This window comes from Dama dama, chromosome 5 (genome assembly GCF_033118175.1).
Source record: "Dama dama isolate Ldn47 chromosome 5, ASM3311817v1, whole genome shotgun sequence".
In the NCBI taxonomy this organism is placed as follows: Eukaryota; Metazoa; Chordata; class Mammalia; order Artiodactyla; family Cervidae; genus Dama; species Dama dama.
The window spans coordinates 9,684,628-9,787,111 of NC_083685.1; the positions used below are offsets into that span (position 1 = coordinate 9,684,628).

A 102,484-nucleotide genomic window follows, 5' to 3' on the forward strand; every position below is an offset into this window, starting at 1 on the left:
GTTTGCAAACTGTATTTCAACACAGTTGTTACAAGAGATTAAAAAAAAAAAAAAAGGACGTGATCTCTGAAGTCAAAAGGATCTGAGGACCTGGGTGGGGCTATGTGACCTCGGGCAGGCACCCCTGCTTATCTGAGTTTCACCCCTTCATCCACAACGTGGGGACAGTAACCGCTCCTACCTCACAAGGTTGGGAAGGTTAAACGTGATGATGCTCGTGAGGGCCGGGCAATGCCAGGACAGAGCAACGCTCAGAAAATACTCCTGTGGGGGCACCGTGGGGTCCTCACCAAGACTAGTGTCCCCCTCAGAGCACTCCCACGTTTACCCAGCACTCCCCCTTATGCATCTTCCTTCCCAGTAATCTGGTAAGGTTGGCATCAGCGTCTCCATTTTACAGATGAGAACTACTGAGTCCAGCAGACAACAGGCCTCCCTGGCAGAGAGTGGCTCCCTCTGACACCCTCAGGCAGAAACATTTCTCCTCTCCCTCCCCACACCCCATGTGGCTACGTCCCTGCCTCTCCCCTCCTCCTCTCCCCCCCTCCTCTCCCCTCCTCCTCTCCCCCCTCCTCTCCCCTCCTCCTCTCCCCCCCTCCTCTACCCCCCTCCTCTCCCCCCCTCCTCTCCCCTCCTCCTCTCCCCCCCTCCTCTACCCCCCTCCTCTCCCCTCCTCCTCTCCCCCCCTCCTCTCCCCCCCTCCTCTCCCCTCCTCCTCTCCCCTCCTCCTCTCCCCTCCTCCTCTCCCCTCCTCCTCTCCCCTCCTCCTCTCCCCTCCTCCTCTCCCCTCCTCCTCTCCCCTCCTCCTCTCCCCCCTCCTCTCCCCTCCTCCTCTCCCCTCCTCCTCTCCCCCCTCCTCTCCCCCCTCCTCTCCCCTCCTCCCCCCACCCAGGCACCTCATAGCTCAGCTGGTGCTCTCACAGCTTGAGAGCTCAGTTTAGGCCAAGAGTTGGTGTGTAGGTTCCTGGGGGCTTGAAATGGTTCTCAGACTCAGGGGTGCAGCCAAAAACCATCACCTGCAGACCTGGGCCATCTCATCCCCTCCTCTCTACAACCCTCAGAGGGGTAGGTCTTTTTCAGCCCTTTTTGCAGATGGACAAACTGAGGCTCCACACAGTGAAAAGCTCTCTGCCAGAGGCAGCTGCTGGTGTTGCAGTCAGGATCTGAAACAGGACTGTCTGAATTCAAACGCCCACTCCCCAGCTCCTCTAGCAGCCACACTGCCCCCTGGACCTCAGTCCCCTAACCTCTGATGTGGGAAGCCCTGCTCGCATCCACCGAGGTGAGACTGCGGAGCACGGGGTTGTGGGATGAGCAATTCTGATTGGCCTTTTAGCGCTTTCTCTGAGTGCCAGGGACAGGCTCAAGTGATGAGAAAAAATGGGGTCGGGGCGGGGAGGGGGGAGGGTGCATTTATGCAGCACCTGCTGTTTCATAAGGCTTGATCCTTACTGATCCCCCTCCACCTACGAGAGAGGAAGGCACTCAGAGAGGTGAGGCACTCAAAGAGGTGTGTGACCTGTGGCCCAGGTCACACAGCCAGGAGGGTGCGGGGTCTGATGGTCTTCCTCTGGGAGCCGGCCCCAGGGGGGAGCAGGCCCCCTATGAGTTCACATCCCCCACATTCACCCAGAAGCCGCGACAGGATACCTAGAGACTGGGGACGATCAGCTGGCCTGTCTATCTAAGGCCTACAAAGAGCTGGCTTTGGCCCAAGGATCGGAGGCCTTGCCTTGCCAGGGACCGTCAATGGGGCTCTTCTGGAATTCCCCCTGGGGCAGAAACCTGAGGCCAGGTGGCGAGGAAGCCCTTCCCCTCAGACGCTCATTGCCATGGACACAGCCACTCTCCTCTCTCGGCCACTGGCTGTGATTCCAGTCTGCTGGGCAGCAGGCCTGGTGGCCTGTGGGTGCGGTCGCCCGGCCACAGCTGGCCATGGGCATTTCAAAGTTAGCTTCATCTGGAGCTGCGGCCTAGAGGGGGCAGGGTGGGGGAACTTGGTGCCAATGGATCTGAATAATTCTGACCTTCCCAAATGGGGTCCTTGGGTGGGCCATGGGGGATCCTGGGAGGCCCCTGGAGTGGTGACTGAAATTGTGAAGGGGCCTGAACACTTTCCTGCGAGGCCCAGGACTTTCGCGGAGGTCTGGGACCCAGCCCCCCGGCACATAGGTGATGAAGGCTCAACCTTCCCAACCAGGAAGAGGTGGAGGGTGGGACGAGGGAAGGATCCCAGCTGACAGCTTTTTAAGCTGAGAACTGGCCTTGTCACCCTCCACTCACAGAGGCTTATGATTTCCTTTGTTCTGAAACAAAAACCAAAGTCACATTGACCTCAGCATTCCTAGGTCTCCTCCCTCACTGTCCTCCGCCCTGGATTATCAGGCTCCAGACACTTTGGTCTCTCTCTCTATTCTAAGAACACAGTGCTCTCTCTTCTGCCTCAGGGCCTTTGCACCAGCTGCTGTTGTTCAGTGGCTAAGTCGTGTCAAACTCTTTTTGACCCCATGGACTGCAGCACGTCAGGCTTCCCTGTCTCTCACCATCTCCCAAGGTTTGCTCAAAAGTCATGTCCATTGAGTCGGTGATGCCATCCAACCATCTCACCCTCTGTCACCCCCTTCTCCTCCTGCCCTCAGTCTTTCCCAGCATCAGGGTCTTTTCCAGTGAAAAGACCAGCTGTAGCCAGCTTCTTTTCATGGTCTGCTCTTTCTCCCCCTTCAGACCTCAGCTCAAATGTCACCTCCTCAGAAAGGCTTTCCCTGTCCCCTCCTCCCCATCTAAATCTCTTGCCTTGGACCATGAGCCCCTCGGAAGGTGCAGGCTTATCTAACTTGGGGCTCACATACAGTGAGCTCAGCAAACAGGAGCGGAATGGCTCGCCTTTCAGGCACCTCTTGGGGCTAGGTGAGAGCTGATTAAGTGTTCATCATCATAGTTGCCCTTTATCTAGCACCTTCTAGGGGCCGGGCGCTGTGCTGAGTACTCTGCACATGCGGTCCCATTAGATGTCACAAGGAGAAGCCCATGTGCCCACTTATGGATGGAAAGATTTCCCTGGAATTATGAATACAAACAGGGACTGCTGCAGTGACAATCCACTGTAGATCGACAGAGCTAGGAGGGCACTTGCAGCTGTCCAATCTTCTGACTTTATAGAGGGGGAAACTGAGGCCCAGAGGGGAGAAGGCACTCGTCCAGTTCATACAGCTGATTAGGGCAGAGTGAGGAATCACAGCCAGATTGCCTTTTTCTGGGGCGTTCCAGTTGATGTGCCGCTCTGTGCCCTGCCATTCTCTTTCAAACCAAGGAGCAAGTGAGCATGCTACGGTTTAACTGCATTAGGGGGCCGGCTGCCCCTCAGGAACCCCTGGCAGGCGACAACGTCATAATAAATTAGAATATCAATAAATGGATTTACTGAACATCTTTCTGTGGCAGGCACTTCACACACATCACCTAATATAATCCTGCAAGGTAGGGGTGCTCCTGTCCCATTTTACAGATGCAGAAACTGAGGCTCCGAGCGGTGAACTGGACTTCCCAGGATTACACGGGCTATGGTTATAGAACCTGAACTTGAACACTAAATTGTGAGGTGATGGTGGCGATGGTACTACTAGCAGGAACAGCGGTAGCAGCACCGTTAATAGCAGCGATGGTCGTAGTAGCAGCAGAAGTAAAGCAACAGCGGTGATGGCAGCAGCGGCAGAGGCGGTGCTGTATTACTAGCAGGAGGAGCCGCAGCAGTAAGGCGGATCTTTGACCCAGTAGTAGCAGGAGCAGTCGCCCTCATCCTAGTAGGAAGTATCAGGACGTACCTTTGACCCAGCGGCTGACATTCAGTCAGAATCCCAAAGCACCCACTTACGAGACTTCAGACTATTCCAGCAGTGTTCAAATAGGGCTGCTCGCGTAGCCATTGGAAGCCACCCCGAACACGTCAGTGGGGCACGCCTTGGGCGCGGGCTGGAGTTCTGGAAGGTGCCGACAGGCGTGGGGGACACGCCGCTCCCGGGCAGCGGCTCACTGCTCACAGCGCCACCTACCGGGCCCCGCGGGACCTGCAGGAGGTCGGCGCGCAGGCGCCGCGGCGGTGGGACGCGCAAAGCCGCGACGCTGAACCAAAGGAACCCATCGATCAACCAACTAAACCCAGGAAATGGAACCGTCCTCCGTTCTCCTATAAGCTTCTGCAGAGGATGATCAAGGGGTCAACACTGAACAATTAGCAGCCAAGCGCTTGCCTGGGCGGTTTCATTGATTCTCAGTGAACTAAGAACTGTTAGTATCCCCGTTGTACAGACAAGGAAACTGAGGCTCAGAGAGGTGCGGCGATTTGCCCAAGGTCACTCAGCTGATAACTAACAGAGCCAGACTCCAACACTTGATCACGTTACCATACACATCACAAACCAAAATATTCGTGCAACTTAACACTAAGACAGCCTATTTCATGTTTCTAATTGCTTTACAAATAGTATTTATTTATTCATTCCTTCGTTTATTTTTGTGTGGCCCCACTGTGCAGTTTGTGGAATCTCAGTTCCTGACCAGAAATTGAACAGAGGCCCCGGACAGTGAGCGCTGGGAGTCCTAACCACTGGGCCGCCTGGGGATTCCCTACAAGTACTTAATGTAAGCCTCACAACCTGTGAGAATGGGTACTGGCGGGAGTCCCTTGGAACAGAAAAGGAAACGGAGGCTTTTTATGGAGAAGTGAGCTTCATTTCCTTGAGAATTTGAATCACAGTTCAGTGAGGTTTAACTAAATGCAGCAATGAGTAAAGAGTTTTTTGTTTTTTTTTAATATACTTTATTTTTAGAGTCTTATTTATTTGGCCACACCACATGGCATGCAGACCTTACCCAACCAGGGATGCAAACGGTGCCCCCTGCAGTGGAAGCTTGGAGTCTTAACGACTGGACCACCAGGGAAGTCCCAAGAGTCAGTCTCTATCAAACTTTTGGGCTCACTCCGTCCACTGGCACCCAAACGGGCACGGCTCAGGGGAGATATGGAGTCAGATGAGAGCCCGAGGTGCCCCCAGACCTGGCAGGATCACCCTGGCTGAGTCCTCTTGCCCCATCCCTGGGGTGTTCAGTCTCTTAATCTGATAAATGCAGCTTTTGATGCCCACATCGGGCACTTGTGAAATGATATGTACAAAGTACTTGTGTAGGGCCTGGTATACAGCTGGGGCTCAATGTGTGTTCCTTCCTCCCTGCCCCAGGCAGAAGTGAGTCCCACTCTGACAAGGATGACATGAGAAGGCATAGATGCACTGCTGACTTCATCCCTGGGGTCACAATCCCAAAGTGCTCCTGGGGCCAGGCAGGTACCAGGAATAAAGAAGGCTGTCCTGGGAAAATTCTGACCTTCCACAGAGAAACTGCCTTCCTGGTGTCACTGTATTATGTTGGAAACATGCAGAAAAACTTTTTTTTTTTTTAATGTAGACCATTCTTAAAGCTGTTATTGAAAATCTGTTACAATATTGCTTCTGTTTTATGTTTTGGTTTTTTCGCCATGAGGTATGAGGGATCTTAGGATCGAACCTGCACTCCCTGCATTAGAGAGCGAGGTCTTAACCACTGGACCGCCAGGGAAGTCCCACAAAGCTCTTTGTAAAAAAAAAAAAATATATATATATATATATATATATATACACTCAGAATTTTAAAAATTTGTTGGCAGAATTTTATATTCAAAGGGAAAAATCCTAAAAAACAGTTGGGGCATAGAAAGATCAGTGGCATTCTTCCTATCAGCAATGTTAGGAAACATCATGAAATCAGAGACAGCAAAAAGCTTAGTTCAGACTTCTAACCCTTGGCCACATCAGAGGGAGCCTTCCAAACTGGATATCCGACTGATTGTGCACAAGACCTCTGAAGGTGTTTCACAGTTTTCAGAGTCAAGCTCAAATTCCTCAGCAGCATGATCTCTCACATAGACATAGCCTGCTCTGGGTCAAGCCAAAAGGACATTGCCTATGAACTGGAGTGTCCCCTCTTCCTCCTCTACTGGGATCCTCGCAACCCGAACTTCTCCATCGAGGTTCAGTGTGTGCCCCAATCTGTGGAGTCAGGCTCCCTCTGGGTGCTGGCCACTCTATATTACCTCTGCTGATTTTCTGGTCCATCTTGCCCACTAGACTGTATGTTATGCAGGAGCAGGAATGAGGTAAAATATTTTCCTCCACATTTAACCCTAGTACCAGAAAAAGCACCGCCCATGATAAAGTGTAAATAACCAATGGTTACAGGGTTGGGGAGGCAACAGGGATTGGTGGAGACTGAGGCAAAGTGAAAGTATATCCACCCAATCGCCACATCTGGCCAAGGGGGCAGTCATCTCTCACTTCCAGCCAGGCAGTTTGATTTCTCTAAGAAGCTAGAAATAAAGATTTTTCTGGGACATGTCAGTTTCTTAACGTGGAAGCCAGTTCTATTTTTCAAAACCAGAAAATAGGACCCAGACTAAAAAGCAAGTCCTTGGCTGGCCCCCAGTTGTATCCTTTGATCCAGAAAGAACAAGGAAAAAAAAAAAAAGAATCAAGAATCAAAACAGCACACCAATGTGATTCCAAAATAGAGATTTATTTATTAAGGATTATTTAGTTTCTGCATAAAAATCACCAATTGTTCCTCATTGGGTTTTTAAACATACATCAATTCTTTGTGGGTTGCTTTGGTCATCCCGACACTTTAAAAAGACAATTCTTTTTAGAGCCAGGAAGGACAGTAAGGCAGTAAGGCGTGTTCGTGGGTTCATCCTCTCCTCCTCAAAAGAATACACATGGTAGGTAGTTGCTTAGGTTGGAAAGGCTGTCCCTGAAGAAGGTAATTATGCAGAAGAATGCAAATACAGTCATCTATGGTTGATTATTTGTGCCTGATAGCTTTAAAATAAGCCTCCCCTTGGTCATCAAAGGCTTGCTGGTTGGTTTCAGCTATAAAAAACACTGTCTGGCAAAAGACAGTAAGAGAGGACTCTAATGACAGTGCTGGGAGGCTCGGCTGTGCAAACCACATGAGAACACACACCAGTTTGCTTTAAAAAGAAAAAAAGTCCCACAAGAGGGGCCCTGTATAATTTCAGATCAAACCCCCTCATGGTCCTTAAAATACTCAAAACATCAGTCAGCCAGCTCCTCAGAAAGACACGTGCCTATTTTCAAAGTGACGGATCTAACACCACTTCCCCCAGAGTCATGCTCCGAGTGGGGGCTGGACGGGACCAAAAAACCCTAGGACTTGATTTATTAGAAATATTAATTGATTTTTACCACACTGAAATGAAGGCATAGTCAGTCTGTGCTGTCATGAAATTCAAAGGAGATTCGGAAGTATGATGGTTATTTATTGCTCCAGGAGGACAGATCCCAAACGTGACTTTTAAAAGACCAGGGCTGGCTCCCTGCAGACCCTGGCCTGACTCTAGGCTGCTCTGGGGGCGCACCACTGGCAGGGGGCAGCTGGCCAGCGAGATTCACAGTGATTCGGGTTTGCCTGTTCCTGCAAGGGGTCTGCGGTCTGGGGGTGTGCAGTCCGGAGTACCCGCTGTGGAGCTGGCCTACACCTTGTAGTTGAGCTCGGCGTTCATCCTGGTGTACATCTCGTAGATGACGTCGATGGTGGCCGTGTAATTGACCAGGAAGAGGCGGATCTTCTCCAGGCATTCCTCCTCTGTCACATTCTGGCCCTTGGAGAGCGCTTTGAGGAAGTCGGACTTATAGGGGGCCGCGTACAGTGCTGCCTTAAGACGGGTGACAGGAGGTGGCACAGTTAGAGGAGGGGGAGCCCCAGCCACTGGTAAGGTTCTGGGAGGGAACGCCCCCAAGGTTCGCGCTGGGCAGGAGGTCTGTGTTATTCATGGCATTGGACGGGAAAGGCCAAGGGAGGGGGGTTTGTGTGTGTGTCCCCTCCTACCGGGTGAGGGACAGCAGGAAGCTTTGGGGACAGCCAGACCTGGCTTCAAATTCCAGCTTGTACTGCTGACTAGTGGTGAGCCTTGAGCAAGTTACTTAGCCTCTCTGAGCCTCAGTTTCCTCATCTGTAAAATGGGGATAACAATGACACCCACCCAACCGGGCTGCTCTTGTCAAGATTAAGGAGGTCATGCCAAGTGCTGAGTACAGTATCAGGCACACAGTAGGTGCTCTGCGAGGATGGGCCTCTTCCCTCCGGTGGGTTCCCTGCTCGAGAAGGTGAACAGCTTCCTCCTGAGACCCACTATCTGAGGGCCGGGGCGGGGAAAGGATGGCGGATCTGTGCTGTTCCTTTTTTGATCTTCCGGGGGCAACATTTCCCTCAATTTCAGGGCTTCCCTGACAACTTGAATAGCCCAGAGAACCAGAAATGCATACAATTTCCAAACCAGAAGGAAAACAATGCAACCGGATAAAAAGGCTTAGGCTACAAGTTTGAGAAGGTGAGGAAATTACAAATAATAACATCATCATTAAGAATCAAAATGGGGGGGTGGGAGGGAGGCAGGCTCAAGAGGGAGGGTATATATGTATTCTTATAACTGATTTGGCTTCCCTGATAGCTCAGTTGGTAAAGAATCTGCCTGCAATGCAGGAGACCCCAGTTCAATTCCTGGGTCAGGAAGATCCCCTGGAGAAGGCTACCCACTCCAGTATTCTTGGGCTTTCCTTGTGGCTCAGCTGGTAAAGAATCCACCTGCAATGCGGGAGACCTGGGTTCGGTCCCTGGGATGGGAGGGTCCCCTGGAGAAGGGAAAGGCTACCCACTCCAGTACTCTGGCCTGGAGAATTACATGGACTGTATAGTCCATGGGGTCGCAAAGAGTCGGTCACAATTGAACAACTTTCACTTTCATGTCTGAATCACCTTGTACAGCAGAAACGAACACACCATTGTAAAGCAATTATCCTCCAATTAAAAAAAAAAAAAAAAAAAAGAATCAAAATAGAAATAGCTTCAACATGCCAAGCACTGTATACAGAATAATACATAGACTCTTCACAATGAGCCTGTGAGGCAGGGCCTATTTTATGTCTATTTGCAAGATAAGTATACTGAAGCTCACGAATCCTGGCTCAGGAATTTCTTACTGTGTGACCTCTAGCAAGATACTTAACGTCTCTGGGCATCAGTTGCCTCATTTGTGAAATGAAGGCAAGGACAGGGCCTCTCGTGAAAGTGACCCTCCAAGGGCAGCCTGCCTTGAGCAAGGCACCCAGGGCCCCCAATTATGGTGGTGGTCCTGAGACCTTCACAGGCGGCAAGGCTCTGTGGGCAGCAGCGGGGGGGGGGGCAGGGCTCTTGCAGTCCGTGCCCCGGGTGGGTGCTGTCCCCAGCCTTGCCAGGGCGGATGGCTCACAGGTGCCATATTTCCTGCCTGGATTCAGCTGACGCCTGCCCCTGCCTGCCCCTGACCTGTACCACGCGGGACAGAGACCCGCCCTCAGAGCCCCATTCTCTCCACAGAGAGGGTGGGTGGGCAGTGGGTGCTGTAGGAGAAAGGGGGGCCAGGGCAGTGTGCAGTGCACCCGTGGGCTCTCGACGCCTCTCCAGTGGGCTTCTCCCATAGCCGGGCTGGTGCCGAAGGCCTGTGGTCACCATCACCCCAACACAAGTCACCAAGAGCCTCGTGAGCAGATGTCCCTTCAGCAGACACCCCCTGGGTGGGCACAGGGGCCCGTCCTCCCCTCCCCGTTCCCCCCAGTGCCAGGGTCCCAGCTGGACCCAAGGGGCCAGTGAGGTCAGCCCACCGTCAACCTGAGGGCCTCGTCTCTGCCCTGGTTCTTCTCATGGTCTCCCAGTCCTGCCTCTCGTCAGAACCGCCACAAAGCACCTAGGAAAATGCCCACCGAGCAGCAAAGGCCCCTCATTGCACCAGCCTCACCCCAGAGAGACGGGGGAGAGTCCTTCCTGAGCTCAGGGTGGGCGGTGCAAACACAGACACGGGGCAGGGGGGCCACAGCAACGCAGTGTGGGGCGGAGGGCGAACCCCACAACCCAGGTGTCCCTCTGTGCCCGTGGGGCGGCTCACCTGGAAGATCTTCTGCACAATCCAGCCGTGGTACTTCTTGAGGGCCATCTCGTAGGCCTTGGTGGCGTTGACGCGGATGAGGTTCGGGTGGTTCTCGTCCCGCTCACCGTCGCAGATGCTCTGGAGGAAGACCTGGATGAAACGCAGGCCTCTGCAGCCGGGAAGGAGACGGTGCGTCAGGGCCCGGCACGCTCCCGCCGGCCCCGCCCACCCACTACACAGAGACCCGGATGGACCCTGACCCGGATGTACCTGAATAAAGCACTTCCCGTGACCCCGGAATACCAAAGCGGGCAGTCGCTCAGCTGTCATGTCTACACTTGCTTTCGTGTAACGTGACCCTCCCAGGGGATCACCTCACGTGTCCCAAGTACCTCGTCTATACCAGGCCTGGGGCTGACCCCGGCCATGGCCTCTGCTGGGCTGTGAAGTCTACAGAGGGCAGGGTCTGGACGCGCTTTGCCCATTTCTATGGCCACGTGGCCATCCGTGCTTGAGGGACGAAGCCAGTCAACACACGTTGAAGCCCCAGCTCTGGTCCTCAAAGGGCTCAGGGACCACAGACCAGGGACATGCTGAGAAAACGAGCGAGTCTGATCCTGCGGGCTCCCCGCTTCCATCCCTGCCTGTGCCATGGTCCGCATCCTCCAGTGGCCACTTGAGCCCTTCCTCTGGGGTAGGATGATGCTCCAAGAGCCAGGAGAAGGGTGTGAGTCATGGCAGGGCCACCGAGTTGAGAATCAGATCAGTGCCAGCCCTTTATTCCACATTATCTCACCTGCTCCCTTCAGTCCTTCCCGTGAGACGAGCTCAGCACAATCTGCCCACTTCACAGAGGGGAATACAGAGGTACTCCAAAAGCCTCAGTCAAAGGCTGAGATATGAGTTCATATCTCAGTCTCATATCTTAGACAGTGAGAGCCTGTCTCACTCCCTAACTGGGCTCCTCTGCTCCCTCCCTGCAAGGGGGTGGGGATCAGTTTGGGGGGTTCTTGGGGCAGAAACGCTGGGCCCGAGGACTGGAAGGATAAAGTTCAGCTTTATCACCTGTGAGGTGAAGGAACTCCTCCATGCTTGGATCACAACTCTCAATCATTGGGGATCAGCCTGGAGTGTGAACCACACTCAGGGTATAGTCCCAGCCCCGCCCTGACTGGCCACCTCGCCTGGCCTGAACCCCTGCTTCTCCCAGCCTTTACGATCCCCCCACTGCCCAGAGCTGGGGTGAGTCTTTGTCAAGCCCCATTTTACCCTGTTGCTGATGAGTTTCATGCCCCTCTGTGGCTTCCCAGGACCCCCGAGGAGGCTGGAATTCATCCTTGCCCAATCCCACCACATCCTTCCCTGCTCCCGCCTTGCATCCAGGGCCCTGGCTGGACCAGATCCTCCTGAAGGGGCAGATACTCTGCACCTCTCCTGCCCTCCCACCCCTGCAAGGCCTCTTCCTTCTGGGACCCTGCTGCTCAGTCCTGGAGATGCTAACTGGTAACCCTCCTCCAGGAAGCCCTCCCTGATTTCCCTCTGTTCCAGGTTCTGATATCCTGCTGTCATGACCCACCCCGCAGCCTGACCCCCTGCCTGGGCTGGCCTGTGATACCCTAAGAGGGACCACGCCTCTCCAAGCAGCATCCCACGCATCCAGCACCAGGCACAGCACACAGCAGATGCTTATTATGTGCTCGACTTGTTGACATCCACCAGGATCTGCTCTCCCAGTCACCGGGCTCTGCCTACGTCTCCTCTGGACACAAACAACCTACTTCCTGACCTGAACATCACTCTCTGCCTGGCTCTTCCTGAGAAACCTACAGAACCTGCCAGTGGATGGACCTGGGGCATTCCTCATTCCAGGTGTGTGACTTTCCAGCTGACAGACAAGAGTAGGGCAGCTCAGCATGGACAAGTCATAAAATAGGCCATAAGGGTGTTATTTACAGCCCACCTACGCCCTGATGCCCACACCGGCCACATCCTTTAGGGGAGCAGAACTCTTCCTGTTCCACTTCACCAAAGAAGTGCACAGAGAGTGTGAGGGTTAGCTTCTGGGGATGGGGAGCCAGGGAAAGAGCGACTTTCCTGGCTCCTGACTCCAGGCCCCAGAGAAGGGGCAATGTTGGGAACATCCATGGGACAAAGAATGGGCCCCTGGCTTTGTAGCTGCTGCCAGGGACTGTGGAGTCTGCACAGCTGAGGGAATTCGGGAGCTGGCATAGAGCAGCGTGAGCTCAGCAAGCGAGCTGCCTGGCCTCTCTGAGCCTCAGTGGCTTCATCTGTAAGATGGAATGACTATACACTGTTCCAAGTACGTGCTACGAGGACAATACGTAACATGGTCACAAGCACTGTCAACTCTAGGATGAGACTATCTGAGTTCAAATCCCATATCGGGGTACCCTGCCCCCAGCCCACAGGTCAAATTTATGTGAATTAGAGTTCTTTTTCCTCTAGATGCTGTCATTCTGTCAATAAGCTGTCATAATATACAAATCTGCCATGTGCGTGACGTGACTGACTGGCCGTAGACAGGACATCTTTGTGCAGTGCACAACCTGCACAACTGTAGAGCTCAGCCACTCTGTCCCAGCACTGTCCCTGTGCCCTGGGCCCATGAATTGGCCCCCAGAAGCCACCAGCAGCCTCCTCTAGGACATGAGGATACATGGGGATGATCATACCTAACTCACAGCACATAAAATATGATCAGGTTTCTAAAGAGCTTAGCACAGCGGCCGGAGTATCCGTGGGTTTGTTACGCCTCTGGTGAGATAAAAAGTTTTATACCTGCACCTGAACCAGCAAGCAAGTGTCACCATCAGGCAGAACTTGGCCCCCAGGGTGCTTTTTCTCTGTCACTAAGTAGCACTGCACAAGAAGGGTGCCTACATGGAAGACGGAAGTGCCCGTTCACCCCGTCAGAGCAGACGCCCTGGGGCAGTGGCGGGGTTGGCTGTCCCTCCTCTGCAGGGCAGGTCCCCTGGCCCCCCCGGTCACACACACAGCCCGCCACCCAAGCCCATCACCTCTTCAGCCACATGAGTGCCAGCGTGGCCCCCACTTTGGGCCACTCGGCCCCGTACATTTCCTTCTCCACCTCCAGGATGTTCTGCAGGGTCCGGAACTTGGTTGGGTTGGTGTCATAGACAGCTTTGATTTTCTGAAACACAGCACACACAGGGTTTCCCCCTGGAGAAGGCTGCCTCCATAGATGCCGCCCTGCCAGAGCCTCGCTCTCCTGCCCACGGGCACCAGCACCAGCAGTGGGGGCTGGTCATGACAGTCATAATCCCAGGACCGTCTGCATTCACTGGATGCACATGGCGCTTTAGAGCCACAGCCTTCTCTAATCCCCACAGCAACCCTGCCGTGCCTGCCATCGTCCCAATTTACAGATAAGGAAGCAGGCTCAGAGAGGCGAAGCGATGTGCTTGGGGTCACCCAGCCGGTGCAGGTGGGAATGGGTTCCAGCCCTGACCAGACCCCAGAGTCCACGTTCTCCAACCACTGCTGACAGCACCTTGAACCGCAAGTATCTGAGGTTTTGCTTCTGTGGACAAACACAAGCAGGTCCTTAGGATTCAGAGATGTCTAACAGGAAGAAGGCTCCTGAGTCAGAGGCAGGATGTTTGGATGTGAATCCCACCTCTGCCACTTCCTTGCTGTGAGTCCCTCAACAGCTCTGGGCCTCAGTTTCCCTGTCTGTAAAATGGGGATAATGACAGCACCAGCCTCATGGTGGGTCCTTGCCGGGGGAGGGTCAGTGGTTGGGGGATGCCATCGGGAGCTCTAAGGATTGAGGAAGGGAAGGGCTGGGTCAGTGCAACTGTGGACCTTGAAGTTTACTTTTTGTTTGGTGGAGTGAATCCAAGTACCGGCCAGTTCCTTCTCAGGTCAACCCTCCAGACTGTGAATCAGAGTTTGGCTGTGACTGGATGGCATGACTGCAAGGAGGACCAAGAACCTGGAGCCTTGAGTCAGAGGAGCTGGGGGCCAGGCCTGTTTTCCACGTCTCCTTCCGTTCTTTAGCCTGGGGAGCTTGCAGTGGGGAGCAGGGCAGTGGTAACCCGGGTGGGATTAGAGACCCCGATCTGGGTATCAGGGCTGCCAGGTCAAGTACATACGGTGATGTTGCCACTTATGTCCGCCTTGATGGGAGTAAACACTGGGGAGCCGAGGCAATCTGGGGACAAAACAAGAAGAGAGGTGTTAGAATCCCAACAGGGCTGATATTCAGGACCGCCATGGGACAGGAGGAAAGGTCACTCGATGTGTTTAAGGAAAGAACTGTTTGTAGGTGTGAAAACGGTTCATGGCAAGTAAATTTGGAGTCCTGGGCTCCAAGTAAGACTGGTTTCTTACTGCAGGACTTGTCAGAGCCTTTAAAATACAACAGATTCTCTAAGGGGCAAGTGCTTTTGTCCACAGCACCCTCTCATCCTAGGATAAAAAGTTTTATACCTGCACCATCTAATATGGGCCACATGTGACTGCTGAGCACTTCAAATGTGGTGTGATCAAGGTACTCAATTTGTAATTTTATTAACTTTCATTCATTTAAATGTAATAGCCACATGTGGCCAGTGGCTACTGTATTGGACAGTACAGTGTAGAGCATCTCACGAAACTAACACTCTGAGAAACTATCTTGGCCGACAAGGCAGATGGCCACTAACAAACCAGCTGGCCAGGAAGCAGCTCAAGGAATCTTAGCCCGTGGGAAAAGACGGGCCAGATTTATGAAAGATAACCTTCTCATTCACCAGCTTCTAAGGCAGAAGTGAGCTGGCGACCCAGAGGCCCCATGGTCCTGAGACTGCATAGGAGCCTAGGAGAAGCCACCAGCAGGGGGACCCCCGTCACTTAACAGAGCTTCATGAACTGGGGCTGCACCCCTGCTCTGCAGACACTGGCAGTCGGGGCTTGGGAGTGTCCCTTCTGCTCCCCGAGCTTCAGTTTTCCCACCTCGCAAGTGGGCCAACAGAAGCGGTTGGAGCTGCTACGAGGATGACTTGAAACCACCCACTTCCAAGACACATACTTTGTTCATCTCTGACATCCAAATGCTCTCTCTCGGAGGCAGTGTTCCTTTCTTGGTGGTTCACGAAACAACAGAGCATGTTAAAATAGGTGGCTCCTTGGAGTTGATGAAATGTGGACCAAGAAATTGGCAGTGCCTGGAACTCAGGGCTCCCTGGGAAATATGAGCAGCCTATGGCCTGTTTCTCCTCCTTTCCCACCTCTGTGACCCCTCAAGCAGGCCGTCACGGGGACCAGAGACAGCCCACGGGTCAGAGCTCCCTGCTGAGGGCTGGGCATGGAGGGAACAGACAGGGAAGGGCGGCTCTCTCCTGAGCAGACTCAACAAGGACTTCAGCCTCAGAGCCTGAATTCAGCTGTGCTTCCCCGCCACCTCTGAGCATCCTCAATACACAGCCCAGGGGACAAAGACACCTGAGCAGGCCACAAGTGGGGACCAAAACCCCTGGCGGGGAAACAGCCCCCGCCCGCGTCCCTTTGTCTGCAGACCAGGCAGGGGCTTCGGGCACGCACCAGCTGGCTGCACAGGGGCAGAGGACTGGAGGAGGGCCACCTGTGGGCTGAATTCCACCCAAGGTGACCTGGCACACCTGGCCAGCCATCTGGAACATTCTAACCACAGCTGTTAAAAGAGGTGCATTTAGGAAATAGCACTGGACGTTATACATGAAAAAGCCCCAAGCCCCATAGAGAGGAGGTCAGGTAGGAATCCAGACAGACTGGGTTTGAATCCAGGTGAGCAAGTCTCCTGCCTGGGCTCCGTGCACCTTAGTTTCCTCACATGGTAAATGGGGCAGCATGTGTACTTGCTAAGTCGCTTTGGTCGTGTCCGACTCTTTGCAACCCTATGGACTGTTGCCTACCAGGGGTTCTTCAGGCAAGAATACTGGGGTGGGCTGCCATGCCCTCCCGCAGGGGCCCTTCCTGACCCAGGGATGGAGCCTGCGTCTCTTACGTCCCCTGCACTGGCAGGCGGGCTCTTCACCACCAGTGCCGCCTGTACTTATCCCACAGGGTTGTGGTGGGGATTGAAATCCACTCACTGAACACATTTAGCAGAGTGCCCGGCGCGGCAACCCTCAGTAAATGAACTCTGACCGTCTTTGTGACGCGACTAGGGCTAGGCTCTACGCTCCAGCAAACGTCAGCCAGGCTTGGAAACCACCAGGTCCCCCAGGACCTCCGCTGAGTGGGAGCACAGGGCCTGCGCCCCCGGTCACCTCTACTCTCCAGATTCCCAACTGAGGCCCCCTGGGGCCCGGGCAGCCGCCTCGCCCAACTGCAGGCTCCCGGGTACAAGAGCCTCAGCCTGAACGGAAAAACCCTCCTCTCAGCTTGCCAGCCTCTCTCCCACCCTTTTGGGGTCACGTCTCCCTTCCTGGGTGGCTGCAGGAGCTGCTCTGAGGTGCCAGGCGGGGGTGCAGGCATCCTGTCTCACCAGATCCTCCCAAGGGCGTTAATGAGGTAATGAGTCCACCCACCCTTTCATCCTCCCTGATGTATTGCTGACCTCATCCTGCGAGGCCAACCTGGGAAGCCTGAGCAGTTTGCCAGTCCTGCTCTGTGTCCTCCACTGGGACACTTACCACGACTCCCCAGAAGCATGACGATGCGCAGTAATAATGCAGAGAGCTCCCTATGGTCCAGTGGCTAGGACTCTGTGCTTTCACTGCCCAGGGCGCGGGTTCAATCCCTGGTCAGGGAACTAAGATCCCACATGCCAAGCGGAGTGGCCAAAAAATAAAAGAAACCTCCTTAAGAAAAAAAAAAAAATACAAGACAGTCAAGACTCTCCACCACTAGTGACTCTTCCCTCTTGACTTGCAGCCAAGGGTCGCCAATTCCGAGTCTCACGGGGGCCAGGCAGGTGCCATGCATAGGCTTTGTAGGGACTGGCAAAACCCTTCTAAAGGCATGACCATGGTTTCACCTCCTTATCTTTCAAAAATATATGCTGTCCAAAGACATGAGGCAGGTTGACAAATGGACAGAGAGGTGGACAGACAGGTACAGTCAGATATTAATGGTAGAATCTAGATGGCAGGTATGTGAATAGTTGCTGTAAAATTCTTCCAATTTCGTTATATGTTTGAAATTTTTCATATAAAATACTGGAAGAGAATGTCAGGCTTTTTTTTTTTCCTGCTTATAAAAGTCGGACTTCTTCTTTCCACTTTTTCTCCAAGTTCACTGCATTGCTACTGTCCCTGTGGTTCCACGTGTAAATCTGTTTTCTGTCCACCTCCCCCTGAGCTCTGAGAGGGCGGAGACCAGGTGGGCTTTGTCCCCGGCTCTGCTCCCCACTCCCATACCTGGCATGAAGCTGGACCCCAGAAAGGGGCATGAACGAGGCGGCAGATGGGGGGAAACGTGAATCTAGAGGCACCCCTACCAGGTTCTTTTTCTAGCCACATTCCTGTAGGGCAGACTGACCCAACGCACGGGTCTGAGGACTCACACGACCACGATGGTAGAGGCTATGGGAAGGGGCTTGGCCTCGGTTTCCCCGTCTGCAAAGGCACCGTCCCTGTGTGGCTGCTGTGATGGGGGAGTGGGGCAGGTGGCAGAGGCATTGTGCACGCCAAATCAGGGCTCAGAGCCTGGCTGTGATTTGATTACCACTGCGGCCTGATTTTCGAGTAACGCCATCCCGCATGGAGGTGCAGAACCAGGGTTTGGTGATCATCAGCCCCCTGTGGGTGGCTTACCAGCTTCTTGCAGTGACTCAGGTCAGTCAACAGGCATTTTAGAGATGCAGAGAGTAACATTCGGCTTCCCTGGCTCTGGAAATGGCTTCTGTGTGGTTCTGAGTGTTCCGCGCCCCCAACCCCCAGATGGCGGGGAGAAAGGCTTTCTGTCTCACCTTCTCCCGACAGCACGCCACATGGGGCCCGAGGCCGTCGTGATCGGCAGGAGCCGGCCCCAAGGCAGCTGTTCTCACAGGTCATGGCCACCGTGCAGAGACCAGGCTTCTGCTCAACGTGGGGTGGGATGTGGGGCCTGGATGGGCTTCTGGAGCCAGGAAGGGAGCAGAAGGAGAGAGGGGCGAGGTGGGGCTGGGAGATGGCCCCCAGGAGAGGCGGGTGGTGTGTACACATAGAAGCACACACAGCAGATGGGTCGGCAGCATCTGGACCGCCTGTGATCAGAGGAGGAGCAGGGTAGAGCTACGCAGCCTCGGTCCTGAGTTCAGATATCAGCTCTGGCGTCACTCTGGACAAGTGACTTAACTGCTGTGGGCTCAGGCCCTTCCCTTCCCAGAGCCCCACGGCGCTGGGCAAACAGGAGGCACTCCAGGTGAAGCCGGCCTCCACACGCCTTGTGGACGGCTCTGGGCTTCTGTTTGCTTTGGCTCAGCCTGAAGCCACCAGGCCCTGAAGAGCCACGCGACTGGTGCGGGGTCACCCAGTGAGAGTCAGGCACTCACACACAATTCCAGACCCAAGGCTGGTACCACCATCCCCTCTAGCCTTTCTTTCTAGAACATTTCCATCCGTGTGTGTGTGTGTGTGTGTGAGCTCGGCAAAAGTGAGAGGTCTCTGACCGGAAAACCGAAAATGATTTTGACCCCTGAGCACACAGTGGCCTAAGAGCTGAAACTCACGCTGGCCCCTGCTCTGGACACGATGCGTTTCTTGTCAGGTTACCCAGTTTTACCTTTCATACAGAATACAGTCCTGCCTCAAAATTACCTTTCCAGTTTTACCTGTTTTGCAGTTATCCCAAACTTGTTTTTCATTATTGTTAGCCAATGGGCTCTTTAGAACGGCACCCGGAACCTGCCAGAAGGGAGGGAGGGGGCTTGGGTGACTTTCTACTTTATCGTCTCACATCCAGAGTAAAAAGAAGTCATCTCAAAAACAAAAGAAAAATCAAGTACGATCCCACTAAATGGTCATGGATTCTAAACACAGTCAAGCCTTGGTCACCTGGAACACATGGCAAATGGCCCCTTCTGTTTAGACTTTTCCTAAGCGTGCCACTCAACCCAAAAGGCATAACGAAAAGGCCAATAAGTCTGATTACAAACCCAAAAACCTTCTATATGGGATGGGGTGGGCATGGGAGGAAATCCCATCACCAATCAAAGCCAAACAGCAAACTGCTTAGGAGAGGGGGTGACCCATGTAACAAATATCATAGACCAAAGACTATTATCCCTAATATGTAAAGAGCTCTAAGAAATTAATAAGAAATAACCTCCTTATAGAAAAATGGACAATTAAAAGACATTTAATCTCAATAGTGAAAAAAAAAAGCAGTGAAATATTTTCCATCTACCAAATTTGATGAACGCACCGACTTTCCCTCTAGTTCAGCCATCCCGGATGGAACTTATCCAAAACCGACTTTCCCTCTAGTTCAGCCATCCTGGATGGAACTTACCCAAAACCGACTTTCTCTCTAGTTCAGCCATCCTAGATGGAACTTATCCAAACGTAAGTCAAACATCCCTGCGTTTGTACAGTAAGCCATCTGCCGTGTACTAAACAGGGCCATCATCAAAAATAGGAATTATGATAAAGGTGTGACCCAGTGATATCACAGGGCCCCTCAACTGTTCCCTAAACGGGTCTACATGGTATGTTTCCAGGGTTTTAGGACAGCATTATGTAGTTGTTTTTGCCTGTGTCCTGCAGCGTGTGAGATCTTAGTTCCCTGACCACGGATGGGACCCATGCCCGCTGCAGTGGCAGTGGGGTCCTAGCCACAGGACTGTCAGGGAAGTCCCCAGCTTTGTGTGGTTTTTTAAAAATTCCTCATGCTTTCTCGGCAGTGCTTTGATTCTGCGAGATCCTGGGAGAGCAAACAGCCAACTCTGTCAGCATCACCGACAAAATAAGAGGAAGCAGACACCCAGCAACATTCTGTGACCTCTGTGACAGTTCTGCCCAGGTCTCTGCCGTAGTTCAGACGGTTGAGGTTGTCCGGAGAGCAGAACTCCCCAAAGCCCAGCAGTCCCCATATGCTGCACAGAATCACATTCATTTCCTGTTTTTCTGGCCTCCGTGTAGTGGGAAAGCACCCGCTGTTACGCTCCGAGCAAGCCCCCAGCACGTATTTGGAAATTTCCACCCAAGCTGCCCCCTCTACGCCTGCCTCTCCAGGCAACCATCTCTTCCAGTAGGTGATGCTCCCAACACTTGGCCACAAGGTGACCGAATCGCCCCCACCCTCTCATTTCATCTCAGGAATAATTTTCACTCAAGAACAAAAACCATTCTGCTTTTAAAACGCACACCTTCACTTTCAGCCTGTGTGGTTCAGTGTGGGAAATCTGGGCCCAACCTGTAAATATCCATTTGAAAAAGGAAGACAAAGTCAGGATGCTAGGGGCCTGGTTTGAGGAGGTTCTATTTCAAATTCAATTTTTTTTTTCAATAGCTGGATAGTAAGGCTTCGCTGTTAATCACATGGGGCAGATTAACTTTACAGATCCTAGGTTACAAGGATCATAATGGGAGGCACTCAAATTACAGTTGATGGAAATGAATCATTTATTAATCTGATGGTATGTGGGGTGTGCATGTGTGATGGCTCAGTCTGCAATTAGGACTATTTTGAAGCATAAGAGCCCAAGAATGCCCACCTTTCAAAAACTAGTTCCCACTCTAAATTCTACCTAAGAGGAAAGAATGTTTGCCAAACGGTACTTTTAAAAATCACCCTGGGACCTTCCCTGGCGGTCCAATGACTAAGACTCTGTGCTCCCAATACAGAGGGCCCAGGTTTGACCCTTGGTCAGAGAACTAGATCCTGCATGCTGCAACTAAGACCGAGTGCAACCAAATAAGTTAAAGAAATTTCAAAGTAATTTTTAAAATTAAAAAAATAAAAATAAATAAAAATCACCCCCATGACATGCCAACTCTCTTTATCCACAATTGTCCCCTTTGGCAAAAACCAGCCAGCAATTGGGAATGCAAATGGGAAAATGAGTTGTCTTACTTGCTGTGTGGCCTGGGAAAAATAGTTAGCCTCTCTGAGCTGCAGCTTCCACATTTGTAAAATGAGGTTAATAATAGACCCCATCTCATAGAGTTATTGCAAGGCTTAAATGGGGTTGTAGAAATAAAGGGGTTAGCATAATCTCTGGCTCAATTTTTTTTAAATCATTCTTTATGATTATAATAATTATTATCATACGTTATAGCATCATTCTTTAGAACGTATGATTCCAATAAATAAGATGTCAAAAAGGGAATTCCCTAGTGGTCCAGTGGTTGGGATTCTGTGCTTTCACTGCTGAGGGCCTGGGTTCAATCCCTAGCTGGGGAACTAAGATCCCACAGGCATGACAAAAAAGAAGAGAGAGGGAGAGAGAGAAAGAGATGAAGGCAGGGAGCAGGGAGAGGTAGAGAAAGGTGTGGATATGGGTAAAATCAGCAGGAACTTTCCAGTTATAAACTAAGGACCATGCACTCCTGACCCTTACAGTCTGAGATCTCAGCAGGGAGAGGTGAAAGGAAGGTGGCCAAACAGCAGTGCAGAAAATGAATCATTTCTTAGCCAGAGGAAGTGAGCTGGCCACGGAACTGCAGACAGAAAGAAGAGGTTTTATAGGACCCCGGGGAGCGCTGATCCATTGTAAGGACTTGTAAAGGCTCAGATACAGTTAACACAATAACAATTTGGAGAAAAAAAAAAGCCCTGATATGAGTAACATGGTAAGAATGTAACACAAGCAGTTAACATCCATACAGGCCCTTTTAAAACTGAAACAATGCGACCTAAGACTAGAACTCAACATTGCCATTTTAATAAGCTCATTGAAATAAGCACACAGTCAATGCCAGATGGGAACGTCCAGCATTTCCCCTCCCCGAAAACAGCTCAAAAAGGTCCTTTCTGCTCTGAAAGACTTGTTTGCAGGGCTGGCCCCCTACAAAGCCCTTCCTCGTTGTGTGACTTGGTCACATCCCTTCACCACTCTGAACCTTGGTCTCCTCTTCTGTAAAGTGGTGCCCATTCCTCCTAATTCATAAGGTCGTGAGGAGGAGGAATGGAAATAAGAGATCGGCTTATTCAATGCTGAAGCACATGGAAGTCACTCAAAACACGGGTTACGCTAGCTATGAGGTCAGGCATTATACCTTACAAAGCTGCTGTCATGCATTCTTTCCATTCCCTTTCAAGTTACCCATTGGCTGGGCACCGATGCTCTGCCAGGCACGTTGCTGGGGCCTGGGACACAATTCACAATGGGGCATTGTTCCTGCAACTAGCCCTATGCAGCGGACACCTCACAGATGAAGAATGAGGTGGGGGCTGGACGAGCTCGCAGGGGACAGAGCGGACATCTGGGTCTTTTCCCTCCGGCTTCTCCATCTTCTTCCCTCCAGGAGCAGAGGCCAGACCTCCATCCCTGACCTCAGGGCCGGACTTTTCTGAACCCAGAAGATCAAGAAGATCTCCTTATCATTAGAAGAACAAAGGTGGTGGACATCACTGGTCCATGCTCTATGCTGGCCTTTGGATGTTATAAATGAGAGTTGTTCTAGCAGCCAGGCCGCTCAGCTGGCCCCTAGCCCTGGCAGCTGGTCACCAAGAGCCCGAGGCAGCTTCTTTTTGCAAGAACCTTGTTGCCCAAGGGCAGTGTGGCAAGAGGGGTAGGTTCTCAGGCTTTCGGAAGCTGTCTGCCCCACCTGTGCAAAAAGGTGGAGAGATTCTCGCATTGGACGCCAACATCATTTGGGGGAGGCCACCTCCACTGGCCCCCCTGGGAGGCCTACCTTCCCCCTTTTGCAGTCGGGGCTGCAGGTTCAGAGAGGGGAAGCTCCTGGGTGAGGACACACAGCTGGGACACCGTGGAACTGGCATTCAAGCTCAGGTTGGCTTTGCTTGATACCAATTTCCATCCATCTAGAGACTCCAATTCAGGGACTTCAATAAACCAACAATAAATAACTTCAATAAGCAACAATAAACCCGGGTTCAAAGCAACTTCTCTCTAAGCCTCCCAAGCAGCCAACAGACGAACAGGTTAACACAACGGGGCCAGCGGCAGCCCTCTGCTCAGGTGTTGCCAGGTTCTAATCTGGGCCAGGTGAGCTCACGAGTGGGTCTCACCAACACACAGGAGATGCTTCTCAAAGTTAATAAGACCTCACTCCCTACTTGCAAAGGCACCTCCAATGGATGAGAGGAGCTGGCAGGCTGGTTCAGTTCAAAGTTGCAAAACCGGGGTTGGGATGAGTGGGGGGAGTGGGGGAGTGGGAGGGAGGTCCGAGGGAGAGGATGTGTCCACACACACAGCCAATTCACTTCGTTGTACAGCAGAAACTAACACAACATCATAAAGCAACTATGCTGTGGTTCAGTGGCTCAGTTACGGCTGACTCTTTCACAGCTCTCTGGACGCTGCCAGGCTCCTCTGTCCGTGGCATTTCTCAGGCAAGAACTACTGGAGTGGAGTGGGTTGCCATTTCCTTCTCCCGGGTCTTCCTGATCCAGGGATGGAACCTGTGTCTCCTGCATTGCAGGCAGATTCCTTACCACTGAACCACCTGGGAAGCAACTATTCCTCAATAAAATTAAAAAAAAAAAAAAAATTGCAAAACCCATTGCCATAAGTGACTTTAGTGTAAGTGGAACCCATCCAGGTGAAAGGAAGGTGATGGGCCGGAGAGAAGTGGTACCCCAGGCAGTGAGACTCTGATGCAGGTATAGAGCCAGAAGCAAGTGATATCACGGTACCATCTCTGGGGCTGCAAGCCATTCAAAAAGGCTACAGCATAGATTTCAAGGTGGGGTAATAGGGAGCCACTGAAGCTTCTAGACAGAGAGTGACAAAACTAAATGACAACTAGGTCCCTCCCTTCGCCTCTCTCCCCCTCCATTCCCCACCCTTCAATTGCTAATGCTCTGGAACAGTTGTGTAATCGACCAACGACGGTAAAAGCTGAGAGAGAAGGGCCTCACAGAAGTCAACTGCAAACTGATCAGAGGTGAGATCCAATTACTGGGTCAAGGTGGAGAAAGAAGACGGACAAAGGGTTGTTGACCTCTAGGTGGACACAGCAAAACCTATCCGGCTTGGAAGACTCAGACCAGAGATATGGAAGAACAAGCCCAGGGTACAGGTGCCCTGAACCACATATGACCTGCAGCCCAAAAGAATCAGCATTCATCAAGCCCAACCAATTCTGCCCTAAACCACACCCAATGAAGCATTAAGAAATGTGATTGCGCTAAACACATGTAAAGCCTTCACCTGCTTTGACCCAGTAACTTCCCTTCAAAAAATTAGAAATAACCAAAGAAGTATGCAAAGAAATAAACATAAGAATGTTCACTGTAGCATGGTTTACTAGAGAAAAATAAAAGAAACAATGTAAATATCCAACATCAGGGGGTTGGTTAAATAGTTTATGGCTACATTCAAACAACAAAATTCTAAGTAGCTCTGAAAAATGATGGTTGACATGGAAAGCTGGTTATGCTATATGGGTGGGTTAAAAAAAAAAAAAGCAGTTTATCCTTTTCCCCTTAAAGACAGATAAAGAGACAAATGGGTCTGAAAGGAAAATAGTCTGAAATGTCACCACTGATTTCTCTTAAAAAAAAACAAAAAACAAAACAGGACTTTCCTGATGGTTGGGTGGTTTCCTGGTGGTCCAGTGGATAAGAATCCCGTGGCTCAGCTGGTAAAGAATCTGCCTGCAATGCAGGAGACCTGGGCTCGATCCCTGGGTTGGGAAGATCCCCTGGAGGAGGGCATGGCAACCCACCCCAGTATTCTGGCCTGCAGAATTCCATGGACCATATAGTCCATGGGGTCGCAAAGAGTTGAACACAACTGAGTGACTTTGACTATATATTGAATTCAGAAGATGCAGATTCAATCCCTGGTCCTAGAACTAAAGTCCCCTAGGCCGAGAAGCACACATGCCCAATGCAGCCAAATAAATAAAGGTTTTTTAAAAAAATAACAACAAAAAATTCCGCCTCAAAAAGCCATGAAAGGATTAAGTGAACTCATCTACATAGACTACTTAGCACGGAATAAAGCTCAATAAAAAATGGCAGGGAGATTTTTAATTTATCATTTCTTCTTCCTCAATTTTTCCTCCGAGAAACAGATCTTCCTTGAAGAAATAAATACTTTTTAAAAACACTGCTCTTAGCCCTCTGCTCTATTCACATCAAGAGGGGAAGCTCTCAACTGAGGGTGACTCTGTCTCTCTGCAGGTATTTTTGGTTGTCACACTTGGGGAGATGGGATGCTGCTGGCATCTGGCAGAGAGAGGCCAGGGATGCCACTGAACATCTTACAAAGCACCCACAGCACCCCCACTCCAAAGAATGGCCTGGTCCCGAATGTCAGCAGTGTCACGGTGGAGAAACCCTACTTTGGAAGGAACTGCCACAATGCCACTCAGACTTCTTGAGTTCAGACTTCAGACCTGCTCCATGCCAGAGACACACACGGCACCCAGATCACAGATCACCCAAGGGACCAGACATTCCCAAGACCCGGACAAAGCCCATGTGTCAGAGCAGATGGGCCGATCTCCATCGACCCCCGCATGCCAGGGGAAAGCCACTGGTGGGAGCATCCTCCCCAAACTTCAACCCTCGGGAGGAACCCTCTCCCGAGAAACACCTTAATGCTTCAGAACAGATCATCACATTTTTCAAACAGTGCTAAGAATTATCCTCTGTGGGCTGACCCACTGAGGCTTCTGTATAAACGGCGGCCCTGTCAACAGATGTGACGGCCCACGGCACCCAGTTCGCAGCAAACACAAGGGTCTTTTGAGATCGGGGAAGGGGGGAGGGGACGTTCTCCTACCCAGGCACCAGCTCCCCGCAGGCTCCAGCCACCACCATCCCCTTTCCTGTAAAACTGGTCCGACACTCGCATCAAGTGAAGGTGCCCCTGGACGCAGAATGACGGACAACCTTGCTGACGGTGCAGGAGGAAAAGGCCACAGAGCTTACCTCGGGGGTTTCTCCACCTTGAGAGACAGCTAACATTTGGGGCTGGCTCAGTTCTCCGTGGCCGGGGACTGTGCTGTGCCCTGGGGGTGTTTACCAACATCCCTGACTTCCAGCTGCCAGTACCACCTCCCTATGCCCCTCCCCCCCCAGGGTGTGACAACCAAAATTGTCTCCAGATACTGCCCATTGTCCCCTGAGGGGGTGAAACTGTTCTGAGTTGAGAAGGACTAGCTTAAACAGCACCCCACTCCAGTACTCTTGCCTGGAAAATCCCATGGACGGAGGAGCCTGGTGGGCTGCAGTCCATGGGGTCGCTGCGAGTTGGACACGCCTGAGCAACTTCACTTTCACTTTTCACTTTCATGCACTGGAGAAGGAAATGGCAACCCACTCCAGTGTTCTTGCCTGGAGAATCCCAGGGACGGGGGAGCCTGGCGGGCTGCCGTCTATGGGGTCGCACAGAGTCGGACATGACTGAAGCGACTTAGCACCACCGGCAGCAACAGCTTAAACAGATTCTGAATCCTTCTTCAGGGCAAATGTTTGTAGAACTAAAAGAGGAGGGAAAAACCCATCACAAAAACCAACAGCTCCTCAATGCTAAAATCAGACAGTTCCCAAGCTCCTGCCTGGAGATTTAGCATTATCTCAACATGGAGATACCGATACTAAGAATATTCTGTACATTTAAGTGCTGACTGAGCACCTACTGTGCACCAGGCATTGTTCTGGGGATGCAACAGGGATGCGACAGTAGATGTGAAAGACCCAGGTCTGAGAACCATACAAACCAGCCAATGGCACTCACTCAAACACTCGTTAATCAATCATCTACGCTATGAAGGAACCAAAACTGAACTCAGGAACTTGTATAACAACCACGCCCCCAATAGCTAAGATGTGTTTGGCATTTAAAGGCCTTGGAACCTTATCACTCCACCTATTTAGTCCTTGCCGCTAGCCTCGGAGATCAGCATGCCCATTTCACAGATGGGGATGCTGAGGCTCAAAGGGTGGAAGAAGATAACAGGGATGTGACTTCACGTAGCCACAACCACCCCAGAGCCCACGGCACTGTAGCGACTACTGCCCACTGGGAGCCCTGATCACCCTCCGGGGCAAAGGGCGTGACCACCCTGGGTGCCACCATCCCTTTAGTTCAAGTGAGTGTCAGGCTCTATCAGTCTGCAGGTCTCTGCTGGACTCTGCCCTGGGGACTGGTCTCTCCAGCAAGGCCACCAAGTAAACCAGCAGGGCGGGGTTTCGGGGAAAGCCCACATGAAGAGAAGAGAGCAGAGCTCAGGTTGCATTCTTCACTGGAGACCAGCAAGGCAAAGAGCAGGGCCCTAGTCTTCTGTTTCCCATTTTCCATCCAGGGTGTGGGCTGGGTTGGAGGACGGGAGAAACCCTAGGGCCGCCTCCCGGTGTTCCTGCGACCTCCCAGGGCATGACAAATGGGGGGAGGGGGCTTTTTCTTTTGGACTCCACCCCAAGCACCCAGTGTCTGATGTCACCCCACAAAGCAGGTCCCCTGGTCCCGACCCCTGCTCCAAACAGAAGGGAAAGTTTAGGTGGTTCTCGCCAGGAAGGGGGCCCGAGAGTTTTGCGACTCCATCTCCAAAAACTCCCTCCTCACTTTGCCAGGCTTTCTGTCCCTGGAGTAGGGGTAGGGGGTGGGGGTCTTGGATTTGGAATTCTGAGGAAAAGAAGGGTTCACACCGTCCCACGAGGGAGAGAATGGGCGAATTTACAGAAAAGAGGGGGTTTATCAAATGAGGGGTTCATTTTAAAGGGAGAGAATTGAGAGCCATTCAGAAGGGGAAGAACAGGAGGATGGGGTGAGGCATAAAAGACCTGGGTGGTGGGGGACGGTGGGACTCTTTGGGGGAGACGGAGGACTGCCGAACTGGGGATCTGGTAGAGTAGGGGTTTTGTCGGGAGATGGACGTTTGGGGCGCACAAGCGGGTGGAAAACCGCAGGCATCTGACGGATGAAGTGTCTGGGGAGACGGAGGATTTGGGAATGTCCAGGAAGAGATGAGGATATGACATGTTCTGGGGATAGAGGATCTGGGAGCAGTCTGGGATAGGGGAAATCTGGGGTGCCTGCAGAAAAAGGGGATCTTTGGTGCCTGGGGAAGTAGGATTTGGGGTGTCCACGGAAGGGCTGGTTTGGGGATGTTTGGGAGAAGGAGGAAGCGGGTGCATCTGGGAGCTCCCTGGGACAGGGCTCCCGGCCAGTTCCCCCTTTCTCCCCGGCTCACCGAAGAAGGGCGGCAGGTGGGACACCGCCTCCAGGAAGGGCCCCGTCTCGATCTGCTTGTCCGCAGGCAGGGGCCTCAGCAGGTGCTCCGCCAGCAGCGCCATTTCGGGGTCGAGGCCCGCGGTGATACCCCAGCCGGCGCCGCGGGCGTCCACGCCGCCCCCCGGGCCGCTGCCGTCAGCGCCAGGGCCGTCACTGCCGCCCTCCGCAGCCTCCCGGGACGCCAGCGTCGCCACTTCCGCCCGCGCTGCGCCCGCGTAGCCGAGCGCTCAGCGCCGCCCGCAGGCCGAGCGCCTAAACTGCTTGCCGCGCCGCCCCGCCCCCGCCCGCCCGCGCCCAATCCGCGCCCGCCGCCGCGCCTGCCCGCCCAATCCTCGCCCACGGCCCTGGGCCTCCGCCCCGCCATTGGTCGGGGGGCGGGGCCAGCCCGCCCGGCGCGGAAGCGCGCCGACTCCAACATCCAGGTACGCCCAGGTGAGCCGCTCCCAGGTGACCCTTCCCCACGTGTTTCCTGCCACCCCCGGCGTGGCACCCCGCAACCAGGCGAGCTGGCTCGGGCCGCGTCCTCGCCTGATGGGCGAGGTCACAATTCACAACCCATCCACCAGCCCAGGTTACGGCCCAATCCTGCCAGCATCCTTCAGGACATTTGCTACCCCACAAAGAGCGGCTAAGCTTTAACAGTCCCAAGAGACTTTTTGGACACTGTTGTGATCAAAGTTCTCTTTGGCTACAACCAGTGGGGATCCTTGATTCTTCTTTAGTGATCTTCTGCCTGTTGGACACTGGCCCATCACAAGTTAACTCAGCTATGCCTAACTGGGACTCTTGTCACCTGAAATCTGGGGTCCAGTCTGACCTGTACAGTCTGATATTACCTGATGGACTCAGCCCAGTTTACAATCTAACTCAGTCAGCACCTGACTGGTGCCTGTTTCCTCAAACCTGACTTCACCCCCAATAGCCCAGGGTACATGCTTGCCGCAACCTGGAGCACAATTCATCTCAGTCACAACCCACCTTGATGCTTGTATCCTAAAATCTAGCACATAGCTGTTGAGAGCTTCTCACTCATTCTCAGAATAAACAATTCACTATGCTCCCACCATGCACCATGCACTGTGCTAGGCATTGAGGATACAGTGATGAACAGTACAGCAAAATTCTAGCTCCTGTGGGGCTCACATTCCAGTTGAGGAGACAAGATAATACATTGTAATTACAATGCAATATATAAGTAAATAAGACAAATTCAAATGCTAAGTGTAATGAAGAAACAAAATAAGGCAGAGTGACAGGGATGACTGAGGATGTGCTTGTGATATGATGTAGGGAGTGAGGGGCAGTAAGTACCTATGAAGTGGTGGTGACATTTGATCCAGGGCCTGAAGAAGAAGTAGGAGACAGCCAGAGTGGCTGGGACACATGCAAAAGCTTTACGGTGACAAAAAGTTTGGTGTGTGCAAGCAACCAGGGGAGGGAATGGGAGTGAAGTGAGTGAGAGGATGAGGCAGAGAAATGAGGATAGGAATTGAGCTCAGGGAGGTGAGCAGGGGCTTGTTGGGTTAAGTAGAGAGTGGTATAAAGTTTGGATTTTAAGCTAAGAACAATGAGAACTCACCGGTGTCAGTAAAAATAATTGCCAAACTTTATTCAATATTTTCAATGTAATCTTGCAAGGGGCAAATGAGAAAAGAGGCTGTTCTAAACCCATGTATAGTCAGGAAATGAAAGGATCTGGGGCAAAAAAGATTATCATCATGTCTTACTCATGACCCAAACCCTGACATGTTCCATCAAGTCAGATCACCCACGAATAGAAGCCCAAGTTGTCAACCTTGGCTTGTTCCCACCCCACCCAACCTCACCCCCCTCAGGCATCCTAAGATACCATCTTCTTGAAGCCTCCCTCACCAGCCCGCCCAGAACTTGGACCCAGAATCCCCACCCATATTTTAGACACAGCCCTGCCATTAATTCAACAGAGAGATCACAGCCTACATGGGGACCGCCAGCCTCAGATGACACCCGATTTCTCAACTTGCTCCATCTCAGCCAAACCACCGGAGACTGTGGCTGATATCAAAAGCTCAAGTCTAGAAAAACTGTCTTGCTATGGAATATGGGTTTGATGTGGTGAGATGGGTCGTTGTTCTGAGTGAATGCAATGTCTTGATGCCTACCCATCCATACAACAAAAATTTTAAGTGCCTGCTCTGGAATGGAATCCCCAGCTCTCCACAGTCCCCACCACTCTCAGAAAGCCTCTGTATCTCCTCTTTCCTCTTTGAAAAATACATAGTTCATAGGGAGGTACTTTGAGACTACTATCCCATCTCTCATCAGACTTTCCATTTCTTTCTTTTCAGCAGTACATTCTTCTGATTCCATGGGTTACAATCCATTGCTGTTATTATTTATTTGGGCACCCAGTATATCCTAGACTCAGCCCGTGATGGTCCTTTTCAGCTGGCTTCTGTCTCCCTATCATTCTTTAAACATTTCTTTATTGTCTGGCACAAGATATTCCAGGCTCTTCGTGTACTTTTTGACTATGTTGAGCCTTAATTGCAGCATGTGATATCTGTGTTGCAGAATTCGGGTTTCTCGCTAGTTGGAGTGTCTGGGCTGAGACGCTCTGCAGCATGTGGGATCTTAGTTCCCCGATCAGGGGTCGAACCCAAATCCCCTGCATTGCAAGGTGTATTCTTAACCATTGGACCACCAGGGAAGTCCACACACACACACATTTATATCTATATTTGTTTCCATGGTATTCTATTGATGTTGAACAGCATGAGTTCACCCTAATAGATCCAATTCCAACCTAACTCCACAGGGTTAATTCTAGTCTTTTCATGTTGGTAACCTCCTCTCCAACAGTGAGAAACCTAGTATTTTCAGTGTGTTCACTTATTTGACCAACCCCCACCCCATATATCATGATTTCTTATTGTTGATGCTTCCCTCTACCCAACAAGGATACCCTCTACACCCTACTCAGTCTCTGACACCCCATGCACACATGCTAAGTCGCTTCAGTCGTGTCCAATTCTCTGTGACTCTATGGACCATAGCCTGCCAGACTCCCCTGTCCACGAGATTTTCCAGGCAAGAATACTGGAGTGTGTTGCCATGCCCTCCTCCAGGAGATCTTCCTGGCCCGGGGATCAAATCTACATCTTTTACTCTCCTGCACTGGCAGCTGGGTGCCACCTGGGAGGCCACCTGACCCCCCCATGCCAAGCTGCTTTTCCATTAGGATGCCCTCCTCATGCACACAAGCTCTGGCCCCTATGATGGGGCCACAATCACCCCATAGGGACACTCTTCTTATCCCATTGGGCTATGACATCCCTCTGTGGACCAGCATGTATCTTATCCCCCTCCCCCTCAGCTCACATTGATGTTTCTGGGACCCCCTAGTAGATCAAACTTTGGTTTAGGCTACCCTGGATTCTTTATTATGGCACGTGCATGGGCTTAGTTGCCCTGCATGTGGGATCTCAGTTCCCAGACCAGGGATCAAACCCGTCTCCCCTGCATTACAAGATGGATTCTTAACCACGGGTCCAGCAGGGAAATTCCTGGATCAAACTATTATCGAATACAATGGAAGTGGGAGGAGGGGGCTCCCCAGGGGGTTCAGTGGTAAAGAATCCACCTGCCATGTACAGAGGAGCCTGGCAAGCTACAGTCTCACAATGAGTCTGACACGACTTAGTGACTAAACAACAACAAAGCATAGTGGAAGGGAAGGGAATGGGTGGGAAGGGGAGGGAGAAGAGGGGATGGAAAGATGGGGAGGAGCCACATAAACTTTAGCAAGCTGGGACCATCAGCTATGGACCATCAGTCCCCACCTTTAGCTTCCTGTAGTGGGGGCAAACTTCACACATTCAGTACATATGTATTGGGTGTTACTCTGAACCAAAGAGGACAGAGGATGTAGTCAACAAGAAATGAGGTTTTGTGTGGGAGATACTTCCAGACACAGAGGAGCCACCTCATCTTTTTGAATTGTTGGGCCATCACACTTGCTCCATCAGCTACAAACCTGCTCTCAAATTGATTTGCAGGACCAGCTTGGCCAGTGGAGTTAATTCTAGTGCTTGGCATTGACTCAGTGGGAGTGAGGCGTTCATCCTACCAAGTTTCATCGTTTTCCTGAACCAACTCCACCTGTGTTAATAACTTCTTCCCAAACCAAATCATCAAATATGGTGACTCAGATGGTCCCTTCTCAACAGTGTCTGCTGGGATGGATAAAGAAGACCAATTTCATGTTCTTTTGGACATTTCACCCTGGAAATCAACTTCCCAAGGCTGATTTGGTCATAATATGGTCACAATAATAGTAACAGATGACATTTATTGAGGGCTTCTCTGGTGGTTTAGCAGTAAAGAATCTGCTTGTCAATGCAGATTTGATCCTTGGGTCAGGAAGATCCCTGGAGAAGGGACTGGTAACCCACCCCAAAGTTTTTGACTGGGAAATCCCATGGAAAGAGGAGCCTGGCAGTTTACAGTCCATGAGGTCACAAGAGTCGGACACGATGCAGTGACCAAACAACCACACCAACATTTATTGAGCACTTACTACATTTTGAGCCACTTCATAGCGGTATGGCCGTGGGCAAGTCATTTCCTATAGAAGTTTCCGGTGGCTGCTGTAACAAATGACCACAGACTTGCCAGTTTCAAACTACTGAAGTTTATTCTCTCACAGTCTGAAGGCCAGAAGTTCGAAATCTGTATCTCAGGGGCAAAGTCGAGGTGTCAGCAGCGCTGCACATGCCAGGAGGGCCCTAGAGGAGAATTGATCCCTTTTCTCTTCTGGTTTCTGGTGGCTCCAGGCGTCCCTGACTTCTGGCTGCATAACTCTGGCCTCTGCCTCAGTCTTCACATGGTCTTCTCCTCTGTGTATGTGAAGTCTCTCTCCGTCTCTTTTTTCTTTTCTTTTTTTTTGGCCACACCATGGGGTTTGTGGGGTCTTCCCAGACCAGGGATCGAACCTGTGCCCCCTGCAGTGGAAACACAAGAGTCCTAACCACTGGACCCCTAGGGAAGTCCCCTGTTTCTCTCTTATAAGGAGGGCACTTGTGATGGCATTTAGGGCCCATCAGATAATCCAAGATGATTTCTCCATCTCAACCCTTAATCACATCTGCAAAGACCCCTTTTCCAAATCAGATCACACTGAGAGGCTCAGGGGATAGCACCTGATCTTTCTGGGGGCCGTTCCTCAGCTGCCCATACTTCCCCTCTCCAAGCCTCAGTTTATCCCACCAGTAAAATGAGGATAGTAATCATGGTAATGACCTCTCAGGGCTGATGTGGGGTTTAACAGGTTAATGGAAACCTGGCGGGGGTGGCGGGAGCGTTGGCAATCAGGCAGCCCTCGATGAATGGTGTGGTTATTACGAATCGATTTCTTGAGTTATTTCTACCCAGGACTGGCAATTGTAGGGGTAATTGATTCCAGTGATGTCACCTCCCCAACTGCCAGGTTTTCAGCAGGATTAAACGTGCCAAATTGGCTTTGTTGAGCCAACTCCTCTGGGTGTGAAGAACCACCATGCCAACCCGCCTTGCAGTTTCGCGGAGCCCGTCTGCCGCTTCTCCCTAATTAACGTGAAGGCGCCGCTCGCCAGCAGGCCCGCATGCTGCCATCCCAGGAAAACAGTGCCACAGACGACAGCTAAATATTTGAACATTTTTTGTTTCAGTTGCTGCATGAAAATAGTATTTTGGGCATTTAAACAGCGCAGAGTAAAGGGAGAAATTCTGCTTCACTTTCTACCCATGGGGCAGCCTCAGGAAAAAATGCTGTAAGGGAACCCAACCAGGTCACTGACCTAAGACAGAGTGACAACGAACTACCGTTGCTATTGGTAGCTCTACCACTTCTAGCTGTGTGACCCTGGGCAAAGAACCTATCCGAGTCTCAGTTTCCACATCTGTAACATGGGTATCCTAATAGCCCCTCCTTCAATGCACTGAGAATATTCAAGGAGATGGCACCCAAGGATTTAAGGAACCACCTGGGACACAGGTTGGTGCTTGGCCTAAGTCACTTGTGGATGCTGAAGGTGAGAATGTTGATGGTTTTAGAAATGCCCTGCCCAGCTCTCAGTAATTCTGGGTGGAAGCAGAGTGAAAGCAGCCAGGCCCACCTCTCAGGGGCCCCCTGGATCTGGTCCTGACTCTGTTGCTGACTGATTTCCAGACTCTGTTTCCCCCTGTGTGTCTCAGTTTCCCCACAGAGCAGATGGGTCTGGAACAAGTATTTCAAAAGCCCTTTCTAGGGGGGAGGGATAAGTCAGAAAGCTGGGATTGACACATGCACACTCCTACACAGAAAACAGGTAAGTATTAAGAACCTGTTAAGACATCCCTGGTGGTCCTGTGGTTGAGAATCTGCCATGCAATGCAGGGGATGTGAGTTCAATCTCTGGTTGGAGAACTAGGAGCCCACAGACCTCAAAACGACTAAGCCCACATGTCACAACTACGAAGCCCGCAAGTCACAAGTAGAGTCCATGTGCTGCAACAAAAGGTCCCACATGAGGCAACGAAGATGTGACTAAGACCTGATGCCACCAAATAAATAAATAATTTTTAAAAAAAGAACCTACTGTATAGCACAGGGAACTCTCTTCCACACTCTGTAATGGCCTATGTGGGAATAGAATCTAAGAAAAGAGTGAGGATATGTAAACGTGTAACTGGTTTGCTCTGCTCCACACTTGAAACTAACATGACACTGTGAATCAACAACACTCCAATAACATTTTTAAAAATAAAATAAATGAACTAAGCTGAAGCCATTAAAAAAAAAAAGCCCCTTCTGCCTTCTGGTTCCACTCGTGGCTCTGGGGGTGTGTCCCTCACTCTTGCTGCCCCAGGGGGCTGGCTTGGCTGCAGGACCCAGGCCAGCAATGTGAGTACTTCATTGTGCCAAAGAGGGTGGGGTGGAGGTGCAGCTCAGGGGACAGGAAGAAGGCTCCTGAAACGCATCAGAAGAGTCTGGAAACATCCCAGGTGCTTGCTCAACAGAGATCGCACTGAATTTTTAGAAACCGGTCCTGCACACTGCCCAGGTTGTGTGGCAAACCTCTCTGGCAGAGGTGTGGCCCTCCAGTCCATGGCCCCACACTCCTGACTATGAGGATGTAGCACCCCACGGGCCACAGTTTCATTCACCCACTCTCAAGGTATTTATTAAGTACCCAGTGTATACCAAGCAACACAGCAGAGGCTGGGACACACACCAGAATCCAGACAGCCAGGTCCCTGGCTCTCATGAAGTTTGCAGTCCACTGTGGGCAGGATGTTACTCTTTAAAATCATTTGTTGAGCACTGCAAGGAACAGTATGGAGGAAGAATCCAGTGTGTTCTGAGGCTAGGTGACCTGATCAGGTTAGAGGGGTTGGAGGGGAGGGCCTCTTAGAGGAAGGGGCATTTACACCAAGACCTGAAGGATGAGAAAGAGTCAGAAGGGGAAAGAGCCTTCTAGGCAGGGGGAACAGCTCAGCAGAAATAGTGCCGTGAGACTCAAAAAAAAAAAAAAAGATGGCTAGTGTGCTGGGCAAAGTCAGCCAGGGCCCAGACCGTGCCAGGTTCAGTGACTTGTTCACAGTGTGGCTTCACGTGAAGGGAGATGGGGAGCCAGGGAGGGCTCGAGGTCAAGCAGAAAGGGAGCTGTCCCGACACCAGCCACTAGTCACCTCGTACTTAGGAACGAGAGGCTCTCTGCCATCCGGGGATGGCTAGTGGGTGCCCATGTCTGGGAAAGGCATGGAAAACACAGGGCTGGCTCCATGCCCCATCTCTGTGGACTGTGCCCAGATCTGATGATGGCCCAGCAGGATGGAAGCAGCATAAGCTTTGGGGTGGGGACCTGGCACACGTCATACGGGCCAGCCATGCTAAGCCTCAGTTTCCCCATCTGAGAAATGGAGTTGTGGTAACCCATAATTCCTAGAGACACTAAGTGTTAAGCAGGTGCCGACCGAGTCTCCTCTTCCTTGCTGCCTCCATGCACTAAGGCTACCAACAGCTCTCACTAGAGACACTGGCTCTGCCACTGACCTCATCTGGGTATGACCTCCCCATCTCTGGGCCTCAGTTCCCCTGGAGAGGAAGGGATTTGGATGGGTGAGCCCCGCCTCGCAGGGCCAAGTGGTTCTCCAGCTGTGGTGACATCAGATCCAGCAGGGGGACTTGTCAAGAGACAAGTCTTCTTGGGCTTCACCTCCCCCGAGGTGAAGGGGGAGAGATGTCAGGGAGAACCCCTGACATCCCTTCCCCAGTGGTTCACATGGTCCAAGAATTACACTTGGATTCTAAAAGTGAAAGATGCACATATCACCTGTTTCCCAGAAAGTGTGCTGTGTGCCTGTGGTGACACCTGTCTTTAGAAATTCCACCGTGGGAAGGGAAACCAGCCCGGGTGATGAAACAGCGGAGTTCAAGCAACCACGCTAATCCAGGCCCCTGCCTCGCTGCCACCGAGCGGCATTCTTTCGGAATTCTCTCTGCACGTGGGCTGCAGCTGACTGCCAGCCTGCCTGGGGAGAGGAGTATTTGAATAGTTATTTTGTTTTCTCGCGCTTTCCCTTGCCAGTAACACCCCGGTTACGGAAACTTCCCCACAGTGTGATGTCTGAGCTGCAGAGTGATAATGATAATAATGATTTGTATTCCCGTGACCTGATTTTTTACATTAAATAGTTGAAACAGAAAAAAAAATCGAAAAAAGAAATACAAAGTAAAATAAAAAATCCTACTTTGAGACGGTTGTACATTGTGAATATACTTAATGTCACTGAATTGGACACTTAAAAATGGTTAAAGTGGTCATTTTTGTCTCTTTTATGTGTATTTTACCTCCAAACCCATGTCATACATCTGTCCTAAGGGTGTATGAAATGTTCATAAGATGTTATTAATAATTACAGGGGAAATTGGTGTGAAATATAAGGAAACTCTCTGTACTTTCTTTGGAAACTTTCTGTAAATCTAAATCTATTCTGAAATTAAAAGTTTAAAAAATATCAGATGTTCAGGCCCCGGTCCTGACCAATGCAATCAGAACCTCTGTCTCGGGGATCAAGCATCAGGATTTATCAGAAAGCTCTCCTGGCAGTTAAGAACTGCCAGGGTTGGACGATTCGTGCATGGAAGCACCTCATAAGTATAAAGCATGGGGGAAGTGCAATATGTTATGATCAACCAACCAAAGTTTTAATTTTTTAAGATTTTTTTTTCTAAGGTGGACCATTTTTAAAGTCTTTATTGAATGTGTGACAATATTGTTTCTATTGTTTATGTTCTGGATTTTTGGCTGAGAGGCATGTGAAACCTTAGCTTCCCCACCAGGGATCAAACTGGTACCCTCTGCACTGGAAGGCGAAGTCTTCACCACCGGACTGCCAGGCAAGTCACCCAATGCTTTATTTTTAATAAAATTACACAAGTAACAGTGACCATTGTAAAATTAAAAACCCAGAGAGAAAAACTAAAATCACCCCTAATCCTGGCCCCTAGTGACAGCCACTGTTTCTGAAGAAAAAGTCCTTTTACACTTTTTTCTCATGGATAATACCTACCTTTATTATTATTCCTGTTGTTATTGCTATTAAAACACAAAACTGGACTTCTGAGAGGCAGCCTTGTAGCCCCAGAGTCTTTGGGATTCCCTGTCTACAAGACATCCTTGTCTTCAGGGAGGGTGGGGAGACCAGTCTAGGTATGAAGAGAGAACCCAGGGTGGTTGACGAAATGCTGGAAAAACCCAGCCTAGATAAATGTGCCTCGGCAGCGCCACCTGCTGCTTCTGTAAGGGCATCGCATGGCCTCCAGCACGGTCCCGGTTCAGCTAATAGGGAAGCCGCTTCAGAGTTACCATGCCACTCCCATTCCTGTTTTCTCCTCTCTTGCCAGAACACCTTCAAACAAGACCAAGAACAGCCCCAAGAAGCAGTGCGCTGGCCCAGGGCCTGTGTGTGCAGTGTCCATCTCGATGGCTACCTGCCAGGGCTACCCCTCTGTGGGCCATAGTCATCAACCTGTCACAAAATATTTAATATTCCTGAGCACCCAACTGGTCCACATCTACTGGCCTCTTTTAAGAGCTATATCTGTAAGCCACACATTTCCGGAAAAGCAGGCTGAAAAGCGGTTCACAAGCTCTGGAAGTTGGATGTAAATCCTGGCTCTCATGGTGCTGGCAAGAGACTTGCTTGGCCTCTCAGAGTCTCAGTTTCCTTATCTGCAGAACAAGGGCAGGAACCTCACCTGCTGGGTGAAGCTGGAGGGAAGCTTGAACAAGAAAATACATCTAAAAGCATCTGGCATGTGGTAGGTATTCAAACAATGTTAGCTCCTTTTTGTTTTTCTTTTTTATTTCTTTCAACGCTATCTTTCCCTTTTTCTCTTGGAGAAAAATAAGGGGCTCAAAGTTGGGGGGAATCTACTCATTCATTCTCGATGAATACTTATTAAGTGACTGCACTGTGCTGGGCACTAGAACCATTGCAGGGAAGGTAATGATCCCTCACCTTGTGGAGCGGCAGAGCAAGTCCAGGCCCTGGAATCAGACAGAGCTGGGTTCAAGGCTGGGCCTACGACCTACAAGCTGTGGTTCCTTGGGCAAATCCCACAACCTACAAGCTGCGGTTCCTGTCCCAGAAGAAAGGACAGAGGTTATGGCCTGGGCCTCAGGCTTCCAGGACAAGGTCAGTCAAGCCCTAGGCCCTTGATCCCAGTAGTCGAGCTTGTTTGGGCCTTTAAGGCCATTATACAGATGAGGTAACTAAGGCCCAGAGAGTGGAAGGTCCTTGCCAAGAGGTGCAAAACCAGGACCTGAAGGTTCTGAAGTTCCTATCACACTCAAGGAGGCCCATCAATAACTATTTATTAATCAGGCTTTTTTGCTGTGTGTGTGGCTCTGGCTGGGCTGGGCTGAGCAGAGTGGGTGGCTGCTTCCCTTCTCCGTTGGGGACACAATATGGATGACTGGCTGTAAGCTTGGCCCAAGGGGTTGGGACCAATCAGAGGCTAACTCCGGGGATCTCACGCACGGGGCAGGTCAGATTCTGAGTAAACATGTGTCGAGTAAAGGCAGATGTGAGAGGGACTTCCCTGGTGGTCCAGTGGTAAAGACTCTGTGCTTCCACAGAGGGGCGCGGTTCAATCCCTTGTCAGGGAACTAAGATCCTACATGTCCTGTATTGCTGCCAAAAAACTAGAAAAAAAAAAAAAAAAGGCGAGACATGAGAGCGCACGCTCACCTGAGATGCACCAGGCGCTCTGCTCCTGAGTCCTCTCCATTTAAACTTTCATTTCCTCTCATAAGGGCAACTGTAGAGAGCAGCCCTGTCGGTATTCTTGTTTAAAGCTAACCTGAGGCACAGTAAAACTTTCAAGACTTGCTGATCGGAATCAGGCAAAGGAAAGGTGGTCAGAACACTCTACCGGCAGTATTTAGGAGAGAGGTTTTTAGAAAGAAGATGTGAAAGCAAGGAAATCATAAGTTAGGAGGTTGCTTTGTTTGGGAAAGCCCAATTGGCTGTTTGTGATTGCTAAGTTTCATTTTCTCCAGTTGGGGTGCATTGGCTCTGGCCTAGGCTTAGGTTGACTTGCACAGGCTATGGACGTGTCACAGCCTTCCCAGTCTAATGGGCTGTTTTTCAAGTACTTGAACATTCGTGTTTCACGGATGAGGACACGGAGGCTCAGAGTGATGAAGTGACCTGTCCAAGGCCACACGACTATTGTGGTGGAGGCTGCAACAGAGGTCACTCTGTTCAACCAGACATTATACTGCATCCAGGAAAAACAGAGAAGTGAATAAAAGAAGGAAGGAGGGGACTTCCCTCGTGGTCTGGTGGTAAAGAGTCCATCACGCAATGCAGAGGACCCAAGTTTGATCCCTGGTTGGGGAACTAGGTTCTCACATGCGGCAGAGCAACTAAGCCTACAAGCTACAGCTAGAAAATGGGAGTGCCCGCGACTAAGACCCCTGGCAGCCAAATAAATAAAATTAAAAGAAAAACAAAACAAAAGGAGGAAAGGGTGAAGGGAAGAATAAATGAAGACAAAAATGGTAAAATGAAAAGAGCATGAATAAAGGAGTTAATACTTTGGTTTTTCATTTATTTTTGTCACACTGCAGAGCTTGTGGGATCTTAGTTCCCCAACCAGGGATTGAACCCAGGCTCTCGGCAGTGACAGCAGGGAGTCTTAACCACTGGACTGCCAGGGAATTTCCAATCTTTTAATTTTATTTTTTAAGAGAATTGTTGGTACATAAAATGATACACGTAACATGTGAGTTATAAAATATACTAACAGAAGGAACACCCTTGAACCCACCACCATCCTAAGGCGACAGAAAGTTGCCAATAGCTCGAAGCTACTTACCACCAGCGGTTCTTCGAGCTGGCTGCACGTCGAACACACCTGGGGGGCTTAGACAACCTCTGATTCCCTCAGAGTGCTCGATGGGGTTTGTCTGGAGTCCGGTTTGGACATCTGGATTTTTCAGAGCTCTCCAGATGATTTTCTTGTGCAGCCAGGTTTGAGGGCGACTGGCTTATAATTCCCCTCCATATTATATCCCTATGATTTTCCCCGACGCTCACCTGCCTCGCTCAGATAGCCACCATCCTGAATGGATTCTTTTCCTTAGATGAGCGACGTCTGCGATTGAGCTCCCGCCCACCACGAGGGGGCACCAGAGAAAAACACAGATTCCCTTTCTCTCTCTCTCTCTCTCTCTCTCTCTCCCCCTCTCTCTGCACGCCGAGTAATCGCGCTGCAGGAGGCTTGGCCCTCGCGGCGCTCCGTCGCCGGCCCGTTGCCTCGGCAACGAGCGGGGAAACGGCCGGTGTAAGTGCAGCGCTGCCAGAGAGGGTCGCCGTGGGCAGGGCAGGGATTGGTTGGGGCTTGCGGGAGCTTGGGCTGGGGCAGTCTTGGGAAACTCCGGCGCGCTGAGAAACGTGAGTCGGGGGTTTGGGCTCGGCCGGGGACCGGCGTTGGGGTGGGGACCCTCAGAGTTCTGCCGCAGTCTGCTCCGCTCTGGCGGGAAGCGCGCCCGCCGTCCCAGGACGCGATCGCGGGGCGCCCGGGGCTTTGGCTTCCAGTCCTCACTCGGCTCCTCGCGCGGCCTGGGTCCGACCCTTTCCTCTATAACCGCTTTTGTCATATGTGGCTGAGAGAGGGATGCGACTTGTTCAGTGAGCCGCCCAACTTGTTGATGGTTCATCTGGGGCCGGAATCTTCACTTTCCTGAATCCTCGTGCAAAGATTTATCCGCAGGCGGCCTATGGGGCAAAGAAAAATGTTTGTCAGGCCTGCCACAGTCTGAAGACAGATCATGACCTGGCAGCCTCAGGCTCAGCTTGACTCATAGACGCGATAATTTCCCTCCCAGTTCGAAGGACTCTTGAGTTTGTTTATTCGCCAAAAGCTCCTTGAGCACTGTCACAGCCAGGCACTGTGTAGACCCTGCACCTGGAGCAGCTTTTGGACCGGGGGTGGTGGGAGGGAGGTGTCTGGAGAGACTGGTTCTGCCTTCGAGTCTCCGGCCGTGCCCCCAGATAGCCCCTTGACCCGTGCAAATTGATTCTTCCCTCTGGGTGGTAGTTTTTCCATCTGTAAGAGGAGGGATCTCCCTCCATGCTCATCCAGAACAGGTGTGACACTTGGAGATGGCAACCCACTCCAGTATCCTTGCCTGGAGAATACCATGGACAGAGGAGCCTGGTGGGCTGCAGTCCATGGGGTCGCAAAGAATGGGACACGACTGAGCGACTTTCATTTCACTTCATAGCCAGGGCATGTTGGTCCCAACAGGTACCGTCTTGCTGTCTACAGAGCTTGGGCCCTCATCCCAGCCTAACATGAATTAGGCTCCCAGCTCTTGTATAAATTTCCTCTGCTACCTGGCTTTGTGATCTTCAGCAAGTCATTTTACCTCTTTGAACTTAAGTTTCCTCAGCTGCCAAAAAAAACGGGGCGATAGTAACAATGAAAAAGGTCATATCAGTCAAGAGCTTGGCCCACATCCGTATGCCTTCAGTTATCCTCTCTGTTACCTTAGGCAGAGCACAGAAACCCCCGGTGTGCTAGTCCAGTGTCGTCAGGACTGGCTCCCTGTCTCTGCACTGCCCTTAATGATGTCAGGCTCACAGCTGGGTGCAGGCCAGGCTTCTTCAGCTAGATGATTTGCAGTCCTGGTAGCAAGTCATTTTTAAAATGCTGATGTCTGGGAGCCCACACTGAGACTTTTTTTTTACTTAGTTCATCTGCCTTGGGGCCCAGGCTCTACCAGGCAATTCCAGTGTGCAGCCCGGGGGTGAGGACCAGGCCTCAAAGGGATGAGGGGCTGCAGCAGGCTCCTGTTCTCAGCGCCGCTGTTCTCCTCAGATGGCACTCCCCACGCTGCCCTCCTCCTGGTGCAGCCGGCGGCTCCCAGATCAGCAGGCCGCCCGACAGCGCCGCCAGGAGCAGGAGGCACATCTTCGGCAGCAGTGGGACCGGAACAGCCGCTACTTCCAGGTGTCTGACATCTGCAGCTCTAAACAGGCAGAGTGGAGCTCCAGGGCCTCCTACCAGCGGAGGTAACTGTGCGGTGAGCGCCTTCCCTTAGGGTTGGAGGGCCACCTGCTGCCGGGAGATGTGACTGACTCAGGGACCTGGGGGAGGGTGACTGGCCGGCATGGACACTTGCATGGAAATGTGATGATTTCCATGGGTACTCACATGGTGATGTCTTTCCAACTGGAAACTGAAAAAAAGATCATCAGTGAAGTAACACATTTGATTGAAAAAGATAAGATGATGAGACATGTATGTAGGATCCAGAAGTCCCCTGTTAGCCCCATTTCCCCAGGAGAGAACCACCGTGAACTGTCTGGTCCATATCTTCCTGTACACTTCTTCATCTGTGTTTGTATGTAAATATAGATACAAGCATACACCCATTTTTATAGAGAGAGATACATAAAAAAACACGGAAGTTAAAAGCATGGGCTTTGGAGTCCGACAGACCTAGATAGCAATTCTGACTGTGTCACTTGCTGTAAAAAATGAGCCTCAGTTTCCTCTCAGTGAAGTGGGGCTAAAACAGAACCTACTTTATAGGATTTATGTCATGGCTACTATAAAAACCATCCAGGTTATCTAGTACATAGTAACTTCTCAGATAATATTAGCATGTGCATATACACGCCTCTTATACATTTTCTTGCAAGAACGAGATTCTGTGTTGCACAGTGGTTCTATTACCTGGTCTGTTCACTTTGGCCGGAGGACACCTCCCCAGGTCACCATGTTCTGTGTGGCTTAGCCTCTGTCACCCACACAGCCAGCCATGCATCCCCCGTGCAGCTGGTAGCATGCCTGGCTGATGGTGGCCCCTCTCGCCCAGCATGCATGCCTACCAGCGGGAGAAGATGAAGGAGGAGGGGAGGAAGCGTCTGGAGGCCCGACGTCAGAGACTCAGGCAGCTTTTGGTGGAGGAACAAGACTTGCTGGCCAGGCAACTGGAGGAGCTGAGGCTGAGCATGAACTTGAGGGAAGGGAGAATCCGGGAGCAGCATGGGAACCTGAAGGCAGCCCGAGAGGAGCAAAGGAAACTGGTAACTTTGCAAATGGAGCTCTTTAGGAGGCTGCGCAGCCCGAGTCCCCAGCCTGTTAGTGAGGCCAGGAGGGGTCCCCCTCAGGGGCTCTGACCTGATGAGATGGCAGTTTACTCCAGAGCCAGCCGGGAAAACTGCTGACTCTGAGTCATTCCTCGTGTGTGTTTTCCAGGAGTCATCTCTATTCTCTTGGGCCCCTTAAATCATTGTATTTGAGTCCTTTTTCTTTATTCTAGTTCTCTGGGCCCATGAAAGGCTGGGACTGGTGTATTTTAACCTAACTTCCAAAGTAGTCGTGTGTAGTGGTGGTCTCCAAACTCTGTTTTTAAGGTTGCTGTATATTTTGAAGTAGATCTTTAGCATCTAGGACCCATCTGTAGCATCAGATTTTGGCCCCCTTTTATCACCATTATAAGTCACTTGTGGGAACTCCCTGGTGGTCCAGTGGTTAGGACTCCACACTCTCACTGCTGAGTGCCCAGGTTCAATCCCTGATCGCAGAACCAAGATCCCACAAGTCGCTTGGTGTAGCCAAAGAAATGAGTCATTTGTCAGCACCTGATTGGTGTCTGTTGAGAGCCAGACACCTCCTGAGGCCTGAGGGAGGTCTGAAGGGCAGGCGCAGTGCTGGCTGCCAGTGGAGGAGCTCTTACGCTCAGCTGACTTCACTGTGGGTTACCCGAAACGTGGATGGATTGGAAAAGCAACGTCAGTCTCCCCTCTTTGTGTTTTCTTGGCAGATTGCTGAACGACTTTTGTATGAACACTGGAAAAAGAACGACCCCAAACTTCGAGAGGTGAAAACCAAAGAGATCCTCCCATTGATTTGCCTAAGTAGATGAAATCACATTGCTCACCTTGTTTTTAAGTTTGCATCTTGTGCTGGGATGAAAAAGAGATCACTCCAGCCACTTTCGAAAGAGGCTCCACACAGAAGATCTGGTTCATTTAGTTATTTAACATCTACAAGAGGCTGCGAGAGGTTGGGACATCTGATAGGAAAGGGGAAACCCAACAGTGGAGGCTGGGTAGGCAGGTGGGGCCACCTGGGACAGCTTTGGGTGGCTTTCCCCTGGAGGCACCCGGGAGCGCCTGCAAGATTTTCAGCAGAGGTGCAGCGGGGTCCTGGCTGCATTTTGGGGAGCAGCAGCAGTGTTGAGGGGGCAGGAAGGGGTGATGTCAATTGAGGGGTTGCGGCTGCAGCCCAGGTGAATGATGGTGGTCAGAACTGGAGTGGCAGGAGAAAGGGGACAGATCCATAAGACTTTGGGGCAAGGAGAGAAGGGGGGCATTGTGGCTGGGGTGACATCATTCAGCAGAGATTGGGCTATCGGGAGAGAATGCCATGACAGAAATCATTAATTTAGTTCAGTTTATAATTTGTGTATACATTTGTATTTAGTCTCTAAGTCGTGTCTGACTCTTTGCAACCCCGTGGATTATAGCCTGCCAGGTTCCTCTCTCTGTGGGATTTCCCAGCAAGTATAATGAAGTGGGTTGCCATTCCCTTCTCCAGGAGGGTCTTCCTGACCCAAGGATAGTACCTGGGTGTCCTGCATTGGCAGGCAGATTCTTTACTGTCTGAACAACTTAATTGATGGTGTTAATTTATGTGCACATAACTACATTTAGAAGTTGCCAGTCATAATAGAGCATCTGGCTGCTCTGGTGTGTCATGTGGTTAGCACTGAACCTCTCCTCGGCCACTCGTAGATTTCAGTGGATCCTCGGAAGTCAGCTACTCAAGTTGTTTATTCAGAGCATTCAAGTTAGTTGCAAATGTTTACCTTTGTAAGTTGAGAAAAATTTGAAACTTGTATAAAAAGTTTTCCAAACAAAAGCCTTTGGACATTGTTGCGATTCATTTTCTGATCTAAAAGAGTCTTTAAACCCAGATCTCTTATTAATAACCCCAAATTTGTTGCATCCATCAATACAGGTGGTATGTGTTTTCACAGCTGCTCCTTTGCAGAGGGAGCTTTGGGAGCCAGGCAAAAAGTTGAGTCTGCTCCTCACCCAGGTCCTGCTGCCCTGGGGCCTGGCAGGCTTTAGACCCATCACAGTAGCCTTTGAGATTGGATTTCCATTTCAGTGTCCGCTCAGCTCCAAGAGGCCTGGGAGAAAAGTTTCTGATACTTTGTTCCAGTTCTTGAGATGGCTTAGAATTGCCTGGTCCTTTGGTTTTCTTCCTGACTTGCATTTAGACCATGTATGTTAGGGTCACCATGCACTTCCTTGTAAGACACCTGGTCACATTCCAGGCCACGGTACGGTGCTCAGCAGTGAGCATCCATCCTGTGAACCACTGAAGAAGTTTATATTTTCTGCCTTCTCATCCTCAGATCGAATCGGACCTTCACAAGAGGCATGTGGTAAACGCTTGGGAAACGCAGAAAGAGGAAAAAAAACAGGTGTGGTATGTGTTGGGAGACTCTCTGAGTCTTTGAATTTGTTTCTTGTTTTCCATCTCAGTGTCTCCAGTCCAGGAATAGACCTTTGCTCGGTTTACTAAGCACCTGTTAAAACGGAATGTTTGTTGCTCTTGCACAGACAAGAACCCCACGTGATCACTCTTGGGGCAGAATGAGACCAGGTGTCCAGGGCCGGTTGATGGTAGACGCAGTATGCATCCTTAGAGGTTGTCCTGTTGCCAGCATCCTCTTTGGATATAATTTACATCGTAAACTCTCAGCCTGGGTTGACAGCAGCAGCTCTGGTGATGGAAGTCCACACTTTGCCTCTGGGTTCATTTTGGAAGGTGTTCTGTCGACTTGTGAAAGGGAAGGGACCCGGTTCCCTGAGCCCCTCCTCGGTGCCGGGCACCGTGCTCCCAGCCTCGTCTCTGAGAGCAGCACCACGCCCATGGCTCCCACCGTGAGCGCTGAGCCCGGGCCTCACGGCCGGTGAGTGCACAGCCTGCTCAGGTGTAGACGTGTTGGAGTGAACGGGCCCTGCGGCCTGCTGACCAGCGGTGGGGTCTTCGCTGGCTCCGTGTTACAGACGCTGACCCCCATGTTCCTTTGGCTACATGCAGCAAGAAGCCGCCGAAGAGGAAAAGGAAAAACGATTTGAAAATGAGTATGAAACGGCCCGCCGGGAAGGACTGGAGCGGATGAAAGCGGAAGAGGACAGGAGGCAGCTGGAGAGTAAGCTGCAGGCCGAGGCGCTGCGCCAGCAGATGGAGGAGCTGAAGGTGAAGGAGATGGAGGTAGGGCACGCCCCGGCTGCCAGGGCCGCCTCACTCGCAGCCGCTCGTTGTGAGGAAACGGGCATTTAAGAAGCTGCTCCACATGGAGATGGCGTCTGGGAGGTGGTTCTAAGAAGGGGAGCCACGCTGGGCTCTCCTGACGTGTGGTCCCACCGTGGTTCTTCCGCACTCCCGCTGTGTGCCGGATTCTTGAATGCCAACCCTCGGGGGGTCACGCCTGTCCCCACAGATGTGGGTAGAGGCCTGCTGTCGGAGGGCCTCTGAGAACCCAGAGTTCAAGTGTGCTTGGTAGACTTGACTTTGATGAGCCAGCCCACAGCTCTCCCCAGCTAGCAGTTTCGGGGTCTTGGGGCAAACTATGAGGATCTTTGGTTCAGGAGGCTGTTCTGAGAATCCTGTGCCCAGCAGCTCTGAGGGCTGGATCTTCCCATCCAGCTGAGGGGAGCAGCCCTCCTCCCCCAGGCCTCAATGATTCGAGAGCTGGGTCCTTTGTGCCCGAGCACTAGACTGGCTGCTGGGAATACAGCTGGGGGCTGTGTCAGGTCGGGGAGACAGAGGTTAAGTTGCAGTAAGCGTGGGCAGTGCAGGGCCATGTGGGGTCATTCTTGTCGGCGGGGCTGGGAAAGCCCCAGTTGGGATGACCGAGTGAGCTGGGCCAAGGGACTGAGTGCCTTGGAGGTGGGAGGGGATCCTGGGTACCAGGTGGCCAGGTCGCCCTTGTTGGATCGTGTCTGCTAGAAAGGGAGATGAGGGATGACGAGCCTAACCGGGTTTGCTGTCCTGTCACCACAGGCCACCAAACTGAAGAAGGAGCAGGAGAATCTGCTGAAGCAGCGCTGGGAGCTGGAGAGGCTGGAGGAGGAGAGGCGGCAGATGGCAGCCTTGCGGCAGAAGGCAGAACTGGGGTGCGTGTGGGAAGGCCCCCAGCCCTCGCCCCCCCCGTCCCAAGCCAGCGACCTCTCACTCTCTCAGGCTTGCCCTGGTAACCCTGAAAGCAGAAAGGATACAGTCTGTAGAAAGTAACAGTCTAACCTCTGTAGAATTCTTTATGATCATAAACACTAAAGGCAACCCATATCTTCTCATTTCTAGACGCTTCCTGAGACATCAGTATAATGTGAAGCTCAATAGACGCACACAGCAGATCCAAGAGGAACTGGTAAGTCTGAAGTGACAGCCTGGTGTTGCTTGTACTTTCTTTTGAAAAACATGTTTTTCGTTGCTTAGTAACGGGTGCGTTCTCATGAGAAAACATCAAGAGACATCCCTTCTTGACCAGCAGCCCCGGCAATCCCTGCCCCTCCCCAGAGGTGTCTGGGTATGCATCTTTCTGGATATACAGTTGACCCCTGAACCACATGGGGGTTAGGGGCACTGACCCCCATGGAATTGAAAACCTGTGTACTGTTATTTCTGCCTCAGAAACAAAGGAAGTGATAAATGACTCACTGAAGGGCAGGAAGCTAAGACAGTTTGGATAGAATCAGGACTCAAACCCCAGTTCTTTTGAGTCTGCATACTGTAATCTCCAGCCAGACACTTCTCCCCCACTTAGTTAATATAAAGATCTGTAAAGGGAACTCCGCTCAGTACTCTGTGATTACCTGTATGGGAAAAGATCTGAAAGAGAATGGATATATTCCATTACAACTGAATCACCTGGCTGTATATGGAAAACTAACACAATATGGTAAATCAACTATATTCCAAGATAAAATAAAAATTAAAATATTAAAGATCTATAAAATAAAAATACAAGTACTATCCTTACTGACAAAAAACTGTGGTTAGTGGACTCGCCCAGTTCAAACCCACGTTGTTCAGGGGTGAGCCGTACACACTCAGGGAAGTGGTGGGTTTGGGGCTTCTTGGTTTCATTTTTGAATGTACTTGACGTGGCATTGCTCAACACAGTACCTAACAGTACACCTCAGACCTCAAGACCAGTGTTTGTAGACTGAGCTTGCCCTTTCTGGCTAGCTGCTCAGTGTTTCTGGCAAGTATTTAGATGGGCTCCCTCGCTGAGACGGGACAGGAGAGATCTCTCATCCTGGCTGGCTGTCCTCTCATGGAACAGCTGCAAGGAGCATTTTGAGCATTTCTGTAGCTTATGTCCTCTGAAGTGGAACTGCTTGCAAATTGTGTTCTAGAAAGCTGGGCTGCCAGGTGTGTCCGAGGGCAAGGACGTGCGTGTGGCACAGAGGGTCTCTCCTGGTGGTGGGCAGAGAAAAGCTCCTGGGCGTTTGTGGCGTCTACAATGGCCCTGAGCCATCAATCACACCCTGCCTGCTCTGGAAACAGCCCCATGACTCCACAGAAGACCAGGATCCGGCCAAGAGGGCCTGTTACCTGCGGTAACTGCGCTTCCTCGTCTGTCCTCTAGGAGGCGGACAAGCGCATCCTGCAGGCGCTGTTAGAGGAGGAGGACGAGAACCGGCGTGTGCACCAGGCCCGGCGGGAGCAGGCCCTGGCCGACGTGGCCTGGATGAAGCGGGTCATTGAGGAGCAGCTGGAGCTGGAGCGGGCGCGGGAGGCAGAGCTGCAGATGCTGCTGAGGTGAGAGGTGGCATCCTGGCGTCCCCTCCTGCCGCAGTCCCCACAGGTCAGCAGGTCGCCGTGAGGGTTGTCTGCTGCTGTTTTCTGAAATGCCCGTCCTTGCTCCTCTCCATGTTCGTGAGGAGCACACCTTTGCTAATGGACCTGGCCTGTGGGTGTTTCCCTTGGGTTATTTAAGGTGGAAACCACTAGGGTTTAAAGTAAGGATCTGTTCATCTGAAACCGTAGAAATTTGAAAGGAAATTGTTATAAATTATGGAGACATTGAATGCATCATAGGTCTGTATAAATGAGTCTGGATCCTAGAACTTCATCTGGTAGAGTGAAATAAGGGAGTAACAGGTAACACTTATTGAGCACTTACTGCGTGCCAGACGCAGTGCTAAGTGCATTACGGTCCTCCTCCTGTTTAACCCTGATGTCCAGGCCAGTGCTGGGCTTGCAGGGTACTTGGGCCATGGGGAGTCAAGCCCACTCACCTGCCCGGACCACAGGGCGAGCTAGAGTGACCGCAGGAAGGTGGTGACAGCTCAGGCACCCGCGTGCCCCTCCTCCTCTCCAGTCCCAAGGGTTCATTCACTTCTGTGTTTAAATGTCCTGGGTACATGTCATCACCAGTGCTTTTTGTAAGGAGAGGGAGTGTTAAAAAAGGGGACTTAAAAGTACTTACGACAGCAGTATTTTCTGTGAGGTTATCCTTACCTGTAATCCACTGAGTTTACTTGGAGGTTGACCCCGCACAAAGTGGGCATTACCTGGTGCCATGGAGCCTTGATTGTTCTTTGGTTCTCTTCTACCACTGGCGGTGGTAAGGAGCCTGCTGTCATCCGCTCCGTGTCTCCCTAGGGAAGAGGCCAAGGAAATGTGGGAGAAGAGAGAGGCAGAGTGGGCCCGCGAGAGGAGCGCTCGAGACCGGCTGATGAGCGAGGTAATCCCAGGAGGGGGTGCAGCTCGGCCGGGCGGGTATCTGGGGTTGGTGACCATGTGTTGACCCTGCCGAATGCTCAGGGAACAGAGTCCCCTCAGGTTATTTTGTCAACTTTTAATATCATCCTAAAAGTAATATGTTTACTAGAAAAAAATTTCAGTACAGAAAAGTGAAACCAAAAAGTCACCTAGACCCCTATCATCTCCACAGCCACTATTTCTTTCTTTCTATGCTTCTGTTTCTCTGCATAACGTTTTTTTCTACATATTACTTATTATACTGAGCTATTTGATTTCAGTCATTTTAATATATTATTATATCTTCTTTGTAAATATCATTTTGATGACATATCACGTGGGTAGACAATAGTTTGTTTTTCTATTTCCTTTTGTGGGTCCATTTTTTTCTAATTGGAGCCTTTTGAGAAACACTGCGCTGAACACCTGTTGCAGAAACCTTTTCCACATTTAGTATTTTTTCTTGGGGTGCAACACCAGAAGCAGACTAAAGAACATGACTTTTTCATTTGTCATTTAGAAGTAGTGCATTATAAGACACACCCCAATTCAAAGGAAATTTTTTTTGGGGAAAAAAGTCTTTATTATCCATGTATTGAAAGTTACCTTAAAGTGGTTTAATATGGACCTTGTATTCCGTGCACACCAGCATGCTACATTTTAGAACCTGTGGGAAAGTGGGTCCCAGCTGGTGCCCTTTTACTTTTAGGAATACCAGATATTCTCCAGCATCTTTTGACTCCCCCCGCCCCCCGCATTTAAAACATCCCTCCTTGTTGTGGCCACTTGTCCTGTCCAGAGAGCCTGACTGTCTGGAATGGCAGGTGGTTCCTGAGACTGGACCATTGTCTGGATGGAATCCTCCAGAATCCAGGTTTCTGCTGCTCTGAGCAGTGAATTCATAGCCACAAGGTTGGCGGGATGACCCCGACTCTGCCTCTGGCCGCCTGCGTGGCTTGTGGTTTCTTGCTTTTTCTGGCACTCGCTGATAGGGAGTGAGAGTCACCTTGTTGCTGTGTGTCTGTGGGGACAGAGCTCCACCCCTGCCTGCTTCCGACTCTCTGGTGCTCGACTGTCTGCACACGCACAGTCTGCGTGCACCTTGTGTGTGATGGGGACGTGTGGGAAATACAGCCGATTGTCTGGAAATATAGCTGACCCTGTGGTCGGCTTGCCTGGTGCGCTTGGGCCTGAGGCGGAAAATTAGGCTGGTGTCTGTGTAGCTGCTGCAGCAGAGTGGTCCACGGCTGGTGGAAGAGGCATCTGTCAAAGTCTAACTAAATCCTCCCCTCTTCCTTTCTGCTGAGGATAGGTTCTGACAGGAAGACAGCAACAGATCCAGGAAAAGATTGAACAAAACCGACGGGCGCAGGAGGAATCCCTGAGACACAGAGAGCAACTTATTCAAGATCTTGAGGAGGCAAGAGAGTCAGCTCGTCGTGAGAAAGAGGAGAGTGAGGAGCTGAAATCGGCAAGGAAGCAGGAGCTGGAAGCTCAGGTGGGGCTGAGCCCTGGGACGAGTGCACGGGCAGCAGGCCTTGCTGCACCATCAAGGCACAGGGCTTGGGGCCCTTGACCAACTTCCACAGCCTGGCCTGGACTTTGTGTAGGAAGCCCACAATCAGGAGCTCAGAGCATCCATTTTTGTTTCCCATTGGAACCTTGACCCTCCTGGTTGTAGGTCCAGCCCCGCTCTGGGTCCTCCATCTCCTAGGAAAGCAAAGCTTACTGTTCCTGCCCCTCACCTCTCTTTCCTGGTTGCCTCTGCAAGCACTTGGCTCTCTGACCCCAAGCCTCTTTTATTCAATTCAGTACCTAATAGTTAACACAAAAGAATCTTCCAAACACGTGGCCACATCCAGAGTGTTTCACAAGGTACATACAACCACACACATAACCTCTCCAGGTCCATGAGTGTCCTTCCCATGAGGGCACTGGTGCTCAGCGCTGATGCTCCAGCTAGGGGACCCCAGGCTGTCCCTCGGGATCGGAGGCAGGGTCCTGCCCATGGCCCGTCTGGGGTGACTTTCCTCTTGGTACCCAGGTGGCAGAGCGGCAGCTGCAGGTGTGGGAGGCAGACCAGCAGGAGAAGGAGGAGGAAGAGGAGGCGAGACGGGCAGAGCAGCTCACGGCTGCCCTGCTGCAGCAGGAGGCAAAGATGATGGCCAAGCAGGGCTACCGGCCCAAGGTAGGGAGCCGCTCAGCCGGCCCTGCTCTCCTGGTCCCCTGTCCATAGCCCCGGGCACAGGGCTGCTTCCCAGCACCTTGGACTCTTCCTTGCTCCTCTTCTCGTGTGTTTTTTCCTTTCCTGACTGGTAGGGAGCCTGGACACAGGGTCTGTTCAATCCTTCGCTGGGCCTCAAATAGACCTTGCAGTGACTTTGCTCTGGCTCCTGCCGCTGCAGCCCAATGACTGAGGTCCCGACTGCTCTGCTGGTGCTTGGCGGCCTCTGTCTGGGACAGAGAGCAATCTGGGAAGAGCTTTGGGGCAGCTAGTGAGGGGGGAAGGTGCAGTGGGGCTGGGTCCTAGCTGTCCGGACAGCAGAGCCCAGTTGAGCCGGGTGACCAGGACCTGGGTTCCTTCCTCTCCTGCCCTTGGCACTCTGGTCACCCCCTCCCTGTCGTCTGGTCCTCTCCTTCCTTCTTTCTCGTCTCCCCAAGTACTTGAGTGACCCCTGGTGCAGGACATCAGGGGAGCACAGAGAAGCGAAGGCCGTCACCCGTGTTTTGGGGGAGCTGATGAGTAAAGCACCGGGGAAGGGGCCGAGGGCACACCAGGCATGTCACCGCTGTCTCTCCTTGACCAGGGCCACCCTGGCACTAATGTGCTGCCCGACAGAGGCCGGCTCCTCTGGTCAGAAAGCCTGGGAAGCTGATGGAGCGGAGCAGGTGCCACACTTGCTGCAGAGCGTCAGTGTCCCAGCCGGCCGGGGCTCTAGAGTGCAGGGAACAGCGTTTTCTAAACTTCCTCCACCATGCATCAGTGCGTGTCTCAGATCAGGGTCTCACAGAGCCACGTGAAGTGTTACTTAGGGCTGGTACTTTAAAAAGTCAGAGTGCCTCATTTATGGCTTAGGGTCAAAGACTTAGCTGTAACTGAAAACAGCCATTTATAAAATGGTGCTTTCAGCTGTTTCTTGAGATTAATTGCTAATGCTCCAGTGACTACTGACTTAAATCAGTCTTATGTTTTCTCTTTCTTCTCAGCCTTATGGACATCCCAGAATCGCTTGGAACTGACTTGGTTGGTACTGTAACTCCTCCACACAAGGAGTGAGGATGGTGAGGTCTCTGGTATGCAGCCGCCAGACCGTTCTACAGGCTCTGTTCCAGTGTTCGGGTCACTGTAAAATAGTTCAGCGAATGTTCAGGTCCACGATTAAATGGAGTGAGGGTCTGGCTGGACTTTAAGCTGTGTTGGCTATCCAGGAGGCCCTTTCCTGCCTTTTTTATCCCAGAAAGGGACTTCATAGTCACACGTTGACAGTGCTGTCACAGTCTTGTAATATGTTGATAAATAATGTTAGATTCTAAATCGGTGCTAGGAGTTACAAGTTGTATTCCATGACAGGCTACGAGTTTCCTCTTGTCTCACCCCTAATTGTCGACCTCCAGTGAGGACTCTTAACTACAGATAGGAGACAAGTTTTTCAGGTTTTGAAATTTCCATTAAAATTTGATTGTTCTATTGAAAACAAACTTGTGGGTCTTGGTCTAGTTTATTAATTTCAGGGTTTATTAATTTAGTGGTCCCAAAATGATTACATCTTGTTTTCTGGAAGAAAAGAACTATGAACCCTGAGACAGTCTGGTGGCGTCCATGGATGCTTTCTGAAAAGGTGGTGAGAAATGAGTCTTTCCTTGTTTTAGAAGCATTTTGGTAGAATATGCATAGAGCATTGTCGGGGGTGATGGGTGACCCCAAAATGTATGTATGTAAGTGAGCCTCAAAAGGTCACCTGGCTGACTAACCTTTTGGCAGGACACCTTGGGCCTCTAGTGTCTTGGAAAGGGCTCAGCCATGTGCAGCCTTCTGAGATTTATGTCCCCAGAGGAAGAGGCACTGAACCTGAAGAAACTAGATCAGACTCAACTGCAGATCAGCCAAAAATGTCTCTTCTCCCTGTTCTATCAATGTGACATAGTCCTAGATTAATCTCTATAAATAGCTATAAATTCCTTGCAGCAATAATCATATTTTCATGACTTGTATTTTTTTTTTTTTTTCATATTTTTCCTCTGAGGTTTCAGTTTTCATTATATTGTGCTCAAGATTCCATATCTCAGTAAATTACAACTAATTACAGGGCTCTGTTCCAGGTTATTAAAAACCAGAGTTTATTAAAAAATCCCGTCTCAGGGCAGCACTGCCTTTCATTTCTATTGTGCCATAAAAACAAATTGAGCTGAGAACTACATCCTTAGTCTGGTTTTCATTTTCTTGTCTTAAATTTTTTTGACTATGATCCCCTGAGCACTGCTTTCATTATGCATGTTCATATTTACTTTCCTCCTCTCAGATGTTCATTAATTGTGAAATAAAGTTCTGGTTTGATGGCACTGCTTCCCAGCTTTTGTCACTGTTGCTTTTAATAACTGCTGCAAAGTGGGTTGTATAGAATGATAAGAGTTTTACTGATTTAATCCACATCTCTTTCAGGTTTGGATATTTTCACTTTCTTGTGTCAGTGGTATTGTCTCCATTCTCATTTCCACTGGAACCTCTTCTAAGTAAAACTACAGGGAATTACAAGCAGTCATACATTGTCCGAGCTCCAGGATAGAGTTCAAAATGGACAGAATGCCTGGTAAATAGGCACTCATATATTTACTGAATATTTTTTATTTCCTTGAGTTTTTTGTTTGTGAAACCTGGCAGCAGTCTTATTAGCATTAAAGTTTATTATAGGGAATTCCCTGGCAGTCCCGTGGTTGAGACTCCGCATTCTCTGTTACACTAGTTCTCTACCCTAATATATTTAAATGTTTCCTCTCTAAACTGGGCCTCAATCTTTGTTTCCAGATTTAGAGCTTCCACTGTCTTAACTATTTCTGGTGTAGCACATACTCTTTTTAGCTCGTAACTATTGATTGTGTTGTAGCTATATATACATGTATATTGGTTTTATTATTTTAAGCAACTTTTCCTACTTACTATAAAATTAATGATTTGTAAATCATTCTACAGCAGATTCTCCTGCAAGGTTCAAGTTGTTTAGAACAGATGGTGTTGAAGCCGCTACTCACATGTTCTGTATGTGAATGATTTTCACTCTTTTTGCTCACTCAGCACATATATCCTCTCTAGGGAGGATGTGCTGCTAGGCCTGGGGAAGTTACAAAGCTGAACAAGAACAGGGACAGGAATCAAACAAGTGCACGGATGCGCAGATGTCCCTGGCAGGCACAGAACCAGCTGTAACTCTTAGGGCTGAAGGAACCATTTGTGCAATAAATATATTCAGTGCATCCGTATTTCCTTATGGATAAATTAATATTTATGTTTTTAGAAATCTAATTTTGGCTGCACTGGGTCTTCATTGCTGCGTCCAGGTTTTTTCTAATTGTGGCAAGCAGGGTCTACTCCCTAGTTGTGGTGCGTGGGCTCAACACTTGCGACTCACAGGCTCTAAGAGAGCGTAGGCTCAGTAGCTGTGGCACACGGGCTCAGCTGTCCGTGTGATCTTCCCAGACAAGGGATTGGACCTGTGTCCCCCGCATTGCCAGACAATTCTTAACCACTGGACCACCAGGGAAGTCCCATAATGAATATTTTTTTTTTTTTTTTAAATCTGGGTTTTTAGGTAGTTTTCAGCCTTCATAAAATACAGAGCATCATTATAATGCCTTCAAACACATTAGCATTAGCAGTGCTTGCTGACTGTGATGAAATTTGGCCATGAGGCTATGTGGAGTTTTATTTTAGCAAGTTTGACACCATCATGTCTTTATTTTAGAGAGTTATTTATGACTTAATGTTGATTGCTCAAAAGTGATAAAAGGTAGGAAAAAACCTACCTCATAAGATATAAGCATGTAATTTAAAAAATTTTTTATTAAGACTTTATACCTTTTCATTTTTAGGTGCTAATGTAAATGGTATTATTTATTCTCATTTGGCTTCTAGTTTTTTTCTTTTAAAAACTGGGTTTCTGTGAACATACTGACACATAACTTCAGTTACATACATTTAGGATCATCTCTAGCTAGACAGCTGGAAGACCTCTCTCTCAGCCTTCCGTGATGATGACGTGAAGTCTTATGCTGTGATGCTCTCCTTGCGATGCAGTAGTGATTTCTTTCTCTCCCTCACTTTATTTTGGTTATTAGCTGATTTAAAAGGCTGCAGTTCCCTTTTGTTCATTTTTTTGCCCCTAAATACCCAGTCCTCCATTTCTGTACACACTGTGTAGAGAACACTGCCCTGAACGCTGAGACAGCTGAGTTGGGCAGTGTCTTCCACTCAAGAGATCAGAGTCTGACTTGAGCAGCGGTTTGCACATGTCTCAATTTGAAACCGACAAGAGAAGAGAAATACTCATGGCAAAAAACAAAGGAATTGGAAACCAAACACAAGCTCGGCCACCCAAGTTTTCAACGTTCCTTTAAAGCCCCCAGCACCCGCGGTGGGCAGAAGCCCACACAGAGACCAGCATCCCTGCCTTCCCGCCCTGATGCTCCCAGACCAGAGGAGTCCCTCCGGGTCTGCCCCCCCACCTCCCTCCCACCTCACCTCTGTCCAGGGTGCGGCCATCCCTCACCCTCTCCTGCTTCCAGTAGGTCTGCCGTCCACTACGTTCGTGCAGCCCACATCCTGGAGGCTCCTCTGTGACAGTGAGAACCCTGTGGCTGAGCACAGGCCCTGTGCTCTGACCTGCACCACCGCCACCAGCAACTGGGCTGTTTCCTCGTCTGCAAAATGGGAGGTCATTTCAGTTGCGACTGTAGGAAATTGCACTTAGCCAGAGACTGCCCACAATGAGCGCCTGCTGCTGCTGCTGAGTCACTTTAGTCGTGTCCAACTCTGTGCGATCCCATAGACGGCAGCCCGCCAGGCTTCCCCCGTCCTGGGATCCTCCAGGCAAGAACACTGGAGTGGGCTGCCATTTCCTTCTCCGCAATGAGAGCCTATATGTAGGTAATTATGTAGGTAATTCAGCCCCTCAGAAAGGAAGGGGGCTGGGTGGGGTAGGGAAATATTGAAAGAGGTCCTGGGAGGGGAGGTCTAGGAGAGGGAAGCAGATAGCAAGGTGTGGGGCAAGAGGGGGCACTAACAGCTAACTCTTAGGCCATAGTGTGCAAATTGTAAGACCAAGTTAGATTTCAAAACTACCCTGTCTGTAATGCATTGTGGGCTCCTGAGGAAAGCAGGGCCTGGGAGAGAGACGGTCCTTCCAGTGGGTCCTTACAGGATAAAGGTGAGAGGAGGCTAGGCCAGGTGAGAGGAAATTAATTACCTGGGGCTCTGAAAGGCAGAGGTGGAGAGCTGGCGGGCAGCAGGACACAGGCAATGCTACAAGGGCTGGGGAGGAAGGGAGAGGACTGAGGGGATAGACAGAAGGGGAAGACGAGTCCCAAGAAAGGAAGGTGTGGGAAGGGGTGAGGGGGGGAGAGGAGTTTCGGGGAGCAGCGGCACTGGGGTGGGAGATGGGCTGAGAATTCTGGGCCAGAGTGTGGTCAGGGAAGCTGTGCTTGTGAGTAAGGGCCTGGGAGTGGGGGTGGGAGGATGAAGCCCAGCTTCCCCAGACCTCCGCTTGTCCCCAGGGCCCCCTCCACCAGGGAGCTGCTGTGTGGTGAGCTGCCGCGTGACCCCAGAAAGCTGTGGAGTCCATGCCGTCTCGACGGCTCTGGCCACGGGGACGGCTCCTGGACAGCCTCCCAGCACGTCACCCTCGATGGCCCCAGCCCACCCCTGTGGTGAGGCCGGCGGCCTCTGTGTAGCCCCGCAGCGGGCAAAGTGCTGCCCGTGGTGCTTGGGGGCCAGCGGACAGTCCTTCCATTCGGCTACTTCACAGACACTGGGGGGTTCCTGGCACCTGGGTCTCAAGGGTAAGAACACAACTTCTTGGCAAAAGAAGACTGTGCCCTGGTTACTCACTCAGGAGAGGTGACGGCACCTATGCTTGGCCGGCTTTTGCTGAATTTTAAAAATTTAACGTGAGGAGTAAAGGCCTTGCTATCAGATGCATGGAAGTGACCCCGTGATGCAGGACCTCTTGTAAGAAAGCTGTCTGCTGAGCACAGGGGGGACAAGGCCGTCGACAGAGCCCCCAGGGTGGAGGCACCTGCAGTACCGCCTCTCACGGAAGATGGGTTTCCATGGGGAGAACTTCCTCGGAACTTTGACTGAGTATCTGAAAACATCAGCTAATTGATGGCAGACACAGTACCCCAAGGACACTTATAGAGCCTGTTTATTGCATAACTAGCAGGCACAAATTCCAAAACGATTTTACAACGCTTACAGGGTTGAATAATTACAGGGATACAAATGTACAACGAACAAGAAAAATAAGTACAGAATCATGGGTGACATGGATAGAAGACACTGGGAGAAAAGGCATTTCATTTTTCCTATGCAGCATTTTCTTTTGGAAAATCAAGGTGACCTTCAACTGGGACAAGGAAAGAAGGAAAACCCTCTGCGTGGGGAGCTCAGGGTGGCTGCGGGGGACAGACCCGAGCTGGGCTCGCTCAGGTTCTGCAGCTGAAATCGCTGGGGGAGTTGGAGGACAGCTCCTGAGTTGTGCGTTTCCAGTTCCCATCCGTGAAATGCTGTGCTTAGTCTTTGGGTCCAAGTCGTTGTTCTTTGGCAAATAAGAACTACTTGCATTCCGAGGCAAAGGAGGACGTCAGCGGGAGGTGCTCAGGTGCAGCTGTCTCCTGGTTGCTTTCCTACCTGTGTCCTCCTAGCTCCTCAGGGCATCTGAGGGGGCGGGGATTTGAGAATCCAGGGGAAGAGGATGACATGACAGAGCTCAGACACTAGTGCAAGGCCAGGGAACCCGTGTGCAAAAGGTGGTGAGCGGCCACCGAGACAAGGTGCAAATGTTCACAGGCCCCGCGGGTCTCCGACCCCGGCCTTGAGGAAACGCACAAGGGGCTGGAAGAGAAAGGCCACCCTCAGGCCTCCTGTCGCCGGGTGTCACTCCACCTGGGAGCTTCCCTCCCCGAACGCTGGCACTGTGGGTCAGCAGGGCCAACTCCTGCGGTGCGCTCACGGCTGGACATGCTTTGCTGGCCCCCATGTTCCTTGACTTTCTCCAGGGGCACGAAATGATGTCCCCCACTCCAGGTCCTGAGTGTGCGCGTGAAGACACCGCTTCACCCACTGTGGCAACTCATCATCCAGAAGGCCGTCCTCCCATCGGAGGAGGCTGAGGGCACCGACCCGAGGCTGCGCTGGGCCTTGCCCGAGGAGCCCTGTCGGCCGGGCGGGAGAGCAGGTGCTCGTCAGGAAGAGGAGGGACAGCCCGTGCATGCAGCGTGCAGAGACGGTTCTCAGACGGTGCCTGAATTGAAAGTAGAAGACCTCCTTCGAGAAGGCGCCCCTCAGCATCTGACAAGAGTGTGGCACTTAGGTTTGTGCAGACAAGTCTTGGAGATGTGGATCCTCTCCCCGCGCTACTCAGCAGAGCAAAAGCTGGCGAAAGCACCCAGCACAGTGACTCAGTAACCAAACACCATCACCGCGCTCCTTCCAACCGCATTCGGTCAGGCTACAGAGGTGTGTGAGTCACACAGTTCTGTGAAAACACAGGCTTACCGAACATGTTCTGGGGCAACTGTGATGATTTTGACTTTTCCATGTGTGTGAACGAGCACTACGGGACAGAACAGATGGGTGAAACAAGAACCAACGGCAACTTAACACAGGGTACGGCAGCCCTGCAAAAGGTAATAAGGCTCAGAGGCTAAAGCCGGCGAGACCAGGGAAGCCAGGCCTCGCGATCCACAGCAGAGCCGGGAGCTGGCAGCCTCAAGGCTGCAGCGGGCCCACACGCGTGCTGTGAACACGTTTAGACGAGTCACCGACGTTTACAGATGGAGATGGCATGGAAATATCTGATGTCTTCTGACAAGTCAAAAGCTTTGGCAACCCTAGGCTCATTTTATTTACACGGCAGCCTGAGTGGAGCTGGGCAGCTGCTGTCCCCACTGCCATGCTGTGGGCTCCCCGCTGTCCCTGGCATCTGGCTCGCTTCATTCATTGTCACTGCCGCCTGGCCCCACTGGTCAAGGTCAGGGTCTGAGCCACGCCCACACAAAACCGTGGCCACGAGCAGGAAGGAATATACTTTTAGCTTCCAGAACGACCAAGCTCTTCTTAGTAACTTAGAAGGCAACCTCGGGGCATCCCAGACCTTACACCTGCAGGCTTTTGTAGCCTTGGGATAGCACACGGTCAGTTAGAGCGCTCTGCAGGGAATTCCTGAAATGTGATGTCTGACACTGAAGTACCAGTGAGGAGGTGCCAGGGGAGAAGTGAACCCTGGTGACCGTACGCATCTTACCTTATCCAAGGTCCTTAAAGGTGGTGAGACGTGCGGGGCTGGTCGTGTGAGAAGGCTTTACGTGGCTAAAGGAGTGAGGGGAGTAGACCATTTCTCTCATCACAGTTTACGGCAGTGCTATCTGAATGGGCTGGGATGAAATTACGGCTCATGGAACTGGGGCTCCTCAGCCTGTGCGTGATAACGTGGCCAACGCACACAGGACAGGGAGGATGAGTGCTTATCGCTGTGGAGACTTCAGGGTGACAGCAGAACAGAAGTGGACAGAAGACAAGAGAGAAAAATTAGATGAGAGGCCATCGAGTGTGACAGGACAGTTAAACGGAACACTTCATTGTTTCCTTCCAAGAGAGACTGTTACACTAGTTTTGGAAAGTGGCAAAGTCCTTTCTCTACACGCCTGCTTGGAGATACCCCAAACTTAGAAGAGATTCTGCAGTAGAGGCTGGAATACTTGCTTATTGCACAATGCTTGACAGGGATCAGACAACTCTCTCCAGAGAATGTTTCACTAAGAATCTCACTTCTAGTTTAGCCATAGGCAAGGAGTCTGAAGGGATGGAGAAGGTCTAACAAACTTTAAACAACGAAGTTCTGCTTTCGGGTGTCTATGATCGTTAACTCAACGGTCATGGACAGCACAACAGAACGTCAGAAGGTAAACTGGCAAACAGGCACAAAATAAGGCAAGTGGGTTAAATTAATAGTTGAAAATTTGTTAGAAAACATGCAAAAATAATACTGAGTTTTCTTTTTAAAAAGTTTTAAACTTTCATTAAATGTTTGTGTCTGTAAAAATCGCAAGAGTTCCATGTCTAAAGTGGAAACCGGACTTGGAAAAGCTTAGAAAACAGAAGGGCCAGCCCTGCCATTCAGTTGTTGTTCTCTTTGGTGGTGATGGTGACCAGCTGCTTGGCGGCCTTGGCGATGTCATAGGCACACTGGATGACCTGCTGCGTGACCAGCTGGATGTCCGTGGGTGGGCCTGGGTCCCCTGGGAGGGTTTTCTTGCATTCTGACTGCAGTCGGTAGGCACTGGACGTCAGTAAGCGGAGGGAGGTCCTCACCATGTCGGACTTGGGTTTCTAAACAGAAAAACAGCTGTTCGCCATGGACTGCAGGGTGGACACCTCCGAGAACAGGGACAAGCATTCCTCGGAAGACAACTCAAGCTGTTCCGCAGTGAATGGCAGTTGTGTCCTGCATGTTTTCACTGGGGATGCGTGAAAGACTGCAAGTTTGGCAACCCACAGTGTAGGGGATGCTGGGGCTCTGACTCAAAAGTTCAGACTGCACACAGTAGATTTAGCAGTATCCATTTACTAGTGCTATTCTGAAGCAGTATTTGAACAAGTATTTACATGGGTGAAATATTCCAGATAGAATTTTTTTTCCTGTTAATGCTTTGCCTTGCAGCATTTGGCTCATACATTCTTGTCTTATTAAACCCAAACCAATAGCCCTATATGGCTGTTTGCATATTTAAAACTCTCTGTGCTACAAAGAGATGAATATAATGTAAAGGTCATCAAGAAATTTCTTGGAGCTCATTGAAAAGGATCCGAACCAAGTTAGCAGGGAGTGACTTACTTTGGGGAATAATGCCGCCATTTCTGTAACAGCTATGTGTATCCTCTCTGAGCAGGGAATATAACTGCAAGAATATTAAAAAGGTTATTTAAAGACAGCAAAAATAATTCAGAGACAGAGAACTCTCAGACACGAATACATTCCCATTTATACTCCCGTAATAAAGGGGCTAAGGCCACAGCCAGTCTGTTGTGGATCCCACACCAACACAAGGTATTCAGGGATAAAGCCGGGGCCCCCATTCTTCAAACTTGATTCCATCATATAAAAACAGCCTCCAGGGATGAATGCAGGCGACGTACATTACAGCCTGGTGGGGCCACAGAACACTGAGATCACAACATACAATGAATGGATTTGTACATCTTAAAAAAAAACCACCAAACTGCCCAGATTGTACCAAGCACCATACTGCGATCTTCGAAGCCAGAAAACAGCCCCAGGGCACATATTTATATTCCTGACAACCATCAAAGAAAGAAACATAATGTCAGCACATTTTTTTTGTCATTTGCAGTACCAGCGGGGCACTTCCGAGCTGGGTGAGGCGGGAAGAGAGGCACGCTGCTCGGCAGCGGGAGAACGCCGCAGGAGGGGCTCACCCTATCACCGCGGGGCCCGAACGGACCGTGCGTGGGAGGCGGGAAGCGGGAAACGTCTCGCTTCACGTAATGAGGGAATGACGGGGCCCGCTGTCAAGGCCGTGGTGCTGAGCAGAGGTGCTGCACGTCTACAGCGTGTGAGGCAGGGGGGGCATGTGATGAACAGGATGTCCGGGGGAAGGGGAGATACACAGCTATATGATTTCTGTGGAAGGAGGCTGAGAAATTGTGCGGGTTCCTCTTTTTCTCTGAGGCTCCTCCAGCCATCCACCCATGAAGACTGACTCCGCTCTGGTAATAAACACTGCCCATTCCTCTCCTAGTGAGGGGGAAATGACGACACTGGGAGAAGTCTGAGCTGTACTGCAAAATGCAAAAGGGTAGGAAACGGGGCGGTGAACGTGACAGCGCCAGGGCCATGCAGACTGCAAGAGACATGGTTCATCCTTCTGTGGAAGGGAACACAGAGCAAAAAGGAGGGGCAGTACTGTGCTCCTTGAACAACTTCTGTTTGTGCAAAGGCATGAAGAGAACTTTTTCACAGAAGCACTACACTTTGCTGTTGGTTAGTCGCTGAGTTGTCTGACTCTTTTGCAACCCTATGGACTGTAAGCCCACCAGGCTCCTCTGTCCATGGGATTCGCCGCAAGAATACTGGAGTGGGCTGCCATTTCCTCCTCCAGGGGATCTTCCCAACCGGGGATCAAACTCACCTGAATTCTTGACCACTGGACCACCTGGGAAGGTCAAATTTTGCTCCTGAAAATGAGGTTTTTCTTGGATTTTTATCAAATTCTGCCTTCACAAATTCAGTGGGATGATGTTAAACAACGTGTCTGGAGCAGGCTGGTCACCACCTGAAACTAGGGCCAGCTCGCAACTGCTAACAACTTACCCAAGAGCAAAGGGGTGGGTTAGAACAGGGGCTGGGCCCTTCTCTGCAGCTGGAAAGAACTCTGTGGAATGCCGTTCTGCCCAGATGGAGCAGATTTTTCTTTCAGGAGCAGAAAATGATTTGGGTGATGATTAGACCCACTTTTATTTGTAAACCACTTGCTTCCTAGATGTGTACATGCACACGTGAGGGAGTCAGGTAAGAAATCAGATTCATTTCAGGAAGCCTTCTATGGCACACACTCCTCCCCAGCTAAACAGAGCAGCTGGGAGAATCTGTTGCCAGTTTTGAGGCAGCTTCTTTCACCTCAAGAACTAGGAATGTCACCACCCCAAAGATGCTGTAATTCTATCTCTGGAAGCAGTTTTATTCGGAGCATTTCATAAGAAGATGAAAGATTAAAAATACCACATAAAACAGATGAGACAAATGGAGAGAAGTAGCATGGAAGCATATACACTACCATATGTAAAATAGATAGCCAGTGGAAATTTGCTGTAGGACTCAAGGAACCCAAACGGGTGCTCTGTAACCACCCAGAGGGGTGGTAAAGGGTGGAAGGTGGGAGGGATCTTCCCAGGAGGAAACATACATACATCTATGGCTAATTCATGTTGATGTATGGCAGAAAGGAAACCAATATTGTAAAGCAATTATCCTTCAATTAAAAATAAATTTTTTAAAAAGAAAAAAATGTACCGTAGAAAAGAAACAAAAAGAAAACCCCAAATTTACAAATTTGTTTTGAAGTGTCCTACATAAACCTGAGATTTCCTATACCTTCTGACATCAGCATGTTAAAACCCAGCCCTGTCTGTAACTAGAGCAGCAGCATCTCTCCCAGAGCATGTGCACACGTCCTGCCAGGCAGGATTCTTTCTCAAGCCCCCTTACCTGTCATGTTTATTCTCTTGGGCTGCCCTTAAGAGCTCCTGTATGTTTTTGGTGATCTGCTCCGTCTTCCGGATGACGTCCTCGGTGCTGGGGAGGATGGGGCTGGGGGCCGTGTGGGGCTCTGCTGTGTCTGGGCCTGAGCTGTCACCCTGCCACACTGAGTTCCTCGGCCTCCCTTTCCTGCTTGACCTGCGAGCGTTAAAGAAGTGGTTAAACGTGACAGGTGCTGATGGGCGGCCTCTCTGCGTCTAGGAGCCGCGGCGTGTGCATCTGCTGGAGGCACGAGCGGGCTGCTACTGTGGTTTCCTTTATCCTGTCTGGCAGGAGATTCGGGGTAAGGCTCGCTGAGCAGCAGCAGCCACTGCTCACGGGGAGGCTGCTTCATTCTACCACGAGGCTGAATGGGATGACCCTCATAGGAAGGCTAATGATGGGGAAAGGGAGGGAGCAAACAGAATGGGGAGTGTGTATGGTTATTAAGTCATTCGAATCAAGGCAATTCCTTGGGACAGAGATGCAGGGTATAACCTAACGTTGATTTGAAGTGAAGGACTGACTTTAAGCATAATAGAGACTCAGAGACGAGTCTAACCTGTTGATAAAAGGAAAAAGGGCCTCTAGGGGCAATCAGGTGAGATGAGAAGAGGTGTGAACTATCAACTTATGTCTCGGTATCTGAGGACCTTAAAGGTCTGGGAACAGAGAAGCGGGTGGCGGCGGTGAAGGGCGTGACCATGCCCTTGTCAGGCTTCTGGTTAAGCAGCCCAGCCCCAGGGCCTTCTCCCTGCACAAGTACCCCACGTCCTCCAGGTCCCTGTCGTTGGGAGTGTTGTCGTAGTCACTCTCCGGTGTGCTATTCTGCTTCTCCAGCCGGGACGCCTGCAAGACAAAAGGTGATCCCGTTAGCTGAGAGCACCAGATACTTCCTGGCTGCCCTCCCAGGAATCCTCACCTGTCAGGCCACGTGGCCTTCATGCCCCAGACCTCATCTGGGACAGGGGCCAATGCTTTAATAAAAATTTAGTAATGGGGAGTTCCCTGGGGGTCCAGTGGTTAGGACTTGGTGCTTTCACTGCCCAGGGCCTGGGTTTGATCCCTGGTAGGGGGATTATGACCCCACACGCTATGTGCGAGGCCAAAAAAAAAAGTTTTTTTAATTAAAAAAACAAATTTTAGTAACTAATGAACAGTGGATCCAGAAATGCTTTCTTTCCTTCTCTACCCCATCTTCATCTTCACTCCTTAGCTGCACCCAGATCCCTGATACAAATTAACAGAGACACGCAAGGCAACGTTCATGTTTAGCTCCCTAAGAAGTATGGAGTTTAACCATAATATAAAGACACCCATTTAAGAAGCAAACATGCTGTATACCCATAGATTGGATCATCAGTGCTGGGAGCTGCTTGCAGATTAACTGGTCTAATAGCAGATGGGAAAAGGAAGGGCCAAAAGACCCGGGGGTCACCCCCAATGCCAAAAAGTCAACAGAAAACCTGGACCAAGAACCTGGGCCTCCTGTCTCCTGCTGCCTGCGATGCCCCAGCCTGGAACTCTGAGGCCCACCACTGCTCTCAATCTGGCTCTCCAAGAACCACTCTCAGAGACGGCTTCTGTGAGCCACAAGAGGAAGCCAGAAATCACTCATTCATTGCCACACGTTGTTTGTGAGTCAAAATGGATGAAGCCGGTGTGACAACTGGTTTCCAAACATTTTCATCTGTCTCCCCAAACATCTATCCCTTAAACATACAGTGTAAAATAAAAGGGATGCAGGAACCCTTTAACTATTTTGAGCAAATGGCAGCAACACTAAGTACAGGGCCTTCAGGGTGGGATGGGGGAGTATTACATTTAGAGGGGACCACATTCCTTTGAAGGGAACTGTGTTAGTTCTGGAGTATTTAATAGAGAGGATTTCCTCAGTATTTATCCATAGTGCTTGAGAATTTCTTCATTTGAACAGAAATCAGTGGAAGCCAATTTAAAACCTAGGTTGATTACCAACTGCAAAAGACAAACATGAGCTATTTCTAGTTCTATACCTTGAATTTAATCCAAGTGAATCAAAACATGTGACTAAGGATTTTTATTGCAGCTGTAGTAAGAGATAGCTGCGAATTCAGAATTTCTTCATGTGTAAATTCACAGCCCTGTTTAAACACATGGAGTCCCTGTAGCTTCACTCATAAGAATGGTTCCCTTAGAGTGAGTCAGTTAAGAAAGCCTCCCTAAAGTTTAATTATTTGCTCCTTACTGACCATGCTGCTTGGCCTTCTGAAGGCCCTATGTGAGCAGGCAGGCAGGCAGCCCCTATTCTGCTTCTCTAGAAGCAGAATACTATTAGGACTTGGTGCTTTCACTGCCCAGGGCCTGGGTTTGTTCCCTGGTTGGGGAATTATGACCTCATAAGCTATGTGCAAGGCCAAAAAAAGTTTTAAATAAAAAAAATTTTTAGTAACTGATGAACAGTGGATCCAGAAATGATTTCTTTCCTTCTCTACCAGAATACGTGTTGCCTGCTAGCCTCTCTCTGTCCTCTCCCAGGTAGAACGCTCATTCTCTGTATGTGCTGAGGTCTTTCGTGTCTCCCTCAGATGCTCTATTTGGTTCCAGCCACTTAATGCAAGACACTGTGATAAGCTCCTAAAGAGTCTGTGCTCTAACCACTAGAGTCCATCTGACAAGTGACTGCAAGTGTTGGCTGGCAGCTGTACACACAGTCTGCAGAGCTAAGTTCTGTGAAAACTACAACATGCAAGATCCCTTTGTTTCGCTCTCCTACCAGCAAGTGGTGCTGCTTCACTTGCTGCCTCTGATCTGGCTTCATGAACCAATCAGTGAGTCACTGGCTGCTGGCTGTCTAGATGGAAGACCAAAGCAGGCACTATATCCCAGGAAGGGAACAGTGAAACCAGGCTCTTCCAGAGATGATCACAAAAAAAACAAAACAGAAACAAGACAAAACCAAACCAAAAAAAAAAAAAAAAAAAAAAACTCTTCTTACCTTTCACAGTGCATGTTTGAATAATCTTTAAATTTCTTTTCCTTTAGTTTTCATATATACATACACACAAAGATGAGTATGTGCTTCTGTGTACATACACATACAGAGAGCATAAAATAGAATGTGAAAAACCTGCATTTAAATAAGTATTCTGGGAAATTTGTCCAGAGTAGTTCCAGTGGAAAAAGCTAGAGAACAGAATTAAACCCAGAAAAATCCCATCTTTTTACAATGGATCTTTTTAACCTTCCTTGACGTAAATTTGATAATCACAAATCAAATGCATCACCCGTGATCGAAAGTACGAAGTTTCAATGAAGCATGTTAGAAGAGTAATGACTCATCTATCTGATGAAAGTACTCAGGAAATGCTTCTTGAATACAGGTAACAATGTACAGCAATAACCACCCAGGAAATTGGTTACTTACATTAAATCCTTCATCGTTGTCAACAAAAGCATATTTCGGGTTTTCAAATTAGTCAGCGTTAATTTTAAGGAAATTATTGTCAACATGCAGAATTCAGGTCTATTAGTTAAAAGTGCTGCTCTCTCAAAGCTGTTAATAGAAAAGTTACCTTATAGTTGGTGCTGGTTCAGTTTATTTAAGAGATTGGTAGCTTTCTCTGAATACAGATGCGCCATAAAAACCTAAACTCATGATGAAGCTGTCAGGAGCAACTGGGATCACCAGTGTAAATGATGTGTATAAAACACTGTCTCAGCAAGCAGTCCTGGCAATAACTCTCAAAACAACCAAAAATTTAAAAAAAACTTTTTCACGGTAGACAAAAAAGGTTTCCCTGACTCTTAGCAACAACATTTCAAGAAAGATATCATTTCTATTTAGCTGCCCTGGGATAGAACCTGGGTCTCCTGCATTGCAGGTAGATTCTTTACCACTTAGCCACCAGGAAAGCCCTTAACTGAAATACTGTAGTAAAAACAGTGCAGTTCAACTTCAGAACTGCTCTGAAGATAGTAGCATATATTATGTCAAGAGGTTTTTTTCAATAGATTACCTCAAAAGTTCAGAAAAGAGCCCCTGAAGAGCCTCAATGAGCTGTGAGGCACTGGGACATCTCTCCTCAGTGGGAAAGAAGACTCTCCATAGGTCCAGCCAATGTGGAGGGAATAGACAAAGGCCTGGTGCAAATCCCCCCTGGTCTGTAAAGGTGGTCCCTCACCCACAGGCTCCCTCCTTCCTCTCACTTTAGGGACACCACCCCTCCAGTAAAAGACACGAGAGCCAGGACCTGAACACAGGTCTTCAAAGCCTGTGCTCTTCCATGACTTCCCCAGCTTGCTGTCATGTACTCTTCATGCATGAAGAAATTTTTTAAACTGACAGTGCCTTTGGGAGCACGGGTGTCACCTAACTTCTTAGGACTCTTTAATTGACTTTCTGAAAGGCAGGGTATGGACGAGGTGCTTGATAAATACTTGCTGCCTGGCTACTCTAAAGGGAGCTTACCTGAATCACGTGCTGTTAACTGGGAATGTAAATTATACACTGGCAAGGTGGACTTGACCAACTAAGAGTGAACAGCTTCATACTAGCAGCTGCCTACACCTCCAATCCAGACATGGAATGCAGGGACTGCAAAACCTGGGTCTGTCAAGTCAGGTGCTGACATAACACGTCAAGACGTTAAAAAAATAAAAAACAAAAAACACGGTGTCTCAGCGTTTACAAAATTGGACAGATTTGCCATATTATGTTTAACCAGCAGCCAGCTAATTTTCTGATTGTTTAAAGAGACAGAACGCTCAGAATCAATGTTACAGGGTGAATTGTGGACCGTGTTAAATGTCACGTGAGACTGAGAAATGAGGAGTTAGCTGGGAGGGAGGCCTTCTCCCGCAGACATGCGTGCGGGTGTGCGTGCGAGGCCTCATGCAGGACAGAGGGGTTGTTAGTGGAGGAGGGCGGGCCAGGAGGGCCGGGAGAAGCACCAAGCATCCAGGAGCAAGGCCCCTCCTCCAGAGAGCAGACCATTGAGTGTACTTAACCCTTCGGGTGCTCTCGTCCCTCGACCAGGACAGTGTGGAGGGGAAGGAAGGCAGAGACGAAGAGGAGGTCACAAACGCACTCCTCCCAATCTGGAAGGGGAAAAAGAGACACACTCGGGAAAACACAAAACAAACATGAAACCCCGCCACCCACCCTGGCTTTGCCCGGGTTCCCAGTTAAAAGACTCCTAAGGAGCAACTCATTATGTGGGATCAGTGCTGAAACACCCATGCTAGCCAATGACAGATCCCCAGAGATATTTAATCCCTCAGCGAAATAAATGCCTCTCAGAAATTACTAGGAATCTGTAAGGCTACTTTTCTATGAGGGAAAAGACAATACCTAGCATAATCTGTCAACTGTGCCAATGGTTTTTTTTTTTTAAATAGATAGTCTTAAACAAATATTTGTTTTTTAATCAGGACAGATGATATGAAATGAAAATCTATACAAATGGTTTAAAGTTGGTTTATATATATCAGATACAGTACAGATATATAACTTTTTTTTTAGATATATAACTTTTAAAATAATGACACTTTTACATTTTAAATATTTTTAAAATCAAAAAGTACACTGTTAAAATGAACAAAGTGGCTTTTCCTAAATTTTGTTCTCAGTTATACAAAAATAAGACTCTTAACTTAGTTCAATGGCATTCCCATTACACCAAATGTGTTGAATCAATTGTTTTAGAATGTTTAGTCCAAACAACTTTAAAAGCTGAAGCAGCAGATTCCCAATTATAATATAACAACACTGTAATTTTACCACACTAAAGCTTGACAAAATTGAATAGGGTATAATTTCCCAGGCCATATTCTTTACTATTGACTCTGAGAACTTTTTTGGAAATCCCTATAAAAATGGACTGAAGAACAACTGACATTCAAAAAGATAAGTATTACTCTCTGAAAAAAATAAAATCACATAGGTTCAAAATGCAAACATTTTGTCAAAACATAGGGTTTTTTTAAAATAAATTAATCCAAAAGAAATATAATTTGAAAACCTCACAACACAATACTTATTCCACAGGAAAAACAAGAGTGTTAGCAGCCTGTTATAGAATATTATCTTTGGAACATAAAGCTGGTAAAGTTGATATAGGAGTTTTACATTTCGTTCTCATGAAATGAAAAAGCAACACTTTCTCCCCGCAGTGGGGGAGGAGGAGGTGGCAGCTAGGCCGGCACACTGACCACAGGTGCAGGGCTGCTGAGGCCCACAGGCTTCCAGACCAGGCCTGCACCCCCGGGCCACAGACGCCACCCCCTGCACGCGGAAGAGTGGAGAAGGCTCTCTGAATTCTAAGGGCTCTGGCGCATAAGCGGGCATGTACCCACCTACCTGGAAGAAGACAGTACTTTCTTCCAGTGGTAACCTTTATAAATTGTTGGTTTTGGATATGGGGAAGGAAGTTCATGACCAAAAAAGTTCCAACAGTGGCCGCCTGGGAAAGACACTATGGATATGGGGCAGAAAAAGGGGGAGAGGGGGCCAAGCAGGAGCCAGAATCCCCAGGGCTGCTGGGACACCTTTGGCCACGGGCCCTGAGTGCTTGTGGGAACACCACAAGCACCCGTCGACATGTCAGTACAGCAAACACAAGGACGGTTCTCATAGCCCGATTTGGCAAAGCGGAGACTGGGGATCTGCAAGCTGAGAAGAGGGAAGGCAGGGGTCAGGTTGGACAGAGAGTAAAGAGCGGAAGCACTGATGGTGTTACTTACGTGCGCTGGGAAAGGCTGGAGTCTCGTCCTGCTCTCTTCGGGATGGTTCACTTCTCCCATTGGGAGATAGGGTTTCTGACCTGATCCCGTCTCGTACATGGACATGGGCCTACTGCCACGGGCAGACGGACGTCGCTTTAAGGAAGAGTGGTTGGAAGTGTCTGTGTACTCAGAACCAGTTTGCACCTGATATATATTGGTTGTGGCCTGTTTCCTGAGGCTTGAATTTTCACTCTGGAGTGTTTGAAGCTGAAAGACATGTTTGGCAGTGGGACTGTGTTTTTCTATAGCAAGCAGAAAAAGCAAACACCAAGTAAACGAATACAACTACCAGCTTTAACAATAAGAACAGTAACAGTTTGCTGAGCTGAAAGTCAAAGGCAACCACAAACACAAACTCTTTCTTCTAGAATGAGTGAAATACAATCAACTCACTTAATCACTTAAGCAAATGAAATCATTTCTGACTGTGGAAAAGTTGCAGTTTAGACTTTTTAAAAGCGAAATATCTCACCGCTTAAAGACTGGTCATGGTGGCCCTGGAAAATGTCTGCAGGCAGGCTGTGCCCTGGATGACTCTAAGGCTGTTTCAAGCAAGAGCTTGAGATCATTAAGACATCATTTAGGTAACCTGCTTTTCAGATGAGCCCTGAGCAATTTGGAAATGCCAAAAATGTCAGCAGACACCATGGAAGCAGCACAAAGATAACTTAGAGTTGCTTTGCAAAGCAAGAAAGACAGTGAAATCCAGTTTACAAAAAAACAAAATCAGATGAACTATTGCTTCCCAAAAAGCCAACAAGAAAAATTAAGATCAACAAGTTTTTATTACATAATATATTCTTTGAAATTCAAAACAACTGAGTATTGTTTTTTCTTAAAGAGAGGGAACCGGATCACGGTAAGTTTGCTCTATAAACATATCACGAAGAGAACCGGAGGCCTACTGAACTATCAACATCTTCATCTGAATGCTCCACTGGCGTGCGCGCCGCCCTCTGGTGATCAGTCATCTTTCAGCCAGGGCCGGAAGACCTGGCCTCGCTCTCCTTTGGCTCTGTCGCCCAGAAATGCAACCGTGGTGGTGTCAGCTTTAAACACGCTAAGCTGCCTGGCACCACCCCATTTTAGTTAGAGGCTGGCACCTGGAGGCCCTGAACGCTCTTCCCATTGCTCACATGCAGGCTGCTTCATGGTGCTGGATGAATTAGAGTTACAGGGATCGGCAAGGAATCGGGTTCCTCTTTAGCCATCTGGCATGTTAGACACAAGTAACTGAGTCCGGGCTGTACAACGTCCTTCCCCTCTGGTGCTCCTCCATCCTCCAGGGCATTTTATAAGCTGGGTGTGGTGTGAGTTCAGCTGTCTACTCCTTGACAGAGTAAAAATCTGACCAAATTCCCCACCGGGGCCAAGGCTTAAGTCCACAAGCAACTGAGTCTGCACCAGAAGATCATTACTTTTTTTTCCAATAGCCAACCCATTCAGTGTTAGGAGTTACTTTCAATTTTATTTTAGAAAGCACCGCTCTGTGACAAATACACCAATAGTGGCTGCTCCTCTTCATTAATTAGCATCTTTTCCAAGCAACTGTTAAATGTGAAAGATCAGACACAAATCATGCTACTTTGTCAACTACTATATTAAAAAACTTTACCTGACTTTGAAATAAAATCATTTCTTCACTGAATAAACGAGTTCCATATACTTTATATCAGTAGTGCCAAACGCCTGTGAAAGTCTGACTTACTGTCTTTGCCACAGAAATACCCTTGTTCTCTATTTTCTTGAAGCGTGACCCCTGAAAAATGAGAGGATGCTTCTACACCTAAGCTTCAGGCCATAACTTGTATCTGCAACTCCCTTTCAAGGACAGAACAGCTGCAAAGTGATAAGCAGCTACTGAAAAGTGCTACATTCCAGGAGACAGACAGGCGTAAAGTGCCTGTCAAAACTACTTATTAGGGAACCCATGTTCTAAAGTGAAATGGTCGAGGGCCAAAAAGTGAGGAACATTAACTGACACATGGCCCTCAGTGTAGGATGGGGGGATCTGGCCATGTGCTTATCTATGTGGAAACCTCCTAGAGGATTTTAGACAAGGTCTTGAAATCTGAAACTTTATCTTCACACTTTTCACTCTAAAACATCCAGCCTGGATTTCACCTGAATGTGCACGAATTCCTGGTCTCAACTTTAAAAAGTTTTAGTAGTCTGAATTTAGCGAGATGGCCTTGGATAAACCTGAATGATGCTTATCTTAATAAGAACCAGGCTATACTTTTTCTGTTTGGAAGGAGTACAACAGGAAATGAAAAGTTACAGATAAAAGTTTCCGAAATCAAGAGCCTTTTCTAAGAATTGAGGAGATAATCCATGAATGATGACAAATAATTCCACTCAACATTTCTTAAAGAAGCTCAAGACATTTGCTTTCAGAGATTCGAGGTTATCTCTGATTTCTACAAATACTAAAAGTAGCATAACGGAATAAAAATGGTAATGCTTAGCAGACTGATTTGCAGTGACAAAGTCGGCTTGTTTCAGAAAAAGTCACCCCAAATCCATGTATTAGTTCAACTAATAAGACAGACTATAATTCATTAAACAAAAGAAATTTCAGAGAAGAGAGAAGGGCAACCCCTGTACATTATGGCAAAAGGGCACTTGGTCTGTCTTGTTCATGGCTGCACACCAGCCTTAGACAGGGCCAGGGTGGCAGAGAACAAATGTCTGATTAAAATCTGACTGATCTTCAGGTATTCTTATCCCCTTCTATTACAAGTACTAAAGCCATCTATCTCAAAATGTCTCCAAAAAATGATCTAAAACTCAAAAAGAATCCTGGACCAAGCCCCAGGCGAGGGTGCACTGCCGTGTCCTTCCCTGACAAGCAGAGGGCCCTGGGCCTCTTAGTTCTTCAGCCTTCCTGGAAGTACCGCTGAAAAGGGCCGGCCACAAACAAGGTGCGCAGTGTCCTCTGGTGGTGGTGACGATTCTGAAGCATTACTCTTCAAGTGATAGTAGGAAGACACAGGTACATACTTTGTTTTGTTTCTGGTTAAGGGAAGCGTGTGTGCATCTCGTTTTGTAGAGCGCTGAATGATGGGAGCAGTACCAACAAAGTCTAAGGCAGAATTTAGAATTTTTCCACTTCCTCTTCTTAGCATTCATATAAAGAATGACATACATAATCCTCTCTTAAACATATTCTTTGCTACCATTAGCCACACGCTTTTTAGAGATCAATATATTCATGTATTTCTAACTCTCTCAAAAGGTGGCAAACAAGGAAATGCTGAGCAAATGGGATTGTTTCTTACCAGTGTACAGTTCTCGCTTGTGCACATGAAGGTTTTCTTATATTAGTTGAGTATCTATTCTGCAACTCTGAGGACATCATAAATTAGTGGTAGGTGCCAGTCAACAGTGAAGTGGGACTGTGCGACTGGGCTGCCAGGGTGGGGGTGGGTAACAATAAATAAGAGTGAACAGGGACAGCAGCCTGTGTGCGGCATGGGGTGGGCTCTGAAATGCTGGTAAACACGTAACCTGTCCTGGGCTTTCGTCTGCTCTGTCTCATGGTGTGACTAGAATAAGCAATAAACAGTAAGAATCACATCCATGGAGCTGTGTCTAGCTTCCCAGGAAACACAGGATCCTTGCAAGGGTCTCTACAACTGATACAAACACTTAATAGGTTATGATGTTCTCCTACTTGGGAAACTTACACTGGATTTATATCTAATCAAAGCTACTTCGTTGAAAATATCCATAATACATACTGCTTCCAAAGAGACAGCTTGGCCCAAAGATTTTCAGGTCTGTTTTTCTTCCCTCTCATCACAAGCATCATGCCTGGGATTCTTCCTTATATACTATGGGGTTAAAGAGCAACCATCCTGGCATTTATTGACATGTTACCTTTTTCTGCATAATTCTCAGCTCGTCACTCAAGTTGTTATTCACCTTCATTAGCTGTTGTATCTTGGCCTCAGAAGCCACTAGAGCGTTTTTGACCTCCAAAAATTCCTGCACAGTGACTGGTCCATCTGATAAATCTGAATCTAGGCTCTAAAAATAAATTGGGGAAAACGTTCACAATCTGAGACGATGATAACATTCAAGACTAACAGCTCAAGAATTTCAAATTCTGACTGTGCCAGCTGGATTGCAAAGTTAATCAAACCAAATCAAGGCTTCTGAGAGGAATGCAAAAATAAAACAGAAAGGTAGGGCTCCTATAATAGATGAAAAATTTTCAAGTCAGTATTTTCTAGCGATCAGACAGTGGGGCCACAAATCCACTCTAACATTGACTCTATACACCTGTCTCATCTGCCTTTCTTTTGTTCGTTCATTTTTCTTTTTTGATTCATTATTTCACTCATTCTGACAGATTTTTACTAAGCACCAGGCAGTGTTCTAGGGGCTTAGGTTACATAAGAAAAGAAAATAGAAAAAGATTCCTGCTTCCATGGTGTTTACATCCCAACTGAGTGAGAGAGGGAAAAAATAAAAATAAATAACTACGTAGTATAAGGGAATGTGATAAGTGCTATGGAAAATAAACAGAGCGGAGGAGGAGTGAGGGGCTGGGGAGCTGAAGGAGGGGTGGCGGTGGGTGCATTTTAACTAGACAGCTGGGTGGGGGGACATGAGCAACAGCCTGCAGGAGGGGAGGTCACTAGACAGGTGGCTGTCTGGAGGACAGCGTTCCAGCCTGCGGTAGGCCTCAGCTAGAGGGCGTGAGTGTGCAAGGCCCAGAGGAGGGGGAGGCCGGCCAGTGCAGGGACCCTGTCGTGCAGGGTCCAGTCATGACCCGTCTTCACTCGACTGAACCCACCACTTCTGGAGAGACTGGCAGAGACGTTTCAGATGGGACGGGTGACTCCTGCCATCCCCTCCATGTTCCCTATATCTGCCGGTGGCACCACTGATCCGCACAGCTGTGTAAGCTAGAAAACTCCGGACACAACTCAGGTAAATCTACCTTCCTACTTCCAACGCCTAACTTGTCACCAAGCCCTGCCTTTTCTGTCTTCCTGTTTGTCCATTTTCAAGTGTTTGCTGAGCCCCCTGCGGGCCAGGTCTGGGATATTCAGCGGTAGGCGGGTCAGCCAGGCCCCTACTGCCCTGGCCTCGGGCTCACCCTCTGCTACAGTGACTTTTTTTCCATCCAGACCCTCCCAGCTGAAGAGGGTGAGCCTGTGTCAGCTCTTGTTTGGACCTTGTCGTCACCTCCCCACCTGGGTTCCTTTCCTCCGCTCCTGACCCACCAGAACAGTCCTCCCAAAACAGAGGACCCAACAAGGTGGACATGGTCTTTCTGCCCTGCCTAAAAGCTTCCGGGGCTCTGCGCTGCCAGCCGAGGTCTCAGCTTTTCAGTCTGGGGTCACGCTCCTGCATGGCGTGACCCCTGCCCTCTGCTGCAGCTTGGACTCTCTCCCCTTTCAGGCCGCCTCTCCACGTGACCAGACTTCCCCCAGGTGCCCCTGTCTCACCTCCGCTCGGTCTAACCCCTCCCCGCCTCTCCACGTGCCCACGTCCCGAGCCTTCTCAGCCTCCCGACACTCCCCGTCAGCGACAGGCTGTGTCTGTGGACCACCTGCCCCCACCCCTCTGCTCCTGTCTGCACTTATGACCTTTGAACCGCGGTTCCCTCTCCTCTTGGTAAGGACAGCCTCACAGAGGAAAGAGACCAGGCCTCATTCAGGAGAGTATTATCCAGAGAAGTTTGGGTAACTACCCAACAAAAGTAAAACATTTGTTGAGAGAATAAAACCCACCCGTCCCTCCTCACAGATTTTATAAAGTCAATACTGCAGCTGGGCTGTGAGTCAGCAACTGACTCAGGGGCGAGGGACCCCCTATTTTAAAACTATTTACCTTGTTGACCTTAGCTTGGGCCAAACTAGTAGAAAACCCAACTTTACCTCCAGAGCACTTTTCCCAGGCCTAGCCCTCAAATGCTTTACAAATCAGGCAAATTTTGAGGAGGAAAGATCTGAAAAAGAACATAAGCTCACTTTCTGTGTGCAATGCCCCACCTTACCTTCTGCCTGTGGGCCTTGCTTGCAGTAGCTTCCGGATCCGTGTCTTCGTCTGACGCCACGCTGTCGTAGTCTGGCTGGTCATTGTCCTGACTCTCGACACTGTGCTGGTTACTAATTGTTTTCAGTATCAGTTCCACATTGTCTACCAACAGAAGCGAATAACTTTACTTCAGCTTTGAAAAGAACTTCTTTTTTCCTAAAAAAACAAGCCATTTAAAAGACTGGGAGAAAAATGACAAAAGTAACAAGGTTCTAGTCACCCCAAAAAGGGATAACAGCACGTTATCAACTGGACAGAGTCTACTGAAAACTATAGAGGGAGAGTGAAGCAACCATCTGAGATACCTGCCAAAAATGGGCACACGAATTAGATGGTTAGGGAAGAGCTGCTCATGTAAGGTGGCAGGTTCCCAAATTTGGAATCACTGAAGGAAACAGTATAGCTGAAATCATGAAAATAAAGCTGTAACTAAAGTATGATTAACTGCAATTCAGTTACAATTGTAACTTTTTTACAAGATAATGTCAAGTCAAAACAGAAAGAAAACTGCTAAAGGAAGCCTAGAAACTAGAAGATCATTGAATAGGCATGCTGGCCTTTCCTTAACTGAATGCCAGTGAGAGAGAGAAAGCAAATGACCCATTGGACACACCCATACAGACCAACAGCATATGGTTACTGGGAAGTAATGATGGTTCTATCAGCTGTGACACATAATGAATGAAAGATTTCGCAAATTATCCAAGTCTCTCAGCTCTCTTTCAGGCAACTCAAGCAAACCTTGAATTTCCAATACTGTTTATGGACATTTTGAAGGATAATATCTGGGTGATAAACTATGTTTACACAAAGGGAATTTTAGTTTTCAAAATGAATATGTAAAATATACATACCATCAGATTATAGAAGTAGTAAGGACTCAATATAGAAAAACTGAAACTAATGAAAAGAGTAATCATTCACAGCTATTGATACATGTTGTTCTATTTCCTGCCAGTCTTTTTCCCAAGCATATACACATATATACGGTAAATTTTATTATTGGTAGCAGTCACGGTCTATAAAGTTGCTGTGAAGAACAAATCAGCAAATACTGAAGTGGAAATACAGTTAGGTTCCTACAAACCTCTGGTCACATTTTTGTCAACTGATAAATACATAACCTTCCTTCACGTGCATTTCTGTTTGAAGATCAATGAATATGTATCACTGATCCATTAACACTGAACTCATGGTTAACAGCACTGTAACTCAGGCCTGAACAAAGCTAATCTAACACATGTATTTTCTCTGTAAGGCATGTCACTGCCTTCGTGTGCTCAGGAATGCTATACAGCTCTTCAGCACTGTACTTGGGGACCACTTTACATAGTGAAATTATCAAAAAATGTGAAAACTGTGGCACTAAATAAATATCAAAAAGACTACTTGCTTACAGTATAAGAACTGAAATAAAAGGAAGAGCATGGCCTTGCTCAGTCTCACATGGGAACATGTGTTTTGGGTGACTCAAATTTTTTACCACACTGTACAGATCCACATTATTTTGTCAACAAAGGTCCGTCTAGTCAAGGCTATGGTTTTTCCAGTGGTCATGTATGGACTGTGACAGTTGGACTATAAAGAAAACTGAGCGCCGAAGAATTGATGCTTTTGAACTGTGGTGTTGGGAAGACTCTTGAGAGTCCCGTGGACTGCAAGGAGATCCAACCAGTCCATCCTAAAGCAGATCAGTCCTGGGTGTTCATTGGTAAGACTGATGTTGAAGCTGAAACTCCAATACTTTGGCCACCTGATGCGAAGAGTTGACTCATTGGAAAAGACCCTGAAGCTGGGAAAGATTGAGGACAGGAGGAGAAGGGAATGACAGAGGATGAGATGGTTGGATGGCATCATTAACTCAATAGACATGGATTTGGGTGAACTCCGGGAGTTGGTGATGGACAGGGAGGCTTGGCATGCTGTGCTTCATGGGGTCGCAAAGAGTCAGACATGACTGAATGGCTGAACTGAACTGAGTCAGTAAAATTAAGAAGGACAAATTGCTGTCAGTTAATGATTACTATCTTTGGGGATACGATGCTGACTGAAAACTAAATTCTTATTGTATGTATTTTTCTTATTCAAATTTTTTAAATTTTAAAATAAAAACAACAAAAATACAGTATCAGGGCTGGGGAGGAAGTGTGTTCTCAAGCACCAAGGCAGGAACCTGAGCTACTGAACAAGACTCAAAGGGCACCTTGGAAATACGCGCTAGGTGCTCTCTTCACAACTTTAAACACCAAAAATTCTCACTGCAGAGATCGAAAGTTAATAATCACAAATTCCAATTATGTAGAACTCAGTCTTGTAGGTAAACAATAGCAGGTGACTGGGAATTCCAATAAAGGGGGTTTATTTTCTTTGTCCTTTAACAAGATCTAAGTCATACTTGAATTAATTTCAGAATGCAAATTTATAAGGAAGGCAGGTGACCGAAGAGGTAAAAACTCATATATAAGATAAATATGAATCACAGTTAATAATGTTGAGATACTCATAATTCACCAGGACTCAAAGAGAGAAACTTATCATCACAACGTAGTATCAATAAAACTTAACAGGGCTTTAAGCTATGGTATCGATGACTGCTTTAATTATTTTTATAACTTTAACACATGTGTGAAGTTCAGAAGGCCAAGGAAGCAAACATTTAGAGGTCTGAAACAGTTACCTTTTGAACTAGAGAGAGGGCTGCCTTGCTGTCTCCTCTTGGCGTCACTGAGAATGTCGATAACCAGAGTGGCAAACTCATGGGCGTTAAACCGAGCTAGTTTCTGTCTGCCCTGAGGGTGAGAAAATAATTGGAAATATTCCCAGATATAAAAATACACACATGTTCACATAAAATTAGTCAGACTATTGTTAGAGTTCATCAAAGACCTTCCAGCATGCTCAAAGTACCATCAATCACAGCCATAACTGAATCAAACTTTGTTTCTGTGGATAGTTTAAAACTATTTACATAATAGAACCATGTTAACATTTAAGTTCTCACAAGGCATATTTCTTTTTGTGAACTGAAACGAAATGGTTCTACTTAATGCTTTCTTTCTATTATTAATTCTGTTTTGAAATAGGCCTACTAGTCAAAAACCAATTTGAAGGGACAGATTTTTAAATTTCAAGATAGAGTTTAGATGCTGAGACTCTATCACTATATATAACCATTAATCCATAAAAATGAAGAGAGTTTTTTTTTTTTAAAAAAATATGGAACGCTTCACGAATTTGCGTGTCATCCTTGCGCAGGGGCCATGCTAATCTTCTCTGTATTGTTCCAATTTTAGTATATGTGCTGCTGAAGCGAGCACGAGAGTTTCATAATTTATTCAACTTCTCTCCTCTTGATGGATACTTAGGCTTTTTACTGTGCTCTAGCATTACATACAATGCTTCAATGAAAGTATGCATAAAGCTTTGTATTTTTATTCTATTAGGACATATTCCCAAATAAGGTATTTGGATGAAAGGTATTTGGTACCCTGGGTGAAAGGATGCAGTTAATTTTGAGGCGTCTGTAACCAGTTAACAAACTGCCTTTCTGCAGTCTGTAGCAATTTAAACTCTTATCTGTAGCATAAGAACGCAACATCCTTACCAGTGTAGAGTCTCCTTTATCATATACTTTATTTTTTATTTTTTTATCATATACTTTATTAGTTTGATGGATGAAACGCTCATGAATGCCTTCAGGTTGCTTTCTTTGATTACTAACAAGGTGAAGTATTTCTTTAAAAGGCATTTGAAAGTCATTTGTAATTCTTCTGTGAACTGTCTTACGTTCTTTCTCAGTCACTTATTAACTTCTGTTGCTTTTCTTATCAATTTGTGATGTGTGTGTGGGTATGTAAAGGACATTACCATTTTAATCAGTCAAAAACATTTTAAATACCTGTCCTGGGAAAATAAAATACCACAATATCAGTCATTCCCCAAAGATCACTACTAGTGTGTTTTTGGACTTGGCCACTTGCCTGGTTCCGTGTCGATGAGTACTCGGGATTGACCGGAAGGAAGGGGACGACAGTTGTCTCAGTCACCAGGGTGCTGTGGTTCTGCGTGGCAAGCCAGACTAGCCGGAGGAAAGAGCCAGAGATAGAATCTCATCACCACGGGTGCTACTGCTCCTCTGAGAGCCGCGGCTCCCGTGTTACTAGGGAGACTTGGGGTAGCGCACTCCGAAGCCAACACACACAAGAGTCAGAGTCGACACACGTGTTATCAGGACAGCAGGAGTTGGGCAAGGAGAAACACTGAGGCTGGCAGCTTGCTGCTGCCTACGGTAACAGAAGCTTAGTAGATAGAGCCACATGTTAAGTCACCTGCATCAGTCTCTCGCCTGTCAACTTCATCGTACACATCCATGGCAAGTTCTTCAAACAAATGATTACTTAGCTGAAAGCAAAAACATATCAGGGACACAAGGGACAAGGATTAACGCTAGGAGAATGAGTGAGGACTGTGACTTATTCACCCTTCTACCTCCAACGTCTTATCCAAGGTCAGTGCTTACTTAGCAAATACCCACTGTTAAACAGACAATAGCATTTCCAAAATGGTACAGATCCTCTAAAAGCACCTGCCACCCGCTGCAGCCTCCCTCCAGACATGCAGATAAGAGAGGCACAAGGCAGCTAAAGTGCGAATCTCAAAGACAAGGTACATTCTCCACTCTTCGCATGACATCACCTTAAAGTCTCTTCTGCTCTTTCTGGAGAATGTTTGCCAGCACCCCCCGCCCCCATTGTAAGGGATCTTAAACCCTTGGTAAGATAAAGAAGTCAAAACATGCCATCTCAAGAGGGTAAAACCCTGCAGGAAAATACCACAGACCTCTGCGTTAAGTCTCTCTGCTGTCTTCCTCTGTAGGTAGGGGTCCTCCAAACCCCCAAAAAACTACCTGATTGTCCCCTGCCAAGGACAGCCTGTCTAATAAGTACACCGTGCAGTGTCCCAGCAAAACAGTCCCCACAGCCCGGGGCACCCGCCTGGCAGCAGCCAGGTCTTCCTCGAACCAATGGAGACTAAGCCCCTGCCAGGCTGGCCCCAGCTCTCCCTGCACTTCCTCCCTCATGAAACCCTGCTGCCCAGTGGGTGACTGCTGCCCTGCTCTGTGAGGGCAGATGCTGAACTTGTTCCATTCTCTACTATTCCTTTCATCCCCATACAGGCCCCAGCACAAGACGGGGCTCTAAGTATCTATTCACTCACTGACCAGGAGGTACTTCCTGCACAGTGTAAACCTGGCTGTGCACACCTCACTGGCACTTGTTAAATGGTTACAAGTACATTGTTAGATGACAAAGGCAGAGTAAACAATTCTGTAACTGTGCTCCAGTTAAAAAAGACACGAATCTGAAACAAGAATCAGAAAAATATACCAAAATACTAAGCCTGAACTTATTAAGAATATAGTAATGAAAGAAGAAAAAAATATAGTAAATGAAGATAATTCCCTTTCTCTATTTTCCAGATTTTCTCTACTGTGGTTAGACTACATTTATAATTAAAAATCAGCTCTGAGAGGCTTTTGCTGGATAAGGTGAAGGATTGGGAAACTGAACTTGCATCATAAATACTGAGTGTGCTTCCTCCAAGGGGCTAACAAGCTAATGTTATTACTACTAACAATCACTGCCACACCAATACTGCTGAGGGCTTACACTGGAGGTACCTTGCTCATATCATCATCATAGTAAATACTACAGCTCTCTGAAGACAGGAACTACTGTTATACCACTTACAGAGAAGGATACCCAGGCACAGAAGTTAGCGTGCCTCAAGTCACAGAGCCAAGGAGTGAGAGACTGGAGATGCGAGTCTCTCTCAAAATGTTAAAATTTACAAATTCAAGGAATACATTAGTCATCTTATATTTCTCCCAGCTGTTCATCAGGGAGGTAGAAAGGGAGACACTGCAGGATGAACACTGAACTGGCACTGACACGAGGAGGAGACCACGGCGGGTGGGCAGCTGACCCTCGCTGAGCAGCTCTGACCTGCAGCTCTGCTGGACCACCGTCTCACGTTCTAGGACAGGACACCGAGGCGCAGAGCGGTGCAGAGCTCGTCTGAGCCGAGGTCTGCACCTGACCAGTCTGACCCAGAGCCCAGGGTCTGGAGAGCTACACTCGACTTTCTCCCAGATATTTATCTAGTGCCTTTAACAGCTAGAGATATTACAGACCTAACCCCAGATTTCAGCCAAGCAAATGCAAAATAGCATAGTCAAGGGGAGCTGGCGTTTTCTCTTTAATGTCTGTATTATTTAAAATAAAAATCAGCTGACATACTGTAAGTAATTAAAAGGAAACACAGAATATTCAGTGCTGACTCCAAAGCTTATCATCTTAACTATAGGACCTCCTTAGTTTAAGAAAGGCAGTAAAAACACATACACACAGAACTGCAGATACAGCAAACAAATTGCATAAAATACATTTATTGCATATTACAGGTAAATGCTACTAATGAGAAATTCATTTTATGTATTATGTAGTACTTAGTACTATACAAAGTTCTAGTAAAGAGTCTTCTATTAAAAAAAAAAAGTCTTCTATAAAAAGGGGGATGAAGAGTAAGACATGAATTAGGAGAGCTGCGAGTTCAGAGCTGAGCTTTGGGAAAACTCCTACCTATATTGCGAGGGTGGTCAGACTTCAGCCACTTGAATGATGAAAGGGAGAACAGCTGGGAAAAGAGGGTTCCTGAAAGAAGACCTGAAGGTGGCCTGAGAGGGTGCTAACCCTTGAAGAAATATTTAAATGCACACACCCACACCCACACACAGTGGGAACCAGATGGGAAGAGGGGCCAGAACTGAAGAGTGAGAGCAGGATGATGCCCTTCAAGGTTATAACAAGAAGGATCTTGGTTCTGTTCTTGAGGGCACAGAGAACAGCTAAGGTGGGTGAATCAGGTCATTAGAATGCTGAGGAAGCTCCAGGTGAGGCTTCATTTGTGGGGACTTAACATAGAGATTGTGTTACCAGAGGAGTAGATTTCTCAGGGCCCTGATTTAAGCTGAAATGGACAGGCTGGAAAGAAACATGCAGACTAACACGAGCTTGTGACCTGAAGAACTGGGTAAACTCTGAGCACATAGCCGAGGCAGAACTGATTAAAAGCCCACATTTTACAAAGCTCTGATGAATGGTGTAGAACATGCCCAACATGAGTGGGAGCTGGATCCCAAATGGCAGTGAGCTTTTTATCAGTCTTTAGCATCCTACGATGCTACAGGAAGTCATCCCAAGGAGTGGGACTAGTAAGCCCCAATTACCAGTTTACATTGAGAGAAACCAGGGAGCTCTTACAGGCAGAAATAACTTTCTAAAGTCAAAGGCACAGTCCTCACTTTTAAAATGACAGAGAAAGATGGCAGTATTTGAAGCAGAGCCAGTGAACTGGATGTACTAAACTTAGTACTTCCATTCTTTACTGCAGACTCGATGGTCTGCTTCTGATTTAATGTCTGAGAGCATGAAACAGTAGTCTGATGTACTAGGTAACAGGCTGAGAACAGGTATTAGCAGGACACATGGTTTTCCATAGGAGAGTTCACTAGTAAATAGAGATACTCACAGACTGAAGTTTCTTCTTAGCAGCTTTTGCCAATTCAGAAATATCCAGGCTGCTAAGAAAACGTACAACACTGATAAGCAAACAAATAAAACCATTTTCATGAGCTCTGTAAAAGGTTAAGGTAGCCAAGGGATCAAGATATTCATTACAGCTCATGGACAAGGTCAGAGGTTAAAATTCTTTAGCCCAATAGTCAGTGAGGAAACTGAACAGAACTTGGTAAGACTATCTCCTAGAAATACCACAATCATGCAAACATTTCTCATGGTAAAGAGAAAAATAACCACCTACTAACCAAAAGGCAAAAACTATTGCCATGCTAGTCCCCAGAGTGTGTATGTGAGAAATCATAATCTTTAAAGTATTTTTTTAAAAAGTACAATAGAAGAAAAATACAAAAGGGGCAGAATGTTAAAAACCAGAGTGGCAAAATTACATATGGAATAGCAATTAATCTTTTCACAAACTCTTGACAGGATCTGTGCAAAGGTTATCAGCTATATAAGGGTTTAAAGTTCATTTCTACAGCCATGATCTCATCTGACCTTATAGACCAGAGGTCAACAGATTATAATCCCCCTTTCTGTTCAGCCCATGAGCTAAGTATGGGTTTTACATTTTTAGGTGGTTGGGGGAAAAAAACACAACAAATGATACTTGGTAATATGTGGAAATTATATGAAATTCCAATTTTAGTATCCAGAAATAAAATTTCAGTGGAACAGACATGCCTTTCATTTACAGGGTCCACGGATGCTTTCATTTACAACTGGCAGAGTAGCTGTGGCAGAGGGTGTGTGGCCCAAAAAGCCTGAAGTATTTACTATCTAGCCTTTAACAACAACAACCACAAAATTTGTTGATCCCTATCATAGACAAAGGATATATTCTCTTATGACACAGAAATATTCTGTGATATATCCAGAGGCACAATATACTGTCACAGCTGGCTAAAACTATGACAGCATCACAGACTCCGATTTTCTTATTAGCAAATGTGTTCCTTGCGCCCTTCCAAACTTAAAATTTTATATGGTGGTTTACTTACAGCCGTCTTATTTCCAAAGTGCATAGGCATAAAAGAGAGAAATGTATGGGCTTTGTTAAACACAAAATATAACATATTTATACACTAAACAACCAAGGAAAATACTAGCGACAGATATAATTGATTGGTATTTCAATGGCCTTACCTGTCTGCCATTTGAGGTATTATAAAGTGCTGTCCATTTTTGTGATCTGAAACAGAAACCAAGCCAGAGTTTCATCTGTATAAATACTAATAAGATCTGTAAAGGAATACCTTTATTTTCTGAATTTATGTTTTGCTCCTCTCACTACACAGTTTTTGTTCCTCTCTCTCCTCTTTGCTCTCTTTTTTTGAATATTTTGAATCAAAACATCTTTTGATTATTTGGATAATTTTTTAACATTCCATATTAATTTATCTCTAGAGTTTCTGACCACATATGATCGTATAGTCTTTTCTCAATGCTAGGGATTATAATATGCATAACTTTTTACAATCTACTATAAATAATATTTTACCATTTCAAGAAAAGTGCAAAAACTTACCTTCATATTTCTTTTACCTTCTCCCCTTTCATGTTGTAACTGTCAAATATATTACTGACACATGCTGAAAACCACACCATACAATACTATAACTTTTGATTTAAACTGTCATACATACCTTTAAAAAACTTAAGAAGAAAACAGACTATTGTATTTATCCAATACTTATCATTTCTGTTGTTCTTTCATTCCTGAAGTTCTGAGATTTGCTCTGGTTTATCAACTCCCTTCCACCCAAAGAACTTACTTTAGTATTTCTGTTAGAGCAACTAATTCTCTTATTTTTTTTCATCTTAAAATGCCTTTTTTTTTTTTTTCCCATTCCTGAAGGTTGTTTTCAGGGAAATAGAGTTCTTTTCTTTCAACATTTAAAAAATACTGTTCTGTGCTCGCTTCGGCAGCACATATACTAGGGTTGGAGCGATACAGAGAAGATTAGCATGGCCCCTGAGCAAGGATGACACGCAAATTCGTGAAGCAGTCCATATTTTGAAAGAAAAATAAAAAAGAAAAAAAAAATAATAAATAAAATATTGTTCTACTTCCTTTTTATCTCCATGGTTTCTGACGAGAAATCCACAGTCATACACATAATTGTTCTTTTATATAGTGTCATTTTTTTTCCTTGGCTGCTTTCAAGGCATTTTCTTTCTTCATATTTTAGCAGTTTGATTTTGATGTGTCTGAGTGATGATTAGTGTTCATCCTGTTTGGAGTTCTCTGAGCTTCTCAAATTGTGATTTTACATCTTTTGCCAAATTTAGAGTTTCTACCCAATATTTCTTCAAATATTTTTTCTGCACCACATTCTTTCTCATCTCTTTCTGACAGTCTGATGATACAAATGTTCTGGTTTTGTCCCATAGGTCCCCAAAGCTCTGCTAAGCCTCCTTTTCCTCCCACTCTTTGTTCTGTCTGTTGCTCAAACTGGATTACTTCTAGTGATCTATTTTCAATTCACTGACTTTTTTGTCATCTCCATCCTAATTAAACCCATCCAATGGGTTTTAAAATTTTAGTTATTGTATTTTCTAGTTCTAACATTTCTGTTCTTTTTTATATCTTCTGTTTCTCTGCTGAGACTTTATTCAGTTTGCTTCAAGAATGTTCACACTTACTTCTCAGAGCATGATACTACTATCTACTTTAAAATCTTTATCTGATAATTCCAACCTCGGAGTCACTGAGAGTTGGCATCTGTTAATAACTACTTTTTCCCATGCAAGTCTTTGAGATTTTCCTGTTTCTTCACATGTCAAGTAATTATGGATGGTATCCCAGATATTTTGCATAGTATGTTGTGGAGACTCTTGTGAGTCTTCCTTGAATTCTGTGGTGAATGTTAATATTTTGTTTTAGCAGGCACCTGACCAGGCAGGTTCTGCCTCCTGGGCCAAGGCAGTGAGAGAGACTAAAGATAAAACAAAAGCCGTCAGGGTTCCCCTCAGGCTCTTAGTCAGAGATTTAGGTACCTGTGCTTGCCACGATTGAAGCCACAGGATTACTGATGGGGAAAGGAAAAGAGAAAAATCCTGTGGGAACACCCCGATTCTCAGTCCTGTCAGAGTCCCATTTCCTGCTCCTCAGACCCCACAGAGAAGGCTTCTTTGCACCTGCTGTGCAGTTCCAGGTTTTGGGCTGTCGTGGAGGCCATATCAGAAGTAAAATAAAGGGGACACTCACCACCAGCTTGACGTCACTGTGAGTTCCCTAACCTGCCTGCCGGAGTCCTTAGATAGCTACTCCATGCATTTTTGGTTCAGGGTTTCTATTGTGTTCAGAAGGAGAGACAGGGTGAAGTGTGCTTACTCCATCAAACTGGGAACTGGAATCACACCAGGGGCCCTTAACTCTGTTGTACAACCAGGGTGGAGAACCACTGGTTATGTGATTATACACATATGTGGATATGATAGCTTATTCTGCGAAGGGCCAGACTGTAAATATTTTAGGCTTTGTGGCCATATGGTCTCTGTTGCAACTACTCAACCTACTCAGTTCTGCTGCTGTAGTGTGAAAGCGGTCACAGACAATACATAAACGAGTGGGCATGGCTATCTTGCAATAAAACTTTATTTTTAAAAAGCAACGTAATAGGCTTGTCTGGCCCACGGACCAAGCTTTGCTTATCCCAGCTCTACCTCATGAACAAAGCAGGTTAATGGTAAAGTTCACTTTTTCCCTTTTCCCCATTCCTTAGCTAGCAGAATTCTGCAAACAACTATAGAGGTTAAAGGCTTTGCTCTTCCATGCTGACTCCCATTAACCACAAGAACTGTGGTGCTGCATTCAGGCTGGGTTCAGCGATGCTCTCTGATTCCTGAAACGGCCACAGTAGAGCAATCATTTTAAAAACTAAAATTTCAAGCTGTGATTGACGTTATGTATTTCACATATAGCAAAAAATGCCGCAGTCATCATTTCACACAGAAATCCTCATTTGCAGTTTTCTCAAGGAAACGTTAGAGTACAGACCATAAACAGCAGTGCCCTGACTTTCTCTTCCAGGGACTGCCCAGCTGCAGGTGTCGAGAGGCTGCTCTCCTTTCACTCACCTGGTTTCCTGCCACACAGATAGAAGGCTAGTCTGTCAGTCAGCTCGTACTGTATTTCTACAAGGCGCTCCGCCAGCTCATGGTGCCCTCCTTGCCTACAAGAGAAAACAAAGTGCCATTTATACTACTCACTGGCCATGGGTGCTAGAAGAGAAAAGTACAGAGACATCCCCTGAGATACCTGAGGAGTTTATCAAACGTGACTTTTCAGAATAATCAAGCTTTTTGTGTGAGGTAAACTGTCAAGGTCGACTCTGATTCCCACTTTTATAAAGCTGCTTTCATAGTCTCAACTACCCCCCTTCTCTTATTAACTTATAAGACAGGGGATGCCCCTGGTGGTCCAAGGGTTAAGAACCCGCCTGCCAATGCAGGAGACATAAGAGACGCAGGTTCAATCCCTGGGAAGATCCCCTGGAGAAGGGCATGGCAACCCTCTCCAGTATTCTTGCCTGGAGAATCCCATGGACAGAGGAGCCTGGCAGGCTATAGTCCATGGCGTCGCAGAGAGTCAGACATGACTGAAGTGACTTAGCACGCACACATATGAATGATGGAATGTTAGACCTGATGAAATACTGCATTCCTCAACACCTGACCTCTTAGTCCCAGACACTCTGCTCTATCCAGTCAGGACCCCTGCTCTGCCGTTTGTGCCCTGTCCACCCCTCCCTCCAGAACTTGACCCACATCCTTCTCATCTGAAATACCTTAGCTCCTCTTCACACACCCAAATACAATCCATTCTTCAAAGACCAACTAAAGACATTACTTAATGATCTGGGCCACAGTGAAGAAATACTATGTACGTATCCATTATGGTAATGAGTTCTACATTATCTTGCCACATTTAACTCTTACATGCATTTATGAATCCCCTCCTCCGTAAAAGTCTCTCTGGGAGCAGAGTTTTGTCATTTCACTTGTCATTTTCAAGTTGTCAACTGTCATTTTACCCTGTGCATTGTTCTTTGCAGTTAATTAAGTTAATTTGGAAAAAGAAGGAAAGATGATCCATCTTCTGTCATTTAAATGATATTGAAGACTAACCTATGGATTTACTTTTTTATTTTCCACTACTTCACAGCCAAAATTTTCAAATGCAGAAACATTTAAAGAATTTTATAGGAAGCCCCGAGATGTCCACTACCTAAATTCTGCAATTGACATTTTACTATACTTGTTGAACCACATATCTGTCTATATAGGGGCTTCCCAGGTGGCGCGAGTGGTAAAGAATCCGCCTGCCAATGAAGGAGATGTAAGTTCAGTTCCTGGGTCAGGAAGATCCCCTGGAGTAGGAAATGGCAATCTACTCCAGTATTTTTGCCTGGAAAATTCCATGGAGAGAGGAGACTGGTGGGCTGCAGTCCGCTGGGTTGCAAAGAGTCAGACACGACTGAGCACACATGCATATCCATACAGATTTGTTTCTAAGTTCAAGCAATGACTAGAAGTATTAAAAAAAAAAAAAAACAACTGAGGAGTGGGTTCTGCAACTCTTTATACTTGATGTGGATTCTAACTATGGCTCAAATACCACTCTGTTACAAAGGATAAAAAAAAAATGAAAGATTAGAAGCTAAAGCACAATGGTTAATGGTTCTACATTCCCTGACTCTGACTGGCTCTAAGATCATATGCACTTGAAATATCTTCATCTGCAAAATAATAGAATTCCAATCTTTGAAGGAGCTAAATGCTACCCATGCACATTTCAGCCACTTTTAACAAAGAATCATACACAAGGTAAATAATTCCAAACAGAGAGAGGTGACAGGGTCGAGTCTCTCACCTGGCATAGTCGACAGGAGTTTTCCCATTGGAGTCCTGGGTGCCTGGGTCTGCTCCGTATACTGCCAACAATTCTGCCTGTAGAATCTGCCCTGCTTTGGAGGCCACGTGGAGGGGGGTGTTTCCTTTCTCCTAAGAATCATTAATACAAAGTACACAAAAAGAAACGAATTAAATAACCGGAAGGCTAAGCAAATGCAACCCATTTAGTTTCAACTTAATATCTGAACCAATTTGTGCTTTCTTACAGGGTGAAAAAAGTTGGCTTGTGCTCCTAAAGATAACAGCCTCAAACAGGTTTCGAGATTCCCTGTTCTCACGCTTGAATGGAGTTGCTGAAAAATACACAAACAAGAAAAGAACGTTTGTTAAAAGTGTGAAGAATGAGGGAGCAAAGCAGCTGGCAGACCACGGCAATCTACATCATCACAGCACTACATCCTCTTTATCTTGCTTAGCAAGGTGGATGAAGCTGTCTCTCCCGTGCTGGTCACAGCTACCCCTGGGCTCTAAGGCAGAGTCAGGCCCATGTTACTAATAAGGGAACTAGGGCTGGGAAGGCTGGTGTGCCCAAAGGCGTGATCTGTCTAAGCGGCGCGACCAGTCTCTGAGTGAGAGGGAGAGTGAGGAGGGGTTGAGCATGGCTCTGAAGTCTTACAGACCTGAATCTCCAACCACATACCCCTCAAGCTGTGTGAACTTGAGAAAGTGTTTAAAGCAATCTGAACCTGTTTCCTTATCTCTAAAATGGTGATGAAAATGCCACCTCTTCACGGGCAACTATAAGGGATTGATGATACAACAGACCATAGAGCCTGGTACACAGGAAATGACCAAAGAAAACAGCTGCTATTCTTACTGCTGTTGTTATTAGCTGTTAATATTGAACCTAGGGCTTTAAAGCTTCAGATCCTAGCCTGTGTAAATCACAGGATTCTGCCTTGTATCACACCCTCTCCACAACATTAGTCTTGGCCTTGTGTACAATGATTTAATGAAGTCTTTTGGGGTGGAAACAGGCCTGTGGCATATCAAATTCTGTAGCACTGCAGAAAAGCCCTTATACATTCAGAGGATAAGCTGCCTTCCTTCAACTCTTCCTTCAACCCTAGAATTGTCCAAAATGCAATCATCTTACCATAGGATTGAAGAAAGCTACTCTAACATCTGCATCCAGGTCTTGTTTTCCTAATTAATTTTATTTTTTGAAATTGTGGTTTAAAACCACAATGAATGGAAGTAACAATCACATCCACCTTCAGGCAAAGTTTAAAATTCTGAACTGTGAGTGCTTCTGCTCTGTATGAGCATCTGCCAAAGGCAGCACTTTGAAAATAAAGATACACGTTTTTGTGGCATCTCTCAAAAACATGCAAAGGCCCACATGAAGAAAGTCAGCGACTCATCTTGTGCGTTTAATAAGCCATCCCATGGACTATGGCTCTGAGTGACGCCCTACTCCTGAAGATCTCACTCAGCATGCAACCTAGAAACCGGCAGAAATCCCACAGACCTTGTAGTCCCTCCTAGAAACAAACTCTGACATGGCTCCTATTTCAAAGCTCCGCAAACAAAAACTTACAGAAATATGACTCTAGAACCAGACCTAGAAAACAAAAATAGTTTCCTGGATATTTATTTTTTCCTTTGTCCCACTAGTATACCTCCACTAATATGAATGGTTGCCATTTGAATTAAGATGAGAGAAGAAACCAACTGCAAAAAAAGCTGTTACTAATTATTTCGTGTACAGAAAGGAGTTGTTTTTCTTTTCTTTCTAAGTGTCTTTTTTTTCCCCAAACAGGACAATGTGCTGTTTCATCCAGTAATTTCAGGATTCTAAAAGGTGTGACCCACCTTACTGAGATCTTTGGCAGTCACACTGTCATCATCCCGGCAGGGCAAGCGGTGGACAAATGCTAACATCTGATACTTGGCTCTGATGAATTCTGCTTTATTAGGACTGGTTTGAGAACAAAAAAAGAAAACAGTTCACTTGCAGTTCAGATACATTTCCCATTCTTCAGACTGTAAAGAGAAGAGGAAGGAACCACATCCCCCACTCAAGAATAAAAGGAACAATACTGAAGTAAGCTTTGGCAGTATGTTAAGACCTGAAGTCTGAAAACGTACATTAGTCATTATAACGGCCAGGAATGCAGAATACCTGCTTTTTAATAGTATCTTTCTTCTCTGTGTCATTTTCTGAAGTGACTTAGCAACCTTGGGAGGAAGCAGCTCTTTGTCCCATCTTGTAAGAATCCAGATGTCTGGTCTGACTGCCTGTTGGTTGAGCACCTAAGCTCAAACCCAGTGACATCGATAGCCACCAAGCCTTAGTCTTAAACTGGAGAAACCAGACTTGTGCTGGAGAGCCATGCGGAGGAGACGGTCCCAAGCCTGGCTTCGTTCTGCATTCCTAACGGCAAAGAGTTCAATGCACAACTGGGTGACCACCTCCTGTGCTGCCCCTGTGAAGGCTGGTCCAAAACAGCTGCGCTCCTTTCAGTGGGCCCCAGGGGTTAAGAAGAAATAAGAGTATTTATAAACATTCCACTCACTGTACTTTATCCTGTGGATTAGCTTTGCGTCTTCCACTCATAATAGAGGTGGGGTCCAGTAACGAATGCTCCCATATAGAATTAGCACCATTATTATACAAGGTTTCAACCATCTAAAACCAAGCAGTATAAAATCACATTTTAATTTCTTTCTACAAACATCCCGTGGAAATAAATAACTGAACTGATTCCACTACAAACACCAACATGACTAGGAGATCACACACTTCATTATTTTCTGTTTTAGAATGAGAAAGAAGAACCTACATGCAGGATTCAGGTTTGACCAGGAGGACAGCTAAATACTTCAATGGGTTTGATTACATTTTCTAATACATGATGAAGAAAGAGCACTTTGACACTTTAGGACAGCACTGCCCAAGCCTGAGCATCCAAATACTGTTTTTCAAGATTCTTAATCTTTTTCTTTAAATCCACTTACTTTCTAAAACTTTCACTAGCAATTATAATTTGATGTGCTAGTTATAGTTTTAATGCAACCATTGAAATAAATATTTGAGTATTACCTACATCTATCTTTGATCAGTGGTAAAGAATCTACCTGCCAACACAGGAGATGCGGGTTCAGGAAAATCCCCTGAAAAAGGAAATGGCAACCTACTCCAGTACTCTTGCTGGGAAAAAAGCCCAAGGACAGAGGAGCCTGGCAGGTCTGCAAAGAGTTGGACCCGACTGAACAACTGAACATGCACATCTATCTCAAGTACCACCAGTGGTCCATGTGTCACACTCTGGGAACTGCTGTTCTAGGGTCAAGTCTGGCATTTTAAACCACTCATCTCTGGACTTTATTCATATCCTATAATACAATATAGGATATGACATAATATCTGTACTCTGTATAATCTGACAGCAGTAAATACCCATTTTCACATGGGAATGAGCTGCTAGAAACTTCTGAGCAGAAGTTATTACTAATAATAAACCATATCTCCCAATTTCATTTCAGAGCATGCCTCCTGACAAAGCCTCGTCTGAGTTTTACAACAGTGCAGATACTGTCATATCAGAGATCTAAACTCACTCTTTCGGGACAGGCTGTGCAGCTGCCACAGATTTAGTAAAATATGTGCTCAAGACAAATGAAGGCGAGACACATGCCTACGTCTGAGTTCCAAGAGAACTCAAAGAATGTGGACCCCAAAACAGAAGTACCCGGTGACATGACAACAGACCCCCAAATAAGACAAAGAGCCCACTGAATACTTGGCAGGGTGTTAGGCATTCAATCAAAACAGAACTTGATTGTCTCTAACAGGTTACAAGAACTTTAAGAGAACTTAAACCAGATGTATCAGAAACTTCAGAGGACTCCTATCAAAGCAAGAAACTTCATGAAAAATTTCTAAGGCAGTTGCTTTCAGAAACATTCATCGTGGTAAGTGGAAAGAAAGACTGTTTAAAAACAATTTCTGGCGATATTCTAGAAAGTCGGCAGTAAAACATTAGGAAGAAATTTTAATGACTATCTGTCTACCTATAGTCAAGCTTTTCCAGATTTTCACTAGGAGGAAAATAATCTTAAATAATGAATTCAATACTTATATATAGCACTGATAAGCATGGCACCTCTACTCAATTAGGAGTCAAACATTTTTGTAAGGTTTAAGAAGTGTAATTTCAGTTGCTAAAACAGTAATTCCTAAAAACTTAAATTCTTGAGGAGAATTCTTATTCTTTACCTGAAGCAATGTTGGAGGCCATGGTGTGTGTTTAAGATGCCTCACTTGAGAGATATGGCGCCCCAGACTCCGATGGACACTGCAGCACTCGTCGCATATAAAAGTTCCCCTATTTACGGATGCCCAGGAAGGATCTGGAAAGAAGAGTGGGATCAGTGGCAAGGATACGAGGTGGTAGCTATTCTGCCAGGTGGCAAATGACAACCAAGGTTTGGTGTTTCAGAAAAACAAGACAATTCTGTTGGGTTGGTATGCTAGTCAACACGTTAAGCTGGGGAGCTTGTCTGATGATACCACCTATCTTGGCTGGGGGTACAATGTTAATAGGTATGGAAAACATGAACTGAAGCCCTGAGTGAGTACTTATCTGCTTTCTGGTCCAGGGCCACAATCTGTAGCCCTAATAAGATCTACTATCTCGGATGTGTGCTCTTTCATTAAATGTTAAGAGAAGCAAATTGAGAGGGTTCATCTGAATCATTCTGATTCCATTTCCACAAATGGCAGGACAACAAAACTGTCCGTCAACAATCCACATGGAATTATGTGAAGTGAATGGTGAAAAGACAGCTACCCTAATAGCACTGCATGTCGACATGCCTCCGGGCTTAGCAGAAAGCTGAAAGTGACACAACTGTAAAACAGCTCAGCCGCGGTGGCTCTGAAAACAGACTGGGAAACCTGGCCTCCTCCACTAGGAAATGTGCTAGGATATCCATTAGCTGTCTTAAATAAACTGTTGAGTCTGATCTCACCACGGACCTGAAAGAACAGAAGCTGTAAAAACATCGGCCTCACAGAAAAAAAGATGCAAAATACAAATGAGCAATATTTTTGATGTGCGCATGATGCTTTTTTTCCTGTGAAGTCCGACAAAGCCTCATTAGACATCCTTAGAAACAAGGAAAAACACACACTTGGTAAGCAGTAAGAATAACTCACGCTGGGAAAGTAAACTAAATATTTAGAAATTCAAAACACAGACAGACCTTCTACATTTCATCAGACTCACACAAGGGGTGACAATAGGTGCCGCTCAAGCTGCTTGGCTTGAGGGTTATATTTAAAAATTCTTCAATGTCCACAAAAATCTCTAAAATGCATGTACACCATCTTTACCATTTCTAACAGTTTATTCAAACTCCTTCCAACCATATAATGAAAAGTTATGGGATTTCAATCAAAGACAAACTGGGAGTCAAGAGTGTGTGGTGGTTAAGAGTGCTGGCTCTGGAGACAAGCAGGCCAGGGTTTGAACCCCAACTCTGCCACTTCTTGCACAAGGATCTTAGGCAAGTTATTTCTTTGAGGGTGCTCATCATGGATCAAATAGAACAACAACACATCTCAGAGAGGTGAGGATATAAAGAGTAAGTGAAGCTCTTTGCATATAGTAAGTACTCAGTAATGTGAGCTGTTATAACTTTTCCCAATTATTTTGTAAGTACCATTCAAGTATTTTCAAGAGCCCACTGCAATTCACGGCCACTAGAGAAAGTCTTTGATTGCTAATACTCGAAACATTGAATGTTCCACATGAACACTATCTTACTACACTGAAAAACCTCAGGGAGTTTTCAGGTAGTTGAACTCAGAATAGGCTATGAACTAGATTCATTTAAAAAAAAAAAAAAGGTAAACCAGGACTTCCCTGGCGATCCAGTGGTTAAGACTCTGCACTTCCACTGCAAGGTGCACATGTTCAATGCTTGGTCAGGAAACTAAGATCCCGCACGCCATGCAGCACGATGAAAAAAAAAAATAGGTAAACTATTTATTATGATTTGATCATAGTTAATCAAACGTTTTGGAGCTTCAGCTTTAGTACCAGTCCTCCCAATGAATATTCAGGGTTGATTACCTTTAGGATTGACTGATTAGGGAAATCAATCCTTGAATATTCACTGCGAGGAGCAAGGATCAATGCTGAAGCTCCAAAACATTTGATTAACTATCATCAAATCTTGGTAATTAGTTTACCTATCTTTTTTTCAATTTTTTTTTTTTTTTTTTTGCCATGTTGCAAAGCATTGGAATTCCAACTCATTGGAAAAGACCCTGATGCTGGGTAAGATTGAGGGCAAGAGGAGAAGAGGGCGACAGAGGACAGGGGACAAGATGGTTAGATGGCATCACCAACTCAATGGACATGCATTTGAGCAAACTTTGGGAGACAGTGAAGGACAGGGAAGTCTGGCATGCTGCAGTCAATGGGATTGCAAAGATTTGGACATGATTTAGGGACTGAACAGCAACAATCAAAAGTTTGCCATGGAACAAAAACTCAAACAAAATTCTTCAGTGAAGTACAACTATGTCAGTACTACTAAAGCATGCTAAAAAACAGACTGGAGACATCAAGATGAAAGATCCCTGCAAAGATACATAACAACTTTGCTTTCTGCAGTAAGGTACTACTACGAATGACACACATACAAAAAGACTTTATTTTGAAGATCAGCCTTGGTTTTCACGTATCATTCAGAGAATTCACAATCCTCTTGGAAGAAATTAAATTAGGGACAAGACAGCAAGGACTTAACACACACTAAGCAAGCCTCTCCACTACAAGGCTCTCTTTTTTTTCCAAGGCTCTCTACTAGTCATTTTAACATCACAAATCAGAATCACATGAAGAGAATATCAGAATGTTAACAACAGTAAAATCCAGTGAACCCCTTCCAATTTATGTGAACGTTTTACGCTAGGGCTTCTTAACATGGGTTCAAGGAACACAATCAATTGGCTTCAGAAGCGTCTATTATCCCACTGAGCAATCTTAACAAGTTCTGTGTGAAAGACGAAGTGCACGTGCATTTTGGAGGGAGGTCTTAGCATTCATCAGAATCTCAAAGGGATCCTGAACCGTAAAGGTAACTCACTCACTAGGGCTTTGCAGAAAAGGCAGCACAAATTCCTAGCTGCTCAAGTTCTGAACATTTCAAGGTAGCCTAATTATATTCAAAACAGGAAGGAAGTGACTCAAGTCTCTGTAGATTAGGCATATGAGACAACAACTAAAAAAGATACAATGGAAGAGAAAAATGTTCTCAAATGCACAAAACACCACAGAAGTGCAAGACAGTATTTAGTACAGAATTCAGCGTGACAACACAGATGCAATTTTCCTGTGCCCTGCATACCATCCACTGAGAAGCAAAGAACATGCACTTCAAGAGGAAGTTTGAGTCTAGATTCATGTGAATCAAACATCACAGAAAGTTCAACCGAAAACACGCAAGAAAATAAGGAAGTGGAGCAAATAACATTTTTAGAGAATACGATGGAGTTCGTATGACAAGCTAACAGTTTCTAAAACACCTCTTTTTAAACTCCTCCACCCGTTCTCCCTATCTTCGAAGGAAACTGGTAACCCCACTTACATTATACAGGCTGTGAAATAACCACATAAGGTTTGAGTTATCATAGTACTTTTAAAGTTGGTCTCCACCTCCATATGACAAGATGAAGTTTAAATCAGTGGTGCTCAGTGATTTCATTAAGATTGTTTATTGGACACTATTGTGCCAAAGAAGCCATCTCACCTTTTGAATTACTTCAAATTCAAAGCAGATAAATCCAAGCACTGAAAACAGCACAGAGGCCTATCAACCCGGCTCCAACCTCTAAGATAGATCTGAACTCTAAATGTTAATACTAAACATGGGAGGGATGGTTTCCACCCTTCAGTGTTCCCATAAGCCTAAGCTGCCTGAATATCCAAATGGTTATAGTTGTCAATGATTTGGTGTGTTTGTTTTGTAAGCAGTAATTAATGTATAATTTAGAAATTCAACTATAGCTTTAAGAGGCTGTAAAGGTTCTGTACACAATACAAAAAACAGGAAAAACAAAAACAACCACCCCCAAAACCACCTTAGATGAGACGATCCTAAGCATCTTCATTCAAACTGCTCTACCCCTGAGCACCGTACTCTCAATCATCCTCACTCGAAAAATGAGGAAATCAAGAGTCGGCCAAATGAAGTCACCAGCCCAAGGTCACCCAGAGGCAAAATCTAGTTTGAACTCGGCCGGTTCAGATCTCAAAACTTGAGACAAGCATTGCTTCCTCAAGTGACTGTCGGCGTTTGCCAAGACCCCGTCATCCGGGAGACTGTCCGTGGCGGAGTGGGAGTCGGGATGTCAGAGAAGCGGGGGAAAACACATCCTTGGGGCTCCTCTGGCGAGTCTCAGTGGAAGAAAGCGGCAAGCGTCGCCCACTCCGGACAGGACCTCCCCCCACTCCGGGGCGGGGGTCTGGGGGGCTGTGGGGAGGGGGGGAGGTGACACCTGCAGCCTCTGGGGGCCGCAGCTGGGAGAACGCTCCCAGTTGATTTCTCTAATTGGCCTCCTCGTGGATTGCCCAAGCCCCTTCCTGTTGGGAAAGCAGCCCCGACCCCGCCGCCTCCCCGCCCGGCCTGGGACAGAAGGGACGAGAAAGAAGAGAGGGACGGCAGTGACGGGAGGGCGGCGGCCCCCTGCCCGCCCAGCTCTGACAGGCCCGGGACGGGTCCCGCCCCACGGCCGCCCAGGCTCCTCCTTGTCGCGACCCGGGGCACCGGGTGCAGAGCTCCACCGCCCGGACCCGCCCGGCCCGAGGGGGCGGCCCCGGGGTAGGGGTCCTTGCCAGGAGAGCTGAGGGGAGCGGGCCCGGCCGGTGCGACTCACCCGGCCCGCTGCAGTCAGCGCACACCTCGCTGCTCCGGACCCGCTTCGACATGGCTACCGCCTCCCACCTGCCGGGAACCTAGGGCCCCGGGACAGTGAAGGCGGCGGCTGCGCTTCCGCTCTAACGGGTCCCCGCAGCGGCGCTGGCGGCGGCCGCCTCTCCCCTCCGCGCCTCACAGCCGCGGCGCAGCACGCACGCGCGGGGAGGTGCCCTTCGGCAACGGGCAGGTCATGTGACCGGAAAGGGCACGCTTCCTTGTCGCCATTTTGAGTGAGGGCAGGTGTCTCCTCTCCTGTTTCTAAACCTTCTTGATTTGGGGGTCTCCCTCTCTGGAAGAGATTCACTTCCTCCCAGTGCTGATTAATACCAGGGGGAGCAGCAAAATGTAGTGACCAGAGGTATGCAGCCACAGCCTTCCTGAGGCAATCATTCGTCAAGTCTTTTAGCATAACTTTGGCCAAGTTCACTTATTTATTCATTCCTTTATTCAACAAATATTTATTGACCAGGGCTTTCTTGGTAGCTCAGCTGGTAAAGAATTCGCCTGCAATGCAGGAGACCCCGTTTCAATTCCTAGGTCGGGAAGATCCCCTGGAGAAGGGATAGGCTACCCACTCCAATATTCTTGGGCTTTCTTGGTTGCTCAGATGGTGAAGAATCTGCCAGCAATGCTGAAGACCTGGGTTTGATCCCTGGGGTTGGGAAGATCCCCTAGAGGAGGGCATGGCAACCCACTCCAGTATTGTTGCCGGGAGAATCCCCATGGACAGAGGAGGCTGGCGGGTCCATGGAGTTGCAGAGTCAGATAGGACTGAGCGGCTAAGCACACATTTATTGACCATGCACTATGTTCCGCACACTGTTCTGGGCACTGGAGAAGGAGCAGTGAGCCAAGAAGACGAAATTTTCTATATTTATGGAGTTACGTTCAACTGTGCTAGATCTACAATAAAATAAGTAGGAATATATTAGATGTTTCCCTATGCTGCAGTTTTAATCTTATCTGGAAAGTGGAGATAGTCTGTCTACCTCAAGCCAGTGATTCACGTTTGTATAGCTTGTTACCTGAAAATGATTTTTTACATTTTTAAAGGGGTGTAAAGAGGAAAAAAAGAGGAGGGAGAGAACGAAGAATATTCAGCAAAACTCTTACATGACATGCAAAAGCGAAATATTTACTAAGCACAAATGGAATAACTTACAGAAGCATATACTGTGCCTGCCCCATAGTAAGCCCTCAGTAAAAGTTGCTCCTGTTATTGAATGAGATACTGCTATTATTTCCTAATCACAACTTTTTTGTTTTTGTTTTTGATCTTTGAGGGTGAGAATAGATAACCTAATTTAGAGGACTACATAAACACAATGAGATGAGTTTAATTAGTCTGAAAGTGAGCAGAGATGTCCTAATGCTAATGAACATTGTATGTATTACATATGGGTAAGCACAACTATGATCGCCATTCGGCAAATATTCCATGGCTATTGTGGGCCAGAAACTGTCTTGACTTCCAGGTACTCTGGTGAGCAGCCATTGTGGAGTTTTTTCACTAATAAATTCAGAGAAATGTTCAATAAATACGGAAAGATGACGAGGCAGAGGAGTAAATTGCCTGAGACTTCTGAATGGATAAGAAGTCCTGGAAGGGGTCTCAGGAGCACTGGTCTTTGGTTCATCTCTCCATTTTTATAAATGTATGGTGTGGGCATAACCACATAAATCCCACACATTCCACAATTAGAGCCTCTGGGTTCCATCCTGATGCTCCTGCATCCTGTTTTGGTTCACAGACTCACAAATCCTCTGGCCTCAACATGTGTTGAGAAAGGATTAGGCCAGGATTCTTGAACAGCTGTTGTTGCAGGCGTCTGAAAAGCTGATGTCCACAAGCAGAGAAGGCAGAGGGTATGCTTTCAGGATGCATCAAATAACTTTGCCTGGTTATGCGGTCTAGTTGTGGACAGCTGTGCAGAAAGCTCAGGCTGGCGAGCAGCCATGAGTTGGCTTGGTTCTTCATTGAATCAAGGAGCTATAGTGTCTTAGGTTGAAACCCAAAGGATG

At 47.9% G+C, this 102,484-nt stretch overlaps 3 protein-coding genes, 1 long non-coding RNA gene and 2 other non-coding genes across 20 annotated transcripts; 2 read left to right on the top strand and 4 right to left on the bottom strand.

Annotated features, from left to right (window-relative positions):
- Nucleotides 1–6,582: 6,582 nt before the first annotated feature.
- GLTP (glycolipid transfer protein) lies at nucleotides 6,583–28,486 on the bottom strand. The gene is made up of 5 exons (XM_061141719.1): nucleotides 28,270–28,486; nucleotides 14,146–14,204; nucleotides 13,048–13,181; nucleotides 10,028–10,178; nucleotides 6,583–7,762 (listed from the first exon to the last, which is right to left on the bottom strand). The coding sequence occupies exons 1-5, from the start codon at nucleotides 28,370–28,372 to the stop codon at nucleotides 7,580–7,582; spliced, it is 630 nt and encodes a 209-aa protein (XP_060997702.1). The 5' UTR covers nucleotides 28,373–28,486; the 3' UTR covers nucleotides 6,583–7,579.
- A 9,767-nt stretch (nucleotides 28,487–38,253) lies between these two features.
- TCHP (trichoplein keratin filament binding) lies at nucleotides 38,254–54,327 on the top strand. 3 transcript variants are annotated; one of them, XM_061141720.1, is made up of 13 exons: nucleotides 38,254–38,634; nucleotides 42,706–42,899; nucleotides 43,709–43,919; nucleotides 44,660–44,716; nucleotides 46,262–46,330; nucleotides 46,954–47,127; nucleotides 47,920–48,032; nucleotides 48,220–48,286; nucleotides 49,511–49,683; nucleotides 50,530–50,611; nucleotides 51,941–52,126; nucleotides 52,673–52,816; nucleotides 53,836–54,327. In XM_061141720.1, exons 2-13 carry the CDS (start codon nucleotides 42,706–42,708, stop codon nucleotides 53,866–53,868), a joined length of 1,503 nt encoding a protein of 500 aa, XP_060997703.1. In that variant the 5' UTR covers nucleotides 38,254–38,634; the 3' UTR covers nucleotides 53,869–54,327. The 3 variants fall into 3 exon arrangements, with proteins under 3 accessions (XP_060997703.1, XP_060997704.1, XP_060997705.1); XM_061141721.1 differs by lacking the exon at nucleotides 38,254–38,634 and adding an exon at nucleotides 41,080–41,166; XM_061141722.1 differs by lacking the exon at nucleotides 38,254–38,634 and adding an exon at nucleotides 41,168–41,276.
- On the bottom strand, nucleotides 42,821–57,528 carry LOC133056428 (uncharacterized). The gene is made up of 4 exons (XR_009692809.1): nucleotides 57,362–57,528; nucleotides 50,163–50,525; nucleotides 49,477–49,899; nucleotides 42,821–43,066 (listed from the first exon to the last, which is right to left on the bottom strand). It is a non-coding gene; the product is annotated as an uncharacterized LOC133056428 (long non-coding RNA).
- A 1,496-nt stretch (nucleotides 57,529–59,024) lies between these two features.
- GIT2 (GIT ArfGAP 2) lies at nucleotides 59,025–100,605 on the bottom strand. 13 transcript variants are annotated; one of them, XR_009692812.1, is made up of 22 exons: nucleotides 100,422–100,605; nucleotides 95,751–95,884; nucleotides 94,048–94,160; nucleotides 93,344–93,449; nucleotides 91,735–91,821; nucleotides 91,488–91,618; nucleotides 89,693–89,787; nucleotides 86,756–86,801; nucleotides 85,563–85,614; nucleotides 82,301–82,373; nucleotides 81,953–82,050; nucleotides 80,650–80,761; nucleotides 77,932–78,074; nucleotides 75,801–75,950; nucleotides 71,877–72,125; nucleotides 70,143–70,232; nucleotides 65,920–66,002; nucleotides 65,124–65,312; nucleotides 62,733–62,796; nucleotides 61,143–62,227; nucleotides 60,395–60,452; nucleotides 59,025–60,140 (listed from the first exon to the last, which is right to left on the bottom strand). XR_009692812.1 is itself a non-coding variant. In XM_061141724.1 (20 exons), the coding sequence occupies exons 1-20, from the start codon at nucleotides 100,471–100,473 to the stop codon at nucleotides 62,015–62,017; spliced, it is 2,277 nt and encodes a 758-aa protein (XP_060997707.1). In that variant the 5' UTR covers nucleotides 100,474–100,605; the 3' UTR covers nucleotides 59,025–62,014. The 13 variants fall into 13 exon arrangements, 9 of the variants coding, with proteins under 9 accessions (XP_060997707.1, XP_060997708.1, XP_060997706.1 ...); XR_009692813.1 differs by lacking the exon at nucleotides 60,395–60,452; XR_009692810.1 differs by having other exon boundaries at nucleotides 59,025–60,452.
- Nucleotides 81,183–81,289, bottom strand: LOC133058021 (U6 spliceosomal RNA). Its single transcript, XR_009693147.1, has one exon. It is a non-coding gene; the product is annotated as a U6 spliceosomal RNA (small nuclear RNA).
- LOC133058079 (U6 spliceosomal RNA) lies at nucleotides 87,523–87,629 on the top strand. The gene has a single exon (XR_009693203.1). It is a non-coding gene; the product is annotated as a U6 spliceosomal RNA (small nuclear RNA).
- Nucleotides 100,606–102,484: the final 1,879 nt, after the last annotated feature.

Excerpts from the sequence above, each read along its gene's own strand:
- GLTP (XM_061141719.1), bottom strand. The coding sequence starts at position 28,372 with ATGGCGCTGCTGGCGGAGCACCTGCTGAGGCCCCTGCCTGCGGACAAG. Across the intron at positions 10,179-13,047 it reads GCACTCATGTGGCTGAAGAG|AGGCCTGCGTTTCATCCAGG; the intron begins GTGATGGGCTTG and ends TCCCGGCTGCAG. Across the intron at positions 7,763-10,027 it reads TTGTGCAGAAGATCTTCCAG|GCAGCACTGTACGCGGCCCC; the intron begins GTGAGCCGCCCC and ends ACCCGTCTTAAG.
- TCHP (XM_061141720.1), top strand. The coding sequence starts at position 42,706 with ATGGCACTCCCCACGCTGCCCTCCTCCTGGTGCAGCCGGCGGCTCCCA. Across the intron at positions 48,033-48,219 it reads CGGCAGAAGGCAGAACTGGG|ACGCTTCCTGAGACATCAGT; the intron begins GTGCGTGTGGGA and ends TCTCATTTCTAG. Across the intron at positions 50,612-51,940 it reads GAGACCGGCTGATGAGCGAG|GTTCTGACAGGAAGACAGCA; the intron begins GTAATCCCAGGA and ends TGCTGAGGATAG.
- GIT2 (XM_061141723.1), bottom strand. The coding sequence starts at position 100,473 with ATGTCGAAGCGGGTCCGGAGCAGCGAGGTGTGCGCTGACTGCAGCGGG. Across the intron at positions 82,051-82,300 it reads CAGGCGAGAGACTGATGCAG|TCTGGCTTGCCACGCAGAAC; the intron begins GTGACTTAACAT and ends TCCTCCGGCTAG. Across the intron at positions 62,228-62,732 it reads TGGCGGCATTATTCCCCAAA|AAACCCAAGTCCGACATGGT; the intron begins GTAAGTCACTCC and ends TTTTCTGTTTAG.